The 119,984-nt window shown below is 43.3% G+C and overlaps 1 protein-coding gene across 4 annotated transcripts; it reads left to right on the forward strand.

The window, feature by feature from the left end:
- The first annotated feature begins 6,191 nt into the window (after positions 1-6,191).
- Positions 6,192-63,026, forward strand: SPECC1L (sperm antigen with calponin homology and coiled-coil domains 1 like). Of its 4 annotated transcripts, XM_056530887.1 has the most exons (18): positions 6,214-6,336; positions 25,104-25,217; positions 31,122-31,299; positions 37,295-37,442; positions 37,626-39,205; positions 39,293-39,500; positions 42,371-42,444; positions 43,980-44,155; positions 44,245-44,411; positions 44,514-44,623; positions 46,571-46,661; positions 52,853-52,939; positions 54,082-54,241; positions 55,734-55,802; positions 56,078-56,180; positions 60,000-60,116; positions 60,235-60,294; positions 60,377-63,026. In XM_056530887.1, the coding sequence occupies exons 3-18, from the start codon at positions 31,159-31,161 to the stop codon at positions 60,464-60,466; spliced, it is 3,381 nt and encodes a 1,126-aa protein (XP_056386862.1). In that variant the 5' UTR covers positions 6,214-6,336; positions 25,104-25,217; positions 31,122-31,158; the 3' UTR covers positions 60,467-63,026. The 4 variants fall into 4 exon arrangements, with proteins under 4 accessions (XP_056386872.1, XP_056386862.1, XP_056386843.1 ...); XM_056530897.1 differs by lacking the exon at positions 25,104-25,217 and having other exon boundaries at positions 6,192-6,336; XM_056530868.1 differs by lacking the exons at positions 6,214-6,336; positions 25,104-25,217 and adding an exon at positions 24,605-24,769.
- The last annotated feature ends 56,958 nt before the right edge of the window (positions 63,027-119,984 follow it).

A 119,984-nucleotide genomic window follows, 5' to 3' on the forward strand; every position in this document is an offset into this window, starting at 1 on the left:
TACATAACAAGTTAATAGAAATAAGAACAAATATTCATAAATGTATGAGAAATACAGAATGGTGTAGTTAACAAGTAGTAGATAAGAAAACAGACAAACGAGATCTGTACCTATATGACCTGAGTAGCAGATGCATACAAGTGAAATACACTAATGTTGGTGGTTAGGGCAATGAGGACTACTCCGCCACTTACTCCACAACATCAAGAATTTGGGGTGGTGGAAATTGGCAATGGAGAAAATGTGTTTGTATTCACAGGTACGGTTGACTTATTTGCCATACTTCTCTCCCCTTGCCTACACCTTCAAACAATCATTGTAGCTCTGCTCTGCCAGCCAGCTCATTCTTTGAGAGCAGCCCCCACCCTTCCGCTCTGAACAGCAGAGAGAGATTCAGTGTCTGATTGGTTCTCAGCACTAAAGAGAGCATGACTCATCAGTGCAGAGCAGAAACCACATGGTCTGTGTCTCCCAGGAGGGTGGGGGCTGCTTTTAGAGAGGGATTTGGACAGAGACAGAGTGGACAGCGATAGCTGGATGACAGGATTCCCTCACTTCATGCATGTAAGTGGCAACCAAAGAGGGGAAACTACTCTATATAACTAATGAATGATATTTAAACAATTAAATAGGTTGATGAGAGGGAAAGGATGGTCTATGGGTTTAGTTCCCCAGAGTCCCACTTTAAAGGGGTACTCCTGCAGAAAACTTTTTTTTTTAAATCAACTGGTGCCAGAAATTTAAACAGATTTGTAAATTACTTCTATTAAAAAATCTTAATCCTTCCAGTACTTATTAGCTGCTGAATACTACAGAGGAAATTATTTTCTTTTTGGAACACAGAGCTCTCTGCTGACATCATGACCACAGTGCTCTCTGCTGACACCTCTGTCCATTTTAAAAACTGTCCAGAGTAGAAGAAAATCCCCATAGAAAACATATGCTGCTCTGGACAGTTCCTAAAATGGACAGAGATGTCAGTATGGACAGAGATGTCAGAGAGCACTGTGGTCATGATGTCAGCAGAGAGCTCTGTGTTCCAAAAAGAAAATAATTTCCTCTGTAGTATTCAGCAGCTAATAAGTACCCTAAGGATCAAGATTTTTTAATAGAAGTCATTTACTAATCTGTTTAACTTTCTGGCACCAGTTGATTTAAAAAAAAAAAGTTTTCTATCGAAGTACCCCTTTAACCCCTTAAGGACCAAGGGCGTACAGCTACGCCTTTGCTCCCTGGTACTTAAGGACCAAGGGCGTACATGTACGCCCATGGGAATTTTGGTCCCCGCTGCGCCTGGCGGGGATCAGACCAGGGTGACTGCTGATATCGATCAGCAGGCACCCCGCGTAAATGCCCAGGGGGGTCATCAGACCCCCCCCATGTCGGCGATCGGCGCAAATTGCAAGTGAATTCACACTTGCGATTTGCGCGATTCCGAGTCATTACGGGTCTATGGTGACCCGGAATATAAGGGGGATCGCGGTTGTCTAAGACACCTACGATCCCCCTGAAGGGATAGGAGTGAGGTGTCAGGGGTGCCACCCCTCCTATCCCTGCTATTGGGCGTCTAGAAGCGGCGTCCAAAAGCAGATCGGGGGCGGGGGTTAACTTTCGGTTTCCCTGTTCTGCCCACCCACAATAGGTGGAGCAGTATGGGGAAATGGCAGAGGACCGACGCCGAAGTCCACTTACCCTGCGGGCGAGGCTGCGGGCGACGATCGGTGTCGGAGATCGGCGGGTGGCGATGACGTGCGGCTGGCACCATGCATCCAACAGAAGCCGGTAAGTTGCCTAGCAACATCTAGAGGGCTACAGTCTGAGACCACTATACAGTGGTCTCTACACTGTTGCCCTCCAGATTTTGCTAAACTACAACTCCCAGCATGCCCAGATACCTGTCATGCTGGGATTTGTAGTTTTGCAACAGCTGGAGGGCTACAGTTTGGATATCACTGTGCAGTGAACTGTGGCCCTCTAGATCTTGCAAAACTACAACTCCCAGCATGCCCACATAGCAGTTTGCTGTGTGGGCATGCTGGGATTTGCAATTTTGCAACAGCTGGAGGGTCACAGTTTGGAGATCACTGTGCAGTGGTTTCTAAACTGTAGCCCTCCAGATGTTGCAAAATTGCAAATCCCAGCATGCCCAAACAGCTGTCTCGCCATGCTGGGAGCTGTAGTTGCGAACCTCCAGCTGTTGCATAACTACATCTCCCAGCATGCACTTCAGCGATCAGTACATGCTGGGAGTTGTAGTTTTGCAACAGCTGGAGGCACACTGGTTGGAAAATACCGAGTTAGGTAACAGAACCTAACTGAACGTTTTGCAAAAGTACAACTCCCAGCATGCACGGTCTGTCAGTACATGCTGGAAGTTGTAGTTTTGAAACAGCTGGAGGTTTGCCCCCCTCCCCCCCCCATGTGAATGTACAGGGTACATTCACACAGGCAGGTTTACAGTAAGTTTCCTGCTTCAAGTATGAGCTGCGGCAAATTTTTCACCGCAGCGCATACTCCTAGCGGTAAGCTCACTGTAAACCAAGGTACCCTAAAAACACTACACTACACTACACTAATACATAATAAAGGGTAAAACACTACATATACACCCCCTTACACTGTCCCCCCAATAAAAATGAAAAACGTATTGCACAGCAGTGCTTCCAAAATGGAGCCTCCAGCTGTTGCAAAACAACAACTCCCAGCATTTCCAGACAGCCACTGACTGTCCAGGCATGCTGGGAGTTTAGCAACAGCTGGAGGCACCCTGTTTGGGAATCACTGGCGTAGATTACCCCTATGTCCACCCCTATGCAATCCCTGATTTAGTCCTCAAATGTGCATGGCGCTCTCTCACTTCGAAGCCCTGTCGTATTTCAAGGAAACCATTTAGTGCCACATATGGGGTATTTCCGTACTCGGGAGAAATTGCACTACAAATTTTGGGGAGCTTTTTCTCCTTTTACCCCTTATGAAAAGGAAAAGTTGGGGTCTACACCAGCCTATTAGTGTAAAAAATAAATAAATTTTACACTAACATGCTGGTGTTGCCCCATACTTTTTATTTTCACAAGAGGTAAAAGGAAAAAAAGACCCCCAAAATTTGTAACGCAATTTCTCCTGAGTACGGAAATACCCCATATGTGGGCGTAAAATACTCTGCGGGCACACAACAAGCCTCAGGAGTGAGAGTGCACCATGTACATTTGAGGCCTAAATTGGTGATTTTCACAGGGGTGGCTGATTTTACAGCGGTTCTGAAATAAACGCCAAAAAATAAATACCCACATGTGACCCCCATTATGGAAACTACACAATACTCAATACTATGCTAACACTACACTATGCTAACTACACTACACCTGTGTAAAACTATGCTAAAATTACACTACGCTAACTACGCTACACCTGCGCAATACTATGCTAACACTACACTACGCTAACTACACTACACCTGTGTAAAACTATGCTAAAATTACACTACGCTAACTACGCTACACCTGTGTAAAACTATGCTAAAATTATACTACGCTAACTACGCTACACCTGTATAATACTACACTAACATTACACTACGCTAACTACACTACACCTGTGTAATACTACACTAACATTACACTACGCTAACTACACTACACCTGTGTAATACTATGCTAACATTACACTACGCTAACTACACTACACCTGTGTAATACTACACTAACATTACACTACGCTAACTACACTACACCTGTGTAATACTATGCTAACATTACACTACGCTAACTACACTACACCTGTGTAATACTACACTAACATTACACTACGCTAACTACACTTCACCTGTGTAATACTATGCTAACATTACACTACGCTAACTACACTACACCTGTGTAATACTACACTAACATTACACTACGCTAACTACACTACACCTGTGTAATACTATGCTAACATTACACTACGCTAACTACACTACACCTGTGTAATACTACACTAACATTACACTACGCTAACTACACTACACCTGTGTAATACTATGCTAACATTACACTACGCTAACTACACTACACCTGTGTAATACTACACTAACATTACACTACGCTAACTACACTTCACCTGTGTAATACTTCACTTACATTACACTACGCTAACTACACTTCACCTGTGTAATACTACACTAACATTACACTACGCTAACTACACTACACCTGTGTAATACTATGCTAACATTACACTACGCTAACTACACTACACCTGTGTAATACTACATTAACATTACACTACGCTAACTACACTACACCTGTGTAATACTACACTAACATTACACTACGCTAACTACACTTCACCTGAGTAATACTACATTAACATTACACTACACTAACTACACTACACCTGTGTAATACTATGCTAACATTACACTACGCTAACTACACTACACCTGTTTAATACTACACTAACACTACGCTACGCTAACTACACTACACCTGTGTAATACTATGCTAACATTACACTACGCTAACTACACTTCACCTGAGTAATACTACATTAACATTACACTACACTAACTACACTACACCTGTGTAATACTATGCTAACATTACACTACGCTAACTACACTACACCTGTGTAATACTACACTAACATTACACTACGCTAACTACACTACACCTGTGTAATACTATGCTAACATTACACTACGCTAACTACACTACACCTGTGTAATACTACACTAACATTACACTACGCTAACTACACTACACCTGTGTAATACTATGCTAACATTACACTACGCTAACTACACTACACCTGTGTAATACTACACTAACATTACACTACGCTAACTACACTACACCTGTGTAATACTATGCTAACATTACACTACGCTAACTACACTACACCTGTGTAATACTACACTAACATTACACTACGCTAACTACACTTCACCTGTGTAATACTTCACTTACATTACACTACGCTAACTACACTTCACCTGTGTAATACTACACTAACATTACACTACGCTAACTACACTACACCTGTGTAATACTATGCTAACATTACACTACGCTAACTACACTACACCTGTGTAATACTACATTAACATTACACTACGCTAACTACACTTCACCTGAGTAATACTACATTAACATTACACTACACTAACTACACTACACCTGTGTAATACTATGCTAACATTACACTACGCTAACTACACTACACCTGTTTAATACTACACTAACACTACGCTACGCTAACTACACTACACCTGTGTAATACTATGCTAACATTACACTACGCTAACTACACTTCACCTGAGTAATACTACATTAACATTACACTACACTAACTACACTACACCTGTGCAATACTACACTAACATTACACTACGCTAACTACACTACACCTGTGTAATACTACACTAAAACTATGCTAACTATGCTGAAACTGCGCTAACACTACGCTATGCTAACTATGCTAAAACTACGCTAACACTACACTACGCTAAAACTGCGCTAACACTACGCTACGCTAACTATGCTAAAACTGCGCTAACACTACGCTACGCTAACTATGCCAAAACTGCGCTAACTACGCTAAAACTGCGCTAACTACGCTAAAACGGCGCTAACACTACGCTACGCTAACTATGCTAAAACTGCGCTAACACTATGCTACGCTAACTACGCTAAAACTGCGCTATCACTACGCTGCGCTAACTACTCTAAAACTACGCTAACACTACGCTGCGCTAACTACTCTATACCTGTGTAAAACTACAACTCTCATCCTGCCTGGACAGCCTTTAGCTGTCTGGGCATGCTGGGAGTTGTGGTCCCTTCACTGTAAAACATTCAAAACTACACCTTCCAGCATGCCTTTACTTTAAAACCTATAACCTACCTCCTTTCACTATAAAACCTAAACTACGCTAACTACGTTACAATCTAAGCTAGCTACACTACACTAACGTTAAACTACGCTAACCCTACGCTGGTTTCACTCTCTCCCTGCCTGCCACACTACGCTACCTACGCTAACTACGTACGCACGCGCACACAGTTTTCTACGGACTAATCTAAACAACTGCGCAACTGCTGCGAATCGTAGAAAACTGCTTGCGCGGTATGGACAACTGCGCATGCGCAGAGCTACGCTACTAGCGTTGCCTACGTTAGCCTTACGCTGTCAGCGTAGTGGTGCGCATGCGCTCTATGTTTTCTACGGATCGAGGTAAACTTTACATCACCGTGTCCTGTAGAATTTTGTGAGCTCCGGAACCGGAAGTGATCCTGGGAATCTATCCCGACCCAGTGCACCGGAGTCGCTTCAGATTTGGGACAAGGGATGAGCACCGTATGTATACTGCTTTCTACTAGTATTCTCTCTTGTGGTGTTGTTATTGTATGTATACCCAGTTAGTACAGCTAAGGGATGGGGTGCCCCTTTGTCACCACCTGCTGACTATACTGTGTACTGCTAGCTTGGTGCCTGGGACTTATGTGTTTGTTTGAATGTGGTCTGTGGATGGTGATAGATGCCCAGGTTGGCACAGACTGTGGAGATTTAGATTGCACTGCAGTTCTACAATAATGGGCAGTCCTGTGGCTGTATATAGAAGCATGGCTCATCCTGGGCTGGGACATGTCTGAAATCTCCTTTTTGTGCCAGCTGTTATAACTGGCATTTTGCTATTGCCATAATTCCATGCCTGGCATCAGTATGAAATCTTGACATTCCAGGCTAGGTAATGGGGTCAAAAGCCCTATGGCATAGGAGTAATCCCCAACCTTTGCCTCCCCAGCTGTTGCAAAACAACAACTCCCATCATGCCCTGACAGCCGAAGGCTGTCAGAGCATGATGGGCATTGTTGTTTTACAACAATGGGGGAACACTTCGGCTGTTAGGGCATGATGGGAGTTGTTTTGCAACAGTTGGGGACACTTCGGCTGTCAGGGCATGATGGGTGTTGTTTTGCAACAGTTGGGGAACCCTTCGGCTGTCAGGGCATGATGGGCGTTGTTTTGCGACAGTTGGGGAACAATTCGGCTGTCAGGGCATGATGGGCCTTGTTTTGCGACAGTTGGGGATCCCTTCGGCTGTCAGGGCATGATGGGCGTTGTTGTTTTGCGACAGTTGGGGAACAATTCGGCTGTCAGGGCATGATGGGCCTTGTTTTGCGACAGTTGGGGATCCCTTCGGCTGTCGGGGCATGATGGGCGTTGTTGTTTTGTGACAGTTGGGGATCCCTTCGGCTGTCAGGGCATTATGGGCGTTGTTTTTTGCGACAGTTGGGGAACCCTTCGGCTGTCAGGGCATTATGGGCGTTGTTTTTTGCGACAGTTGGGGAACCCTTCGGCTGTCAGGGCATTATGGGCGTTGTTTTTTGCGACAGTTGGGGAACCCTTCGGCTGTCAGGGCATTATGGGTGTTGTTGTTTTGTGACAGTTGGGGAACCCTTCGGCTGTCAGGGCATTATGGGTGTTGTTGTTTTGTGACAGTTGGGGAACAATTCGGCTGTCAGGGCATGATGGGCCTTGTTTTGTGACAGTTGGGGATCCCTTCGGCTGTCAGGGCATGATGGGCGTTGTTGTTTTGTGACAGTTGGGAAACACTGCTGCAGAGTCTTGTATTGTGTAGATGCTTTGTAGTATTTTAGTCTGTTAACTATTAGGCATGTTGTGACAGCTGTTGCCTCCTTGGTGTGTTGAGGTGGGGGTGACTTTAAGATTCTGCAAATGCCATTGCCCCACGAAATATGCCTCTGCCATCTATCTGCTCTATAAGTGGCTTTGATGACTTTCTCAGAGATCTATGAGATCCAGTAGGGATCATGGGTGCATGTACTGTATTTCTTTGGACATTCTGCTAGTAAATCTACTAATGTGTCTGAATAAGCAACGATATGTTACATTTGACTGCTAGTATGTGATATCGTTTAGGTGTTAGAATACCATAGGACTTGTCTACCCTCCTGACATGTCTGCAAAAATATAAACCTGTGTGTTGTATATGTATATACACCTCTGTTATTCCTCATGGAAAAATAGGGATGCACCCTTGTATTTCCTTCTCCCCAGATTAAAAGTTAGATCCTATTCAGGGGACAGGTGATAACTAGCCGATCAGTGGGGGTCCAACTGCAGGGACTTCCACTGATCTCGAGAACAAAGGTCAATTGTCCCCCTACGTGAATGATGTCACCGTTCAATTCATGACCTATGGGACTCCTAAACGTTGTCAGGTGCTAAATTCTACAATATTCTGGAGTCACATAAACAGTGAATGGAGCAGTGGCCACTCGATCATTGGGGTGCCGACGCGCAGACCGGCACCAATCAGATCAGAATAGGGGGTAACTTTCAGTCTTGGCATAACCCCTTTAAACGGAATTGTCCAGAAAGTCCTCTTGAATGTAGATTCAGATATGGTTGCGTAAAACGGTGCAGATTTATTTTTATGAATAAGAAAGTCAGTTTTCTTGCATAAGAGATGTTTGTAGTAGAATAGATGGCTATTCCTGAACATGTTACCATACCAGACACCAGAAGTCTACATCTGGCCAGACACGTGACATCTCAGCTGATCTCTTGGGGGCACTGTTGTAGAGTCCCATTCGTCATAGTCAGTGTCGTCATGTGGAAGATCCAGTACTGCCGTCATGTTTGTTTTTCTGTTTCTATGATAGAAGAAAGGCTTGAACCACCCATCATTACTTCCTAGGGAACTGTGGGATAAGGCTAGGTTCACACAACGGAATGACCACTTGGAGAATCTCCATGCGGACACTGCAGGTAGGGCTGGGCGGTATGGCCAAATATGTGTATCGCGGCATTTTTGTAACTTATGGCGGTTCCACGGTATATAACGGTATTCCCCCCCCCCCCCCCCCCAAAAAAAAATTATTAGCCCAGTGCTGCGCTGTCCCCATCGGGGTCCTCCTCGTCCTCCTGTTTCTTGCGGCCGCCGGTGCTGGCTCGTTATCCCTATGCCCGGGCTGCAAAAGGTAAGCAAAAATAAACTTTAACGCATGTTCCTACGTCGGCCTTACGCTCTTCCTGGGGACGTGAACGTCGGACAGCGATCAGCCTATCACCGGCCGCAGCGATGTTCCGCCTCGGCCGGTGAAAGGCTGAGCGCACTGTCATGTAAGGAGCCGGCTTCTTACATGACAGTGGCTCAACCTATCACCGGCCGAGGCGGAACATCGCTGCGGCCGGTGATAGGCTTATCGCTGTCCGACGTTCCATTCCCTAGTAAGCTGGTCCGGACCGACGGGGAAGGTGAATTAAAGTTAATTTTGTTTACCTTTTACAGCCTGGGCATAGGAATACAGTATAGAGCAGTAGTCTTCAACCTGCGGACCTCCAGATGTTGCAAACCTACAACTCCCAGCATGCCCGGACAGCTGTTCGGGCATGCTGGGAGTTGTAGGTTTGCAACATCTGGAGGTTGAAGACCACTGGTATAGAGTGTCAGCACCGGCGGCCGCAACAAACAGGAGGACGAGGAGGGCAGCGCTTGCGGGTGACACATGTGAGTAGTACCCCGATGGGGACAGCACGGCGCTGGGCGGCTGACCATTCATTCCCCAGGGGAAGTGGCCAAACCGGTATTCTGGTATGGGTTAAAATTCATATTGTGCAGCATAAAAATTTCGGTATTAGGTATGAACCGGTATACCGCCCAGCAGTGTGCTTGGACCGCACAGGATTGTGTCATAGACGTGTTCATTCTATGTGCGGACACGGAAAATGGAATTTCCGTGCCAGAAACATCTGACACGGAAATTCCACCATGTGCACAGAGCAGCAGAATCCCATTGAATCAGACTCTGCTGCAGCAGAATCTCCGTGCCAGATTTCAATGCGGAATCTGTCACGGAAATTCTGACATGGTAACATGGCCTCAGGAGTTTCCAGAGAATCTAAGGACCAGGTACCCCATTTTGATCATACCACCCATATCTAATATGTATGGCCAGCTTGAGGATCCAGAGAGCATCATGCTTTTCAACAAAATAGGACCCTACATACAAGTAATAGGGACAGGTCTACACAGATGTTTTTGTAGCTCGACAACAGTATTCCATACAGATGCTGGGCAGATTTAGGAATTTGGAGGTCAAGTCAACACCTTTAGTCATGAACCTTAAACCATTCCTGAACAATTATTACTGTATGACACGGTGTTGGTACCTCCCTTAGTGAAAACTAATGCCATGAAACAATTTTAGGTAGGTGGTACATGTCAAAATAACATCCAAATGAATGCCAAGACTCAAGGTTTCCTAGCATGAAGTTCCCACAGCATCTGACTTGGATTTGGATATGAAATGGGGGATGAGACAGAAAAAGGCAGGGGGGGGGGGGGGGGGAATTATTTATTATATTGCAATATTTAATGACAGTGTGGAATTTTCCCCAAATTGTGCAGTCCTAGCTGGTGCCATTTATTTCCTTGGAAGGCAACGTACACACACTGATTATACACCAGACTTACTTTCATTTCTCTAGTTCTGAAGCTCCAATGCCCACTTTAGGCTGTTTGGGCTGTTGTCGTCAGTGGGTCAGTCTGTGGGTACATATACGTATATAGTAAGCTGTGATGCTCTGTGTGTCCTACCTGCCAAATTTGGAGTCGGGAAGGAATTTTTACCTGTAGAATGAGTTTTTTTTTGTCTTCCTCTGGATAAACTCAGTAGGGACTCATTGGGGATATAGATTGAACTTGATGGACTCCGGTATTTTTTCAACCTTATGAACTATGTTACTATGTTACCTTTCTATCATAGCCAGCAGTTAATATTTCAGCAATATGTACTACATTAGCTCTTTTGTGAGATTGGACCAGGCCTTTACTCCCCACGAGCATCAGTGAGCCCTCAACCCTATGTTCTTCCGGCAGATTCTTTTCGTGGTGGGAAAGCCCATTATAAGTCAATGGGACGCTTTCTTTTCAAAGCTTATTTCTGCAGTAGAATTCCACTCAAACTAAGTGCTACTTCCAGATGGCATGGAGACAATGAGGAAAGTCCTTGCTGAACTCCCGCGTTGGGTTCTGTTTTTTGGGGTTCTTTTGGTTTTAATGGTGAAAAAGGTGGTACTATTCTTTCAATCAGAATCACCAATGGAGCCCATTTCTATATTTTAATAGACCCATTATAGCTTTCATTCCTCTTCTGAGAGCTGCCAATGTTCTTTAAAAGGGTACTCCGGTGGAAAACTTTTTTTTTTTTTCAACTGGTGCTAGAAAGTTAAACCAATTTGTAAATTACCTCTATTAAAAAAATCTTAAACCTTCCAGTACTTATTAGCTGCTGAATACTACCGAGGAAATTCTGTGCTGACATCATGACCACAGTGCTCTCTGCTGACATCTCTGTCCATTTTAAGAACTGTCCAGAGTAGGAGAAAATCCCCATAGAAAACATATGCTGCTCTGGACAGTTCCGAAAATGGACAGAGATGTCAGCAGAGAGCACTGTGGTCATGATGTCAGCAGAGAGCACTGTGTTCCAAAAAGAAAATAATTTCCTCTGTAGTATTCAGCAGCTGATAAGTACTGGAAGGATCAAGATTTTTTAATAGAAGTAATTTACAAATCTGTTTAACTTTCTGGCACCAGTTGATTTAAAAAAAATATATATATAGTTTTTCACCGGAGTACCCCTTTAAAGGACATTGTCCAGTTATGTTTTTTATGTATGTAAGCAGACTCCCCTCTGAGATTGGCACTGCTGCCTCCATCATTCCCATATCTCTTACCTAGAAAAGGGAGATTTGGGCTGGGAATACAAAGAGCGCTGATAATTTAGAATGACATATTGTACAGGCCAGTCGGTTTGTCTCCCACTGACTGGAATAGGGACTCCTCATGCATCAGCATACCCTGCTTGCTTGCGTAGGCCGGGTTCACACAGACAAAAAACTGGAGTTGTATTTTCTTGCCCATTTCGTGCCCATTTTTGTCTGGAATTGATAAATGGTTGAAAATAGTTTCCTGCATTTTTTTTTCTTTTCTTGCTGACTATGGACGAAAATCAGCAGGTAAAATAAATTACATTGCCAATTTTTCCACTGTGGAAACTAGTCTATAGGGGTCTAAAGGCATTTTTCAGTCTTAAAGGGGTACTCCGCCCCCTAGACATCTTATCCCCTATCTGAAGAATAGGGGATAAGATGGCACGTGACTGATGATGGGCAATACAGGGGCCAGGGTATCGAGACGTCACTGCTCCACCCCCTCATGATGTCACACCCCGCCCCCTCAATGCAAGTCTATGGGAGGGGGCGTGACGCCCCCTCCCATAGACTTGCATTGAGTGGGCGGGGCGTGACATCATGATACCCCAGCCCCTGTATCGCCGTCATCAGCCATGGAGCAATCTTTTCTCAGTGCAGTTCACAAACGGGGTTGCTGCAGGAGAGATCCCCAGCGGCGGAACCCCCCATGATCGGACACGATCCTTTAGATGGGGGATACGATGTCTAGGGGCGGAGTACCACTTTAAGTAAGTTTTCCTCATTCATTGTAAAATTTCTGCAACTTTTTTAATTCATCACCATGCTGAAGAATTTAGCTGCAAACCAGTCCACCTCATGCATTAGTAGAGAGGATTGACGCTTCATAAGATGGGCATCAGGTGACCAACTCATGATTATGATTTTCACTTCTGGAATGTTTCCATTCACTGAAGGCAATCGGAGATCTTAAAGGAGTACTCCGGTGCACACTTTTTTTCATTTTATCCCGTCCGTGCTGCAAAATAAAAGAAAACACACTTTCTCTTACCTGCCAACGAGCCCCCGGAGCTCCGGTACACTCCGGTACAGGTGTTCGGTCCCCGGGCTGTATTCTTCTTACTTCCTGTTAGCCCGGCACGTCACACGAGCGTCAGCCTATCACCAGCCGAGGCGGGACATCTCTGCGGCCGGTGATAGGCTGAAGCTCCGTGTGACGTGACGGGCTAACAGGAAGTAAGAAGAATACAGCCCAGGGACCAAACACCTGTACCGGAGCTCCGGGGGCTCATTGGCAGGTAAGAGAAAGTGCGTTTTTCTTTTATTTTGCAGCCCGGGCGGGATAAAATGAAAAAAGTGCGCGCCGGACTACTCCTTTAAAAATGTTGAGCAATTAAAAAACAAAATATGAGTAGAAAGACAGAGCTTTTTTTTCAGTTTCTTGCTTACATGGCAAACCCTTTACTGTGAACTCGGAGAAGGCATTTGTCACGCAATCCGTTATATAAGAACAAGGTAATAGAAGCACGCAGCCACTTTACACGGAGATTCCTTGTAGAAACCTGAGCTCATCCTTGGCATATTGTTTTCTAATCATCGTGCAAAGGGTTGGGAATAGAAATCTCATACTCGCTATGAAGAGATTACCTCATATATATATATATATATATATATATATATATATATATGCAAATTAACTTCATGTGTGCTGGCTGGGTGCAAAACACTAAGGCCTAGATTTATCAAACTGTGTGAGATAAAAAGTGGAGAGATTTCCCCACAGCAACCAATCACAGCTCTGCTTTCACTTTACCAGAGCTGGTTAGCTGAGCTGTGATTGGTTGCTGTGGGAAAATCATTCCACATCTTCTCTCACACAGTTTTGATAAATCTGGGCCTAAGTGAGAAGAATGTAACTGTAATTGTTCTATTCTGCCGGTCCAGTGCACACAGAACGCTGTCTTCCCTCTTACAGCATGTGTTGTAGAATGGAAATAGTCACTCGAATTTACTGTACAAAATGCACCTGAATTCTGGAATATATTTGAAGCTGGGATTATTTTTTTTTTCAAACTCGATGTATGTTTTTTTTTTTTATTGGGCCAAAAGCACTGCAGCCAGATGTTAGCTGGGAGTCAATAGAGAACTATTAAACGCCAGACCCACATGGCGTTTTTTCAACCTTTTGTGGCATTTTTATTCCCAGCGCTAGGTTTCCAAAACCACAACATGTTGATGGTATGCGTTTTTTTTATTTATTTATTTTTTCCAGGAATTTTTTCCCCCCTCCCATAGATTTCTATAGGAGAAAAAAAATGTGTATACAGTGTGGATTTCAAATTGGCGGCTTTTTTTTGGGCATTTTTGTCACCGCCCAGTTCTTCAATAGAAATCCATTCATGTCTATGGGGGGGGGGGGGGGGGGGGTGACGAGCGACCACAGCCGTCATGACCACGGCCTCCCGAACTTAGAGTTCCCATCGGACGCCCCGCGATCAGACATCTTATCCCCTATCTGAAGGAAAAGATGTCCAAGGTTGGAGTATCCCTTTAAAGGAGTACTCTGGTGCAGAGTATTCCTGCTCCGTTCTGCCCGGGCTGCAAAATAAACGAAAATGAACCATCCTCACCTTCCTGGGTTCCCGCAGAGCGCCACTACAGCTGATCGGTCCTCCGCTCCATCCTCTTCATACTTCCGTGTGAACGAAGCGTCACATGGCGCTCAGCCTATCGCCGGCCGAGGCAGAACATCGCAGCGGCCGGTGATAGGTTGAGCGCCATGTGACTCTTCGTTACATCCGGAAGTATGAAGAAGATGGACCGGAGGACCGATCAGCTGTAGTGGCGCTCCGCGGGAACCCAGGAAGGTGAGGATGGTTCATTTTCATTTATTTTGCAGCCCGGGCAGGACGGAGCAGGAATACTCTGCACCAGAGTACTCCTTTTAAGTCACATGAATAAATCACTTGCCTTGAAAACATTGAAACATGCTTATACTTAAACCCATTGATTTTGGAAAAAAGATTTACAAAATGATGGGGCAGTTTTTTTTATTTTTACCAAAAAAATAAAAAAATTAAAATAAACACAACTTAAAAGTGTGGAATTGCAGCCTTAGGGCCCATTTAGATGACGGATTATCGACAGATATTCTGTGCGTGGCAGGTGCTGACTTAGTCATTCTTCTTTAGGACCGCTTGAATGTGTGCAGTCTCCATTGATGGCAATGCATGTCCAAGTGGATTCCACTAAAAGAATGAAAATGTTCATTCTTTCAGTGGAGTCTGGAATTTGAATTTCCGCGGCAGAATTTTCCACCGCAGAAATTCTGCTATGTGTATGGTGAAGCGGAACCCATTGAAAACAATGAGGGGCTGCAAGAATTGTGCAGCTGGATCCTGCTCGGAAATTCTGCTGTGTGAATGGGCCCTAAAATACTTTTTGTGCCTCATCCGGCAGAAGGGCAAGCAAACAGCTGTCTGAGCATGCTGGGATTTGTAGTTTTGCAACATCTGGAGGTCCATAGTTTGGAGACCACAGCAGTTTTCGGGTTGGATCACACGCGCTGTATTTGCTGCACTATATTTTGAACTCAATGGGTAGGACAATACGCAGCATCAAATATGCAGCAAAATACAGCGCGTGTGACCCTACCCTTAGTAAATCTTGGGCAAGTGATTGTAGGCCTCTTAATACACTGCATCAGTGCTTCTGTTAGGTCTGAATGTATACTTTTTACTATGCCATACGGTGATAGCAGTCACCCGTACACTTGGTATACCCTATAATATATATCCCTTTGTATGGAATAGCACAGTCTGCTGCACTATTCCATACATTTAAACAGAAACCTTGGTGTATGCCCAAGACATTCTTTTCAGCTCTGTTGGGTGATTTGAAACTAACACATCAGAATCTTTCTTGGCACATTGTGGAGAGACCCTAACCCCTACAGCTCCACTACTCTATAGTAAGACCTGTTGGTTCCAACAAACTTTACTTCACATTGACTGTAAAAATAATTCTATACTGTGCTACTCCTAAGCAACATCATGCTTGTCCTTACAGCACGGAGCCCTGCTTGTCCTTCAGTGTACAGAGCCGTGCTTGTCCTTCAGTGTACAGAGCCCTAATTGTACTTCAGTGTACAGAGCCCTAATTGTCCTTCAGTGTACGGAGCCGTGCTTGTCCTTCAGTGTACGGAGCCGTGCTTGTCCTTCAGTGTACGGAGCCGTGCTTGTCCTTCAGTGTACGGAGCCGTGCTTGTCCTTCAGTGTACGGAGCCGTGCTTGTCCTTCAGTGTACGGAGCCGTGCTTGTCCTTCAGTGTACGGAGCCGTGCTTGTCCTTCAGTGTACGGAGCCGTGCTTGTCCTTCAGTGTACGGAGCCGTGCTTGTCCTTCAGTGTACGGAGCCGTGCTTGTCCTTCAGTGTACGGAGCCGTGCTTGTCCTTCAGTGTACGGAGCCGTGCTTGTCCTTCAGTGTACGGAGCCGTGCTTGTCCTTCAGTGTACGGAGCCGTGCTTGTCCTTCAGTGTACGGAGCCGTGCTTGTCCTTCAGTGTACGGAGCCGTGCTTGTCCTTCAGTGTACGGAGCCGTGCTTGTCCTTCAGTGTACGGAGCCCTGCTTGTCCTTCAGTGTACGGAGCCCTGCTTGTCCTTCAGTGTACGGAGCCCTGCTTGTCCTTCAGTGTACGGAGCCCTGCTTGTCCTTCAGTGTACGGAGCCCTGCTTGTCCTTCAGTGTACGGAGCCCTGCTTGTCCTTCAGTGTACGGAGCCCTGCTTGTCCTTCAGTGTACGGAGCCGTGCTTGTCCTCCAGGGCACGGAGCCGTGCTTGTCCTCCAGGGCACGGAGCCGTGCTTGTCCTCCAGGGCACGGAGCCGTGCTTGTCCTCCAGGGCACGGAGCCGTGCTTGTCCTCCAGGGCACGGAGCCGTGCTTGTCCTCCAGGGCACGGAGCCGTGCTTGTCCTCCAGGGCACGGAGCCGTGCTTGTCCTCCAGGGCACGGAGCCGTGCTTGTCCTCCAGGGCACGGAGCCGTGCTTGTCCTCCAGGGCACGGAGCCCGGCTTGTCCTCCAGGGCACGGAGCCCGGCTTGTCCTCCAGGGCACGGAGCCCGGCTTGTCCACCCACACTTTCTTTATTTGGACTCCTCATAGCCAATGTATATTATAAATATACATATAATTTTATTATCTACATTAAATAAAAAGTTTTTGTTAACGACAGGTACACTTTAAGGAAGTACTGTATAATGGGTATCATGACAGTCCATTTCCACTTTACAGGCTACTTATTCATAGACTGTTGCTACCTGGAAACTATTGTACGCTGTGTTGTGCATAAGGTTAAATTGCTTGGATTGTACACTATAGAATATGAAAGCACGGGGGAGCATGCTTGAAACAGCATAGAGTGGGGTATTCCCATAAGGTTAGATCTGCAGATCAGAAAGCCTATCTGGGCATGTAGAGAGTACAGTAGAGTATTTTACTGGCCCCAAGGGAAATACAGCCTTATGTGCTAGTAAATGGAATGTACATTGAAATGGAGGGACAAGAGGGCTGTAGATTAGTTGATGAGGGACGATTCAGTCCCCTAGTATAATGCTTTATCTCCTATGATCACTGGTTTGGCTGGTAATAGAAATAAAAGGAGGAACGCCTGTTATTCTAGAAGACGTAGGTTGGTGTGTGTTTTGTGCAGGTTTCTAAAAGCAATACAATAATCCTTTGGTTGTTTCTTTGCGGTGTGTTGCTGTCAGGGTTTTTCTAGCTCTTTGAAGTGGTTTTTGGAGAACAAACCTCCCCCTCACATTCTGATCTCCAGCACAAAACGCCTAGCTGCACACTTCCTATTAACCAAGTCCCCTGTGGCTCCCTACCAGCAGGCTTAAGATTCCCCTCCCCTACAGTGGAAGAAAAGGCTTCTATATAGTGGAATAGGCACCACAATAATACAGCATTGCTAGAATGTAGGCACCCAGCGTTGACTAGGGCGGCTGTGAATTCAGCACTTAGCCATCGCGGGAAAGAACTTAGCAGAGCATTACACTTTGGTCTCTGAGCCAACAATATTAGGACTTGTGTCGATGTATGGGCAGCATGGATCCTCAGGATGATCCAGCCTATGTAATGCAGCATGAAATAAAGGTAAAAAGCAGCATGAAATAAAGGTAAAAAGAACAAAAAACGGGGCGCTATCTTTTGTAGTATTTTAGAGATCGAATAGAAGTGACCCACCACCACACCTATGGTGTCGTAGTAACCTGTTGGGGTTGTGCAACAGAATAGGCAAAGCACTACAGTAGGCTTAAGGTGGAGTCAGTATATGCAGTTTGCAGCTCAATAATCCCTATCCCCGAGGGTACAGAATATAGAACCAGGATGAACAGGAAAAAATGTGGAATAGGCCGAGCGCTACTGCTTGCAAGGAGAGGACTCTGAATGCCACAAGTGCACAGGACGATTTATTGTAATAAAAGATACTGGACAACGCGTTTTGGCGCTGGCACGCGCCTTCCTCAGGTCCACAATGAATAGTGTATGCAGCATCTTGAAGTGAACACTTCAGGACGCTGCATAAACTATTCATTATGGACCTGAGGAAGGCGCGTGCCAGCGCCGAAACGCGCTGTCCAGTATCTTTTGTTCCAATAAATCATCCTGTGCACTTGTGGCGTTCCGAGTCCTTTCCTTGCAAGCAGTAGCGCTCGGCCTATTCCCCATTTTTTTCCTATTTATCCTAGCATGAATTAAAGGCATCATGTGATCTTTCTTAGCCAATCAAGAAGTCAAGAAGAAAATATGGGAAAAATATATGCTGTATGTCCTGAGTTTATTCTCCCATACACGCATTCCATGGAATGCCATTGACCTACAGTATGGAGCTGTACAGGACTCCATGTATAACTGTACAGCTCCCTGCATACAGTTCTTTGGTTAGCATAATATTTAGGCCTCAGGGTTCTGTTCAGTGGCTGCCATTAAATCCAGACCTATGAGTAAGGTGGTAGATGCTCAGTCCCTTGATGCTGCCACATAGCTGTCCTGAATTACAGGGGGTTCTCCGGTGAAAAACCTTTTTATTTTTTTAACCCCTTAAGGATCGGGGTTTTTTCCGTTTTTGCATTTTCGTTTTTTGCTCCTTGCCTTTAAAAAATCATAACTCTTTCAAATTTACACCTAAAAATCCATATGATGGCTTATTTTTTGCGCCACCAATTCTACTTTGTAATGACGTCATTCATTTTGCCCAAAAATCTATGGTGAAGCGGGGAAAAAAATAATTGTGCGACAAAATTGAAAAAAAAAAACCGCTGTTTTGTAACTTTTGGGGGCTTCCGTTTCTACGTAGTACATTTTTCGGTAAAAATGACACCTGATATGTATTCTGTAGGTCCATACGATTAAAATGATACCCTACTTATATAGGTTTGATTTTGTCGGACTTCTGGAAAAAATCATAACTACATGCAGGAAAATTAATACGTTTAAAATTGTCATCTTCTGACCCCTATAACTTTTTTATTTTTCCGTGTATGGGGCGGTATGAGGGCTAATTTTTTGCGCCGTGATCTGAAGTTTTTAACTGTACCATTTTTGCATTGATAGGACTTATTGATCACTTTTTATTCATTTTTAAATGATATAAAAAGTGACCAAAAATGCACTATTTTGGACTTTGGAATTTTTTTGCGCGCACGCCGTTGACCGAGCGGTTTAATTAATGATATATTTTAATAATTCGGACATTTCCGCACGCGGTGATACCACATATGTTTATTTTTATTTACACTGTGTTTTTTTTTTTATTGGAAAAGGGGGGTGATTCAAACTTTTAAATGATCTTTATTCACTTTTTTTTTCCACTTTTTTTTTGCAGTGTTATAGGTCCCATAGGGACCTATAACGCTGCACACACTGATCTTCTATGTTGATCACTGGTTTCTCATAAGAAACCAGTGATCAACGATTCTGCCGCATGACTGAATTTCAGGCACTGAGCAGTCATTCGGCGATCGGACAGCGAGGAGGCAGGAAGGGGCCCTCCCGCTGTCCTGTCAGCTGTTCGGGATGCCGCGATTAGCCGCGGCTATCCCGAACAGCTCGACTGAGCTAGTCGGGAACTTTCACTTTCACTTTTAGCCGCGCGGCTCAGCTCTGAGCGCGCGGCTAAAGGGTTAATAGCGCGCGGCGCCGCGATCGACACTGCGCGCTATTAGAGGCGGGTCCCGGCTTCACTATGACGCCGGGCCCGCCGTGATATGATGCGGGGTTACTGTGTAACCCCGCGTTATATCAGAAGAGCAGGACCAAGGACATACCGGTATGTCCTTGGTCCTTAAGGGGTTAATGAACTGGTGCCAGAAAGTTAAACAGATTTGTAAATTACTTCTATTAAAAAATCTTAATCCTTTCAGTACTTTTTAGCAGCGGTTTGCTACAGAGGAAAATCTTAAATTTTTGAATTGTTGTCCACAATGCTCTCTGCTTGTGGACAAGTTTTCCACCGGATTACCCCTTTAATGGATTTTCCTGTTTGGCTGGTTGCTGCAGTTTTCTTATGGGGATGGAATATTTAATGAATAACTGAAGCACCATTTACATACAGCATTGCTGGCTAGTGATATTGCGCCATTCATTATTATTGTTTACCTATTATATCCCTTACTCATTTATGTAAACAATTTTTATCATGGCCAATAATAATCCTGTGACTTCATTACTGACACCATTATACCAGCCATGGATGCTGTCCTCTATGGAGTTCGCATCTGACACCTGTAGGTGTTGGTGGCCATGATCCAGGGCATTCCTCAATACTGGCAGTGACTGAGATCTGATCTCTTCCTGTGTTACATATTCATAGAGAATCCTGCTATAGAATTTTTATTTTTGGCATTGAGTTTGATCACCGGTAAGGCCAGACACCGATCTTGTTGGTGAGTTCCCATTAGACCACTTTATTTTAATTGAACTTGTCATTTATTCTTGTGAATCCCTTGGCCGACTGTAATATCTGGGCAGATAGAACGGGTTGTGTGTGGCATCAAGGCAGTACCATTAGAAGTAGTGGGGTCAAAGAAGGCTGCACCTCTGATGTATAGTGTCCTACCCAGCTGGATAAACATACGTTGTGTGCTGGGAGCTCGGTGTCAGGCATGAGCAAAAATCAACAAAATGTTCATTCTTTCTGGGAAAAGCCACCCTACTGGTTTCATTTCATTCACCGATACGCTCTTGTAATAACGAAGTATGTTTGTGACAAGCCTACACAATGCATACGGGTCTGCATAAGAGTGCATGCACACTACGTTTTTGCAATACAGTTCCCGTATTAGGTTTTTGATGAAAAACGGATTCCTCAAAATCTGTTAAAAACTGTATACGGTTTGAAAAATGATGTCCGGTTGCATCCGTTTTTTATTAGGAAAAAACCATATACGTTTTTAACTTTTCACTCCATTTTGAATAAAGTTTCACTTGTTTAATTGAAATTCCAAGAGAAAAAACTGTGCAAAGTCAAAAACCGGATGGAACCGTACGCACATACGGTTCTGTACTGTTCCCATTGACTTTCACGTAAAAAGAAAAAAATAAATACATACGGTTTTTCATCCGGACCAAAAAATGTGGTAGTCTACGGCTTTGGGTATGGGTAAAAAAACGGACTAAACCGGATGATGTGTTTGACATACGGTGTACAATATTAAGTCGAAGCATACGGTTTTCTATATGTTTTTTAACTTGAAACCGTATACAGGAACTTTTTAGCAAAAAATGTGGTGTGCACGCACCCTAAGTCAGACAATCTATGGCTTATCTCAGTGTCTGAAGGGTCACATACGTACACAGAAGGACATGGGGATAGTAAGGTGAATAAGACAAGTGATCTCTATGAGGAGGGAAGTAAACAGCTGATGCAGTTTATAGATGAGGAATGTGAATGTTTATTGTCCTGTGACCAAGGGCTGGCCAGTCAGAAAGAAATGGAAAAGAAAGAAATAAAAGATTTATTGTTATAGAACTGTAGCCACCTGGACTTCAAAATAAATGTGTGTCAAAAATGTTGATTAGTTGGAGTGTTCAGACCACGACGATCACTAGAATGCGCCTAGAGAAGAGCGCTTAGCTGAGTTCTCCTCTCCCTGCTCTTTGTGCACGAGACCGAGACAAACCCATAGGGGGAGGTTTATCAAAGGATTTAGACTGGTTTTTCCCATCTAAATTTGTCGCACTCTAAATATGTGCGACTTTTGCTTTAGAGGATTTTTAGAACATGATGCATTCTAGTTTATTTTAGACGGAAAAATGGATTGGTGCTGAATTTATCAAACGTGACTTTTCAGTGTCGCATCGGCTGAAAGTATGCTGAAGTGTCAGACCATGCTGGAGCAGGTTTAATACAGTCTAAACCATAGATCCCGAAGTCCGTGCGCAGAATTTATCAAGAGCCGTGTGACTTTTGATAAATTAGGCGCACAATAGACCGGCCTAACGCTCTGTAGTTTGGTCTATATAGACAACTTTGATAAATCTCCCCCATAGACTTGTAATGTCATGTAAGTTTGTCTCAGTCATGTGGAACAAAGCCAGGAGTGAACTCGCTTAGCGCAAATTTCTCCTGATCAGTGGGGGCTTAACACTTAGACCCCGACCGATCAAAACTTTTGGCATGTCTCTTGGACATGTCAAATGTTTTTTTTTCCAGTGGCAGTGCCCATTTAAGAATTTCAGAAGGAAGCTAGAATAAAGTTGTGGCCATACACTGTCTCACCTGGTTCCCCTATACACATGTATTCTCAGCTGTGAATGTGCTTTGGGCAAGGATATGGAAGTAAGCCACTTTAGGACACTACTGGTGGTGATATTCCTAAGAACAAAAGGATTGGGCAGTTTATAATCATGTTACCCACTAGCGCTATTCTGCTTCCGCCACCCAAATCATGTTACCCGCCAGCGCTATTCTGCTTCCCCCACCCAAATCATGTTACCCGCCAGCGCTATTCTGCTTCCCCCACCCAAATCATGTTACCCGCCAGCGCTATTCTGCTTCCCCCACCCAAATCATGTTACCCGCCAGCGCTATTCTGCTTCCCCCACCCAAATCATGTTACCCATCAACGCTGTTCTGCTCCCCCCCCCCCCCAATTAATTATGAGCCCAGGGGGGTACTACTCACATATGTCACCCGCAAGCACTGCCCTCCTCCTCTTTGTTGGGGGCCGCCAGTGTGATCGGCGATGGAACTCTATACTGTACGCCAGTGGTCTCCAACCTGTGGACCTCCAGATGTTGCAAAACTACAACTCCCAGCATGCCCGGACAGCCAACGGCTGTCCGGGCATGCTGGGAGTTGTAGTTTTGCAACAGCTGGAGGTCCGCAGGTTTGAGACCACTGCTGTATCCCTATGCCCGGGCTGCAAAAGATAAAGATAATAAACTTTTACTTACCTACGTCGGCCTTACGCTGGGGACTGGAACGTCGGACAGCTGTCAGCCTATCACCTGCCGGAGAGATGTCCCGCCTCGGCCAGTGATAGGTTAAAGGCACTGTCATGTAAGAAGCCGGCCAGAGCTCCTTTCATGACAGTGGGCTCAGCCTATCACTGGCCGGGGTGGGACATCGCTGCGGCCGGTGATAGGCTGACGGCTGTCCGACGTTCCCGTCCCCACCGTAAGGCCGTAGGTAAGTTAAAGTTTATTTTCTTTATCTTTTGCAGCCCAGGCATAGGGATACAGCGTACAGCAGTGGTCTCCAACCTGCGGACCTCCAGCTGTTGCAAAACTACAACTCCCAGCATGGTCGGACAGCCAATGGCATGCTGGGAGTTGTAGTTTTGCAACAACTGGAGGTCCGCAGATTGGAGACCACTGGCGTACAGTATAGAGTTCCAGCGCCGGCGGCCCCCAACAAAGAGGAGGAGGGCAGTGCTTGGGGTGACATATGTGAGTAGTACCCCGCTGGGCTGATAATTAATTGGGGGGAGCAGAACAGTGCTGGCGGGTCACATGATTTGGGTGGGGGGAAGCAGAACAGCGCTGGCAAGTCACATGATTTGGGTGTGGAGGGGGAAGCAGAATAGTGCTGGCGGGTAACATGATTTGGGGGGGGGGGGGGGGGGGAGCAGAACAGCGCTGCCGGGTGGGGACAGTGCTGCGCTGGGTTGATAATTCATTGCCAAGGGGGAGGGGCCCAACCAGTATTGCGGTATGGGAAAAATTTATATCGTATAGCCCAAAAATGTTGGTATTCGGTATGAACCGGTATACCGCCCAGCCCTAAGTTTATATCCAACATGCCTGATCCTGGGGTCAGAGGGAACTGTAGATGGTTATTGGGTTCAGTGACACATGTATAACGAGTATGGCTATCATAGGATGACAGCTACAAATCTATGTTTTCCTAAAGATTTCTGTTCGCCTCACTGTTTGCTCTGAATGTTATGTTGGAACAGATGTTATGAGCTTGTAACATCCTGTATTATAGTCGTAAATTGGAGCTGTCTAGTAAGGAGGGGTCTATGCTTAGTATGTGTTCTGTCACTCACCACCCATAATAATAGCTACTTTATCTCTATAATCCAGAAATGCATGCTGTATGTTATAGTACTGGACAAATGATACAGTGGGGGTAGGGCAAGTATGAACTCTCTCTTGTCTGTCATTTCCATGGAATTCCAAATATTAGGAACGTTTAATGTCTGTCAGAATCCCCGCAGTGCTGTGTGAGATTCCAAATAAGGAAGACTTGTCCCCTGTATACGAGCTGTGGTCTGCAAACCACTTTCTGGGTTTGAGTCTAAATCCGGTTACCTTTTCGCCCCTCCTGATACAATGCCGCTCGCTAAGAGGAGGAAAGTGCTGACTGTTTTCTGATGTCAGACGCAGCACAGCTCATTGGGTCACAGCCATTTTTGAAAGGTGCACGGGCGGGCAACAAAAGCTATATATATCGGAGATGGCTGTAGCCAAGGGATATCCAATATAGTCCCGAACCGCTTCTCCATGTGTTCTCCTAGGAGCATCCAACTTTACAGCAGGTAACAAACCCAATGTCTCTGTTCTACGTAAAGGCTATGTTTCTTATAAAAGAGGCTGATTTCCGTTATGAACTGCTATGTTATTGTGTTTGTAAGTATATAAGGAATTTGGATATAATGTTTGTATGGACTTGTAATATCTCCCTCCGCTTCGTTGGCTTACATAAGAGTGTGTGATAACATGCAGATGTTGGCAGAAATATATGTGCTGAGCCAGTGTAATGATATAAAAAGCTCAAAAAGATAGTTCCATATGCTTTTCATTAGACTTTCTATGTATATATATATATATATGTGTGTATATGTAATCCAGTGAAATATGTTCTGCTTATAGTGAAACTCCACATATAGACACATGTCTACAATGTACTCTTCTCCCCGGCCACAGTCTCTATACGTATTAGATAGGGTCACTTGTCTGAATTTCTGCCTATGGAAAAGATCTACCGTAAGTATAGGAACTCTGTCTTTGTGATTTACAGTATAGATAATGTAGCTGGACCATCTAGAACAGTGGTGTACAAACTGTGGACCTCCAGATGTTGCAAAACAACAATTCCGTTGGCTGTCCGGGCATGCTAGGAGTTGTAGTTTTGCAACATCTGGAGGACCACAGTTTGGAGACCAATGACCTAGAATAGTGACTACTGCATTTTATTGGATGTCATTTTTGCAGTGTAAGCCTTCAAGTTCTATGCAGACATACACCAGCACCTATATAAGTGTATAGAGGCATACAGATTATTTTATGTTGGATTCAATACATGTCTAACACTTTTTTGCTTTTATTTCTGTACCCTAACATTTGTCAGTTAAGCAGAATTGTACTGAAAGGTGCACTTTAAATGGGCAGTGTCAGATACAAAAACTTTTGATATGTTGTAAAGCATTCATACTGAAAAAAAACTGCCCCCCTGCCTGCTAGGTCACATACTAGTCCTGCTGTGTCCATGCATCATCACCTATGTCATGGACACACTACCTTGATTGACAGCTGTGAGCACAGGGCTCACAGCTGGAGGAAAAATCCTCCCACTGTCAACTTGTGTCCCCCTACTGTCAGTGAGGACAAGCTGGGAGTTATAGTTTTGCTAATGCTAGGGGAGATGTGAGCAGACAGCATACTGAGGGAGGGGGCAGAGACCTGCACAGTAAGGCCACGCCCCCTCTCTTTTGAGAGGAATTCAGACTAGTGAGCTAAATTAAAAGTGTAATAAAAAAAAATAAAGGTGCTAGACTCCTAAAAATATGATGTACATGGTCAGGATTAGGTACTGAGTGATATATAAAAAAAAATGTTTGGATCTGACGGGTACACTTTAAACACTTAAGGACCCAGAGCGTACAGATATTCCCTGATGCCCTGGTACTTAAGGATCCAGGTTGTACCTGTACGTCCGTGGGAATTTCGGTCCCCGCCGGGCAGGGACCGGGATGACTGCTGATTTCTATCTGGCCCCCCCCCCCCCATGTCGGCAATCACCGGTGAATTCACACCAGTGATTTGCGCCGATTTTGAGTCATACAGGTCTCCAGTGACCCGGAAAATAAGGGGGATCGGGGTTGTCCAAGACACCCATGATCCCCCTGAAGGGATCGGAGTAAGGTGGCAGGGGTGCCACCCCTCCTATCCCTGCTATTGGTCGTTCAGAAGCGATGACAAATAGCAGATCAGGGGTGGGGGGGGGGGTTAATGGTCAGTTCGCTTCCTCTGCCCACCCACTGTAGTCAGGACAGAGCAGGGGGACCGACGGTGAACGGCGCCGAAGGTCCAGTTACCATCGGCAGAGGCGACAATCGGCGGTGGTGATCGGCCTCGTGGCGATGACGTGTGGCTGGCTCCCTGGTGCCGCGTGCTGCAGACTACGGAAGCCGGTGAGTTGCCTAGCAACATCTGGAGGGCTACAGTTTGGAGACGACTATACAGTGGTCTCTAAACTGTAACCCTCCAGATGTTGCGAAACTACAACTCCCAGCATGCCCAGACAGCTGTTTGCTCTTTGGGCGTGCTGGGATTTGTAGTTTTGCAACAGCTGGAGGGCTACAGTTTGGAGATCACTGTGCGATGGTTTCTAAACCGTGGCCCTCTAAATCTTGCAAAACTACAACTCCCAGCATGCCCACACAGCAGTTTGCTGTCTGGGCATGCTGGGATTTGTAGTTTTGCAACATCTGGAGGGCCACAGTTTGGAGATCACTGTGTGGTGGTTTCTAAACCGTGGCCCTCTAAATCTTGCAAAACTACAACTCCCAGCATGCACGAACAGCAAATGACTTGCTGGGAGTTCTAGTTGCGTACCTCCAGCTGTTGCATAACTAAATCTCCCAGCATGCCCTTCGGCAATCAGTACATTCTGGGAGTTGTAGTCTTGCAACAGCTGGAGGCACACTGGTTGGAAAATACTGAGTTAGATAACAGAACTTAATTGAAGGTTTCCCAACCAGTGTGCCTCCAGCTGTTGCAAAAGTACAACTCCAAGCATGCACAGTCTGTCAGTGCATGTTGGGAGTTGTAGTTTTGCAACAGCTGGAGGTTTGCCCCCCATGTGAATGTACATACTGGCGGGTTTACAGTGAGTTTCCTGCTGCAAGTTTGAGATGTGGCTAATTTTCCGCCGCAGCGCAAACTCCTAGCAGGGAAACTCACTGTATCCCCCCCGCCAGTGTGAATGTACCCTAAAAACACTTACACTAACACATAATTAAGGGTAAAACCCTACATATAAACCCCCTTACACTGTCTCCCCCCCCCCCCCCAATAAAAATGAAAAACGTATCGTACGGCAGTGTTTCCAAAACGGAGCCTCCAGTTGTTGCAAAACAACAACTCCCAGCATTTCCGGACAGCTACTGACTGTCCAGGCATGCTGGCAGTTTAGCAACAGCTGGAGGCACCCTGTTAGGGGTGTTCTACGCCAGTGATTCCCAATGTCCACCTAGAGCTGGGCGGTATAACTAAAAATGTGTGTCATCGTATTTTTGTAAATCATGGCGGTTCCACGGTATTTAACGGCATTTCCCCCCCATCATGTGACCCGTGGGCGCTGGTTCTCTTCCCCCCTGTTTATCAGTCCAGCGCTGTGCTGTCCCCCACTTTAGGGAACTAATCATATTTGACCCAAGAGCGCTGTTTCTCTCCCCCTTCCCCCTCCCCCCCGCAAATAAGTATCAGCCGCTGTACTGTACTATCCTGTGCCCAGGCTGCAAAAATAAACATAGTAAACTTTAACTCACCTTCCTCCGTTCCCCCGTTGCTTCGGTACCGGCCTCACGGTCCAGCGATGCGAGTCTCATGCTGCTTCCTGGGGATGGGAACGTCACAGAGCCATCAGCCTATCACTGGCCGCAGCGATGTCCCTCCTCGGCCGGTGATAGGCTGAGCGTACTGTCATGTAAGAAGCCAGCCGGCTCCTTACAAGACAGTGCGCTCAGCCTATCACCGGCCGAGGCGGGACATCGCTGTGGCCGGTGATAGGCTGACGGCTCTGTGACGTTCCCATCCCCATGAAGCAGCAAGAGCAGTCGAGGGACCGTGAGGCCGGTACTGGAGCAACGGGGAAACGTAGGAAGGGGAGTTAAAGTTTATTTTGGTTATTTTTGAAGCCCGGGCACAGGATAGTACAGTACAGCGTAACGGCTGAAGCAGCGCTCACGGGTCACATATGATTAGTTCCCCAATATGGGGGACAGCGCAGCGCTAGGCTGATAATTCCTTTGGGGGGTGGGGGGGGAGAGAAGCAGAACAAAGCCCGCGGGTGACAAATGATTAGTTCCTTCGATGTGGAGACAGCGCGCTGTGGCTTACAATCCATTCGTTCGAGGGGGTGAGGGGCCCAACCGGTGTTGCAGTATGGGAAAAATTCATATCATGCAGGAAAAAATTTCGTTATTCGGTATCAACCGGTATACCGCCCAGCACTATGTCCACCCCTATGCAATCCCTAATTTAGTCCTCAAATGCGCATGGTGCTCTCTCACTTTGGAGCCCTGTTATATTTTCAAGGAAACAGTTTAGGGCCACATATGGGGTATTTCCGTACTTGGGAGAATTTGCGTTACAAATTTTGGGGGGCTTTTTCTCCTTTTACCCCCTATGAAAAGGAAAAGTTGGGGTCTACACCAGCCTGTTAGTACCCCATAGGTGTGCGTAAAATGCTCTGCGGGCGCACAACAAGGCTCAGGAGTGAGAGCGCACTATGTACATTTGAGGACTAAATTGGTGATTTGCACAGGGGTGGCTGATTTTACAGCGGTTCTGACATAAACGCAAAAAAAGAAATACCCACATGTGACCCCATTTTGGAAACGACACCCCTCACGGAAAGTAACAAATGGTATAATGAGCCTTAACACCCCACAGGTGTTTGATGAATTTTCGTTAAATGATGGGAAAACGTGTTACCCTAAATTTTTCATATTCACAAGGGAAAATAGGATAAAAAGTCCCCCCAAATTTGTAACCCCATTTCTTCTGAGTATATAGATACCCCATATGTGGATGTAAAGTGCTCTGTGGGCGAACTACAATGCTCGGAAGAGAAGGAGCGCCATTGGACTTTTGATGAGAAAATTTGTCCGGAATTGAAGGCCACGTGTGTTTACAAAGCTCCCATGGTGCCCGAACAATGGACCCCCCCCCCACATGAGAGCCCATTTTGGAAACTACACCCCTCATAGAATGTTATAAGGGGTAGTGAGCATTTACGCCCCATAGGTGTCTGACAGTTTTTGGAACAGTGGTCTGTGAAAATGAAAAATATAATTTGTCATTTGCATAGCCCACTGTTCCAAAGTTCTGTCAAACGCCAGTGCGGTGTAAATGCTCACTGCAACCCTTATTAAATTCTGTGAGGGGTGTAGTTTCCAAAATGGGGTCACATGTGGGGGGTCCACTGTTTTGGCACCACGGTGGGCTTTGTAAATGCACAAGGCCCCCAACTTCTATTCCAACCAAATTCTCTTTCCAAAAGATCAATGGTGCTCCTCCACTTCTGAGCATTGTAGTGCGCCAGCAGAGCACTTGATGTCCACACAGTGGGTATTTCCAAAAACGAGCATTTTTGTGAAAAATGTACACATCCAACTTTAACGAAAAGTCGTCAAACACCTGTAAGTTGTGAAGTCTCACTGTGCCCCTTGTTACATTCCTTGAGGGGTGTAGTTTCCAAATAGTATGCCATGTGTTTTTTTTTTTTTTTTTTTTGCTGTTCTGACACCATAGGGGCTTCCTAAATGTGACATGCCCCCCAAAAACCATTCCAGCTAAATTTGCTTTCCAAAAGCCTAATGTGAATCCTTCTTCTCTGAGCATTGTAGTACGACCACAGTGCACTTGACGCCCACACATGGGGTATTTCCATACTCAGAAGAGATGGGGTTACAAATTTTCGGGGACATTTTCTCCTATTGCCCCTTTTAAAAATGTGAAATTTGGAGAAAAAACAGCATGTTTGTGAAAAAAAAAAAAAATATTCATTTACACATCCAACTTTAACGAAAAGTCGTCAAACACCTGTGGAGTGTTAGGGCTCACTGTACCCCTTGTTACGTTCCCTGAGGGGTGTAGTTTCCAAAATAGTATGCCATGTGGTTGACATACACATATGAGGTATTTCCTTACTCGAGAGAAATTAGGTTACACGTTTTAGGGCAATTTCTCTCCTTTTACCCCCTGTAAAAATTCAAAAACTCGGTGTACAAGAACATGCGAGTGTAAAAAATTATGTTTTTCTCCTTCACTTTGCTGCTATTCCTGTGAAACACCTAAAGGGTTAACACACTTTCTGAATGTCATTTTTTAATCCTTTGAGGAGTGCAGTTTTATAATGGCGTCATTTGTGGGGTATTTCTAATATGAAGGTCCTTCAAAACTGAACTGGTCCCTGAAAAATTCTGATTGTGAAAATTTTGTGAAAAATTGGAAAATTGCTGCTGAACTTTGAAGCCCTCTGATGTTTTCAAAAGTAAAAACAGGTCAACTTTATGATGCAAACATAAAATAGACTTATTGTATATGTTAATAAATATATAATTCATGTGGGATGTCCATTTTCCTTATAATCAGAGAGTTTCAAAGTTGAAAAAAGCAAAATTTTCTAATTTTTCATAAATTTTTTTAATTTTTCACCAAGAAATGATGCAAGTATGGACAAAATTGTACTACTTACATAAAGTAGAATATGTCACGAAAAAACTATCTCGGAATAAGAATGAAAGGTTAAAGTATCCCAGAGTTATTAATGCTTAAAGTGACAGGGGTCAGATGTGCAAAAAAATGGCTAGGTCCACAAGGTGAAAATGGGCTGTGTCCTTAAGGGGTTAACATACTGACTATATTGCTTTTATTTCACAGATTCAGCTGTAAATGCATCACAAACAGGCCACCCAGGATGAGGAAAGCAAGCAGGAGCACAAGCTCTGCCCCCAAAGTACCTGCCACCAACAAACCACAGGGCAGTGAGCGGGCAAAATCAGACAGCAGCGCACCTACATCAACCAAGGTATCCCGTCCGGGGTCATCTTTATCAAAGGTAAGAACCATTGCATGGAAAAGGCGCATGTTTACTTTATTTCAGTGTGTTCACACAATGTGGATTTTTTGCAACTGATCTTCAGTAGAGCCGCATCTTGTGACAGTACCCTTGCAGTTTTATATATTTTATATTTATTATGGTAGGTCCGCTTCTGCTGACTGTACCTTTACAGTTTGTTTTATATTTAGAAATAATGGGGGAGATTTATCAAAACCTGTCCAGAGGGAAAGTTGTTGGGTTTCCCATAGCAACCAATTACATCGCTTCTTTCATTTTTGAAAGGGCCTCTGAAAAATTAAAGAAGTGATCTGATTGGTTGCTATGGGCAACTTTTTCTCGGGACAGGTCTTGATAAGTCTCCCCCAATATGTTTAGTGCTAATGATGCTGACGGGAAATGAGTGTCTGCATCATTATAGGGAACCTGTCACGAGTTTCATGCTTCCTGTGGTTAAAGGGATACCCCACCGGAACACATTTTTTTCTTTTTAAATCAACTGGTGCCAGAAAGTCCAAAAGATTTGTAAATTACTTCTATTTAAAAATCTTAATCCTTCCAGTACTTATCAGCTGCTTTATGCTCAAGAGGAAGTTATTTTCTTTATGAATTTCCTTTCTGTCTGACCACAGTGCTCTCTGCTGACACCTCTGCCCATTTTAGGAACTGTCCAGAGCAGGAGCAAATCCCCATAGAAAACCTCTCCTGCTCCAGACAGTTCCTAAAATGGACAGAGGTGTCAGCAGAGAGCACTGTGGTCAGTCAGAAAGGAAATTCAAAAAGAAAAGAACTTCCTCTGGAGCATACAGCAGCTGATAAGTACTGGAAGGATTCAGGTTTTTAAATATAAGTAATTTACAAATCTGTTTAACTTTCTGGCACCAGTTGATTTACAAAAAAATATGTTCCTGGAGAGTACCCCTTTAACACTTAAAAACTCTCTGATCACAACAATCTGTAATTCAGTCAGATTGGCTGGGCCATTTTAGGATTATCATAGGTTCATCTTAGCCGGAAATAGGGGCAAATAGTCCCCTGCCCTGGTTGACAGATCTCTCCCTATTTGCATATGAGTAGAGAGCCCCGTTTCCAGCCAATGATACAACTATAGTAACATAGTTCATAAGGTTGAAAAAAAGACCAGAGTCAATCAAGTTCAACCTATATCCCTAATGAGTCCCTACTGAGTTGATCCAGAGGAAGGTAAAAATTCCTTCCCAACTCCAAATATGGCAGTCAGAATAAATCCCTGGATCCAACGTTCTGTCCCTATAAATCTAATATACATAACCAGCAATGTTATTACTCTCCAAAAATGCATCCAGCCCCTTTTAAATTATTTTAGAGTTCACCATGACCACCTCCTCAGGCAGAGAATTCCACATTCTCACTGCTCTTACAGTAAATAACCCCCATCTGTGCTGGTGTAGAAACCTTCTTTCCTCTAAACCTACAGGATGCCCCCTTGTTATAGATACAGTCCTGGGTATAAATAGATCATGGGAGAGATCTCTGTACTGATATATTTAGACATAGTTATTAGGTCGCCCCTAAGCCTTCTTTTTTCTAAACTAAATAACCCCAATTCTGATAATCTTTCTGGGTACTGTAGTCCTCCCATTCCCCGTATTACCCTGGTTGCCCGTCTTTGAACCCTCTCCAGCTCCACTATATCTTTCTTGTACACTGGTGCCCAGTACTGTACACAATATTCTATGTGTGGTCTGACTAGTGATTTGTACAGCGGTAGAATTATTTCCATGGCCCTATTGATGCACACCATGATTTTATTTGCCTTGGCAGCAGCTGCCCGACACTGATCGCTACAGCTAAATTTACTGTTAACTAAGATTCCCAAGTCCTTTTCCATATCAGTCGTTCCAAGTGTGCTCCCATTTAATACATAATCCCAGCCCGAATTTTTCCTCCCCATGTGCATTACCTTACATTTATCAGTGTTGAACCTCATCTGCCACTTCCCAGCCCAAACCTCCCAACCTATCCAGAACCATTTGTAACAGTGCACTGTCCTCTATAGTGTTTACTGCTTTACAGAGTTTAGTCTCATCTGCAAAGATTGCTACTTTACTATTCAACCCCTCTACAAGGTCATTAATGAATATATTAAATAGAACAGGACCCAAGACTGACCCCTGTGGTACCCTACTAGTAACAGTTACCCAATCAGAATAAGTACCATTAATAACCACCCTCTGTTTCCTATCACTGAGCCAGTTACTTACCCACTTACACACATTCTCCCACAGCCCAATCCTTCTCATTTTATGCACCAACCTTTTATGTGGCACCATATCAAATGTTTTGGAAAAATCCAGTTATGAATACTCTGACATGATGCAGTTGTTTACAGTGACTCATAGATTTATTTAATTAGGAGCCTGTAGGTGTTTCATGCTGTCCATGGTTCAGGCAGCATGAAACTAGTAACAGCTTCCCTTTCATGAGGCCAAAGCATATGGCTTCTTAGTATTTGGCCCCTGGAGATAAGGACATCTGTATAGAATGCATACATCCAAAAAGTTCACAGATCACCTTTATGGGCAGTTAGACGCCTGTGCAAGGACCCACTGGTATAGTTCCCAGCTCTGAAAGCCTATGGGGGAGATTTATTAAAACCTGTGCAGAGGAAAAGTTGCCCATATTAACCTGTCAGGTCACTTCTTTAATTTTTAAAAAGGACTCTGAGGAATAAGAGACAACTTGATTAGTTACACGACTCTTCCTTTGCTTTGATACATTTTCCCCTATAAACACTAAAGAAAGTTGTCCAGCACTTGGGAGTGTAAATAAAATTCTCTGCTTTATTAGGATTAACTTAACTGCCTGGGCAAATAGAACAGTGATTAGATTCTTAAAACAACCTTGCCACTAGTCACATGACGGCTGAACTGGGACACACAGTACATAAAAGATGTTAAATTGTAATGTTTGACATATCCATGTCAATTTTGTGTGTCCTTAGCATCAGGCTCCTATGTCATATATAAACAGGTATAGTTATGCAACAATAGAAATATAATAGGACTTTTATTTTTTATTTTTTTGTAACTGGGTCTTGTTGGCAACTGGATGTCTGCATTAAGTTCCCACAAACAGAAAACATGGGTTGCATGGGTTCATCTTGCCTGAAGGTCATGCTATTGGTTGATGTGTCCCTAACAAAAAAAAAAGGATCTCAAAAGTTTCCCTATTAAGTAATCTGCATCTTAGATCTCCCCCCCAAGGGTACCCTCACAAACTGGTAAACTTGCAGTGGGTTCCCCACTGTGAGTTTTTTTGCCATTCACTTCAATGGGGCCCTGAAAAAATCCACGATATCGGCAGATTTGCAAATTGTCATGGGGCCCATTAATGTGAATGCTGGTGAAAGTTATAGCGGGAGACGCGCTGTGGGTTACCAGCTTGTGAACGTACCCTTAAAGAGAACTTTGTCAGGAGTTTGTTTTTTTCACCAACAACAATAATGGGTTAATAAAAATTCTCTTTTTTTTATTTTATTCTGGATGATGCTGCACAATTTACAAAAATAACTTTGAAAACAACATGTGCTATAGTCAGATTAACTGTAAAAGTCATGGAAGTGGTACTGCTCCTTTGTGAAGTCACACTGGTCAGTCCCTCTGGTTTTACTGATGTCCCCCATTCTGGGATGTGTCCTCATAAGCCAGCTCTGGCAACAACGTAGATGCATTCAGGGACAATACACCTCACAAGAAACTCCAGGAGAAATCATCTTTTCCATGTGAATTCTCACCTGAACACGTGTTGTGTAATGTTGATTCAGAATGATTAGAATGTGAATCGCAGTGAGTCCATGAATGCACTGGGGGATAGACAACCACAGATCTTCTCAGTAGGAATCGACCGATATCGTTTTTTTAGGGCCGATACCGATAATCGGTGGAGGTTAGGGCCGATAGCCGATAACTTATACCGATATTCCAGTATAAGTTATCGGCTATTTATCCCCCCTCGACACCGCTGCAGGTCATTGATTTAAAGCGGACGCTTTAAATTAATGCACTGCAGTGGCTTTTGCGGTGCCATAGGCCGCCGCCGCCACCACCCGCTTCTCTCCCCCTACCTGTCAGGGTGGTCCGGGCCATCCATCCTTCCTTCCTGTAGTGTCCGGCAGCATTCCGGGTGGAGGGTGCACTGGTCCGGGCTGTCCTTCTTCTCCGGGGGTCATCTTCTCCACTCCGGGCAGGCTCCGGCCTAGTACGCTGCATAGACGCCGCTACGCAGTGACGCCCACGGCGTAGCGGCGTCTATGCAGCGTACTAGGCCGGAGCCTGCCCGGAGTGGAGAAGATGACCCCCGGAGAAGGACAGCCCGTACCGGTGCACCCTCCACCCGGAATGGTGCCGGACACTACAGGAAGGAAGGAAGGATGGATGGCCCGGACCACCCCCATTACGGATAAGTTTATAATTTTTTTTTTTTTTTATTGACTTGGAGGGTGGGGGAGGGGCCCGACCGGTATAGCGGTATGGGCAAAAATCCATACCGGTATACCGCCCAGCACTACGGTGGGGGGTGCGACGTGGTGGGTCGGGGGGGGGGGGGCGGTCGCGGTGCGGTGGGTCAGGGGGGGCGTTGCCGCGGGGGCGGGGCATTATCGGCTTATCGGCAAGGTAATTGCCGATACCGATAATGCCCAAAATCATGATTATCGGCCGATAATATCGGCCATACCGATAATCGGTCGATTCCTACTTTTCAGCCTTGTGTATTCTGCTGTTCTCACAGAATCCCCTCCTCGCTGCTGTCTGTGCATAATGTTAGGATATTCCTAACTGGTTATCTCTGCTTCTTCTTACTTTAGGCTGGAGTGTAGCTTCTCTGCTCTGAATTATTTATATATATATATATATATATATATATATATATATATATATATATATATATATATATATCTATCAAGCAAATAGACAAATAGCCAGCACAACAACCTAATACACTGCTATGGCAGATACAGAGTATACAAAAAAAGAGGATTGCAGCAGCACACATTGGTCAAAAAATTGAGGCTCTTAGTGCACTTTTTGATCAAAACGTGTCCCCCATCCACCACGGGGAGGTGGCCTCATTTAGGATGGAACCCTAACACAAATTCTGAGCCTAACGCTCAAATATCCACTCACCTCTGCTGGGCATATAGCCTCTGACTGGGTGACATGCTGGATCCATAAACAATTTAAAACTCCACCTGTGAAAAAGGGGGAGGGGTACACAGCTAAAGAGGGTGCCATTTACCCCTGTTTATATATAATATTGCTTCTGATAGATGTGATCTGTGACCTCCCTATGTGATACCTGGGCAAAGTATCATGGGGCATGTAGGTTCCAACATGATGTATAGGCGCAAATTTTTTTTAATTTTGAAATCTAGCGAATAAGTTAGAAGTATGGCTGGTGGGGAATTGTAGAACACTGTTATAATGTGGGCTAGGTTTGAAGGTAGTTCATGTGTCTGCTGGAGTTTCATTTGAGTTACCCATTGGAGCACATGCATATTATAATATCATACACAACCTGAAGACAGGTATGGTAGTGTTTTTGGAATGAATTCACTCTGTTTTTCTATTCCTGGATAACCCCTTTAACTATGTAACCTAAGGGTCCATTTACACGGCAGAATTTCCGCAAGCGAAATTTCGCTTGTGGAATTTCCGCCTCACATTAAAGCCCATAGACTTCTATGGGATTCCGAATTCACACTTCACTGAATTTCCGCTTGCGGAATCTGTGCGGAATTTCACAAGTGTGGATGGGAGTGCGGAATCCCATAGAAGTCTATGGGCTTTAATTTGAGGAGGAATTCTGCACGTGGAAATTCTGCCATGTGAATAGACCCTAAATGTTGCTGCAACTTTGACAAATATTCATTCTGCAGTTGCACAGCATTTTGCATGCTTAGATAGTAGAGATAAATTTGTAATATCATATTTTCTACTTGTCACCCCCTCTTCAGGCTAAAAGTAATGATGATCTCCTAGCTGGAATGGCTGGCGGGCCGCCAGCAAGTAATGGTGTGAAGGTAAAGAAAAGCAGTGTGGCATCAAACCCCAGTTCCGGAGCAGCGATGAGTGGATCAGATAGCAAAACAAGAAGCAACACAGGTAGAAACATTTTACTTACCAGCGGGAAATCCAGTTATTTTTTTACTTTTATTGAATATGGTGGAACAGACTTTGTATGGCTAGTAGCAGGAAGCTTTAATTGTATGGTCTCCAGACACTCTGCTGCCATTTACTTCATCTTGGTATTACCCTATATATTGTTATTCCTCTAACTATTCACAGGCAGCACCAGCACAAAGAGAAGTGGCTCATCTGGGACCAAAGAGGCAGGATCATCTCGAGAGAGAGTGCGCGAACGTTCTCGTTTGAATGCAAGCAAAAAAATACAGAGTTCAGGCGTTGATATTGGAGAGACATCTGCCTCAACAAAACGCTCTCGGGCCCGTGCAGAGTCTGATGTTCTTCGTATGAGCAAATCAAAATCTGACAACCAGATAAGTGATCGTGCTGCTCTTGAAGCTAAAGTAAAAGACTTGGTAAGCCTGGCCAAGAGTAAAGATGCTGAAATTTTGCTTCTTCGCACAGAGCTAAGGGACATTAGGACACAGTTAGGAGAAGATCTCTCTGACAAGAGTCCTGAAGAAGTCCCCATAGTGCAGCTGCAGGAGCAGAATGCGGTGGTACGAGAGGAGCTGCAGCAGCTGAAGAATGAAAACCGCATGCTAAAAGATCGTTTGAATGCATTAGGTTTTTCATTGGGTCAGCAGCTAGATGTTGCAGAGAAACTATATGGCTACCAATCCATGGATATGGCTGCTGGCAGCCACAGTGACTGTGGCGGAGGTACTTTAGCCTCCTCTGTAGAGGGCTCTACACCTGGCTCAATGGAGGACCTCCTCAGCCAGGATGAAAGTACCCTGACAGGAGAGAGGAGGAGTATTTCCATCGATAATTTAGACAGCGAGTGCAGTGAGGTTTACCAGCCTCTCACCTCAAGTGATGATGCTCTTGATGCTCCTTCTTCATCCTCTGAATCGGAAGGTCTTCCTAGTACGGAGCGATCCCGCAAAGGCAGTAGTGGAAATGTAAGTGAGGTCTCTGTGGCATGTCTTACTGAACGTATCCACCAAATGGAAGAGAACCAACATAGCACATCTGAGGAGCTGCAGGCCACACTACAGGAGTTGGCTGATCTGCAGCAGATAACCCAAGAGCTAAACAGTGAAAATGAGAGGCTAGGAGAAGAGAAGGTCATTTTGATGGACTCCCTGTGCCAGCAGAGTGACAAGCTAGAGTTATTCAGCCGTCAGTTGGAGTATGCCAGAGCTCTTCTTGATGAGCACCATGTGTCATACTCTCTAGATGAGGACCTAAAGAGTAGCAGGTATTTAGACCTAGAGCAAAGATATATGGAGTTGGCTGACAGTGGCCGCTTTGAGCGAGAGCAATTGTTGGGTGTTCAGCAACATTTGAGCAATACTCTTAAAATGGCAGAGCAGGACAATAAAGATGCACAGGATGTAATAAGAGCCCTTAAGGAGAGGAATCACCATATGGAGCGCATTGTGGAGGCTGAGCAACATGCCAAGCAGGCACTCGCTGCAACTTTGGAGGAATACAAAACTTCCCTAAATGCTGATCAGGCCGAATGTTCACGTCTAAAAACTCAACTGGAACAGGAGAAACAAAGGGTCTCGGAGCTGTACGCTATACACAGCTCTGGAGATGCCTCTCATATCCAGAATCTACTGGAAAGTGTGCGTTCCGATAAAGAAAAAGCAGAGACTCTGGCAGGAAACCTACAGGAGGAGTTGGTGCATTTACAGAGTGACCTCAGAAGAATACAAGATGCCTTTGACAAGGTAAACTGATGTAAAAATGTTTCCTTTACAAGAATGAATTGAAAACTGCTGTATTATATTTTTTTCTGTTCCTAATGATCCCTGTAGCTGGAAGATGAATATAGAGCGTTCCGTGAGGAGGCACAAAAACAGGTGTCAGAGTTGACTCTGGCCCTGGATAAGGTGAGGAGTGAGTTGGAAGAGAAGGAAACGGAGCGTAGTGACATGAAGGAAACCATATTTGAACTGGAGGATGAAGTTGAGCAGCACAGAGCTGTGAAATTACATGACAACCTCATCATATCAGATCTTGAGAGTAAGTGCATTGTATTTTACCCAGCAGGGGGCATTATGTCATAGCCAACATCTTCAATAGTGTACATACTGTTCAAGTGCAGCAACAGTGAGAGAACCCTACCTCTTACAACTTGCCAGCTAATAGAGATGGGAAATAATAGGTGTAATGTAGAAGTACGAGATATACACAAAAACAGCCACATGGCATCAAAACATGTATATTTTGTCTTATGTAATCAAAGTGCATAACAGAGTACATTTATACTGATGTATAAGATTACCAAATAGCAGTTCTGAATAACAGACTTTTCTTATTTCAGTATCACTAAAATGTTTAGAGCTCAACCAGGAGGTATAGCTGTTTTCACACTGAATTGTGTGGTGTATGTCTGTTAGAGGCTATTTCAATGGAAACCTCCTATGTATATGGAAACCTCCTATGTATATGTCTAACAAACGCCACAGCGTACGTGTGTGTGTGTGTGTGTGTGTGTGTGTATATATATATATATATATATATATATACATACACACATATATATAATATGTATGTAGGTTTTCTACACTAGCTTCTGGATACATCATCATTATGGTGCCACATTTAGCTACACTCCACTGGCTAAAACTACTTGACCCTGTCAACAATACAGGTTAAGACTACATTCAGGCAGCACTATGTTTAGAGGAAGGAGATCATACTGGCTGGTGGTGACCCTCTGCTGATACGGAAATAACTGTAAAACTCTGTAATCACTATTGAGTCACATGACCAATATACACAGACAGTCATGTTCGGACAGAATGAGCATTGAGAACACATCTCTATTAATGGCATCAGTGCTCTCTCTGCATTAATTTTAATCAAAGCGACCCTGTCACCCAGACATGTCAAAAGTTGGTCTGGGTCTGGATCTTCACACTTATCGCTGGAACGAGGCTAGAGGTGTGGGCCGAGCTCTACTCTGCCCAGCTCACTGCAATTGAAAATGACAGGGACACGTTAAAGGGATCGTCTAGCCAAAACTAACTAATCCCCTAGACAGCACATGCTCCAATCATTTCTATAGAAGCACCAAAGAGACCCAAGTATAGCACTTGGTCATCTCCGGAGCTCCCATCGAAATAAATGGAGCGCATGCCATCTACTGCACACGCTCCTCACTGATAACCGTTTCTGAAGATCGTGGGGGATCCCAGCAGTTGGGAGCCCCTCGATTAGCTACTTAACCCCTATCCTGTAGATAGGAGATAAGTTAGTTTTGGCTGGATAACCTCTTTAAAGCACTGTGGGGGAGATTTATCAAAACATGTCCATAGAAAAAGTTGCAGAGTTGCCCATAGCAACCAATCAGATCACTTCTTTTATTTTTGAAAAGACCTCTGAAAAACGAAAGAAACAATCTGATTGGTTGCTATGGGAAACTCAGCAATGTTTCCTCTGGACAAGTTTCGATAAATCTCCCCCATTTATTTATTTATTTAATTGTTTCTTTTCTTAAAATCCATTAAGGCATGCATAAAATAGTGCATTTGGCATCTCTATTGTAAAACAGAATGACACATAGAAGGGGGGGGGGGGGGGGCTGTAGGTATATTTAATGTATGTGGAAGGAGTTTTCAGGTGCATAGAGGAAACGCACACTGCTAAACGGTGAGTGGACTAGCCTTACACATAAGGAATAGTTAGTGTTACTGTCAATTAAATGGAGACAGGCTTCATAGTGGTTTTTCTAGAATCTATCTCCTGCAGCGAACAGAGAAGATGGGCAGACAAGTGCTTAGCTCAGCCCTTTTTCCTGCTGGCTCAAGCAATCTATGGGGGACTCTGCACACAGACCTGCACCGATCCAAGCTTTTGAAATGTCTCCGACATGTAAAAAGTTTTTTAAAGTGACAATAAAACTTTTTTGTATTTTCCTTTTCAATCGTTGACAAAATACAAACCAACAAAACACTCAACCCCCCCCCCCCCACACACACACACTCACACAGCACTGTCTGAAGAGAATAGGTATACATATAATGTTACTACAAGCTTTTAGTGCAATAATCTTCTTAATGCTTAATAAAAGATAATACACTGATGAGAAGACTACTAAGGATGCCGAACACCACATGTATGAATTTTATATATAAAAACAAAAACTGTCACCTAGATGGAGAACCAAAAGTGTCCAAAAATGATGTGACAACATTCAATACTATGGGGGAGATTTATCAAAACCTGTCTAGAGGAAAAGTTGCTGAGTTGCCCAAAGCAACCAATCAGATCGCTTCTTTTCTGGAAAGACCTCTGCAAAATTAAAGAAGCGATTTGATTGGTTGCTATGGGAAACTCAGCAACTTTTCCTCTGGACAGGATTTGGTAAATCTCCCCTATGTCACCCTTGTATATTAAACTCCTAGAAAGACTGGCAGTTACCGTAATCCAATCATACTTTGTCAGGTTAAATGTGTACACAATCACAGCTTCCAACACTTATAAACTTAGTTTCATCTGTCCTGATGTGGTCTGTAGGCCGTCCATCTTCACAGAAGTCAATTGTACTAATAACAATGTGTCATACGTGAAGTGTCGGGATCTTCTAATGACATGGTTACAAACTGCCTTAAGGTGGCATCCTGTCCTGTACGTGACGATTTCTCTTACCTTCCTGTCACAAACAATGAGGCATCAGCACTTAGCAAGAGGAGGTGTTAAGACTAATAAATGTTAACTATTTTTCTCATTTCCTTTTGTGCCTCATGTCTACCTACATCCTCAGGGTTTAACCAGTACAAGAGCATTAACTACCTCTAAAATAAGCGGTCTGTATTGTGTCCTAAATTGTGTAATGAATTGATGCACCATATATGACACTAAAATGCTCCTTCTTCTTTATCCTACAGACGCAGTGAAAAAGCTGCAGGATCAAAAACATGACATGGAGCGTGAGATTAAGATATTAAATCGGAAGTTGCGGGTAAGGAATAGTTATTTTCACTTTTTTTTATTTTATTGATTTCAGTGCTTGTCCATTATATAAAAAATTCATTGACTGGAAGTGTCCTAATGTTACATGAAGCTAGAGGAGCATTTCTTAAGACAGTGTTTTCCAACCATGTCCAGGCATGCTGGGAGTTGTAGTTTTGCAACACCTTGAGGCACCCTGGTTGGGAAACACTGGCTTAAGACAACCTGTTGGGAGTTTCTCCCCACCCAGCTTGATTGACAGGTCTCTCCCTATTTGTGTATAGGGAGGATCTATCAATAAAAAGGGGTAGGATAAAGCCAGTTAAGGCTATAGCAAAAAAGGGTAAAGTCCGGCACTGCAGGGTAACAAGCACACTAATGATGTGAACTAGAGGTGAAGATAGCTTGAATGAAGGGTATGGTGGTACTCTGACTCAAATGTAGCAATAATCCAAACGTGTAAGCAAGTAGAAAGATGGTCGGCAACTCACCATTTTTCGTCTTCAAATCTTGACTTTATTGATACATAATCACATATAGCTTTACAGGAGAGGGACAGTCAGGGGGGGGGGGGGGTGTACAGCAGGCAATGGTAGCTGTTTCGCACAAACTAGTGCTTCATCTGGCCTCCATGGGCCAGATGAAGCACTAGTTTGTGCGAAACGGCTACTGTTGCCTGATGTACCCCCCCCCCCCCTGACTGTCCCTCTCCTGTAAAGCTATATGTGATTATGTATCAATAAAGTCAAGATTTGAAGACGAAAATTGGTGAGTTGCCGACCATCTTTCTACTTGCTTACACGTACAGCCATTTAAGACCACCCTGTTGACTCGGAGCCCGATTCAGTGTTGGGTTTAAAGACTGATTTCTCTGAAATGTCAAAGCTTGTTCTGATACCCGTCTGTTTTATCCTTTCCATGGGTCAGGCTGCATGAAACTACTAACAGGTTCCCTTTAGTATTATTACTCCATTGGGGTTGGTCACTTTATAAGAATATTTCCTGAAAGGCTCTAAACTGTTGTGACCAGTCTGTAAATGTACTTTACCCCAGCTGCTCAATAGAAGGCCACTGACTGTCCAAGTATGTGCCCTGCAAGCACTGGGAAGCCGTGATTTCTGCGTCCATAGAATAAAAAGATGGCGGCTGCTTCTTCTTTTCAAATGCTGAATAGTTCATCCTGTACAGGCAGAAATACAACAGGTGCTGCCTGCCATCTGTCAGCGCATGTGCCAAACACTTTCAGTTCAGTACCTGCGCAGAAGAGCATGCAAACAGGGACAGCTGAGAAAATGCTTTTGCAGGTAAATAACAATGAACACCATTGTTATGTGTCCTATAGACACAAAAACCCCGGTTCTGCAGTTGTCACATAGCCCAAACATGAGCAGCTGTGGATTTTTTACTGAGCGGGGGGGGGGGGTAAAGTATGAGAACATATTAAATATACATACTACATATTACAATTTTTGGGCAATCAACAAATGTGCCAGACCTGCTGGTTTCTAATTGTTAACTAGTTCTCCTCTACTGATGGCCATATAGGAGGAGTCTGCCGAGTGGCGCCAGTTTCAAGCTGATTTACAAACAGCTGTTGTTATTGCTAATGATATCAAGTCGGAAGCACAAGAAGAAATCGGTGAGCTAAAACGCCGACTTCATGAGGCACAAGAGAAGAATGAAAAACTTTCAAAGGAACTAGAGAATACCACATCCCGCAAGTAAGGCCATATTTTAATTAAAGAATGGAAAAATGTAGAACTATGCATCCAGTTGTGTATAAATCCTCAACCTCTTAATATCTCAATAGGCAAGAAGAAGAAAGGGGTCGGGTCTATAATTACATGAATGCAGTGGAGAGAGACCTGGCTGCGCTGAGACAAGGAATGGGTCTAAGTCGTAGGTCTTCCAACTCTTCTGAACCCACACCCACAGTCAAGACTCTTATTAAATCATTTGACAATGCATCTTCACCAGGTACATCAGGTGTTACAGGCAAAGTAGGGCAAAAAAAAATATATATGCCTATGCTTAAGTAGTTAAATGTAGTATAACTTGCATATTATGTCCTCTTGATAGCCCCAAGTCCAGCAGTAGCAGCTACTGCAGCAGCAGCTTCAATGCCCCGCACGCCCCTCAGTCCTAGCCCAATGAAGACCCCACCTGCAGCTGCTGTGTCCCCCATGCAGGTAAGAGAGAGAACTTTTTTTTGCCAATAGTCAGTTTTACATCCTATATCTAGTATCTGCTTTGCTTACTGGAATACTTGTGTGGAACACTGCATTTATTTATTGACTTGTTGTTGCTGCTGCCACTGGATTGGCAAATTTGAGGAGGTTTGTCAATCTGGTCAAGACATTTGAAGGAAATTTATCAAGGCTTGTAAGTCAGTTTTTTTGGTGTGTGTGTGTGTATGTATGTATATATATATATATATATATATATATATATATATATATATATATATATATATATATAATATATATGCCTAATTATGCCCCCCAAAACTTGTGACTTTTCTGTAGCACGGTTTGAGTGTAATTAGTTTTTAGCCACATTTATTAGATGCAACTTTGTACAGCTCCACCCAATAGACAAAATAGGTTTCACACATCAAAATATTTAATTAAATTTAAAGTGAGCAAATTTATCATCCATCATGAGCATTTTCCCACATTCTGTGTACCAATCTTAAAGTAAAACTGTCGGCAAAGTCACCCGCACTTACCAGTGGTACTGGCTGGTAGTGAGGGTGATGCTGATTAAAATGCTGCCAACCATTTCCGGATCCCTGTTCCTCCGTTATGTTCCTAATTGCGATTATGCAAATGACCAGTCAGTGACACAGGCAGAGTTACGATGGTGGCCTCGGGCACTGTGACGTCTCAGCGCTCAGCCCACTCATACATATTCATACAATCCCCTCCGCACTCCCGCTCTACTTTAACTCCTACTGCACATGTGCCAATGATCCAAGATGGCTGCGGCCATCATCAGCACATGCGCAGTAGGAGTAAATACAGAGCGGGGAAGCAGAGGGGATTATATGTATAAGTGGGCCAACCGACATCACAGTGCCCGAGACCACCATCGTAACTCCGCCTGTGCCACTAATTGGTTGTTTGCATATCCGCAATTAGGAACATAACTGAACATAAGAACATCGCAATGAATCCGGGCATAGTAGGCAGCGTTTTAATCAGCATCACCCGCACTACCAGACAGTACCACTGGTTAGTGTCTGTGACTTTATTAAAATATAACATTATATATCCCATACGATCAATGGTGTTAACGTAAAAAAATACCAAAGTATAAAAACTTTCAAAAAGTAAATACCAAAATACCAAAGTAAAAAAAAAACTTTAAAAAAGTCTGATCAATATCAAAATGGTACCAAAAAAATTAGCCCTCATACAGCCCGGTATATGAAAAAATTTAAATGTAATAGAGGGTCAGAATCTTTTTTTAAAAATGTAAAAGTTTCAAATTTTTTTTCAATAAGTAAAACATGAAGGAAACTTAACAAATTTGGTATTCCTGTAATCAGGCTGACCTAAAGTATCAAAATAACATGTAAGTTTGACCATGAGATGAATGGTGTAAAAAAGAAGAACCCCAAATTTGCTAAATTGCTTACTTTTTTTCAATTATACCTCAAATGTATAAATTTTTTTTGTTTTGGTGCATAAGTTATCGAAAAATGAAAGGTGTCAATAAAAAGTACAATTGTACTTGCCAAAAAAAAGCCCTAAAAAAGTAAGAGTTATGGTTATTATAGGACGAGGAGGAAAAAAACTAAAGTGCAAAAACTAAATAAATAAACTATTTACGTACTATTTTGGTTACAATTATTTTGTGTACCAGGACAAGTGGGTTTTCATGAGGGACAAGAAGATTGTGTTCCACTTTAGTCCCCTGGACAAGTATTTATTTATTTTTTTCATTTCCACACCCCTGGGTATAGTTTTTGCTATATGTCTGTTAATTTGCCTCAGTAAAATAAATTAAATAACTAATTTATCTGTGGATACATTAATGGCCCTTCATCTATTGAGTACTCTAGTCAGTAAACTATTAAGTAGTCAAATATATGGCACAAAAATTTACTTCTCTATATTTTGTCCTTTTTGCAGAGACACTCCATCAGTGGCCCGATATCTTCCACAAAATCATTGCAAGGCCTGTCAGAGAAAAGACCAAGTTATGCTGAAATACCAGTGCAAGGTACATACAATCCAAAGGACAAAAAGCGATGACCAAGTATTAATGTCTCTACACCTTAGATGGCTATCCGTTGAATTCTTGTTTGACAAGTAACTATTGTTTCTCACTCCATTATACAAATGCTTGTATAATGGATCACCTAGATTTAATTTTTTTACTGATTAGAACCTGATACCGAAATGTGTCCTGTTTTTCTTATCCCTTCATATTCCCTCATTATAATTTTTTATTGATTTAAATTTTTGTACAATATTATGGGGACCGCCATCTTGACTGAGCTGTTTTTATTTGCGTTTAGAAATATGCTTTCTCGGTCGCTATTCATTGGGGGACACAGAGACCATGAGTATATATGCTCTTTCCACTAAGAGGCACTGACACTAGGTAAAAAAAAGTCTGCTCCTCCCTGGCAGGATATACCCGCCCACTGGAAGTGAGGTAATCAGTTTTAGCTAGTGTCAGTGTCAGTTTTCTATTAAGGGCTGTTTAGTTAGCTTTTTTTTCCTCCTTTTTGTTTCTCATTTTCAGGAGGGGGTTCAGGAGCAGGGCGATACCTGTTCCCCCATATGGGATGAAGGGGCACAGACATAGAGTATGTACTGTTAACCCCTTCTCGCCAACGGCCAGCGCCTGGAGGTTGTACCCTGGGTCCAAGTCCCCCACTGCCCCTGCTCGCCCTGCTATCTTAGCCTGGTATGATGCAGCGTGGCCTTATGCTGGTTGAATTTTCGGATTATCGGCAATGTAATTACCGATACCGATAAGGTCAAAAATAGTGAATATCGGCCAAACCGATTCCTAATGGGGGTCAGCCTTTTTTTCTAGATAGCGCTATCAGCACAATGTTTTTTTGCCCTTTGCCTCTGCAATACCTAATTCTGCAGAGTTCTCACTCTGTGAGGGAGCATATGCGAACCGCGGTGGCGGGCCGTTACGCGGTCCCTGGAGATTCCGGGGTTACATTCCGTGCCTGGTTTCCCTTTATGCTGCGTACCATGCCAGGTTTACTGTGCTCACGGCCGGTCCTAGTCCCTCCCTATCTGGGCACGGCTCAAGTCTGGTGCCCTTACAGGGCTTTTGCGTTCCTGGTGGATGCCCAGGGCCTTTTCGGGGTTCTTCCTCCGACGGTCATCCATCAGGGGAGGGTTCTTGGCGTGTGCATACATTATGATTCCCTCCTCCACAGGCCACTGAACTCATATCTGCCGCATGCGCGGTTGACATTCCGGTACCCCTCGGCCAATGCGATGTGTCCGACAGAGTAACCTGTTGCATACTATGGAACCGTACCAGTAAGCCAGACAGTGGTCTGCGTGGTTCCTCTGCCGCCTGTCATTCCTCACATGCCTGATGTCTCTGTGGCTGGAGTTTCGGTACCCCACTACCAGCGTGCGGTTTCCGAAGAAGTGCCCTGACGTGTCCTATGGACCCTATACAGTGCGACGGGGATACCATCCATGGCTCCTCAGCCTCCCCCGATCTCCCAGGGTGGCGAGGATTCTATCCATGGCTGCTAGGCCTCCCCGTCCTCCCACCTGCGACCAAGGGGGCACAGTGATCGGCGATATGACTGTTGTTCCTTTTTTGCCAGTACCTGGAGGTGTACTCGTTCAGCCAGACTGTTGTCTGCACGGTTTCCGGCGCAGTCAGTCTCCCATCCCTGGGCTTCCGTGTGCATGGCTGTGGTTTCCAGTACCTCACAGCTGGTGGTAGAAATCTGGAAGAGGGTCGCCTGCAGGTATACGGGACTGATGTCAGTCAGACTTTCTTATGCTGAGGGTCCCCATCAGATCGTCCGCACTCCAGTACCCCACTTTCTATGGGAGGGTTCGCAGGAGATACTCTGTGCATTCAGGTTTACTACTACGTTGGCTCACCTACCGTACACTTCCCACACCTTGGCGGAAGTCCAGGTAGCCCACTGCCGAGGTGTAGTTCTGAGCGAGGGACCCCATATTGCTCCATGGGCCTTTCACAATTCACCACGTAGTGCTTCGCTGGGTTCCCTACTTTCCCAGGTCCCTCTCCACAGGCCTGCTGCTATCACAGATAAGGACTGGTAAACCACTTTCAGTGTGTGGTTTCGAGGACAGGACCTGTGTGTCCATGGTCCCTATGCCAATTAGCCAGACTGTCTGCATGTTTTTTTTTTATCCACTAGGTCACTTTCCCCATTCCTGTCACTCCAGCAGCAGACGTCCGGTGACTCACTTTCAGTGTGAAGTTCCGAAGAAATGGCTCTGTGGATTCTATTGGACCTTTCTACTGGTAAGTCATATTTCCTGCACCTCATTCGTCCTTCATCTCTTTAGTCTGTTCTGGAGTGTAGTGCCATTAAGAGATGGGGTGTGGGTGTTTCCTGCAGGTTCTATGGACCTCGCAGCAGCACTCTCGGTTCCCCTTCTAACAGTGTAACATTAGTCTTCTCAGGGCATGGTTTTGGCATGTAGTTGGGTGCTGAGACTAGTTTCCATGCTTTCAGACATTTGGATGTCTGTGGTTCCCTTCGTGGTGGCAGCTCATGTAGAGCCTTCCTTCCCGCCATTTCGGTGGGGTGTACCTCAGGCCTTCATGTGTAATTGTTTCTACAGGTCTGCGGCGGTTAAGCACCACTGTCCGGGCATGAGGCCCGATGGGGCGATGGGCTGTTCTGCAGCCCCCCCCCCCAATGCCTCCGGGTATCTCCCTGGGTTGCTGTACGGGGTGGCTCAGGTGCTGCTCTGTCGGCCAGGATGGCTTTGTGGCCGCACCATCTGCCCCCCCCTTTTTCACAGGGTCCAAGGTTTCGCCATTGTTTCCTCCCAACGCTGTAGGTTGCGAAGTGTGCTTCTTACTTGCATTTGTAGTTATGTCTTTGTATCTCCCAGCTCCAATGTCCAGGATTCAAGTCCCTCTGGGGACACAACATGGCTCCTCCATGCCCCGGTGTGTTTTCGCAGGGTTCCTAGGGGCTATGTCCACCCAGTGCTTTGATGACTGTAGGGCGGCATTTCCTTGCTCCTACAGTACATGGCGTTCTTGGGAAATTCCCTCCACAGGGGGTACTGGGATCAGGAAGCTTGGCACAGTCAGTGCCTAAGTTTCATCTCCACCTCCCCTTGTTTTTCCCCTCCATTAGGGGGACTATATCACTGAGCACTTTCTTCTGCCAAGATGGAGCCATGTCGCACTTCCACCTACATGGTGGGGTACCTTGCTTGGCCTTTGTTTTTTTGCTGGGAGCGATTGGAAGTGCTTTTCAACAGCTCTGCTTGTGTGCTTACTGCTCACTATAGCAGCCTGGCTCTCCTCCTGTTTCTGGTTGTCTACTGCTGCTCATGCAGCTAGGGCGTTTTCCTCTGTAGGAGGGGTTTATGCAATCATGTATAGCTCAGTAACAGCCAGTCTGCCAGTGCTCTCTTCCTTCCTTGGCGTAATAACCGGGAATGGTTTGCTCATCCTTACCTTTGTCCGTGTCATCGGTGCTACACTGCCACTCCGATCTTTTGGAGTAACCTTCTTGTGCCCAGAGCCTGGGAGTACCAGCTGGGTTCTCTTTTGCTTTTCTGTCAATTCCCGAGACATTGCTGGGAGTGCTCTGGTTTTCTCTGACCTCTCGGTCCAAGACCAATTAATCCTTGTTTTGGGCTCTCTCCTAGACTGCTGTGGTGTACCTTATTTTCTGGGTCGGTACTCCTGGTCCTTCGTGCCTTCATGAGGATTGTGGTCTCGGGCACGTGTAGTGCCCCTGCTCAGGCTTCTCCGCGATCCCTTTGTGGGGCGGTCTTTCTGTACCACTCTTCTTCGTGTCCCAACATAGCAGTATGTCTCCCGGAGCGTTTTGCGGTTGTTGTTTGCTCCGCCTACAGGTGGGGCCCCTCCCGGTGACTAGAGAGTCTCCAGTTCCATGTCGCCTTTCCGGGTTACTCCTTACTTTCCGTTTCCTCCTTTGGGGTCCATTTACTCCGGGGTTGGACGAAAAGCCTGTCTACCGGGTTGTACCAGTTGGGCCATTTTTTGGCTGCAGTTCTTCCTGCTGTTCAGCCTGTGTGGCGTCCTCTCAGAGTCCACTCTTCTCCCCGGGTGCTCACGCTGTGCCTCTGGGACAGGGGTTTTTGGCGCCTACAGCTTTTTGGTACGGATCTTCTGCACCATGCCTCTCCGGAGACGGTTCCTGTCTCTATTTTCCAGAAGTTTCTGGTCTTCATCTTGACTGACTCGCCTTCGGCTCTCACTGGCGTTTTCTCACCAGGTTCCTTGGTTTCGGTTGGTCCTCTTTACGGGGTTCTCTTGTCGTTCCCTTTTCCTTTTTTGTTCCCAACTGGGCTCTCCCTCGGTCTTGTTCTGTGCTTCTTGGAGTTGGTTTCCTACCTCCTTTCAGGTTGGTTCAGCCCATTGGGTCTCAGCATTGCCCCTTCTTGTCTCTCTCTGTGGCCTGTTGGTTTAGAGTCTCTTTTAAGGATGGTCCCTTCCTTGGCATCCTAGTCCATCTCCATGCACAGTGGGAACTGCCGGACGCTCAGTTCTAGGCCTTGGTTGCCTTTTTAGCCCAGGGTTTCGTCCGTGAGTCTTACGGCCAGCTGGAGTTCAGTCTCTGGACAGACTCCCTTCCTCTGGGACTACTTTGGTACATCCCATGATCAGTCTCTGTGTCCCCCAATAAAGAGCGACCAAGAAAAGGAGATTTTTTTTGTACTCACCATAAAATCTTTCTCGTAGCCTTCATTGGGGGACACAGCACCCACCCATGTCTTCATTCTTGTCTGAATAGCCTTTTCCGATTCTTGGGTGTTTCTCTTGAATTCCTTTCTAGGGTCCTTCGGACTTGTCTCTTGGTTGGCTTCTACTGCTTTGTGACAAAACTGATTACCTCGCTTCCAGTGGGCGGGTATATCCTGACAACGCCTCCTAGTGGCAAAAGCATATACCCATGGTCTCTGTTTCCCCCCAATGAAGGCTACGAGAAAGAGATTTTACAGTAAAAAAAAAATCTCCTTTTTACAGCTATTAGGTGACACCGGTACGTAACGCTTAACTGTACTCTTGTCTGTGATGATAAGAAGACTACTGGGAAAATATCTGTACAGAAAAGGAAGTCTCATCTTAAGTTTTAGGCCTAGTTTTCAGAATAGAAACTTTAGATTTTAAAATTATTTTAAAATCTAGATAGAAAAATAGAAAATTTGAAAAAACACCACCAACAATTCTTAATTTTTTTTTTTACATAAATACTTAATTTAAACAATAGGTAATTTTCTTATAACACGTTTCCTATAAAAGAGGAAAAAGCTGCTGCCAAACATCTTTAGCAGCAACTTATTTACCCTGGAGACAAGGCACTGGGACTTCCAGTTTTACAATGGCAGAGGATTCATAGGGACAGCTCAGCTCAAGCTTGATAATATATAAAAGCTGAGCTGTGATTGGTTATGTTAAAACTAGACTATTTTGCTTTAAGGCAGATTAATACATCTGTGATATATATTATTTCAGATTGTGCTTACTAGCATGTCTGTCTCCTTTTCTTGAACTGGGTCATCTTGCACATCTTGAAGCATGTGAAGGTCAGATTTACCAAATTGTCTTTGACTTGCATTCACCTTATGGTATTTTTTAAGTCTCTTTTTCAAAATCCTCTCAGTTGTAGAGTTCTCTTTTGCAATTCTAGAAGAGGGCTCAGTGTTGACAGAGTATGGTTATATAAGTTCACATATTATATTAGTTTCATACATTGGCGGTATACAAGTGGGTTCACCCCCTGACATACATTTCCAACGTATGCCACTACATAGGAATGCTGGCCTCAAGGACTACATTCTGCATATGCACCCGAAAAGCAATTTCCCAATGTCTTCACCCAAATGCAATGTGAACAGGTAGTAAAGTGAAGTTTTAGTTCTCACTTAACATCCCTTTTCTTATGAACATTCTTTGATGTTTCGTATTACTCTTTGTATTATTTTTTTGCCTTAAATTTTCCATGGATCTCATTTGTTTTTTATTCATGTGCTTAGTAGAAGAAGCCAATAATACTACTTATCATTAGCCTCCTACCAGGAAGAATTATACCCATGGTGCTGAATCCTGAATGAACTCGATGACAGTATTTACAAAGACATATTAAACTTTCCTTCTAGTCTATAAGATTATAGATTTTAAAATTAGTCAGGTTAATCTTTGCTGTGTGTAACAAGAGCTCATATTGTCTGCAGATCATTTGCTAAGAGCAGCTTCCAGCGCCAGAACCGCATCTTCCTTGCCAAGGGTCCCGGCCATGGACAGCACCAAATCTATTGCTGGTAAAGCTAAGAAACTTGCTTCCTATGTATAACTTAACTTTAACGCAGAATAGTCTTTAAATAGTGTAAAAGGCTATATCTGTTTTAGTTGTTGTTTATAGTTGGGGGCTTATATGGACATATACACTATGTGGATCTGCACAGTGTTACCTGCAGCATTTCCACTGGATGGATAATTGTTAATAATGTTTTGAGCGTCATTGATAGAATTTAAAGGGGGACTGATGGAAAACTTTTTTTTTTTTTTTAATGAACTGAAGCCAGAAAGTTAAACAGATTTGTAAATTACTTCTATTAAAAAATCTTAATCCTTTCAGTACTTTTTAGCAGCTGTTTGCTACAGAGGAAAATCTTTATTTTTTTAATTTCTTTTTTATGTTGTCCACAGTGCTCTCTGCTGACACCTGATGCCCGTATCAGGAACTGTCCAGAGCAGGAGCAAATCCCCATAGCAAACCTATACTACTCTGGACAGTTCCTGACAAGGACAGAGGTGTCAGCAGGGAGCACTGTGGACAAGGCAAAAAAGAAATAAAAAAAAAAAGAATTTCCTCTGTAGCATACAGCTGATAAAAAGTACTAAAAGGGTTAAGATTTTTTTAATAGAAGTAATTTACCAATCTGTTTAACTTTCTGGCACCAGTTCATTTAAAAAAAATTTCCACCGGAGTACCCCTTTAAGCATATGCCATTTCATAAGTAACTGGAAATGGAAAATTGACTTACATTATTCTGTAACTGTACAGTTTTCACGTAGTTGTTACTTTGCACGTCCCACCTTAGCATTCAGAATTATAATTTTTTTTTTATTTACTCTCTTCTTTTGTTTTTATACTTCCTGGCTTGGTAATACAAACAATATTAGGGAGGAAGTGTCTGACCTGAACTTCCATACTGATTTCCTGTCCCTTCCTCTACTTGTCTGGGATTGTGGTGCTGATTGCAATGTAAAGCAGATGTGTTCATTCACTATGTCTTTATTGCTGTAAAGAATTATCCTATCTTCTGGCCATGTTGGTTTATATTTTAATTGTAAAAGTCAAATATTGTGCCATATTTATCGTTTTTTAAACATGTTTTGAGTCCTGAAAGCGGTTTCCTTTTGTTTCTCTGTTCTGTATTGGCTATTTTTGTTCCTTCAGTGTCACGCCGGAGCAGTGAGGAACTGAAACGTGACATCACTGTGCCCGATGGGGGTTCTCCTTCTCCTTTGATGACAATGACCTCATCTTCCCCGCAACTTTCTCTCACTTCTTCCTCTCCTACAGCGTCTGTTACACCAACTGCTCGAAACCGCATCAGGTATATTACATTGCCCTTACTATTCTGTTAACCTGTAGCCTGTATATCTCTAAGTAAAATAATAGATTAAAGGAGTACTCGGGTGCAGAGTATTCCTGCTCCGTCCTGCCCGGGCTGCAAAAAAATGAAAATAAACCATCACTCACCTCCCTGGGTTCCTGTGGAGCGCCACTGCAGCTGATCGGTCCTCTGGTCCATCTTCTTCATACTTCCATGTGAACGACGCGTCACATGGTGCTCAGCCTATCGCCGGCCGCCGCAATGTTCTGCCTCGGCCCGTAATAGGCTGAGCGCCATGTGACGCTTCGTTACACACAGAAGTATGAAGAAGATGGACCGGAGGACCGATCAGCTGTAGTGGCGCTCCGCGGGAACCCAGGGAGGTGAGTGATGGTTTATTTTAATTTTTTTTGCAGCCCGGGCAGAACGGAGCAGGAGTACTCTGCACCAGAGTACTCCTTTAAGTAGGTCAAATTAAATTTACATAGTACTGTAGTCTAAGTGAACCTGATATGCTTTTGTGGGGAAAATGAGAATATTTTAGCAAGATACAACAAAAGTGCATAAAGTACATCTGTCACTTATTATATTTGTGAAAAAGGTGACACAGTCTAGTGGGGGTTAACAGGCATACTTTTGTTTGTAGATTTGGTTGCTTTATTCCAATAAAAAAAATATATATAGTATCTGTTGTGTCAAAGAGACATTGTCCGGTGCCTCAGTGCCCGAACACCTCTCTCCGCTGTTGTAAATCCTGCTTTGCCTGGTGATTGACACACAGGGCTCATTTGCCCACGGCAGCTCTATGTAGTTTGCTTGAGCATACGCTGTCAGTGACATGGTGCACACAGTGAGTCTGAGGTTGAAAATCATGCGCAGACTGCGTGTGCCCTATTATACCAATTGATGCCGCATGTGTGGGCAAAGTACACAGAGCCGCCGTGGGCTGGCGACCACTGTGTGTCAATCAGCAGGCTGAGCAGGTATGTCATTAGCAGATAGTGTTGCAGCCCTGGGGCATAGCAGGTCCCAAGCCATGCCTCTTTTACACTTGTGAATACTATAAAAATGTTTTTTTATTGGAATAAAGCAACAAAATCTAATAACAAAGGTAAGCCTGTTAACCCCCTCTAGACTATGTCGCCGGTTTTACAACTAAAGATAAAGCGACAGATGCACTTTAAGGTCATATGCACACACAGCAGAAATGTTCCACTTCATTGCAGTGGGTGAAATCTGCTTTAAATCTGGACAAAAAAACTGTGATATACTGTGGATTTACATATCTACAGCATACCCTCAAAAATCCACAGACTTATTGAAGTGTGTGTTAGGGGTTTTGTACAAAGCAAATCAGCAACATGTGTAAACATGGCCTAAAATGTACACCTATCAAACATTATTTTACAGTTTTATATATTTCTACATTTAAAAGTTCAGTAAATGTTCAAATACATTGAATTACTTTTCTTGTACTGACCCTGAGTTACAGCCTGTATTATAGACCCGAGATGCATTCACAATTGCTAATGGAAACAGTCGACAGACACACCCTTAACAGGTTAGCTGCGCTTCTAAAATGCAATACTCTGTTCTCCGCTGTGTTCTGGGAGAGTTCGCTTTTTCTACATCAGACTACTGTACAGTACCTGGTGGGGATACTGCACTTCTCAGAATGCAAATCACTAGCGCAAGTTCTTTACAGATTGTGGGGTATCAACTAAAGTGGACTTTTCTTTGCTTCTTGTTTTTTGCATTTTGCTTGTCTGCATTCTTTTTCCTTTTTCTATACTCTATTATCTTATGTTATACAATGACAATGTACATTTTATATAGGGAAGAGAGGAAGGACCCCTTGTCAGCCCTTGCAAGGGAATATGGTGGCTCAAAGAGGAATGCTTTGCTAAAATGGTGTCAGAAGAAGACTGAAGGATACCCGGTGAGCATGGTGGGGTGCGGAGTGAAGACCGATAATTTATTTTTATACATGTTATCTACCAGTGTTTAAATATCAGCCGTGTGGGCACTGAATGGATTATCATGTAGATGTGGAATGACCCTGAACAAGCGTAGGCAGATTGTTAGGTTGGTTAATTAGGTCCTGGGTTATTAAGCAGCACTCTCTTTCTCCTGGGAGCGGATGAAGGATAGTTACCGGGATACATGTAGCTCCATCTGTCCAGAACCAGGAAGGAATTAGCAAATGCTCTTTGAATACACAGATGATGGTTGGATGATGTAACTTTATCCCTTCCATAGTGTAAATGATGCATTTAGGGAAGTCCCATTTTGGCATGTTTCTGACATACTGGGCCAACAATGCTGCCGTTCAGTTTTTGGAGTGCTTACTTGCTGCATCCCTGTGTCACTCTGTCAGTTGCTTTTGATAATTTGGAGTGGTAGAACTCTGCATTCTTACTTGATCGGCTTGAGCATCGCCAAATCAGAGGCCATAAGACCCTATTTCATAGTGCAATTATTGGGCGAATAGGTACATGAGCACTGTAAATATAAAATATTTTTTTTATTGCGTTACAGCTATATTAACTAAAAATGTAAATTTGAGGCTCTTAGCACACTTTTGATCGAATGTGTCCCCCATCCACCACACTGATATGGCCTTGTTTTGGATAGAACCCTTACATTTTATTTATTTACCTCTTCTGGGCTTAAAGCTTCCAATCTGGGTGTATGTAGGATCCAGCTAGATGTGCTGCCAACAATAACGGAAAAGAAGGACAACATGAGCAGTCCAGTACGATCTTTTGTGTGACCCTGTCCACACGATAGTTGAGCTGTGTAAAAAGGCCTCTTAGAGGAGTTCCCATGTACTATATCACTGCTTGTACCAGCCACAGATCTGCCAGTCTAATTTTAGTCTCTTTAACAAATAGCTATGAAAAACACAATTTGTTTGGAAAATAATTGGAATCTCTGTGGCATTCAATGATCTTGCTTGAAAAATATTGACTATTGACAATTGTGGAGTATGTTTCTTTAGAACTGTGTGATGTACAAGACTTCTGTTATTCCTCCTATAAACGTAGGAATGAATTGACACCTGGGTGTGGCCAGTTGGGGGCGACAGTGGCAGACTGTGCAGGGACACGCCCCTTTGACAGTAGGAAATAGGAACCCATAGTTGTCACTTCATTCATAATTTTTCAGGAAGTATTACAGCAGAAAGGAACAATGCAGAGTTCCAAGAAAAGATGCTCCAGAATTGTTACCGCATGGAGAATACAAGTGTCTACTAAAATAGACATGTGTTTTTGTATGTGAAAAGGCTGTGAAATCGGTGGGATAGTATGTACAGCAATATTGTTGGAGTAAAGGTCATGTGACTTCCTGGCAATATAGGCATTGAGCCAGTTATTGAAGAAGCTTCTTCCTGTTTAGCTGTATGGGCACTGCGGTGAGGCTTCTGTTGCTCTGCCTCTACATTATTCATTATCTTCTTAGTGTGCATATCTTCTGCCGTGTAAGCTAGAATAAGGTCTTTCCCTTTGTGTCTTAGAATATTTCTACAAGTCTGTTCTTGCCTATTTCCTGCTCCTCATGTGACCCTTACAAGTAGGTAGGCTACTACTTGTTCAATCTACATTCTTAGTATTTTATGTGCACCTTTCTGGGATTTTTCTATGGAGATGCTGGGTTTTGCCAAACATCTAATAGGGGGCAGTCAAGTTAAATTTCCCACTTACTGGTCAGGTATTCCAATATTGCAAGTCCTCCCAAGAACTGCTGATCATGGCAGATTCCACTGCTGGAGGTCCCCGTGATCAGCGGTTATTGTAGGGGCAGCCCCCACATAAAGGCTCATTTCCCTAAAGACAGTAGTTTGTGACCATGTGTGAGTTAGAGTTGTATCTCTGGATAGTTGTTGCTGCCCTGTTATTGATGCACGTGTAAAGGTCCCTAAATCCAATGCCAGGATTTCAGTGGTGTTTTTTTTATTTTATTTTTTTTGCCTGATGGTTGCATTTTACATCCCTGTTTTAGAACAATCATTGGCTTATTGGACGGCACTAGGAAATTTCTTGGGGGGGAGATTTATCAAAACCTGAGTGGAGCAGTTGCCCATAGCAACCAGATGGATCAGACATCATCTGGATTCAGTGCTTATGTCCATAGAAAATCTGCTGTGGACAAAAACCTCTTTCCATGGACAGGCTACAATTCTCTGGCAAATTCTGCTTCAAGTTTGAACATGTTCCACCATAATCCAATTCCTTATCGGTAGATTCGCTACAGAACTTCCAACTATTTGACATTGGGATCAATAGGAGGCTGCTACAATTAGAATCTGTGCGGAATTTCTGTTGTGTGAACGAGCCCTAAGAGCTGAGCTTCCATTTAAGACATGTCTTTAAGAAATAAATGTTATGGATGTTTGCACGTCCTAAGCTGTTGAAGATAGGGAATAGTTTGGTCCTAGAAATTAAGGAATTATAAAATCTGTATTATTTTTCATATATCTTGAAGAAGAAAACCCACCCTAGTTCAGTTAGGGGCGTGTGAAAAGAAAAGTGTCTTTTTTTGCATGTGTCTTTTCCTTACGTCGTTTTCTTCCAGTCATTTTGTTTCTGGGATTTTTAAAAGAAAATTCATCTGTTCTTTATTATGCCTTTTTTCCATTTGTCAGTAAGTGGTGTTAAAAAAATTCTCACAATGTATTTAACACGAGATCTATTTATAAAGACAGAAGATACAACATTGAGATTTATTGTGTGTGCCAGCCGGGTTTAAATAGACTGGCATCAGTGGTGCCACTTTGAAGTCTAACATGTTGGGAAATGTCTTATGTCAGAGGGAATGTATTGGTCACCCACAACTTGTCTGTATGAACACAGAATAAAACACTAACTTTCTTTGACGTTGTGAAGGCCCAGGTATTTTTTTTTTTTTTTAACTAGTTTTACTAGTCCCGGATCTCGAGTTCTTTTATTAGGTTTTTAAGAATATTGGTAAATCCTACTTTGAGTCTACACTTTGTGTGTCCTCAGATCAGCTGGACCCCCCAATTTAAGCAAGTCAGAACTATTGTGTGTGTCTGCGCGCCTCGGCACGTACAGCTGTTCTTGAGTCAGGAAATGAATTCTTTATTATTATTGGTATTATTTTAGTTTCTTCCCAGAAATGAATTTGACCTAGGGACAGGCGGGGGTAGAGAAGACATGGACAGCGGGAGGGAACTTCCTGCTGCAGTTAGGAGATTCCTTTGTATTACGATAGACACACAAATATTATTACTCACTTCTGCCTAATGCACATGAACATACTTATTCTTCAGGAATATATAGTAGTCATTTATTTCTCCTTTTTTATGGATCCAATATACTTACATAAGACATTGAAATGATTAGTAGCTTTAGAAACCTTATTCTGCATGTTTGTGATATTTATATTACAAAAAGATTTTCTTACTTGGTGCATATTAATAGTAGTAGTAGTTGCATTATTAGTTGTTCTTCCTGTATGAGCTTGCAATGTAAAGAATTACAACCAGTGTGTAGGGAATGTGGAATCTGGATGTATGTATCTTTTCAGGAAGTTAAGTGGTAGCACAAGGATACTGATGAAAGAGATGTATCAGAAGATACCATCTAATGTCCGTAAAATATATACAGCCTTCCAATGTGTCCCTTTTCTTTGCTATTGTCTTGTATATACTGACAGAATAATGAAGAGTACAATTGGACATTTCCAGGTGGCTAGAATACATAGTGTAGATGCTTACACAATGTTTGTTTTGCAGAATATCGATATTACAAATTTCAGCAGCAGTTGGAATGATGGTCTAGCATTCTGCGCTTTACTGCACACCTATCTTCCTGCCCACATCCCATACCAGGAGCTGAGCAACCAAGACAAGGTAACTAGATGAGTGATCTGTATTGGTTTGTAGCATTACTTAAAATACCTATCCATCACCATTCAACCGGTTATGACTCGCCAGCCAGTCTTTTGTTTATCATTCTCTTTCTTTATAGAGGAGAAATTTCACTCTGGCATTCCAAGCAGCTGAAAGTGTGGGCATCAAATCTACCCTGGTGAGTTCTGGATACTCCAATATACAGAATGCATGTTTGTCTTGTTCACTTTTATTTTACAGTGGTCTTTTTATCTCTCCAGGACATAAACGAAATGGTACGAACTGAGCGCCCAGACTGGCAGTGTCTCATGACGTATGTGACATCAATCTACAAATACTTTGAAACCTGAAATTGAATCTTGCTTATGTCTGTCAAGGCCCTCCTACACCGTCTGGAATTTTTGAGTGGAATTATGGACACAAGATTTGCCATTCATATGAAGTGAGGAGTGGTAGAAGTGTCTTAAGTGCCCTGCATCTTAAACAGATCTTACAGACTATGATACACTCATCCGTCTACGTGAGCTAAGGGTCATCCCATTTTCAGATTGTAGTATCTCAGGATGCAGCTTGTGCCAAGGCAGTGGAAGCAACAAGATTAATGCAGAGGGTTGTATCAGTTTTTAAGTCTTGCTGATGTTCTCCTAGTGCCTTAGCAATGTGTGATCCTTACAGATGCTCTGATCACCATCAAAAAGAAAAATGAATTCCAAGATCCATAGAAAAAGGATACACACTAATGCACATATTGTGCAAACATCTTAGCTGCTGCCTTTATATTCCTGATTGTCCCCTGTTATTGTGCCTATAACACTAGTGACAGTACATGTGAATGTTTTGCTCCATTCAGCTCTTGGCCTTCGGACATATGAGAGCTGTAAATGACACAACCGATTGCTGCATGTACAGTGTTTCTGCAGACTGACCAAACCGAGATACAGCTGCTCAGATGTTCCCAGGCTGTGTCCTGCACAAACCGTGGACTCAATGTCCCATGTTTCTTTTAGGAACTTTTTTAAAGAATCTACACAAGCTACATACCAGGCTCGGTACATGTTTCCTTCCGCAGGTGCTTTCCCAGGAGGGTTTAATTAATATCCCGATTTTTTTTGTTTTGTTTTCTATTATTAAAATGGATGCTTCTCATTTCAATCACAATGAAGTGCTAGCATTCCTGCTAACTAATTCCTCCAGGCTTCATCTGGATTCAACGTCATTTCAGCATCCTGTAAAATGAAGAGTTGCTGATTTTTGTTTCTTTTTTATTTTTGTTTGTAATCGTTAACGGTTCTGTTTACCAATTCCATCTCTTTTTCATTATCATTCCACTTAGCTTTATGGGCCAAGAAAAAGAGAACCCTGCAATGGCTTCCCAATATATATACTTTTACATTGGGACAGCATACATCTTTTACCTAGGAGCTGACTTGGAGGATTTACAATTTTTGGGTAAAGCCTTGTAGCATAAGAGAAAGGCAGTGTTACTTTAATCCGTTAGTTTTATGATTCCATGTCTGCCTTGCTGTAGCACATTGTATAATGTTAGAATGAACCTTACATTCTTAGGCTATGGTTTACACATCGCTTTTAACACTGATGTGCAAATCTGAGGCTGACCCCCATTTCCACTGCGAACGGTACAGGTTACATTCGAGGATCAATCCTAGTGTCATTCATTAGGGCTAATCCTCTGCTCTTCTGTGCGGAATCAGAGGCAACAAGGTAGCATGCTATTGGTTCTAAGACAACATTACATGTGAACCAGGTTGCGGAAATCCCTATCACATGTAAGGGATGTGGATTGTTGGTGCATCTGATGCAGAAGTCTAATACATGTAAGGCCCCTTTCACACCGCCGGTGCTCCCTGTCAAGAACGGCCGTCAGTGTCTTTTTATTTTTTTTTCTTTTTCTGACTTTAAAGCCCGTTCTCATGACTGGGAGCAATGGGCAACGACAGATCCCATTTACTACTATGGGGGCCGCCGGGTGCCGTTATTTATAGTGGGAGAAAAATAAAGGCAGAAGCAGTGATTTTTCTCCCACTATTCTGCCCGGCTCTCCCAACGGCCATCACACTGCCATGTACTCACAGCAGTGTGAAAGAAGCCTAAGCAGGACCATTAAGGGGTCGGCCTCTTTAAGCCTAGAGTGGAAAGCCATTACAGTGTTGCTCTCACCGTGGTGTATGTATGTTACAAAGACACTGATTTGTAATGTCTAATTAAAGAATGATGGTACAGCCAGAATGCTTAGCAAGAAATCCATTTGATCCGAATAAACATGTTTAGCTGGTGCAGATTCCCTGCTACCTTCACATGTTACATTACTTTGCAGCTATTTGTGAATGTTTTCTGCCAATTGGATTTTGCAGTGGATTTCTTGCCTTCTTATTGCCAGCCTTAGGTGTTGATATGAGGTCAAGTATACAGGGCATTCATTGTTAAATACCATTTACTTAGAACTCTATAGGTATATTTTATAATGTACATTTCCCTGGTTAATTTATTGTGTTCTGTTATTTCATAACTTTTCTCACATGCACAACTGTAGAAAGTAAATGTTTTGCCAAAAAAAACATTTTTTGTACGTGAAAATCTGAATGCGTCTTTGTAACCATTACTGTATATGTTAAGTACAAAGTATTTAAACAGAGACTGCCTTCATAAAGAAAACAAATGTCCTTGCAGTTGCATTGATACTTTAAGCTTTAACTACATCCTGGCAGCAGAGCCCTGAGTAACAATAAAATATTTATGCCATCGTGTAGGTTTTTCTCTGCAAGCAAGGAGATAATGGCAGTGTTTTACTATTATTTTATTAATAACATATATATTACATATGATATATGTAAACATGCGTTGGCTTTACGATGCAAAAGGGCATTTCCAAAATAAAAACCTAAAGCTTCATTTTCCATTGTCACAGTTACCGTATTTTTCGCCCTATAGGACGCACCGGCGTATAAGATGCACCCAATTTATAGGTGCAAAATCTAAAAAAATAAAGATTTTGAACCCAATAGTGGTCTTCAACCTGCGGACCTCCAGATGTTGCAAAACTACAACTCCCAGCATGCCCGGACAGCCGTTGGCTGTCCGGGCATGCTGGGAGTTGTAGTTCTGCAACATCTGGAGGTCCGCAGATTGAAGACCACTGCATAGGAGGTAATACTCACGTGTCCCCGCTGCTCCGGACCCGTCACCGCTGCCCTGGATGTCGCTCAATCGCTGTCGTCATGTCCCTGTCGCTCCGGAACGTCTCTGCTGCCGGCCGGGTATCCTTGCTCTCTGTCACCGTCATTACGCACGCCGGCGCACATACGCGATGACGTGATGACTAGGAAGGAGAGCGCCGGCCATACAGGGGATCCCTGAACGGAGAAGACACCGAGGAGGCAGGTAAGGTCCCTCCCGGTGTCCTGTAAGCACCAACCCGGCTATTCAGTCGGGCTGTTCGGAACGACCCGACTGAACAGCCGGGTTAGTGTCACTTTCCCTTCAGACGCGGCGGTCAGCTTTGATCGCCGTGTCTGAAGGGTTAATACAGGGCATCACCGCGATCTGTGATGTCCTGTATTAGCCGCGGGTCCCGGCCGTTGATGGCCGCAGGGACCACCGCGATAGGGGTGTATTCGCCGTATAAGACGCACGGACTTTTCCCCCCCAGTTTTGGGGAAGAAAAAGTGCGTCTTATACGGCGAAAAATATGGTATGTTAATGTTACGTGAATCCCAGGATGCATAGAACTAAAAGATGCATTCTTCTGTATTTTGGTCCATGTTTGTTTCTTGCTGAAAATGTGAGTAAATAAGAACATAGTAGGAAATCCATCTCAAAAGAAAAAGCTTTCCTCTGTTGGGAACATGGAATGAAGATATGGCCATGTGAACACATCCGAACACAGAAATAATGAAACAGAGCATATTTCTAAAAAATGCCAAATGAGGATGGACTAAGCAAACAGCTACTGTTTGGCCAGCTGTAGACTCCTATTGAGAAGAATATGAAGTAAAGTAAAATATGCCAATAACACAAAAAACATTTGGACCAGAGCTGTCTAATAGCATGCCCATGCAGGCTTGATGTATGGCTCTTCAGACCTTCTTATACACATACAACTCAAGAGCTGAAAACTCCTGACTGTGTTGAATGATGCACTTCTCGTTTAAGACATAACTTATACAACACAAACATAGGGCAGAAGTTTGTCCTCTTAATTGTTCAGACAAGTGTTTAGCTTATAACTAGAGATGAGCGAACTTACAGTAAATTCGATTCCTCACAAACTTCTCGGCTCGGCAGTTGATGACTTATCCTGCATAAATTAGTTCAGCTTTCAGGTGCTCCCGTGGGCTAAAAAAGGTGGATACAGTCCTAGGAGAATCTTTCCTAGGACTGTATCCACCTTTTCCAGGCCACCGGAGCACCTGAAAGCTGAACTCATTTATGCAGGATAAGTCATCAACTGCCGAGCCGAGAAGTTTGTGACGAATCGAATTTACTGTAACTTATAACGTTTCAAGGGATTATCCATTTAAAGGAGGGGTAGACACATTGTAAACTTTAAGAGCAAAGCAATTAGAAATCAATAAATGTAAATGTCTAGGTGCATCCGACACTGGTTCCTGAAGTATGTCCAGCCCTCATCTTAAGGTATGTGTTTGTTTTGTCTGTTGATTCTTTATCTGTGTAATGGTAGAAAGAATTACCGTATTTTTTGTCCTTTAGGACGCACCGGCGTATAAAACGCACCCTATTTTTAGGTGCAAAATCTAAAACATTTAAGATTTTGAACCCAATAGTGGTCTTCAACCTGCGGACCTCCAGATGTTGCAAAACTACAACTCCCAGCATGCCCGGATAGCCGTTGGCTGTCCGGGCATGCTGGGAGTTGTAGTTTTTCAACATCTGGAGGTCCGCAGGTTGAAGACCACTGCATAGGAGGTAATACTCACGTGTCCCCGCCGCTCCGGACCCGTCACCGCTGCCCCGGATGTCGCTCCATCGCTGTCGCCGTGTCCCCGTGTCCCGTCGCTCTGGAACGTCTCTGCTGCCGGCCGGGTATCCTCGCTCTCCGTCGCCGCCATCACGTAGTTACGCACGCCGACGCACGTACGTGATGACGAGGAAGGAGAGCGCCGGCCATACAGGGGATCCCTGAACGGAGAAGACACTGAGGAGGCAGGTAAGGTCCCTCCCGGTGTCCTGTAAGCACTAACCCGGCTATTCAGTCAGGCTGTTCGGGACCGCCGCGGTGAAATCGTGGCGGTCCCGAACAGCCCGACTGAACAGCCGGGTTAGTGTCACTTTCCCTTCAGACGCGGCGGTCAGCTTTGATCGCCGCGTCTGAAGGGTTAATATAGGGCATCACCGCGATCGGTGATGTCCTGTATTAGCCGCGGGTCCCGGCCGTTGATGGCCGCAGGGACCGCCGCGATAGGGGTGTATTCGCCGTATAAGACGCACCGACTTTTTCCCCTCAGTTTTGGGGAAGAAAAAATGCGTCTTATACGGCGAAAAATACGGTAACAGAAGGAATAAACACAAGTGGACCTAAATCATCTATAACATGTCCTAATAATGCAATTCAATTGGATGTTACGAATGACAGAAGTGAACGTAGAAAAATATTGATTTGTGAACAGGTATAATAATAATAATCTTATTATAAGAGGGTAAACAAGTATGCAAAGAATCTCCTCCATGAGGAAAAGAACATGCTTTCTGGTGCCACCTTATGGAGGTAGATTCTCTTTAATCCAATACTTGAGAATTGAAACCTGGGCAGATATTATCAGCCAGAATCTCCTCTCATGGGTACATAGCAGAGTTTTGGCTGAAGGAAAGCTACTTAGCAGAAACATTTTTCCCAGGGAACACTGCATGGCTTATAAAACTCCCTGTGCCAGCTTTGTGGTCTCCTCAAGGAGAAAAATTAACCTCTTGGTACCAAGGAAAAAGGGGATTATGAGCAATAGAATTATGCCATTCTGAGACCTGTAATCATTGACTGTTGGTTGTTATTAACTAATAATTATTATCACTTGAGAAAAACCTTCCAGCAGGGTACAAAAGCGTGACCTCGACCTTGCCTCGGATATTAGGTCTCTAACAGATTTACTTTGTGCTCATATTCAGAGGTGAGTAAAACTACAGTGCAAATCTGAAGCATTGGTGGTAGTTTATTCTAGAAAATAGAGCATGTGCTTTATAAGTGTTTTATCAAGTGTGCGGATTCACACTTCGCACTTGCAAAGCATATCTAACTTTCCTAGACAGAATGAATCCAACTCCTGTCTCGTATCATAAATTCATACTGTAGTTTCACTTATTTCTGCTTACCTTTTAAAAATGAGTTCCGGAGACTCCTTTTAAGATACTTTCTGTAAAGGGGATAAGATTTCTCCTTGAGGAGATCACCATTACTGGTGTGTGGAGCCTCATAGGTCATTAGTATTCCACTGGGAGTACATTTTAATAATTCTTAAGTATTTGTCATGGACTGCATCCAGTGGCAAGGCTCAGGAATCACTGTGCTCTGACCCCAGTATAAATACTAAACATTGAAAAGCTTTGGTGTGCACAATCTATGTGCCCCTTTTTATGTAAATTCCGTATTTTTAGTCTTTATATGTTGTTCATATTGCAATGTAATCTGTATTAAGATATGTGTAAGAACAGATTTCTGTTTATGACATGGGGGAGATTCATCATTAGGTCTATTGTAGACACAGATCTACCCCTTTACACTGCTTGTCTAAGTTACTCTTGCTCAGAATTTTCAAAAGTTGTGCACGCCCTTTGATAAATTTTGCGCAAATATAGAAACGCCCCCCTCGCTCTACCGTGCACTCCTTCTCTACCTTACACTTCACAGGGATGTGGCATTTTCCAGCGGTACACTGCTCACATAGCTAGAAGTGCCTAAGCAGCAGTGTGTGCTGAAAAAAACTCTGCACAATAGTAAAATCATGAATCTTTATAAAGTGGGCAGAATGTCTGGGTTTAAAAAATATGTTATTTTGCTAAACAATCTGTCCCCTTACCTCTATATCAGTTTTACCAACCAAAATACCTCAAAGTTTTGCAAAACTTGACATGCTGGGAGTTGCAGTTTTGCAACAGCTGGAGGCACCCTGGTTGGTAAACACTGTGTACATGTACCAGAGCTGAGTGTGTGATCATGTACATGTAGCAGAAATTAGTATGCGGCATGTGTATGGAGCAGAGCTGAATGTGTGATTGTGTATGCATGACCACGCACACACTCAGCTCTGCTGCATACACATAGTCACACACTCAGCTATGCTGCATACACATGATCACACACTCAGCTCTGCTGCATACATATGATTAGTATGCGGCATGTGTATGGAGCAGAGCTGAATGTGTGATTATGTGTATGCATGACCACGCACACACTCACCTCTGCTGCATACACTTAGTCACACACTCAGCTCTGCTGCATATCACAATCACACACTCAGCTCTGCTGCATATACACAACCACACACCCAGCTCTGCTGCATACACACAATCACACTCAGTTTTGCTGCATATCACAATCATACACTCAGCTCTGCTGCATACACATAGTCACACATATACATAGACCTAACAGCTGTACCTCTTTCTCTCTCCCTGCGCATACAGTTGTATATTCTTAGCTGTATGATCACCATGGTTACATTACACAGGTGCAATCTCTTGCACTCATCAAGAACAGCAGGAGTTAAAATTTTACACAGTTCTACAGATCTACAGTCTGTGCAGATCGGATCTAAATATGTATTACATATTGCTGGACTTATTCTTATAACATTTTAAGTGTCCTCATTGATGGTGTGTATTTGCGCAATAAAATCAGGACTTGCACAATATTTGTGCGTGTAAAGAGAAAAGATGCAGTTGAGAAATCAATATCCATCACATAATTAGCTCTACTGTACACCGTGATTTAGAATTCCACCTGTAAAGTTCTATCAAAAATTGCGCAAAAAAACGGAATTGCGCAAAAAAAGATTGCGCTATATAGACAGTGAAAACAGTGTATGTATAATGATAAATTCTTGGATTTTATTTATTGGGAAACTATAGGTTGAGCGATATCTTCAGAGCACATAGACGTGAGTGCTAATTCTACCTGACATCAGCATGTGGTGGTTGTCCCTGTTTTACCTTGTTTTGTGTCAGAAATATATAAATAATATAAAGAGACAGTGCAGACAGGAAAGGTTCACACAGAATACCCAATAATGTCAGAGTAAAATATAAAAATGAAATATTACAAGTATTCAGATTGTTGACACTTCTGTTGTGACACTAAAAATTCAAGAGAACTTGTCACTAGTAGTTTCTATGCTGTAAGTCTTTTAATATGTATTCCAAACATACCAGTGCTATGGCCGCTCAAAAAATGTTTCTCCTATGATTATACATTGTTTGTGGTGCATGCTGCAGGTAAATTTATAATCTGGAGTCATCAGGGTGGTCTGCAAGTGCAACTGCACTAATCCACCCTTTTCCCCTTGTGTTTCAGCAATATTTGGCCAAGTGTCGTATCAAAAGGGAACTAGGCCCTGCTCACTGCCAATACCACTATTAGGCTAGGTTCAGACTACGGAATTTCCGCCTGCAATTTCGCTTTGAAATTGCAGGCGGAAATTCCGCTTGCTAAAATGTATAGTGTAGTGAATGGGTTTCCGATCATAAATTCACACTTCGACATTTGTGAACGGAAACTATTGGAGACTGCAGTGTCCGTGCGGTTCTAGCGCCGACTGATTCAGTCAGTGCTGGCCGCACTCGGAGTCCGTAGTCTGAACCTAGCCTTACTATTGGGATGTTTTCCACCAGTTGGGAACCAGTAGACTAATCAGGATTAAAAGCGTATTTTTACTTGTTACAAAATCCACTAAATAAAAAAACAAATATACTTACTTCCATGCTTCCTCCACTGATCTCCCAAAGCCGATGTCATTGAGCAGTGCTTGCTGTGTTTGGGGTCGGCGTGTGCACTTTTTGTTTAGCCAATCAGTAGCTGAGACAGGATACGACTGGGGCCCCTGATTGGCTGAGCGAGCGGTGTACATGCTAACCCACAGCAGATGTTGTGCATAGGGGTAGCTATGGGCCAACGGTAGCAGTGTATGCAAGAAAGGTAAGTGTGTGTTTTTTATGTTTTCAAGCAGGCTGAGCAGATGTTTTTAGTCAAAATATACTCCTTTAAAGGGAAACTGTCATCACTTTTATGCAGCCAAAACCAAAATTCATTGGGGTGATCCCTAGTAGTTTCTCCCCACACCAAGAATTTTGATGAAAAGATCAATGCTGACCGGGCAGACTGAAGTCTTTGTGGACCATCTTGATGATTTCTGGTTAAGGCAGCATGAAAGTGATGACAGGATCCCCTTAAAGGAAATATAATTGGAGCAAAGTGCAGATAAATTATTGCTCCATCCCACTCTTGATTTCAGGGGAGTGAAGGTACTCCTTCCAACACGACAATGCAGGAGTGAGTAAGATTGAGCCTAGACTTGAACCGTAAACATAGGTGACCTATCTAAGGCTAAGTTTCTGCTTGTTTTTTGTAAAAACGCCAAGGAAAAGCCAATTCTGCCGCATGGCGTTTTTTTGGCCAAAAAATGCTGCAGCCAGATGTTAGCTGTAAATCAATGAGAAATCGCAAAATTCTCTTTCCACCGGGTGTTTTTCATTTTAATCCTTTTGGCATTTTTCCACTCTTTTTTAGCTCCTTGGCGGTTTTGCAAAGCCGCAGCATTTTGATCCAATGGCGTTTTTCTCCCATAGAAGAAAAATGGCATTTTTGCAGGCGATTTTTATTCTTTTTTGGACTTTAGCGATCCAAAAAAGTGATACCTTTTTTTTTTTATATACAATTTCGTAGGGTACCATAAAAAAAAAAAAAGATACAGTAGTGAATGAAAAAATTGTACCTAACGAAATTAATCTTTATTTATAACTACATTTTTATTCATTTTTAAAACAGGGATCAATTTATGTGGGCGGGAAGGGCACTAAAAATGTAGCCGACAATAATAAAAATGTTTTTTTTTTTTTTTTTTTAGGTAGTAGTACTACTACTCTCAGCATGGAACACACTGTTCCATGATGGGAGTAGTACCTGTACTAATTGACAGATCGCCCTGGGTCCATTGCGATCCTTCTGTATAATGTATAGATATGGCCTGCCACTCTTCTATGGTCCCCCTGCACTGCCGTATATATATTTCCCGCAGAGAGCTGTGATTGACCAGATGGTTCCAGCCAATCACAACTCTTTGGGAAATATGAATATGTGTATATATACGTCAGTGCAGGGGACCATACATTATACAGGAGGATCACAGCGGGTGTCAGGAGTGACATCCACTTTGATCTTTCCTTAACTGCAGGTACTACTACTCCCAAAATGGAGCACACTCTGCTCCATGCTGGGAGCTGTAGTACCTGCATTAATAGACAGATTGCAACAGATTTCAGTAGTGACACTCGCTGCGATCTGTCTATTAATGCAGATACTACAGCTCCCAGCATGGAGCAGAGGGTGCTCCATGTTGGGAGTAGTAGTACCTGCAGTCAAGGAAAGATAACATCGGGTATCACTCCTGACACCCGCTGCGATCGTCCTATCTATTGCAGAGATGCAGAGTGGCTCTATACAGTGCTTGCATCTTTGCACTATACTCCAGCCCGTGATATGAATAGAACATCACTCATTCAAATTTCCCTCAGAGCTCTGATTGACTGACACCATCCGGCCAATCACCAGTCTGGGCGGAAAAGATGAATGAGTGATGTTCTATTCACATCACTGGCCGGAGTACAGAGAGCGCTGTGCTCGTGATGTCAGCAGACAGTTCTGTGTTTCAAAAAGAAAAGAATTTCTACTGTAGTATTCAGCAGCTGAAAAGTACAGGAAGGATTAAGATTTTTTAATAGAAGTAATTTAGAAATCTAATCTCCAAAGAACAAAGAAATGGAGCCCTCACCTCCAAATTGCGGACACAGATGCAACTTTTATTGAGACTCACAGATTACAGGACACATGAGGACATCAGCGGGAGGGCGAGTAGATGGAAGACACAAGCGTGGGGTATTCTCACCTCACAGCGGGTGACAGCACTGTATCACGCCTTGGCGCTTCGTCAGGCCCCTTGTGACACAGATTGACTATCACGACGTGCAGCACCACCTATACTTGACACAGTTCACACTCACCGGACACTTTATATCAGGACCATTAGACTGTGTTTTCCTAGCAGTGAGCGATACCGCAGTGTGAATGGGACGCTTGCACTGAGCTGTGCGGGAGCTGTCTTTTTCTCTACATTTGGAATTGTTAATTTACAAATCTGTTTAACTTTCTGGCACCAGTTGATTTAAAAAGAAAGAGTTTTCCACCGGAGTATCCCTTTAAAGGGGTTGTGCAGTGAAAAGTAACTTATCCACTATCCACAGGACAGGGGGTAAGTGTCTGAATGTGGGGGGTCCAACCGCTGGGACCCGCGCAATCTCCAGAACAGTCCCCAGGTCTCTCAGAGGAGCGCATGCTGGGGACGGCACACTTTCTATTAATTCTCTATGGGAGCGCCAGAGATGCTTGTGTAAGGTCCTCGGGTCTCTTCGGTGCCTCCATAGAAAATGGAGCGCGTACCATCCCCAGCAGCACACTCTCCTCTGAGAGACCTGGGGCCCCATTCAGGGGATGTGGATAGTGGATACGTTGCTTTTCGCTGCACAACCCATTTAAAGGGTTTGAAAACTTTCTGACTGCTCTTTATATTTAATACTCTATTATTCAACATATATGCATTTGTTAGTGATGGTGATTCTGGGGTGCCCCCCTATTTCCCCATTGTTTGTATGCCCTCCTTTTAAGTGTTTACATTTTTTTAAAAAATTTTTTGCAATATAAATATCTGCTGATACATTTATGAGTGCACAAACCCTCTGGTAAATTACTCCCAATATGTTGAAAAAGTGTTTGGGCCTAATGTCTTCTGAAAGCACTGCATATGCATATACAACATCATTACTGGATACTGTATGACATATCCAATGCCCTGGTAAATAAACTTCTTGGCCAGTCAATAAACAAGGAAAAAATTTAAAGAAGTGCCTAAAATTTATCTTTATTTCTATCTCATAATAAATAATCTCACTAAATAATAAATAATCCCACAATAAGTTTTCCGCCATGATGTCCCGTCACTGTATAACGCCGTAATGAATTACGGGCATATGCGGGTGCAATCGGGCAGTTCCAAAACCCCATAGGCTGCAATGCAATTTAGTCACGGCCGTCAGGGGTTTCGCCGATATAGTGACGGAACTTCTGACGGAAGTTCCTAAACGGAACTATTTCATAGTGTTAAGAGGCCTTAATGCATATACTATACACAAGGCAGAAAACTGTTGTCACAAAGTAGCTATATACAACTTATTTTTCAAGATAAACACAAACCATGATCATACAAGGGGAACAAAGTGTTCTTAAGGTCTTGTTTAAACACGTCCTATTAAACACCTTCATTACGTGGTTGACTCAATTGAATGTTATCTAAAAGTCAATGATCTTATTATATCATTTCTAGTAAACACACAAAATATGCCTCATGATCTGAAGGAGGGGTTATTCTAGTCCTCAAGCACATCATCTACGGTCGATAATATTGTTTGCACCTCAATCCTCTGACTGAATTCAAATGTAATTGAAATTTGTTTTATTTTGTATGCCTCAAAAGTATTGTGTTTGTGACATAGTATGCACTCCGACTCCAGATACGTTCCGACACATGAGCAGATGAGGCCATGGACAGTACACCTTGCTATTTTTGTATCTTGGCCTGTGGGACATTCTGTGTGATGCTACTCAGGTAATTATTTTACAGTTCATATTCTATCTCTGGCAGCTCTAGATAATAAATGGGGCAGCTTCATGTATACCGTATTTTTCGCCCTATAGGACGCACCGGTGTATAAGACGCACCCAATTTATAGGTGCAAAATCTAAAAAAGATTTTGAACCCAATAGTGGTCTTCAACCTGCGGACCTCCAGATGTTGCAAAACTACAACTCCCAGCATGCCCGGACAGCCGTTGGCTGTCCGGGCATGCTGGGAGTTGTAGTTTTGCAACATCTGGAGGTCCGCAGGTTGAAGACCACTGCATAGGAGGGAATACTCACGTGTCCCAGCCGCTCCGGACCCGTCACCACTGCCCTGGATGTCGCTCCATCGCTGTCACCGTGTCCCCGTTGCTCCGGAACGTCTCTGCTGCCGGCTGGGTATCCTCGCTCTCCGTCGCCGTCATCACGTCGTTACACACGCCGACGCACGTACGCGACAACTTGATGACGAGGAAGGAGAGCGCCGGCCATACAGGGGATCCCTGAACGGAGAAGACACCGAGGAGGCAGGTAAGGTCCCTCCCAGTGTCCTGTAAGCACTAACCCGGCTATTCAGTCGGGCTGTTCGGGACCGCCGCGGTGAAATCGCGGCGGTCCCGAACAGCCCGACTAAACAGCCGGGTTAGTGTCCCTTTGCCTTCAGACACGGCAGTCAGCTTTGATCGCCGCATCTGAAAGGTTAATACAGGGCATCACCGCAATCGGTGATGTCCTGTATTAGCCGCGGGTTCCGGCCGTTGATGGCCGCAGGGACCGCCACGATAGGGGTGTATTCGCCGTATAAGACGCTCCGACTTTTTCCCCCATCGGAGCGTCGTATACGGCGAAAAATACGGTATGTGTCTTTCTGCTTTTATCTAAGGTTAGACTTGGGTCATAGGGGGACCCAGCAGTCAGAACCCCTTTAATCTGACACTTATCCCCTCTCCTGTTCATAAGTGTTTTAAGTGAGAAAACCCTTCTAAGTATACTTTTTATGTTATCTTAACCCGATAACGACCATGGATGTATAGATGTCCAGGTCGGGCGGCCGTTCCAGCACCTGGGCGTGTGTACTCGTCCATGCTTCTGTCTGTCACCGCTCCTAAACAGCAGTGACAGGAGGGTGACTCTCGCTGTCACAGACAGCTGAGGGTCATTGCTCGCGGGGCGAGGACCAATCAGAGTGGTCCCCGCCCCACGATTGCTGTGTTTGGTCGTCTTACCAGACCAATGACAGCGGTTTATTCACGGCGCGCGAGCAGCTCTCCTGCTGCAGCTTCCTCCTGTCAGCTTATGTGAAGGAGATCGGAGCTGTGTGAGAGCAGTCTAAGAGAACATACTCCAGACCTCTTTCTCAATTTAACCCCTTCACAGTTGCACACCAAGCACCACTTCCTCTCCCTTTCATTTCCTGTCCCCCCTTTTTTTATGTTCATTCATTTTTTTTTTTTTTATATATAGTTAGATAGTAATATAGTTAGCTAGCGAGGTATATAATTAGCATTAGGTTATTATGTTGCAAACCTTGCTTAGCAAATAAAAATAAGATGTTCTTTTCAAATTTCCAAAATGTCAAGTAAAATTGTTAGGCTTCTAATACATCTAAAATGGGAATAATAAAAAATAAATAAAAAGTTGACAAAATAAAGTAGACATATGAAATTATAATTTATATAAACAATTTGCACAGTATGTATAAATATATGCAACCTATTAGTGTCAAAATAACAGAGCAGGAGAAAATCCCTATAGCAAACCTTTCCTGCTCTGGACAGGTCCTGACATAGACATCAGAGAGCATTGTGGTCAGACTGGAAAGAAATCCCCCCCAAAAAAGCACTCAGTAGTATACAGCAGCTGATAAGTACGGGAAAAATTTATATTTTTAAATAGAACTAATTTACAAATCTGTTTAACTTTCTGCCACCAGTTGATTTAAAAAAAAAAATGTTTTCCACTGGAGTACCCCTTTAAATTCTATGGGAGACTTGTGCAGAGGTCATTGAAGGGAGGGAGAGGAAGGGAGCTGCGAACATCACTTATTATTATTAGCATGATCCCATCTTATACTGCTGTTATCTTTCATTATAATCTATCCAATGATGATGAAGAGGAGACTGTTGAAAAGTGTTTTTTTTTTTTTTTTTTTTTACAGAACAAGAAGTGTCATTATTAGGTTTAGTAGTTAGATTGTAAACTAGATTTCAAGATTAGGTCATAAATATATAGATAGCAAAATGGAAACCATAAAATAGTTTTTACTGTTAAATAGAGACCTTAACCTGTTGGGGACAGAGGACATATGGATACGCCCTCGCGTCCCGGTACGCCCTCCGGGATGACTGCTGATATCTTTCAGGAGGAATCCCGTGGCAATGCCTAGGGGGTCCTGAGACCCCCACATGTCAATTCAGACCGGCAATTTGCTGCGATCCGGGCCAATTGGGTCACTGGTGACCCGATCGCCCGGAAAATAAGAATGATCGGAGCTGTCAGAGACAGCTCTGACCATCCTAAAGGATAGGAGCGAGGTGGCAGTGTTGCCACCTCCTCCTATCCCCTGCCATTGGTCGATCAGGCTGACGACCAATGGCAGTTGGGGACAGGGGGGGTTAGAGTTAATTTCCCCTGCTCGGCCCACCGATCGAAGTCGGGGCAGAGTGAGGGGGAACACGGGCGGCGAGTCGGGGAGCATGGCCTGACTTACCGGACTGGCGGAGGCGGCATCCTGGAGCAGCGGCGGCATTGGCTGCAGCAGGAGGAGTGCAGCCGGAAAGTGCGACGTGGAGAAGGCTGCATTGAAGATCGCCAAAGGCTGTCTGGGTATGCTGGGAGTTGTAGTTTTGCAACATCTGGAGGGTCACAATTTGGAGACCACTGTGTAGTGGTCTCTAAACTGTGGTCCTCCAGATGTTGCAAAACTACAACTTTCAGCATGCACTGACTGTCTGGGCATGCTGGGAGTTGTAGTTTTGCAACATCTGAAGTGGCACAGTTTGAAGACCACTGTACGGTGGTCTCCAAACTGTAGCCCTGCAGATGTTGCAAAAGTACAATTCCCAGCATACCCAGACAGTCAGGGATGCTGGGCGTGTAGTTCTGCAATATCTGGACCTTCATATGTTGCAGAACTACAACTCCCAGCATGCCTGGACAGTCTGGGCATGCTTGGAGTTGGAGTTTTGCAACATCTGGAGGGCTACAGTTTGGAGACCACTACTTAGCGGTCTCCAAACTGTTCTTCCCCAGTTGTTGCATATCTACAACTCCTAGCATGCCCAGACTGTCCGGGCATGCTGGGAGTTGTAGTTCTGCAACATCTGAAGGGCCAGATATCGCAGAACTACACGCCCAGCATCCCTGACTGTCCGGGCATGCTGGGAATTGTACTTTTGCAACAGCTGTAGGCACACTGGTTGGGAAACACTGAGCTAGAGTCTGTTTCTTAACTCAGTGATTCCAACCCATGTGCCTCCAGCTGTTGCAAAACTACAACTCCCAGAAAGCACTGACAGACCGTACATGCTGGGAGTTGTAGTTTTGCAACAGCTGGAGGTACACGGCTCAGAATCACTGAGCTAGAGTCTGTTCTCTAACTCAGTGGTTCCCCACCAGTGTGCCTACAGCTGTTGTAAAACTCCCAGCATGTACGGTCTGTCAGTGCATTCTGGGAGTTGTAGTTTTGCCACAGCTGAAGGTTTGGGGCGCCCCCCCCTCTCATGTGAATGTACAGGGCACATTGACACGGGCGGGTTTACAGTGGGTTTCCTTCTACAAGTTTGAGCTGCAGCAAATTTTCCGCCGCAGCTCAAACTCCCAGCGGAAAACTTACTGTGAACCCCCGCCTGTGTAAATGTACCCTAAAAACACTACACTAACAAATAATAAAAAGTAAAACACTACATATACACCCCCTTACACGTCCCCCCCCCCCCCCAAATAAAAATGAAAAACGTCTCATACGGCAGTGATTCCTAAACGGAGCCTCCAGCTGTTGCAAAACCACAACTCCCAGTATTGCCGGACAGCCATAGACTGTCCTGGCAGGCTGGGAGTCTTGCAACAGCTGTAGGCACCCTTTTTGGGAAACACTGCTGTAGGGTTTTGGTGCAGACAAGCCCCATCCTTGTAACCGGGTTCCTCCCTATTGCAAATTCCTTATTTAGGCCTCAAATTCGCATGGCGCTCTCTCACTTCGGAGCCCTGTCATATTTCTAGGAAATAGTTTAGGGCCACATATGGGATATTTCCTTACTCAGGAAAAATTGCGTTACAAATTTTGGGCGGATTTTTCTCCTTTTACCCCTTATGAAAAGGTAAAGTTGGGAGCTACACCAGCATGTTAGTGTAAAAAAATTAAAATGTTTACACTATCATGCTGGTGTTGCCCCATAAGTTTCATTTTCACAAGAGGTAAAAGGAGAAAAAGGCCCCAAAATTTCCTGAGCCATGTAGTTCGTCCGCAGAGCATTTTACACCCACATATGGGGTATTTCCTTACTCAAGAGAAATGGGGTTACAAATTTTGTGGGGCATTTTCTCCTATTACTCCTTGTGAAAATGAAAAGTTTTGGGTAACACCAGCATTTTTGTGTTAAAAATCAAATTTTGCGTTCTGTCCGCTAATACGTCCATATTGGGGGGTGGTCCAGAAATTGCTGCGGGAGGTGCTGGGGGTTATAGTTCCATTGGACCCATTAGTTTACCTATTACACCTATCGACTAGAGCCCTGTCTAAAAAGCCGTTAAAGCTGTTTTTACATGTGGTCTTGGCAGGCCAAGACCCTCATTGCTAAGCATTGGAAGGGGACCCTGCCCCCGTCGGAGGATGAGCTGATTGCAAGGGTGAAAGAGATTTGTTCCCTGGAGTACCTGACAGCCTCCCTTAATAATGCTACACAACAGTTCTTTCTGATATGGGATCCATGGGACAGATTTATTGATAGACAACCTCCCTGACTCGAACTCCCCTGATTAGACCTTTTCTTCTCTCTACTTTCTTTACTGTTACCTCTTCTCTCTCTTCTCTGTGCTCCTCTTCTTTTTGTGTTTCCCATTATTGTGGTGTGTTGTGTGTTGTCCTTTATTGCTGTTACCGTTCCCCATCTTTGGAGTTTGAACTGCGTTCAGAATTGGACCGGCCTGCCTGGTCTACTGTTTTATTTTTATTATTATTGCTGCCTGTTATTCTGACCTTTTGGGGAACACGATTCCCATGATGGTTCTTTCTTTGTATGATTTCTTATGTCAAAATTTAATAAACATTACAGTTGAAAAAAATAATCAAATTTTTCATTTTCACGTCCCACTTTAACGAAAGTTCGTCAATCACCTGTGGGGTGTTAACGCTCACCGTACCCCTTGTTACATTGCTTGAGGGTTGTAGTTTCCAAAATAGTATGCCATGTGGGGGGGGGGGGGGATGTTGCTGTCCTGGCACCATAAGGGCTTCCTAAATGCGACATGCCCTCCAAAAACCATTTCATCAAAATTTTCTTTCTAAAAGCAAAATGTGACTACTTCTCTTCTGAGCATTGTACTTTGCCTGCAGAACATTTTATGTCCTAACATGGAGTATTTCCTCGGAAGACATGGGGTTACAAATTTTGGGGGGCATTTTCTCCCATTACCCTTTGTAAAAATGGTAAATTTGGGGGGGGGGGGGACAGCACTTTAGTGAAATTTTTTCTCTTTTACACATCCGACTTTAACGAAAAGTCGTCAAACACCTGTGGGGTGTTAAGGCTCACTGGACCTATTGTTTCGTGCCTTGAGGGGTGTAGTTTCCAAAATAGTATGCCATGTGTTTTTTTTGCTGTTCCTAAATGCGACATGCCCCCCAAAAACCATTCCAGCAAAATTTGCTTTCCAAAAGCCAAATGTGACTCCTTCTCTTCTGAGCATTGTAGTTCGCCCGCAGAGCATTTTATGTCCTAACATGGGGTATTTCCATACTCAGAAGAGATGGGGTTACAAATTTTGGGGGGCATTTTCTCCCATTACCCTGTGTAAAAATGGTAAATTTGGGATAAAAACTGCACATTTTTTTTCCATTTACACATCCAACTTTAACAAAAGTAATCAAACACCTGTGGGGTGTTAAGGCTCACTGGACCCCTTGTTACGTGCCTTGAGGGGTGTAGTTTCCAAAATAGTATGCCATGTGGGTTTATTTTTTGCTGTTCTGGCACCATAGGGGCTTCCTAGATGTGACATGCCCCTCAAAAACCATTTCAGAAAAACTCACTCTCCAAAATCCCATTGTTGCTCCTTCCCTTCTGAGCCCTCTACTGCACTCGCCGAGCACTTCACATACACATATGAGGTATTTCCTTACTCAAGAGAAATTGGGTTACAAGTTTTGGGGAGCTTTTTCTCCTATTATCCGTTGTAAAAATTCAAAAACTGGGTCTACAAGAACATGCGAGTGTAAAAAATGAAGATTTAGAATTTTCTCCTTCACTTTGCTGCTATTCCTGTGAAACACCTAAAGGGTTGACAAACTTTCTGAAGGTCATTTTGAATACTTTGCGGGGTGCAGTTTTTATAATGGGGTCATTTATGGGCTATTTCTAATGTCAAGGCCCTTCAAACCCACTTCAAAACTGAACTGGTCCCTGAAAAATTCTGATTTAAAAAATTTAGAGAAAACATTGAAAATTGCTGCTGAACTTTGAAGCCCTCTAATGTCTTCCAAAAGTATAAACATGTTAACTTTATGATGCAAACATAAAGTAGGCTTATTGTATTTGTGAATCAATATATAATTTATTTGGAATATCTATTTTCCTTACAAGCAGAGAGCTTCAATGTTAGAAAAATGCAAAATTTTCAATTTTTCATCAAATTTTTAAATTTTTCACCAAGAAATTTTGCAAGTATCAACAAAAATTACCACTAACATAAAGTAGAATATATCACGAAAAAACTATCTCGGAATCAGAATGAAAAGTAAAAGAATCCCAGAGTTATTAATGCTTAAAGTGACAGTGGTCAGAAGTGCAAAAAATGCTCCCATCCTTAGGGCTATAATGGGCTCCATCCCCAAGGTTAATAAAACTTCCAAACAAACTCTTAAACTTCCGCCGGACAAAATCCACTGACTGATTTAAAGGGGTACTCCAGTGGAAAACTTTTTTTTATTTATTTTTTTAATCAACTGGTGCCAGAAAGTTAAACAGATTTGTAAATAACTTCTATTTAAAAATCTTAATCCTTCCAGTACTTATTAGCTGCTGAATACTACAGAGGAAATTATTTTCTTTTTGGAACACAGGGCTCTTTGCTGACATCTCTGTCCATTTTGGGAACTGTCCAGAGCAGCATATGTTTGCTATGGGGATTTTCTCCTACTCTGGACAGTTCTTAAAATGGACAGAGATGTCAGCAGAGAGCACTGTGCTCATGATGTCAGCAGAGAGCTCTGTGTTCCAAAAAGAAAATAATTTCCTCTGAAGTATTCAGCAGCTAATAAGTAGTGATGAGCGACATTGCCCATATTCAAATTCATGATATTTCACGAATATATAGACAAATATTCGTCCTATATTCGCGAATTTCACGTATTTGTTATATTCGCATTTTCGAGGAAGAAAACAGTGAGGGGGTGGGCAACTTTACTATTGGTTGCTAGGGATGTTGTTGATAACCTCTGACAAGTGTATTTGCATCATTTTAGTTGGCCCACAAGTGAAAAGAAGGAATATGTGAATATTAATATATGCGAATATTCGCATATGCAGAAAATAGTGAATATTCGTAATTCTGAATATATAGCGAATATATTCACAATATTCACTAATTTGCGATATTCACAATAAAAATTTGAAATGCGAATATTCATGCCCAACTCAATAAGTACTGGAAGGATTAAGATTTTTTAAAAGAAGTAATTTACAAATCTGTTTAACTTTCTGGTACCAGTTGATTTAAAAAAATTAAAATAAAATAAAAGTTTTCCACCAGAGTACCCCTTTAAAACTGGGTTTAAACTGAAGAGCTCTTGCTGTTACACTGACATTTTATGTTATACATATCTGTTTTGTTGCTTTTCTATGCTTTTTGTGTGGTTTCAAGATATAAATGAATTGCTTCTATTCTGAGTGTCCACCTAATGTATTGCCTTTTTTAGTAATGCCCCAGTGTAGTCTTGTATTGCGCACACTTGGGTCCTATAAAACGTTATTACCATCTGCTGAATTAAAAAGTCATTTTAGTGTCACATGAACGAGTAGCTTTCATGTTATTCTATCTACGGGGGAAACGTAATTCAGCTTTTTCACTAAAGATTTCTAAGAAGCCGTAGTTTGGCCATGCGAGCGAGTCTCATGGTCACAGCCAACCAATGGGTTCCTATTAATACAGTATCAATAGTAGTTTGATTACACTAAAAGGGCTGCCACAGTTTTAGGAAATAAATATTTTTTTATTATCATTATTATTATTAATAATAATAATAATAATAATAATAATAATAATGATAATAATCATAAATTGCTGTTAGTCCTTCACGGATCTGTAGCCATTCATTGTTCACACCCAAAAGGTGCAGGGTTTGTTACAAAAAAATAGCCCTGATAACTGTACTGCAGTTGTGTGTAGGAAATTTGTATATTTATTCTATATATTTTTATTTATTTATTGTTAGTTTGTTTTACACTGCATAAAGCATAGTTTTCATTTACTCAATCCATAGTAGCTCTTTCGATTAAAACAAAATTATGTGTTAATAGAAAATATTCTAACTTTACAGAATCCAACATATTACAGTTCACAATAAAAAAAGAAAGGTTAAATGGGCACTCCCCTGGAAAACATTTTTTTAACTGGTGCCAGAAAGTTAAAGAGATTTGTCAATTGCTTCTATTTAAAAATATTAATCCTTCCAGTACGTATCAGCTGCTATATGCTCCACATGAAGTTCTTTTCAAATTTCTTTTCTGCCTGACCACAGTGCTCTCTGCTGACACCTCTGTCCATTTTAGGAACTGTCCGGAGCAGGATAGGTTTGCTATGGGGTTTTGCTCCTAATCTGGACAGTTTCTAAAATGGACAGAGGTGTCAGCAGAGAGCACTGTGGTCAGACAGAAGGAAAATTATAAAAGAAGAACTTCCTGTGGAGCATACAGCAGCTGAAAAGTACTGGAAGGGTTAAGATTTTTAAATAGAAGTCATTTACAAATCTGTTTAACTTTCTGGCACCAGTTGATAAAAAATAAAAATGTTTTCCAGTGGAGTATCCCTTTAAAGGTGGTTATCCGACCTTTTAAAATTCATGGCCTGACCTCTAGATAGGCTAGTGAAAATAGAGGACTATACCTATCTGATGAGTAAATAATCTTTCATCTGTATTGTATTTATGTAAGGAAAAAACATGAAAAGATCAAGGCTGGATGTGGATAAAGACTTTGACCACATGTCTTTATATGGCAACCATTGCAGAGCGGTGTATACTTTATTGGTGTATTTTCAACATTCCCCAGTCCTTTCAATAGGCTTTAGTTTGTCACTATATGGCGTGAGCTGCCAAATAGCTGAAGGCTTCTATGTAATATGCATTTGTTACATTTTATGACCCAGTGTTGCCTTGTTTAATTTTATGGGTATGTGCTCAAGAGGTCATGTTATGAGCATGTACAGCTAACGTGCTTTGGCACCAGTGAAGTTTAATGTGTAAAGGCCTCATTAAAGGGATTATCCACCGGGAGGGGGATTTTTCAAAACTTCAAAAAAAAAGTCTATTAAAAAAAAACAAAATTTGACTTACCTTCTGAGCTTCAGCAGTGCCTCCCCTGTCCCGCTCTGGTCCCCAACTGCGCTCCTCTCTCCAGAAAGCGTGCCGCCCGGGCCCCGAGTGACATCATGGACTGAGCATAGTCCGCTCGTGTCACACTGCCAATTTTGTTTTCTTATAGACTTTTAAGTGGTCAAAGTTTAGAAAAATCCAGCTCCTTTTAACACAGAGGGTTTTATTTCGTACATGAATTCAGTGTGAAAAAAATGTCAAGTGCGACTTTTTGATGCAGATTTATTTCAAAACGGCATCACAGTCAAATCTATGCCATGAAAAGTAATAACCTGAGTGTTTTGCATCAATATTTTTATTACAAGGAGACTAAGATAGAGGTAATGTATTGATAGCTGAGCTCTTAAAGATTGCCCAACAGCCATCATGGTAAACGTTAAAGGGGTACCCACTGCTGGGACCCCCACAGGAGGCTCGTAACATCACGGCCACGCCCCCTTGTGACATCACACCATGCCCCCTCAATGCAAGTCTGTGGGAGGGGGTTTGGCAGACGTCACGAAGGGGCATGGCCATGATCAGACATCTTATCCTCTATCCTTTGGATAGGGGATAAGATGTCTAGGTGCGGAGTACCCCTTTAAGGACACAGGATGGGGAGGGAGTGCATTGTTTTTTTTAGAATTTTTTAAATAATGTTTTTTGATTGTACGTTTTGTCCCCTGAAATAACATATTTCAGCAATGCTGTCAAATGTGAACAATTACTTTGTGTTTTGCATTAAGGGTGCATTCACACTGTGGAATTTCCAAGCAGAATTCCACTCACTAATTCAGCTTAGAAAATTCTGGTGCAGCAGCCTCTCATTGCTTTTAATTCTCTGCCACACCAATTCAGGACTCCAGACCAGACGAAAGAATGAACATGTTTATACTTTCGGCAGAAATATGCACAGACATGCATTCGCAAGTGCCCCAAGAAATTTGATAAAATATGGATGCCCTGGCTCCTTATAGGGGAGTCGATTGTCCCTCCGGAACGAGTTGGTTCCCCTTTGGGAGGTTAGTTGTCGCTATCTCGGGCAGGGATGGGAGGGATACTCCGGGAATGTGTGGGAATGAGTGCGAGTGTGTGTGTCGTCTGTGTCTTTGTTAAGTCTTTTGGTGTCAGCCGGGGGTAGATATACTTGCCTGCTTATTCTGTGGGTCACCACCCACATGCTACTCATTTGCTCCTTTTTTTAGGGTGTTGGGGATCAATCTATCTATGGCTGTATGTTGTTTTCTTTTTGTTTTCTTTTTTGTATTATGTTGCTAAATCATTAAAGTTATAAATAAATACTTAAAAAAAAAAAAAAAGAAATCTGCACACACTGCATCACTGTCAATAGTGACGGCACATGTCCATGTAGGACCGGCTTCAAAGGACTTTAAACTCTGAATGATATCACATAGAAAATAATTGGGTTACTTTGTAATCAAATCCGATCTCAAAAACAAATGTTAAAAATTGACTACAAAAATGTCTGTGAATTAACTTTTCAGACTTTTTATGCTTCAGTCTGTGCCCATTTGAACTTGCTTTTATAAACCCATATAGGTTAATGTGTCTAGGCTTTGGCAAAAGCAACACTTAAGAACCATCAGAAGGGGCTGACGGTAATTGATTCCAAGAACCAAATGCAAAAATAAGGTTTAAATTCTGTTAATGGAAATATTTTTACATATAACTTAAGACTTTTTTATTATACCAAAGAGTATTAAATGAAGTTCCTGTGGCCCAGTGCAAAATTTGTAACAGCACCACACAAACTTACCATGTGCTATTAGCAATACTGGTGGCTACTTAGGTGGCAAATGGGCCTTTGGACCACCAATCCAACTTCTATAACTTACCTCCTGTTTCAGACTATAATGACAGGATTTAATACATCTACAATGTTAGGCTTCAGAAGAGAATAAGAAATATGTTTTATTCAGGTTGAGGGCCGGAAGTGTTGGCAGCCAGTACTGTTAAGTTATGTACTTGACTTACAGAATGTACTTTCCATTTAGAGACCACAAGACAAATGCCAATAAGATATCTTTGTACTTAAAGTAAAAGTACCAAATTGTATAGCTCTTCACGTAACAGGGTAGATCACAGTACCAAGACAGCATTATATTCTGTGAAACCCCAATTTCCCTTCTAGGAAGGTGAAAGATACTGGATCGTTTGATGTGGTTCTCACATTTCAGAGCTAATGCAAACTGGTTCTGCCAATGATATGGAGTGATCACCAGTTATTTTCTTTCACTAAGTTTTCTTTTTCTTTTAAAAGCCTGTGCTAGCATTTCTCCTGCCGTGTTGCTATCAGTGTGTGAAGAGTGGGAGAAGAGGGTTGCATTGACAATCCAACACAATGGGCAGCACATTGAACACATTTTATAAGTGGTCAGAAACTTTTAAATAACTCATGAATGAATAAAGTTACGTTAAAACCAAACACATCATTGTTTTTCTTGTGAAATTCCCAATAAGTTTGATGTGTCACATGACCCTCTTCCTATTGAAAAAACTAAAGTTGGATTCAAAATGGTCGACTTCAAAATGGCCGCCATGGTCACCACGCATTTTGAAAAGTTTCCCCCCCCTCACATATATTAATGTGCCACAAACAGGAAGTTAATATCACCAGCCATTCCCATTTTATTAAGGTGTATCCATATAAATGGCCCACCCTGTAGTTCCGCTTGCAGAGCACTTTATATCCACATATGAGGTATTTCCATACTCAGAAGAGATGGGGTTACAAATTTTGGGGGGCTTTTTCTCCTATTACCCCATGTGGAAATGAAAAATGTATGGTAACACCAGCATTTTCTTGAAAGTGTTTTTATTTATTTTTTACGTCCCACTTTAACGAAAGATCGTCAAACACCTGTGGGGTGTTAAGGCTCACTGTACCCCTTGTTACATTCCTTGAGGGGTGTAGTTTCCAAAATAGTGTGCCATGTGTTTTTTTTGTTTTTTTTTGCTGTTCTGGCATCATGGGGGCTTCCTAAATGCGATATGCTCACCAAAAACCATTTCAGGAAAATTCGCTCTCCAAAAGCCCAATGTCGCTCCTTCCTTTCTGAGCCCTCTAGTGCACCCACAGATCACTTTACATCAACATATGAGGTATTTCCTTACTCGAGAGAAAATTAATTACAAGTTTTGGGGGCCTTTTTACCTTTTACGCCTTGTAAAAATAAAAAAAATGGCTACAATAACATGTTAGTGTAAAAAATTTAGATTTTGATTTTTCTCCTCCATTTTGCTGCTATTCCTGTGAAATACCTAAAGGGTTAACAAACTTTTTGAATGTCATTTTGAATACTTTGAGGGGTTCAGGTTTCACAATGGGGTCCATTATAAGGGATTTCCAGCATAAAGACCCTCATATTCACTTCAAAACGTAACTGGTCCCTGAAAAATTCTGATTTTGAAATTTTCGTGAAAAATTTAAAAATTGCTGCTATACTTTGAAGCCCTCTGATGTCTTCCAAAAGTAAAAACATGTCAACTTCATGATGCCAACATAAAGTAGACATATTGTATATGTGAATCAATATGTAATTTATTTGACATGTCCCCTTTCCTTACAAGCAGAGAGCTTCAAGGTTCGAAAAATGCAACATTTTTAAATTTAAAGTAGAATATGTCACGAAAAAACGATCTTGGAATCAAATTTAGTAAAAGCATCCCAGAGTTATTAATGCATAAAGTGATAGAGGTCAGATTTGAAAAAAATGCGCATAATGGGCTCCGTCCCTAAGGGGTTAAAAAACATTTTGGGCAACTTACTGTACTTAATTTTAATATTAAGAATGGCATATGAAACACTGGTCTCAATAAGATCCCTTCAATGAATATAATACAGTGGAATAATAAAAATAACTAGTTAAAAAAGATGTAAAAGTTTAATTTGAAATGAATGTGACTTCTGAATGTGCTGCCCTATGTATGGTATATACAGGGACCGGTCTCTTCTGCTATTAGGCAAAACAGCACAAAAAAAATGTCTGGTTGAAGGGAGTGATCAAAAAAATACAGGACTCGTAGCTCGCATGGTGGTTTGTGCTGTAAACTGCTCATGCTCGCTGAAGAAAGTTAGACTGCGTATGCATGGAATGAGAAAGAGGAACTACCATGGGAAAAAAGTGATGCCAGACTGCACATACTCTTCATAGAGAATAAAGATCTTCAGGACATAACACAGAAAAAGTGGCCAAAAAACAAAAACATAGCCTGGAGTATTTTAAGGGGTGATTACAGTGGCCAGTTATTTTGGTTATAGCTGTAAAGATTTATTATTTTACAACTTCAGTTGAAATAAGGCAGAGACTGAGAGTGGAAATACTGCTTTAGGCTGGGTTCACTCACAGTAATTTGGTCATTATTTTAGTATTTTAGCCACAACCAGGGATGAAACTGACAGAGAGAAAAACTAATGGGAAAATTTGCTACTTTCATTGTTTTGAACCCATTTCTGGTTTTGCCTAAAAATACTGATGGAAATACTACATGTAAACCAAGCCTTGAAGTGACTTGGATTTAAAGGAAAAGTATCATGGGATAAAACGTGTCCCCTTTTCTTTGGATAGGGGATAAGTTTTAGATTACGTGGGTCCAACCGCTTATCGCGGTCGGGATAAGTTTTCCCCATGATATATTTCCTTTAAAGGGGTACTCCACTGGAAAACATTTTTTTTTTTTAAATCAACTGGTGCAAGAAAGTTAATCAGATTTGTAAATTACTTCTATTTAAAAATCGTAACCCTTCCAGTACTTATCAGTTGCTGTATACTACAGAGGAAGTTCTTTTCTTTTCGAATTTCTTTTCTGTTTGACCACAGTGCTCTCTGCTGACACCTCTGTCCATGTCAGGAACTGTCCAGAGTAGGAGCAAATCCCCATAACAAACCTTTTTTGCTCTGGACAGTTCCTGACATGGACAGAGGTGTCAGCAGAGAGCAAAGAGCAGAGAGGTCAGATTGAAAAGAAATTCCTCTGTAGTATACAGCAGCTGATATGTACTGGAAGGGTTAAGAATTTTTAATAATCTGTTTAACTAATTTAACTAATTTCCTTTTTTAGTTTATTTAGAAGAAAATGTTTTCCAGTGGAGTACCCCTTTAATGCTGTTATTTTCAGAAATCAAAGAATAGTATGTAATTCTGCGATCCTTTTGTGAGCCTTCTGTTTGTATCTGCAGCATGGCCTTATAATGTATGCATGTTTTCTAAATATTACACATTTTATCTTTTTTCTGCAAGATCTTGTGGAAATAAAGCACAGGTTGGTTTCATTAAGGTTTCTTAGTATCCCTTAGTCTATCGTATCCCTTAGGGAGACGAGACTGCAATCTTGGTTGCACATCTTTGCTATACTCATGTGCTAGAATGAGGCATCTGGGTGGAGACACTGAGTTATTCCCACTTGCACAATGTTTTGCATTAGAGTCTCTCTTTTGTTAAAAATTCTCACGCTAAAGATGGGAAATGTCTTATTGTAAGCTATTCCAAAATCTGCCTGCGTAGATCAGTGATAAGCAGCTTTTTTTTGTGTTTGGCATCATACTGTCCCTCTAGAACATTTCTTTTAATTGGTTCTCAACAATGAAGGCCTCATTAAAGTCTACAATCTAAACTACAGTAAGGGTAGGATCACACGACATGGATCCGCATTGTATTTTATGCTGCGGATCTACCGGTGACCCGATCCTTAGTGTGCCTCCAGCTGTTTCTTCCCTGCTCGCAGCGGCAATCTGCTGCTCCGAGCAGTCACACAGGGGCCTCTAAGTCGCCACGCTTGCTCACAGTCTACTCACAGACATTGCGGTTGAGGCCGCGGTGTGAGAGTACACTGCACATGCGGGGTGGAACTTGCGCAGCGATTTGCCCTGTGTGACTGCTCAGAGCAGCAGATTGCCACTGTGAGCAGGGGGGGGGGAACAGCTGGAGGCACACAAAGGGTCGGGTCACCAACAGATCCTTGTCATATGACCCTACCCTAAAGCAACAACAGGGTAGGTGTCATTCATTAAATGGGAAACATTTGTTATCTTCAAAGTAAATACGTTTAGGTAAGAGTATGTTTACATGGTGTACAATGGTGCTTAAAAGTTTGTGAGCCCTTGTGAATTGTATATTTTTTATAAATTTGACCCAAAACTACATCAAATTTTCACTCAAGTACTAAAAATAATCAGACAAAATCAGACAAAGGAATCAATACATTAGACTTGGTCATTTATTTTAGTGAGGAAAACAATTCAATATCACATATTGGTGAGTGGCAAAAGTATATGAGCCTTTTCTTGTAGTATTTGGGATGATCACCTTGTGTAGCAATAACTGCATCTAAATGTTTTCAGTAATTGGTGGAACAGTTCTGCATATCAATATAGAGAAATTTTACCCCATTCCTCCGTATAAAATGTTAGGGGTGTTCCAGCTTTATACATCTTATCCCCTATCCAAAGGATAGGGGATAAGATGTATGATCGCAGGGGTCCTGCCACTGGGGACCCCTGCGATCTCGTCACTAGGGGGCGTGGCTGCAACATCACGACCACATCTTGGACGCAGCGCCTGGCACAGATTGGGTGGCGGGACCCCTGCGATCATACATCTTATCCCCTATCGTGTAAGAATAACATTTCCTCTGTAGTATACAGCCCCTAAAAAGTACTGGGAGGATTAAGATTTTGTAATAGAAGTAATTTACAAATCTGTTTAACTTTCTAGCACCAGTTGATTAAAAAACTAAAAGTTTTCCACGGGAGTACCCCTTTAAGAGATGGTTTTGTAACCTTTCCAGCCTGATTAGCATCACTAATTCTTCTTCGGAGGTCTGTTTGTGCCATGAGACACTTATGTAACCATTTGTGGAGATCAGTTTCATGGCTGAATTCACTTTCATAGATCCCAATTCTTTAAATAAAACAGGTGCCCATTCACACCTGATTGCCATTGATTGAAAACACCTGACTCTATTTTCACCTACAAATTATTAGCTGATCCTAAAGGTTCACATACTTTGAAAAAACAAAGAGATGTGTTATTAGATCATTTTACTTTATAAATAAGTGACCAAGTCTAAAATCTTTGGCCCAATTGTTCGATTTTGTTTTCTATAGCGTCCTTTAAGACTTGTTTGAAAATCTGATGTAGTTTTAGGTCAAAATGATGCGAAAATAAAGAAACTTCTATATGATTCACAAACTTTTCAATGTATTTTTCAATTATCACTGTGAAATACATGGCGGACATCTCAGCTTACGCAGATTTCAAGTATGTAATGGGATGCCTATTATATGACTTTTTCATGTACATTCTGAACATTGTTCTATCACAACAAAATGTATGTAGAATAGGCCAAAATAGTATAGAACTTGAAATCACTATAAACCACAATTGCAGTTCTCCATCTTGGATATTGTAAAATCATGATAGGTGTAGCCTTTACAAGTATACATATGTGGTGTCCCTCATCAATAGTTAGTCCATTGTCACCCCTTTAATAGTTAAAATGTGTTTAACATTTAATAGTCTAAGTGTATATATGTATATAATGTATACTTACCTTGTTGTAGTGTCGCAGGACCTGTGGGTCACGTGTTGCGTTCCAAAACTCTATGGTTTATGGTTCTTTGGAAGAAGTCAGGTGATCGCCCACCATGCATTGTCACGGTGAGTGACAGCTGACATGGACCAATCCAAAACAGCCCTGCCCATATAAGGGAGAGGCGGCTATTAATCACGCTCTTGTTCCTGTGCTGTCAAGCAAGCAGCATCTCTTTCCTCGTGGGCTGCTGATGGAGGAGGATCTGCGCAGCTGTCATCAGCAGTGACTAGGCCCAAGCCTTGCGGCAACGGCCATCTTACAAAACTGTGAGTTATCTCAATCCCTGTTAAGTCTGCAAGATCACCGGACCTAAACAGACCCCTAAATCCGGATGGATCTCTGCATCAATCCTAATTCTACTAGTCCTTTGGATAAGTCAATGGTCCGCAGCATCTGTCAATCACTGCCGTGCTGTATAGAGACTGTATTGCTAAGACTGTTGCCGTTAATTGGATGTACCGCAAGAACCTCAGTAAAGTTTATACAAGTTCAAGTTCATCCCTATTGTGGACCTTCATTCATTTAAGCACGCACCTATCATTTCTGGGAAGGGTGGCCATATGCCGAAGATTTACCTCAGCGTATTAACCCTCACCCTGGCTCACGAGTGACAGGGGTTAAATTAACCCCTCATATACCGAAGCAACACCCCAACTACACTACACTACACCCCAAGGCAGTTACCACAAAGCCTTTTTGGCGTTGCACGAACAGGATTCGGGTGTGTGCCTTCTACTGTTGCCACTAGTGAAAGTGTACTCCCCCCCCCCCCAAGTAACGAACTTTATTCATGTGCTGTGAACCATGTTGTTGTGTATGAGAGCAGTGTCCGTGGTGCGCCATACAAAGGGGCCACGAGAAAAGTAAGGGGGGAGGCGAAAATATATCTGCAACTAAGATGTGTAAACTGCGCAATGAGTTCATGCTGCGATCCTCTGGTCCGGTCAGTACAGGAAAGCTAAACTGCTGTCGGAAAAGTGCGTGAAGAAGGCCCTCGCTGCGCCACGCCCCGCCCCTGGGCGTGACTTCCAAGTTGCTGTATCACAGCCGAAAGGGAACTTAGAGATACAGGAGTCCTCTCTGGAAGGACCGGAAGTCAGGGCTGCACCGATGACGTCCTTCCTGCCGGCTGCCATTTTGGGGAAGCCCACTATAAAAGACGCCACGCACAGCGACCTCTTCAGTCTGCACAGGGAGCCGGAGAGTACAGACATGACATGGCGGAGAGCAGCATTCCACGTGGTGAAGATGGCAAAATGGCGCCAGAACCGCGGAAAGTTGTGGCAGTCGCAGCCCGACTTTTCCAAGAACTTGCTGACCGTCTGCAGTGGTTGTCATTAGACGAAGAGGGGGCCTGCAATTTTCCCCCACTGCCTGATGATGACGACGATTGGCCAGAGACACCTCCAGCGGAGAGTGCAGTAACACCTGGAGGTGCATCGCCGGTGAGACTGTCCCCTCACCACAGAACTTGGGGCTCGTGGGCTGAGATCCCATCGGAGGAGTCTGCAGTGAGTACCCTGCCAGAGGCGGCCTATTCTTCCTCCTCCAGCCCTGAAGTTAAAAATACCTCTATCTGCTTTGCCAAGTGCACGACCGTGCTCACCAGATTTGCCCCAGTGGATCTTTGGGGACGAGCCGGGACTCATCGAGTATATGCACGCGGTTCTACAACCTATACCTGGGAAGCCACTCCCACCAATGCCAACCGCACAAAGGGAAAGGGCCCGTCAAGAAGCCGAGCTGGCTGAACTGATGGACAGATTAAAGGCCCGACACAGAGAACTGTACGCCCCTAAGCATGTGCATTTGCCTCCTGAAGAAAGAATTCGCTACCAGGAGAATACAAAAGAAAAGGAAGCTTTATTCATTCGCAAATGGGACCATCCCTGAGAAGGGGAGGAGCCTCTAGAACGACGAAGAGCAACTGTGGCCAAGTTCGACAAGGTCAGAGGTTATGGGACACTCCTAGATTCCCACACAGGGCAAACCATCCTCGTAAACCGGCGAGCAGTACAGAGGCCATATCTTCATAAAAGGTTCTACTCCTTGGAGGTGGGTGAAATTGTGGAGTACACCCCCGTCCAGAGCCTCCGTGGAGAATGGGCTGCAGCGGTCACAAGACCAACAGCCCCAACACAGGTTCCCTTCAAATAGTTTCAGTCTACAGATTGGGAATCGGATCCCTTCAACCTGAGGCCGAAATGGTCTTCTCCTGATGCCTCCACCAACGCACTCAAGGAGGAGGAGCCTCTACAGCATCAATCATCTTCTGTGTACAGTAAAGTGCCAAGTCCTGCTCAAGATCAAGAAAGTAAGCCTAAATTACGGGAACCAAAGACCGTACCTAGACCCTCTCGGAGCAATGAGAGTTTGTCTGTTCCAGAGGTACCAACGCATGTACCTAGGCCCTCTCGGAGCAATGAGAGTTTGCCTCTTGCACGGGTACCAACGTATGTACCAAAGCCCTCTTCTGACATGGAGAGTTTGCCTGCTTCCAGGGTACCGACGACAGTGTTTTGCCCCACTCCTGATTTGGCGATGGTGCTAAAACCCTATGCACCAACTGTGATCCCGGACAGTAAGCCGCTGGTCACCCTAAATCCTACTGTTGCGCATTCTACTCTCACCAATGTGGTGTGGGAGAGTTACATTAACTCCTTGCCTGCTCCAGATGTTGGCAGATATAGAGGAACTACTAGAGGCACAAGAAGATTCAGAAGAAATGTCTTTTGAAGGACTGTAAAGTAATGTTTATTGCTTGTCTGTGCTAATCACTTTTATTTTACAGTAACAAAGTTCAAGACATGTGCCTAGCAGGACTGTGCTAAGATTGTTCCAGTTTTAAGTTCAGCAACGTAACCATCAAGCTTTGTGCCTGACCAGCAGGTCAAGAGACTACTAGCCAGTAGGAGAGTCATAAGTTTTGGGCCCGGCTGATTGTGGTAAAGCTGTGTTTCCCATAGACTCCTAGTGTAGGTGGACTGCAGATCCTTTCACGTCCGTTCTATGTACATAACCCTATATTTATAGGACTCTCTGCTAAATGTTGCACTTATCAGGTGTATGTGCCTGAACCTTGTTGGACTGTTAATAAATGTATCATAAAAATGTATATGGTTCTTGTACACAAGAAAAATAGCTTCATGTCTGTGTAAATAAAAAGTAAGTAAAGGTTGAACACAGAAAATTGCCGGCTATATGCACGTGTACACCAAACACAAAAATGTAAATAATTCTTGTACACATGTACATACAAAGGTATAAAAATGCTAAAAGGTGTTTTAGTAGTTGCTCAATGGGTGACTCTCTTGGCTTCTCCGAGAGTGACATTGTTTCTAGTCGCCAATCGCTAGCACCTGTCTCAACGAAAATAATAGGGTAACTTACCCTTAAGATAGTACTTGCACACATAGTACTCTAGACTACTCACTTAATTGTACTACTTCAATCTACTTCAGTACATACAAAAAACAAAATGTATCTCACATTCAAGAAACACTTAGGAATTGTAGCCTATTGATACCCAATTCCTGCCACTGTTAGGTACACTCATATTTCTCTACTCTGTGTTATGTGTGTGAGATGCTCTACCTGGCCAGTAGGTGCACTTGCGAGTATAGAATTAAACACGTAGTTCTAAAGGTAACCTAGGTAGGTTATTTTGAAGTGCTCTAGGGGTAAGTAGCGTGTAGCCGATAGACCCTAGCAACCAATCTTTCTGTGACATAGCTTCCGGCTAGCTACTATACCTTTCGTGTACTAACAGGTAACTCATTGTTGGCAAAAAGAAAAAATGTGTGAGATTCCAAAATGTTTAATCAGCTTGAGGCTAAATGTATAGAGAGCTGTACTAATGTCTAGTAAGCTTCATAAAATATGTAGAGCGCTAAAACAAAATGTTTTAGGAGCTAGCAACTAAATGTCAGATAGCTGCCTAATTGGTTAGTAAGCTTAAAATGTATAGTAAGCTTAATTAAAATGTCTAAGAAGCTAGAAACTAAAGGTCTAGATAGCTTCATAATTGTCCAGATAGCTTCATAAATGTCCAGGAAGCCTTTATAATTGTCTAGTAGGATTACTAGTCTACAAATGTTTCAAGTGCCTAGAAAAATATCTAGTAGCTTTAAAAGTACCTAATGTGTATAAAAGTTTTGTCAGGATATAGATTCTGTCTAGTTAGCAATCCTGTTCTACCTGCCCTAGTTCCTCTGCCTTAGGGGACAGGCGTCGGGGTGGACTTGTTTTAAGTAAGGGGGTTTGTGGTGTCCCGGTACCTGATTGCATCCGTTACCTTGTGGTGAGGTCCCAAATGTCAGAGTCCCTAGCTACCGGTAGGGTCCTCATCAATAGTTAGCCCCTTGTCACCCCTTTAATAGTTAAAATTATAAGTGTATATATGTATATAATGTATGCTTACCTTGTTGTAGTGTTGCAGGACCTGCGGGTCACATGATGTGTTCCAAAACTCTATGGTTTATGGTTCAAGGACCTTTGGAGGAAGTCAGGTGATCGCCCACCATGTATTGGAACGGTGAGTGACAGCTGACACGGACCAATCCAAAACAGCCCTGCCCCTGCCCATATAAGGGAGCGTCGGCCATTAATCACGCTCTTGTTCCTGTGCTGTCAAGCAAGCAGCATCTCTTTCCTCGTCAGCAGTGACTAGGCCCAAGCCTTGCGGCAACAGCCATCTTACAAAACTGTGAGTTATCTCAATCCCTGTTAAGTCTGCAAGATCACCGGACCTAAACAGACCCCTAAATCCGGATCGATCTCTGCATCAATCCTAATTCTACTAGTCCTGTGGATAAGTCAATGGTCCGCAGCATCTGTCAATCACTGCCGTGCTGTATAGAGACTGTGTTGCTAAGACTGTTGCTGTTAGTTGGATGTACCGCAAGTACCTCAGTAAAGTTTATACAAGTTCAAGTTCATCCCTATTGTGGACCTTCAATCTTTTAAGCACGCACCTATCGTTTCTGGGAAGGGTGGCGATAGGCCGAAGATTTACCTCAGCGTATTAACCCTCACCCTGGCGTCACGAGTGACAGAGGTTAAATTAACCCCTCATATACCGAAGCAACACCCCAACTATACTACACCCCAAGGCAGTTACCACACATATATATATATATCCATTTAGACTCTAAAAACTCTTTCTGACCCTACTCTCTTATGGATGCTATGAGGGTAGCATAACATAGATGCAGGTACACTGTTTTTAGTTGTCTGTCCCCTGCGCCATAGCATGCCATAGTTCCTGGGCACTTCTGCCTTACAAGCAGCCATGGAATGCCACAAGAGATGAGTCTGCTGTTGTGAACTCCACCCACCCGCCGATGAGTGACAGGTGTTTCCCCGGGCCATGTATTTAGCTAATGGATACTGTTTAGGATTGGAACTTGCCAAAATGAGCCATGTCCTTTACTAGGATCACTAGAAAATCCCCACTAAATCCTCAATAGGCTGTGGAAAAAAGCCCAGCCTGCCTGTGCAGAGGACTTTAACCAAGTCCAAGAGAGTTGCTGCCTATCCCTGGCTGTGACATGCAGCGACTGTCAGTGCTCCGTGATGCGTGACTGCTTGTTCCACCACAGTTCCAGGTCAGAGTTGCTGTCCGTGACAGTGTTTGGCAGCGGCAGGCATCCTACAGTACCTGCCTGTGCCTCTACTATACTGCAGGCAGTTCCCGCCAGCCGGTGAACATTAAGCTGTAAGAAATCCTAAATTCAGACTGTGCCAAGTTCCACTGCCTGGCTGGCCCAAGCTATTGTATTGCATATATGCCACTTTTACTATCCCCCATGCCGATTGGATCACCATGGGAAGTCTGCAGAAAATGATGCAGGACTTCATGTTCTAGTTTTGCCTAAGGCCTTACAAAGTCTAGAGCCACCTTTGATGCCTTACTCTTTTTCCCCCTTTCATTATTTGTTGGGGCACCCCATACAGATAAGTTAATGAGCTAGTCCTGCTTGATCAGCAGGTTCAGTCTTATTTCTATGGGCAACTTAAAGGGAACTTGTCACCTGTTTTATGGAAACCAGGAAGCAGCAGTGATGAGTGGAGACTAGGAGATCCACAGCTGTGAGCGACCAAGTCAAGTATGACTTTGTTTTTTATTTTTACATCACCCTGTGTCAACCCCTTTTGAAGCCTATAGATAACAGACTGTAAGTGTGTAAGCCTATAGTGTAAGATTACTTTTAGACACTGCTGCTATTGATCCAAAAGAATCCCCTCCATGGTGCAGAGCTATTTCTTATTCTCTCCCTTTCAGGGGATTGGACCATTTGCCAGCAGTACTCACCCCTGGACTTCCTATGCCTTAGTATTATGGCCAATAATTGGACAGCATCTACTCATAAGCCCTCTTCCAGTCTGCCATTCCATGACATAGTTAGTGCTGGAGAAAGTACACTCGACTGAAAAAGGCAGAAACTATGCTAGAAGATCATTTCCAGTACACTACTATATATGGTGTGTGTATATGAGGTTTAGGGGGCTATTGATTTACTGAGGTAGCAAGGTGCTCTGTGCGATTAAAGTGATCAAACAGTAGAAAAGAGTCATAAGGATCACAGCTAGGTAGGAGATGTTTACATCACAAATGCTTCTGTGTCCTAAGCAACAACCTGCTGGTAATGAAGATGACTAAAGGGAGGCATTAGAGAGGATTACAATCAGGAGGCAGCACTGTATACATACTAGGAATGCAAGTATGTACACGAGACAGTGGCCTAGAATTATATGGACGATAAAGCATATGTGAAAGCCTTCTGTCACCTTTTAGGCACAGTGTGGACCTTATAGAGGAGGAGACAGGCTCCGGTTACATGCACATAGATTTAGCCCTGCAGAGAGATAGAGATGGAGTTCCCCTAAGATCAGGAAGTGGAAAGCAGTTTGCAAGGAAGTGAGATGCCTAGTGGCTAAAATTTTTGAGCTTTTGTTCTGTGGTAAGAATCACCTAGGATATCACATGCAGGGAAGTTGTTTAAAATGACAGTTCCATTTAAGCAATGTTGAAGAACATGACAAACCGAACATGACAAACAAATTGAGTATCTGCGGGGTAGTGCTAAAAACAAGTCTAATCCATGAAAGCTCTACCTCCCAAATCAAGAGAACTTAAAGCATCTTCTGCTGAAGTCTTGGTGTCAGATACCACAGAACACCTTCAGATTGTCAATGGGCCATTGTGAAATGTCATGGATGATTTGTGTTTATGCTTTATTCTAGAATAGGCATGCAAGCTACTTTTTGTAAATGTTTCCTATCCCATGTCCCTCTTTAATGGGTATTTAACACAGGAACTCTTGTAGCTCCACACAGGCCAATGTGATCACAAAGTACGTGCTGAAACAAACAGAATACTATACATACGAGTCCATACATTGTACTTATGTGGCTTATCTCTTTCACATAGAGTAGCTCATCTGGTTTTTTAGACAATAAGCCAACTGACATTTTGATCTGCCCCTACTGCCCATCATAGCATACAAAAGAAGAGAGAGGGAAGGCTCCACGGAACTATGACCAAAAGTATATAAATGTTCACTAGGCAAAAATGATTTCCAGTAAAACTGCAGAGTAGATAAAGATGGAAAAATCTGTTGCAGATTTGGAAGAAAATCTACGGCAAACCATGGATCTACATGTAGAGTTTCCCCATTCAATTTAGATAATCTGTTTATGGCCACCCAACATGGCCTCTGTATCAAGAAGTAACAAACAATAAAAACCTGCATCATATAAACTATGTTGCAGACTGCCATAGTAATCATGGTACATGTATTTACAAAAGTTCACGTGTATTTCATTTGCAAATCCACATTGGTATGCACAAGACAAATTCATATGGAGAAAACAGACATGGTCGCACATCCACAATTTGTATTTTGATCTACTTGCACAGGTTGTTAGTATACATTTTGATTAAAAAGTACAAGCCCACTCGCCACGTCAAGGCCACCTATTTAGAGTGGGTCCCTAATGTCCCTAGCATAAAATGGCGTAGCACTGGGCGGCATCCACCACCGCCTCAAAACCAGTGCACACAGGGGGATCGACCCACTGGCAGAGCAGCCCCAATGCCACTCAAACCAATCCCTGGGCCGCACCTCCCCACAGACACGGTGCCACCGCAACAATGGACGACACACAGCACCACACCAGTGTGAACAAGGTGTAAAAGCTCACTTACCATGTGCTCCCAGTCAGACTGGGAGGCTGCCAGAAAGGAAGGGGCCCTGTGCAGCTTCCTGCTAATTTATATAGGGCTTGGCTGAGGGGGGGGGGGCCCTTAAACCGTGGCACCATGTCTATGGGGAGGCGCGGCCCTTAAACCGGTCTGAGTGGCATTGGGGCTGCTCTGCCAGTCCCCCTGTCCTTCCCCCTGTGGGCACTGGGCTGTTTGGGTACACCCAAGGGTGTAGCTATAGGGGTACAGATTCACCAGCCAAGCCTGGGCCCTGGTGTCTATGATGACCCAAAGGCCCCTTCATCACATCCAGACTTAACATTGGAGGCCAGGTCCTTAAAGTTAGACTTCTGTGCGCATCCTCTGATACAGTAATAATAGGATGTCAACATCCTATAATACAGGGTCAAGACAGCAATCCATCATGATGTCTTCCTAAAGGATTCTATAAATGACTTGTTTAATGTCAGTTCACCTCAGGAAAAAAAGGAATGTACTCATCCAGAGCATTGATGTATGGGTTTACCTAGTTCCAGAACATCTTTCATCAATGAGACAGTTTGTTGTGCATTACCTACATGTTTACATTGCATCCCATCTTGAATAAGAAATAACATTTATGACCTGATACATTCTCAGTCATTCAAGACAAGCCAGAACTTGTTCCATTTTGCAATGGTTATTGTTGTCTATGAGCACCTAAAGCTGAGAAGGGGTTACTAGTGTCATAAACTTTGACATTTTGCCCTAATGAGAGGTTGAACCATGGCATGCCCCAGCAGGTTGGAGGAATAGCTCTGGCCTTGTAGACTCCAGACCCTGCAGGCTGGGTAGGGATCAGTCTGATGTTGCAAAGAAAGGGACCTCATGCCAAGCCTGCTGGAGTACATACACTTCAGAAATTTACTACAGATGCAAATAAAATGTTCTGACTTGTTATAATATTAAATGCATATGACTATCATGCATAAAGTATACCCAATGAACCAATAGAACTATCTTTAGCAGCAACAATTTGTAGTAATTGTTTTTTGGAGGACTTCATCACCCCTCCACCACTATGCTTGACAGTTGTATGAGGTGTTGTGCATTATGGCCAAACATTTCCACTTTGGTCTCATCTGTCCAAAGCACATTGGCCCACATTTATCATTGCAGTGCAAGTGAAGCATTTTTTTACACCTTTTTTTTGTGTGCTGATAATGTGTAGGAGCACCAAATGTATTAAAAGTTAAAAGAGCTTTGATAAATTTTGTGCAGGTCCACATTTTCTGAAATTTCTTACACTAAAAAGCTACACCATGTCTGGGCTGGTGTAGTTTTAGAGACTTTTCAGTGGCTTTGCGCCTTTTTTTGCTCCTTTTTACAAAAAGGTGCAATGATAAATCCCTTCTATATCATGTATATTGCCAAAATCAGTGGATTGCAACTCAAAATCAGTGGATTGCAACTCAAAATCAGCAGAAATGTGTAAACAAAAAGGGGCAAAAAAAGGCGCAAAAAATAGCACAATCTCTCGCAGCACCTGGCATTCTAAACAAATGCCGTGTTCCTGCGAGAGTGGTTGTAATGTCACAACCACGACCCCTCATGTCATCATGCCACGCCCTCTCCATTCATGTTTATAGGAGGGGGCGAGTCGGCCGACCAACCCTCTCCCGTAAACATGAATGGAAGGATTGTGGCATGATGTCACGCAAGGTGTGACCGTGACGTCATGATCACAGCCTCCAGCTCCGAGCATTCTGAACTAAATGTTCAGAACGCTGGAGCACCAGAGTACCCCTGTGATAGCCTGGTGGATGTAGGGTATGGGGAGTGTAGCTGTGCGGTGATTAAAGGGTGTTTGTTAACCCTTGCTATTCGTGATGCCAGGGTGATGGGCTCCTCAGTAATGCTTGTCCTACCACACCCGTTCCCAAGAGCGATAGGGAGGTAGATAATAATGGAATGTCCACAACCGGAGAGTTTTATGAAACAAGTTTAACTTTTACTGAAGGTTTTCTGCAAGCTTCATAAATGGAACAGTCTCTATGCATACAACTGCTTTCTTTGGAGATTGACAAAGGTTGGGACTTTAGCAATTTAGAGTCTTTAAGGTAATCCACTGGATATAGGGGATTTAGTTGCGGTCCAGTAGTCACGCAAGCTTTAGCGGGGGTAGTTTAGAACTCACAGTTTAGTTCAGCTGAGGCCGGTAGGTTTTCAGGCCTAGCGTGTCTTTGAAAGTTGCTCAGATCCGTCCTGCTAGTCCGGCATCCACGAGAGCAGCAACCCAAGAGAGCGATATTTGGCTACAGCTCCCTTATATGGGCAGGGGCTGGACTAGTGCTACTTGGTCCAATACTGATGTCAATCACCATTACAAAGGCTTGTGGGTAACATGTGACCCAAGGACCTCCAAAGGTCCTCCAACATACCATAGAGGATATCAATATGGTCACATGACCGAAGGTCCTGCGACACTAAACAAGGTAAGTACTATATATTATATTAGATATACATTACTGTTAAATATGTACATGTATAAACAGCATTGAGTTAGAGTAAAGAAGAGGCGACTAGGGGCTGTCCCACCTGAGGGATCCTACCTGAGCATAGTTACTCTGACTTTGGTACAGTATGCAATACGGTACTGGGACACCACACCCCTTTCAGCTGTACTGCATTGTTTCTTTTAGAAAGATGAGACTTTTTCCTGGCAACTCTTCAAAAACTAGCCATACTTGTTCAGTCTTTTTCTAAAGATACTGTCATGAACTTGAACATGTAACATACTAAATAAGGTATGTACAGTAAATGTAGCTTTCCAGCTTTTTGCAGTTTTTTAGAGCATTGCATGGTCTGACCTTGGGATACATTTGCTGGGATGTCCATTTTGAGAAGATTATCAACTGTCCACATGTTTTCCACCAGCAACAATTGCTTCTGTAAAATCATTGCTGATGTATTTTCTCTGTGGCATTGTGTTAACACATTCCTGAATAATCCAGATTAGCAAACTGCCAAAACCTCTGAGGTGGTGACACTTGCTGAAAATCAATTCATTCAAGAGCATTTGATTAGCACTTCATTTCTATGGAAGCAGTAAAGATGTACTTCATTTTTTCACATACTGCTTCTGCATTTTGGCCCAGATTTTGTTAATTAACTAACTAAATAATATGGTATAGTTTATCATGTGTTGTGTATCTTTTTTAATTATGTCCTGGCTCTGGCATACTGCCTGCTCGCACTGCTTAACCCCTTAAAGGGGTACTTCGGTGCTTACACATCTTATCCCCTATCCAAAGGATAGGGGATAAGATGCCTGATCGCGGTAGTCCCGCCGCTGGGGACCCCCTGTGATCTTGCACGCGGCACCCCGTTTGTAATCAGTCCCCGGAGCGTGTTCGCTCCGGGACTGATTACCGGCGACTACAGGGCGGGCGGCGTGTGAAGTCACTCCCCCGCCCCCTGTGATGTCACGCTCCACCCCTCAATGGATAGGGGATAAGATGTCTAAGCACCGGAGAACCCCTTTAAGGACCAGGGGTTTTTCCGTTTTTGCATTTTCGTTTTTTTCCTCCTTGCCTTTAAAAAAATCATAACTCTTTCAATTTTGCACCTAAAAATCCATATGATGGCTTATTTTTTGCGCCACCAATTCTACTTTGTAATGACATCAGTCATTTTGCCCAAAAATCTATGGCAAAACTGAAAAAAAAAATCATAGTGAGAGAAAAAAAAAACAAAAAAAAAAAACGCCATTTTGTAAATTTTGGGGGCTTCCGTTTCTACGCAGTAAATTTTTCGGTAAAAATGACACCTTATCTTTATTCTGTAGGTCCATACGATTAAAATGATACCCTACTTATATAGGTTTGATTTTGTCGTACTTCTGAAAAAATCATAACTACATGCAGGAAAATTAATAAGTTTAAAATTGTCATCTTCTGTCCCCTAAAACTTTTTCTGCGCATGGGGCGGTATGAGGGCTCATTTTTTGCGCTGTGATTTGAAATTTTTAGTGGTACAATTTTTCCAGTGATAGGACTTATTGATCGCTTTTTATTCATTTTTTCATGATATAAAAAGTGACCAAAAATGCACTATTTTGGACTTTGGAATTTTTTTTGCGCGTACGCCATTGACCGTGCGGTTTAATTAACAATATATTTTTATAATTCAGACATTTCCACACGCGGTGATACCATATATGTTTATATTTCTTTCTATTTATTTATTTATTTTTATGGGAAAAGGGGGGTGATTCAAACTTTTAATAGGGGAGGGGTTAAATGATCTTTATTCACTTTTTTTCCCCACTTTTTTTTTTGCAGTGTTATAGCTCCCATTGGGACCTATAACACTGCACACACTGATCTTTTACATTGATCACTGGTTTCTCATAAGAAACCAGTGAGCGATGATTCTGCTGCTTGACTGCTCATGCCTGGATCTCAGGCACTGAGCAGTCATTCGGCGATCAGACAGCGAGGAGGCAGGTAGGGATCCTCCAGCTGTCTTGTAAGCTGTTCGGGATGCCGCGATTTCGCCGTGTCTATCCCGAACAGCTCCCTGAGCTAACCGGCATGCTTTCACTTTCACTTTAGACGAGGCGTTCAACTTTGAACGCCGCGTCTAAAGGATTAATAGCGTGCGGCACCGCGATCAATGCCGCGCGCTATTAGCCACGGGTCCCGGCCGTTGTTAGAGGCCGGGCCCGACCCACTATGACGCGGGGCCACGCCGTGGCCCCGCGTTATAGATCGGGAGCGGACTCATGACGTAACCTTACGTCATGGGTCCTGAACAGGTTAAAAGGGTACTCCGGTGGAAACTTTTTTTTTTTTTTATCAACTGATGCCAGAAAGTTAAACAGATTTGTAAATTACTTCTATTAAAAAAATCTTAATCCTTCCAGTACTTGTCAGCTGCTGTATAATACAAAGGAAGTTCTTTTCTTTTTGAATTTCCTTTCTGTCTAACCACAGTGCTCTCTGCTGACAACTTTGTTCATCTCAAGAACTGTCCAGAGCAGTAAAGGTTTGCTATGGGGATTTGTTCCTACTCTGGACAGTTCCTGACATGGATAGAGGTGTCAGCAGAGAGCACCGTGGACAGACAGAAAATAAATTTAAAAAGAAAAGACCTTCCTCTGTATTATACAGCAGCTGAAAGTACTGGAAGGATTATGATTTTTAAATGGAAGTAATTTACAAATCTGTTTAACTTTCTGGCACCAGTTGATAAAAAAATATATATATATGTTTTCCACCGGAGTACCCCTTTAAGTCAGGTGCTGCATTGTCAGTCTGCAAATACTGGCAATATACATGGAAAAAATTGGGCAGTGCTAATGCAATACCTGACAGGTGGCAGCCTTAACTATATAGGGGCAGATTTATCAAAACCTGTCTAGAGGAAAAGTTGCTGAGTTGTCCAAAGCAGCCAATGAGATCGCTTCTTTCATTTTTCAAAGGCCTTTTCAAAAATAAAAGAAGCGATCTGATTGGTTACTATGGACAACTCAGCAACTTTTCCTCTGGACAGGTTTTGATAAATCTCCCCCATTTAGAATATAAATATAAACCCCTAAACATTCTATTACTAACAATTACATCATGGGAGTGACAGGACCTCAGCCCCCTTTATACCCGGCAGATGCTGGCTGTTTTCAGCAGTTGACAGTCATAGTCACTGACTGGCATCATAGGTAGCTCTATTGCCGGTCATTTAACCCCTGGATGCTACTGTCAATGGTCACCCTGTGGTTACTCTCACATTCTGATTGCCCTTTCCCCCCCAATAATGCAATCAGTTGTCATGGCAGCTGTCAATAATGTGCCATCATGCTGCTCCACCATGTGCCCCCATTACTGTACCTACAGTGCTGGCCAATACAACTTAAATACTCAACTCAAGATAAAACCTGAGGTCATGGATAAGGATCACATTAGGGTTAAAGATAGAACGTGTTGGGCCACAGACAAAACTGTTAAATTAATTCAGACCTCAAATCAGAGCAAGATACCCCCTTCATACACTGCAATCCATACCTTCACTCACAGTGCTGCTCATGGCCCCCCTCTCTTACATAGACTGCTGCTCATGGCCCCCCTCTCTTACGTAGACTGCTGCTCATGGCTACTCCCTCTCTGACATAGACTTCTATTCCTAGCTTCCACTCTCTTACATAGACTGCTACTGAATTTCGCATCTAGTGACTCACAGGTGATGCCTTCCCTGACTGTAGATGTTCTCTTTCTTCTTCTTCTCTATTCAGTCCAGACCACTGAGACAAGTTCTCCCACAGACTATATTGCAACATCTTTGGCCCCTCACTTCTGCAGTCATTCCTTCTTTCATAGAAACATAACCACTACTCAACACTGCCATCCTGCTGCAACAGCCAGTACTGTGCTTGCTGCGGCCCCATGTACCCCCATTACTGTACCTACAGTGCTATACTCCAGATATAACAGAACCTGAGGACAGGGATAGAGATTACATCAGGGGCAAAACTAGAAAATAATGGTCCCCAGACCAAACTGCTCAATTGATTCAGCTCTCAAATTAGAACAAAAGACCCCCTTCATAGACTACTCTGTGTACACCTACAATGCTCATGCCCACCTCACATACACTGCTGCTCATGGCTGCCTTCTCATACATACTCTGCTGCTCATGGTTTTCATCTCTCCAAGATAGGCTGCCATTCATAGCTCCCAATCTCTTACATAGATTGCTACTCTCATAGAGACTGCTGCTCATGCTCCCATCTTATACATAGACTGATGCACATGGCTCCCTTCTTTCAAAAATGGCAAAATGCAAAAATGTGCATGTGGCCTCATCTGTTTCAGTCTGAGTCTGGTTGAATGATACCGACACAGTGAATGTAATGTTAGCTCATTAAAATGTAACCTTTATTTCTGACACATAAAATAATTGTCCTCAAACGGGATTGAAAAAAATCTAAATGTCTCAATCAAGACACAAACAGAAGGTGGGGAAAAACAAGGGGCTAACCACATAAAGCTCAAAGGTTAAACCCACACCAACCATAATAATGTAATTTCCTACACAACAAAATATGATCATGGCAATGATGGCAATTCGACGCGTTTCTCCCCTCCTACATAGGTACACAGAGTAATGCAGGGTTCATCAGGGGAACAGATGTAAATACACATATAAAGGATATAATACACCAAAAGATATGGCTAAATAATAATAACTGACAAAATATAAAGGATAAACAGTTCTGATGAGGACCACTCACTCAGACCCAACGATAGTAGTGATAGGATTAGAGTGGTGCAGGATGCATGCTTCTCTCCTTTGTGTGTGTGTATGTGTCTGGTTGAATGATATATGATTTGCGGGAAACAAGCTTAGGAGTCCAGTGGGTGGTCCTAGTGATTGACACATTCCTTGTATGAATGTACATAGAGAGATTGCTGTCAATCGCTGAGTGGAAGCACCCACTGATCTCAAAACCAAGAATGAGCATGGAGTTTAAATGGTTTAAATTGTAAGGTTTAAGTAACTAGCCCTACTAAAAAAAATTCTACTAAAATATATACCAATCTAATGGGCTAATATTGCTCTTCAACACTGTGCCTATATATTGGCCTACTTTTTCAATGTGATTGGTTTTAATTGTTGCAAAAGCATCATTGTTCAGATATTATGGGAAAATTAACTGTTTAACTAGGACATAAATATAATGTATAACATATCAGAGAACAGGAATAACTGTACATCATAACCATAGAGAGCAGCACATTACATCAATAAGCATTAAAAGTTAACACAGTGCCCCCCGCTAACTGTTCAATGTTGCATTTTATGTGTGGGAGCTTGTTTGGGGTCTGAATATATTTTTGTGTCTGATCTAGAATCTTGATTCATTTTGGAGTCTGGTCTGGTGTATTATTTGATATTAGAATCTATTTTGGGGCCTGAATTTATTTAGGGGTATGTATTAGGGTCTCAATTAATGTTGGGGTTTGGTCTGGGGTCTGATTTCATTATAAAGTCTGATTTGAGATTTAGATTTATTCTAAAGCTTACTCTGTGGTCTGACTTTATTTTGGGGCCTTGTCTGCACAGTATATTAGGAAAATTTGGCAATATAGTATATTTATGATAGTACAATAAACAGTGCATCTAAAGAACCATGTATGGCATAGAAGATCCTTGGGACACCATAGGTTGATGATGATCAAGTCATTGTCAGACCATTTTGGGATTTTGTAAAAGCTCATAGAGGGCAGGAGGAAAGTCAGCTTTGGAGTCCAGGAATAGCTATTTAGGCCATTGACAATAGGACTTATAGACACTACATCCGTTTAATCACTTTTAATTATGTCTCTCTTTCAAAATGCCCATTAAAACACCAAAAATTATACAAAGGTGTTACTTAATGTAACATTAGAATAATGTAAAACATTTTAGGTAACTTTACAATGTGAACATTTATTTTTATAGAACACAAACAATCAAAACAAATACTGTAAAATCACGATAAAACACAACATGAAATAGGGATACATGCCACCTGATTGGTTCATCTTAAGGCTTTGTTCACACTACCGTCAGAGGCTTAAATGGGCACTGTCAGATTAAAAAACTTTTTATATGTTGCACATCTTGGCAAAACATTAACCTTTCTAATCTACTTCATAAGAACATTTTATTTGCTTTTTTTTTTTTTTTTTAGAAACCATGGCTTATAAAATCATGACTTTGTCTAAGCTGAAGTACAGACATGGACAAACTCCAGGAAGTGAGGGTGGATTAGCACTCCTCTGTGCTCTCTCTCCTGTCTGATAGCACTCCTTTGTGTTCTTTCCTGTCTGATAGGACTCATCTGTGCTCTCTCCTGTCTGATAGCACTCCTCTGTGCTCTCTCCTGTCTGATAGACCTCCTCTGTGCTCTCTCCTGTCTGATGGCACTCCTCTGTGCTCTCTCCTGTCTGATAGGACTCCTCTGTGCTCTCTCCTGTCTTATAGCACTCCTCTGTGCTTTCTACTCTCTGGTTGTACTCCTCTGTATCTGATAGGACAGGAGAGAGCACAGAGGAGTGCTATCGGACAGGAGAGAGCACAGAGGAGTACTATCAGAAAGGAGAGAGCACAGAGGAGTACTACCAGACAGGAGAGAGCACAGAGGAGTACTATGAGATAGGAGAGAGCACAGAGGAGTCCTATCAGACAGGAGAGAGCACCGAGGAGTACTATCATACAGGAGAGAGCACAGAGGAGTGCTATCAGACAGGAGAGAGAGCAGAGGAGTACTATCAGATAGGAGAGAGCACAGAAGAGTCCTATCAGACAGGAGAGAGCACAGAGGTGTCCTATCAGACAGGAGGGAGCACAGAGGTGTCCTATCAGACAGGATAGAGCACATAGGAGTGCTATCAGACAGGAGAGAGCACAGAGGAGTCCTATCAGACAGGAGAAAGCATAGAGGAGTACTATCAGACAAGAGAGAGAACAGGGGAGTGCTATCAGACAGGGGAGAGCACAGAGGAGTCCTATCAGACAGGAGAGAGCACAGAGGAGTCCTATAAGAAAGTAGATGGCACAGAGGAGTGCTATCAGACAGGAGAGAGCACAGAGGAGTCCTATCAGAAAGGAGAGAACACAGAGGAGTACTATAAGACAGGAGAGAGCACAGAGGAGTCCTATCAGAGAGGAGAGAGTGCAGAGGAGTCCTATCAGACAGGAGAGAGCACCGAGGAGTACTATCATACAGGAGAGAGCACAGAGGAGTGCTATCAGACAGGAGAGAGAGCAGAGGAGTACTATCAGATAGGAGAGAGCACAGAAGAGTCCTATCAGACAGGAGAGAGCACAGAGGTGTCCTATCAGACAGGAGGGAGCACAGAGGTGTCCTATCAGACAGGATAGAGCACATAGGAGTGCTATCAGACAGGAGAGAGCACAGAGGAGTCCTATCAGACAGGAGAGAGCACAGAGGAATGCTATCAGACAGTAGAGAGCACAGAGGAATACTACCAGACAGGAGAGAGCACAGAGGAGTACTATGAGACAGGAGAGAGCACAGAAGAGTCCTATCAGACAGGAAAGAGAGCACAGAAGAGTGCTATCAGACAGGAGAGAGAACAGGGGAGTGCTATCAGACAGGAGAGAGCACAGAGAAGTCCTATCAGACAGGAGAGAGAGCAGAGGAGTACTATCAGACAGGAGAGAGCACAGAGGAGTACTATCAGATAGGAGAGGGCACAGAGGAGTCCTATCAGACAGAAGAGAGCACAGAGGAGTACTATCAGACAGGAGAGAGCACTAAGGAGTCCTATCAGACAGGAGAGAGCACAGAGGAGTCCTATCAGACAGGAGAGAGCACCGAGGAGTACTATCATACAGGAGAGAGCACAGAGGAGTGCTATCAGACAGGAGAGAGAGCAGAGGAGTACTATCAGATAGGAGAGAGCACAGATGAGTACTATGAGACAGGAGAGAGCACAGAGGTGTCCTATCAGTCAGGAAAGAGCACAGAGGTGTCCTATCAGACAGGAGAGAGCACAGAGGAGTGCTATCAGACAGGATAGAGCACAGAGGAGTGTTATCAGACAGGAGAGAGCACAGAGGAGTCCTATCAAACAGGAGAGAGCACAGAGGAGTCCTAGCAAACAGGAGAGAGCACAGAGGAGTGCTATCAGACAGGAGAGAGTACATAGGAGTCCTATCAGAAAGGAGAAAGCACAGAGGAGTCCTATCAGACAGGAGAGGGCACAGAGGAGTCCAATCAGAAAGGCAATAGCACAGAGGAGTCCTATCAGAAAGGAGAAAGCACAGAGGAGTCCTATCAGACATGAGAGGGCACAGAGGAGTCCAATCAGAAAGGCAAAAGCACAGAGGAGTCCTATCAGACAGGAGAGAGCACAGAGGAGTGCTATCAGACAGAAGAGCAAAGGCAGAAAGAAAAAGAGGGGCACTCTCAGGTGTGCGGTTTCTAGGAAAAAAATTGACGGAACCCCCCACCTAGTACTGGGTGTCACACTTGGTCCACTGGGGTGGTCCAGCAGAACAAACAAGACCTAGTGGTGGTGGTATGGTGGGTTGAATATGTGCAGTGTGCAGCTCACTTCCCTTTTCCGCATCCACAAGGGTAAGGAAGTAGAATGAAAGAAGAAAAGGAGGGAAAAGGATGAAGCACTTCTGCTTGTAATGACGGGACTCAGAACGCCACGGTAGCACAGGACGGTATTTATTTAAAATAAAGATTTCGGACAATGCGTTTCGGCGCAGGCACGTGCCTTCCTCAGGTCCACAAAACAATCGCTGAAATGGTAGCAAATATAAATAAAGGGTAAACATAAATGTGAATTCTCATATTATAATAAAAACATGGTAAGGTGAGGTTAAGTGGAGCAAGGAAAAAGGGATCGCAGGCAGAAGAGGAAGTCTATGGAAAAAATGTGCATGGAGTACTAAAAGGGAGGGGTGTGCAGGCTATTTTTCTGCAGCTATCCATGCATAGGTATTTAAAAAGTCCTTAAAACTGCGTTTTTTATGGGGGAAAAAAAGAAAGAAAGAAAAACATATATAAAACATATAAAAATGCTTAAAGGTGCATGAGTCCACATTAAAAATATGTATATGATTAAGTCCCAAATTGCAATCCACATTTCCAATTCAAAATCATGGTGTTAGCAGCAAAGGAAAGGGGAGGGGTCACATGTTTATGGAAAGTCTGGAGCTCCAAATTGATGGATCCACATTGCCATGAAAGGCACATATCTGCCAATATGCACATATGTGCCATGAAAGTGTATTCACATAAGTGACCTGAAGGGAAAAAAGTTTGCTGGTGCGTCCTGGGGTATGTTGCTGTGCTTTTGGTGCCATGGCCGTCTGGGGCGCAGCGTCCCAGGTTGTATAGGAGAGCCGCGGGGGACCAACGAACATGCGCATTGCGCAACTTCCGGTCCGGCGCTCCGCAACTTCGGGTCCGGCGTGCAGCAGCTGATGAAAAATGAAAATGTATATGGACTGGATGGGAAAGGAAAAAGGGAAAGAAAAAGGAAAAAAGGAAGATGAAAAAATGAATGGCTCAATGGAGAATCAAAAAGGAATGAAATGAAATGGAATGGGAAAGTGAAATGAACATTGGAATGAGGGTGCAGTGAAAATAAAATTGAAATTAAAATGAAAAAAATAAAAACAATAAAGATAACAAAAAATAAAATATAAATGAAAGTGAAAAGGGAAATAAAAAAAATAAATAAAAAAAAAATGAATATCAAAAATAAATAATAAAGATAAAAATGAAAAATGGAAAAAAATTTGAATGGGGATGGAACTGCTGAAAATGAAATGCAAAAATGATGAAATTGAATGAAAATAAAAATAGTAAAGAACAGAATAATAAAAGTGAAAAAATGAAATGGAACAAGAAGTGAAAATGAAGATAAAAATGAAATAAAAATAATAAAAAATTAAATATAAATTAAAATGGAAATAAAAATAGAAATAAAAATTTAAAATGAAAATAAAAATAAAAAGTAAATGAATATAAAAATTAAATAATAAAGATAAAAATAAAAATGAAAAACAAAATGAGAATGGGGATGGAACTGGAAATGAAAATGAAATGCAAAAATGATGAAATTGAATGAAAATAAAAATTATAAAGAACAGAATAATAAAAGTGAAAAAATGAAATGGAACAAGAAGTGAAAATGAAGATAAAAATGAAAATGTGAAATGAGGGATGAGAAAGAAAGGAGAAAGAAGGGGAAGGGGGAGGCTGTGGAAGGAGGAAGGGAGGGAAATGTGGGGGGGGGAGAGGGAGGAAGGGGCAATGGAAGGAGGGGAGTGGGGTATCTGGGGAAAGAAAAGGGGGTGTAGAGGAGGGATGATATGTGGAAAAATGTAGTGGGGAGAAAGAAGGGGAAGTGGGAGGCTGTGGAAGGGGGGGAGGAAGAGGGCAATGGAAGGAGGTTGAGTGGGGTATATGGGGAGAAAAAAGGGGGGTATAGAGGAGGGATGATATGTAGGAAAATGTAGTGGGGTATCAGAAAAAGCAGTAATGGGGAGGGTAATGTATGTGGAGGATCTGTGTGATGATTTTTATAGTTTAATGCATGCAAGTACCGTATATACTCGAGTATAAGCCGAACCGAATATAAGCCGAGGCCCCTAATTTCACCCCAAAATCCCAGGAAAAGTTATTGACTCGAGTATAAGCCTAGGGTGGGAAATATATCATCCCCCCCCTGTCATCATCCAGACCCTCATCATCATCACCCTGTCATCATCCCCCTTTCATCATCCCCTTGTCATCATCCCACACCCCCCTTCATCATCCCACCCCCCCTTCATCATCCCCACCCCCCTTCATCATCCTCTTGTCATCACCCCCACCCCCCTTCATCATCCCCTTGTCATCATCCCCACCCCCCTTCATCATCCCCTTGTCATCATCCTCTTGTCATCATCCTCTTGTGAACTATCCGCCCTCCATCGGCTGTCCGGGCTTGCTGGGAGTTGTAGTTTTGAAACCTCTGGAGGTCCGCAGGTTGAAGACCACTGCGGCCTTCGACATCATCCAGCCCCCTCTCACCCCCTTTAGTTCTGTACAGTACTCGCCTCCGTTCGGCGCTGGTCCGGTGCTCCAGGACTGTCCGGTGAGTAGGTCGTCCGGTGGGATAGTGGTTCCGGGCTGCTATCTTCACCGGGGGCGCCTCTTCTCCGCGCTTCAGGCCCGGAATAGAGGCGTTGCCTTGATGATGACGCAGAAGGACGTTAGTAATGAACGTACCTCTGCGTCGTCGTCAAGGCAACGTGACTATTCTGGGGCCGGGCCCGAAGCGCTTAGAAGAGGCCTCCCCGGTGAAGATAGCAGCCCGGAACCACTATCCCACCAGACGACCTCCCCACCGGACAGTCCTGCAGCACCGGACCAGCGCCGAGCTGAGGCGAGTACTGTACAGAACTAAAGGGGGTGAGAGGGGGCTGGATGATGTCGAAGGCCGCAGTGGTCTTCAACCTGCGGACCTCCAGAGGTTTCAAAACTACAACTCCCAGCAAGCCCGGACAGCCAATGGCTGCCCGGGCTTGCTGGAAGTTGTAGTTTTGAATCCTCTGGAGGTCTGCAGGTTGAAGACCACTGAGGGTGGAGAGTTCACTCGAGTATAAGCCGAGGGGGGGCGTTTTCAGCACGAAAAATCGTGCTGAAAAGCTCGGCTTATACTCGAGTATATACGGTAGATATATTACATAGGAAGAGCTGCAGTCGAGATGTGTTTTTATATCGAAAGAAGTAGCGGTATTCGTGGTGGTGAAGGATTTTCTTCCGTGTGGAATATTCAGACAGCAAAATCAACCCTTACTCTTGCATTTGAAAGCACCCGGGGTGGTGGTGCTAGTTTTTGGTGTTTTTGTTTTCCTTAGGTGGCTTGGTGCTAGGATATTCTTGATTGTCCTGCCTCTGCGAAACGTGATAACTTTCCGGGATGACTTTTCGCAAGATGGGGTCCAATAGTAGGGTACTCCAATTTCTCTCCAAAATTTCCCTTATTTTCTTATGTTGTAGATTGTAAGTCATAATAAAGTTGTAACTGTGAGTGTTTGGTTGTTCCTGTGTTTTCTTCTTGGGTCTTTAAGTTTGCAGTAAAAAAGCTTCTTTGAGAATAGAAGAGGGGTAGTTTTTCTATTTAAATCTTTTTTTTAGGGTTTTGGATTGAGTCTTATAGTCTGAGGTATTGGTACAGTTGCGGCGGATTCTTCTATATTGAGTGTGGGGGATATTGGTTAACCATTTTTTGTAGTGTGCTCTATGGAAACCTTTCAAAAGCTGTTAGTATCAACTTTTTTGAAGTGAGTTTTTGTAGTGATATTTCCTTGATCGTGACCGACGCTGAGGTCTAGGAAGACGACTGAAAGGGGGTCAGGGTAGGTGTGAACTCCAGGCCCCAGCTATTGTTGTTGAGGTGTTGGATGAAATGGTTGGCGGCGGTGGTGTCGCCGTTCCAGATAATGAACAAGTTGTCGAACCCTCCCTCACAACCTATTCACACAGCACACAGAAAAGAGAATACGACTACAAACCCTGATACAAATCTCCAGCTTCCTGGACCTCTCTTGATCACACCTATAAAACACAAATCTGCACCTGGGACCCCTGTCGTCCACTCTGTTGAGCTACTTGAATCTGCACCTCAAGAAAGCATCTGCTTCTCCACGTATGGGGACTCTCCAACCTGTTCCAAACCAAAACAGGTTTCAGAACTTGGGGAACTCCCCCTATGATCTGTTTTGTAATGGGGAAATCACCATTATACCCTCAAACCATCACAACAACTCTAGAGAGGAAGAAGATCCCCCTTCCAACCATCCATCATGACCCCAAAGCAGCTACTCAAAAGTGTCTTTTTTAGACTCCCCCCCCCCCCTCAGAATCAATCCTACACCAACTACATGGACCCCGGAGATCACGAGTACGAACAAAATCACAAAATACTTCAGACCTACTGCCATGGGAACACCAGCATAAAGAAAAGAAAGACCCAGGGCTGTAGAGGAGGTAGAAGCAAACACAAACACCAGCCCAAAGATAGAAAAAGAACCCAAGAAGAACAAACAGAACCCATTAAGATCTTTAGCCTCTCCTCCTACCAATTGAATGATGCCGAACATGCGGTGTTAGCAAAGGGTTTATCCTTTTGCCCAGCACAGAATGCAGATGACTTCAACCTATTTCTGGACCTTAACACATTCACCAGGAAACTTACTCTAAAGAGGCACTTCGAATTAGAGGCACATAAAACCAAGAGTGTCCCCTCCAATGAGAACCCCCCCTCCTCTGGATATATACATCAAGATGTCAAACCCAAAAGTTTCTTTTACCCACACCACCATAAGGGTCATCAATTACATGCATTCTATAACTCAGTTATAGAAGAATTCTCCCGACGAAAAGAGGGATAAACACCAGAAACGAAATCTAACAAGAATTGAAAACACTGCTATGAAAACTTTAAGAGAAAATTTGGAAATCGTTATCAGAGGAGCAGACAAAGGAGGCGGGGTGGCCATTCAGGATAGCAAAGAATACCACAAAGAAGCCCTCTGCATCCTTTCAGACACAACATACTACAACCTTCTAACCTCTGATCCCTCACCAGAATTCAACAAAGAATACACCGACCTCATAACCACAGCCTACAGAGACGGACTACTAAATAAAAAAGAAAAACAATTCTTAATCCCTTCCACCCCCCCAATTAGCGTTCTTTTACCACTTGCCAAAAACACACAAGTGCAAAAAAAAAAAAAACACCGGAAGGCCCATAATTTTGGGCATTGGCTCCTTCACAAGCCAATTGTCACACTATATAGATCTGTTCCTGCAGGAGATAGTAATCACGCTACCCTCCTACCTAAGAGACTCTTCTAGCCTTATTGAAGATCTATCCCAATTCACATGGGAACACGACTACAATTTCATTACCCTGGACATTGCCTCCCTCTACTCTAATATTGCCCACAATCTGGGCCTGAAGATGATGGAAAAATTCCTGCAAGACACAGGGAAGTTCAAAGAAGAACAAATCAAGTTTTTGCTTAAAGGCCTTCTATTTATAATTACCCACAATGTTTTCTTCTATGGGGACTCCCTCTACCAACAAAAGAAAGGAACAGCAATGGGGACCCGAGTGGCCCCTAGCTACGCAAACCTCTTTATGGGGGTTTTCAAAGCCGAACACATCACCGGTTCTTCCATTTTCAGACCCCATATCGTGTTCTACAAACGATATATTGACGACTTGTTCATTATCTGGAACGGCGACACTACCACCGCCAACCATTTCATCCAACAGCTCAACAACTATAGCTGGGGCCTGGAGTTCCCACCCACCCTGGACCCCCTTTCAGTCGTCTTCCTAGACCTCAGCGTCGGTCACCATCAAGGATAGCTCATCATGAAAACTAACTTCAAAAAAGTTGATACTAACAGTTTTTTAGATTTCCATAGTGCACACTACAAAAAATGGTTAACCAATATCCCCTACAGTCAATATAGAAGAATCCGCCGCAACTGTACCAACTATCCCTCTTCTATTCTCAAAGAAGCTTTTACTGCAAACTTAAAGACAAAACAAAAAGATCTCTTACCCTCAGCTGCACCCAAGAAGAAAACACAGGAACAACCAAACACTCACAGTTGCAACTTCATTACAACTTACAATCTAGAACATAAGAAAATCAGAGAAATTTTGGAGAGAAATTGGGGTACCCTACTATTGGACTCGATCTTGCAAAGAGTCATCCCGGAAAAAACCCAACTCACATTCCGCAGGGGCAGGACAATCAAGAATATCCTAGTACCAAGCCGCCTAAGGAAAACAAAAGCACCAAAAATTAGCACCACCACCCCGGGTGCTTTCAAATGCAAGAGTAAGGGTTGTTTTTGCTGTCTGAATATTCCACATGGAAGAAAATCCTCCACCACCACGAATACCGCTACTTCTTTCGATATAAAAACACATCTCAACTGCAGCTCTTGCTATGTAGTATAACTCCTTGACTGCTGCTGTGGTCTTCATTATGTGGGAAGGACCTCACAGACACTGAGAAAACGTTTGAACGGACACCGGCATAACTGTAACATCGGGTACCTGAAACAAAGCGTTTCAAGACACCTTAGGGAAAAACATAACAAGGATTATTCCAGTATCAAGATCACCCGATAGAACAGATATCAGAAGATGTGGATAACAGACAGACTGCACTCAACCGTAGAGAAGCCTAATGGATCTACAAACTAAAATGCCTGGCCCCGGATGGCCTCAATGAATGCATTGAACTATAAAAATCATCACACAGATCCTCCACATACATTACCCTCCCCCATTACTGCTTTTTCTGATACCCCACTACATTTTCCTACATATCATCCCTCCTCTATACCCCCTTTTTTCTCCCCATATACCCCACTCCCCTCCTTCCGTTGCCCCCTTCCTCCGGCTCGCAGTGTAGCAGGCCGGCCAAAGATGGGGAGAAGCGAGCTGCAGGCTGCAGCTGCTTTGAAGGAGGAAGCAAGGTCCAGAGCGTGGAGAAGGAGCTTGGGGGCGCAGCAGTGTCCAAGTGCTCCGGTGCTCTACAAGCTGATTTCAGGGAGAGCGCAGAAGCCTTCAAAAGTAAGTACCTGACTGTTCTAAATAATTGTTTTATTTTGTGCTTTTTTTAAATTATTTTTTAAACAGGGCATAGGATATGTGAAGGGGGGCATGGTCTGTCTGTCTAATTATGGAATAAAGAGAGAGGGTCTGATTAATGGGGACAGAGAAGTGGACTGGTGAGGGGGGGGGGTCTGAGTCTGATTAAGGGGGACTGGTGAAGGGGGAGGGTCTGATTAAGGGGTGAAGGGGGGAGATGGTCTGATTATGAGTGACAGTAATAAGGGACTGAGTAATAAGGGACTGAGTAATAAGAACACGGGACTTGTGAAGGGGGGGGGTCTGAGTCTGCTTAAGGGTGACTGGTGAAGGGGGAGGGCCTAATTAAAGGGGTATAGGATATGATTAAAGGGGCAGGGGACTGGTGAAGGGGGACATGGGACTGATTAAGGGGGCAGGGGACTGATTAAAAGGGGCAGGGGACTGATTAAGGGGGACATGGGACAGATTAAGGGGGACAGGGGACTGATTAAGGGGACAGGGGACTGATTAAATGGACTGGGGACTGATTAAGGGGGACAGGAGACTGGTGAAGGGGGGCAGGGGACTGATTAAGGGGAGGCAAGTGTTTTATTGAACGGGTGGCAAAGGGTTTTGGTGATAGGAATGAAGGTGGTATATTGTGTGCTTCAAATTGTCTAGAGGGTACCAAACAAAAAAATTGGTTGAAGAAATGTGGGAGAGTCTATTCATGCTTAGTGTTGTAAAATAGTTATATATAGTGTTCTGACAACATACTGTAGCTCTTTTTTCTACAATACATACAATACAACTTATGTATAACTTATGTATACATTGATATACATGATTGTTACCAGTCAATCCAGTTATTTATTATTTTATTTGTTTGCACTTACACTTAAATTATCTGTCATAAAAAAAAAAAAATATTTGTTACAAAGATTTTTTTTCCTCTTTGTATATGTTTATGGGGTAATGGGGGAGGGGGCGCCACAAGGTTAGCTCGCACAGGGCGTCTGAACACCTAAGGCCGGCCCTGGGAGAGAGCACAGAGGAGTCCTATCATACAGGAGAGAGCACTAAGGAGTTCTATCAGACAGGAGAGAGCCCCCACAAACTATGTTGTATAGCCCCCATACACAATTTATAGCCCACACAAACAGTATATAATCTCCACACACTATATTGATCACCACAGACCATGCATGGGTCCCATAGTAGTTGCATGGTCTGCCTTTATGGGCGATATGCCATTGAGAGATGTCCCCTATTGGGAAAAAAGGCTCAGAAATCTTTCCATCTGTCCAAATACTGTACTGCACTTACTCCAGAGTGTAATCTATATATATAAAACTCAATGTGGGTGTGTATATGTGTGTGTGTATGTTCCAGCATCACGTCCAAACGGCTAAAGATATTAACATGAAACTCGGCACACATATTATTCATATGTCATCAACAAACATAGGATAGGTAATTTAACCCTTACTCACCCCCATTTGCCAGGGTCTGGGTTTTTGTTTAAAGTCCCATACAGGTCAGTGGGAAATATGTTACTGCATAACTTCCAAACGGCTGGAGATATTTTGATAATACTTGGTCACATGTAACTTATATGTTGGATAGAAGGTCGGGATAGGAGGTCTGGATAGGAGGATGGGATAATAGGTCGGGATAGGAGGACGAGATATAGGATTGGGATATGACAACAATATATGAGGACGGGATATGAAGTCAAAAAAAGCTTCCTCTGTTGATTTTCCTCCACAACAAGGGTTAGGAAGGAAAAACCGGGCAACGCCAGGCACTCAGCTAGTTACCTATAAAACATGATAAAAAGCAATATTACAGTAGAATCTCCCAGTGCTGTTTAACCACTCCTTATCACCCCCATGTACCATTTCATCTCCCATGCCATTTTATTCCACCAGTTAATCCCTCTGTCACGATCACACCCTATCGGTCCAGCCAAGACATTAGAGAGAGTGTGATGGTGCAAGGGTTAAGGCCACCAGACCTCTGGGTATCCACTACTAGTCCCAGCAAGTCACCAAATTAACCCTTAGATAAACATGTTTCCACCAGAGCTGCCTTCAGAAAGGTGAGCTCATATATTTAGAGATCAAAGACCAGAGCTGATTAATTAAACATTTAATCTGATAAAAGGTATCACAGTGCTATATATTTAAAAATAAACAAATGACATACAGTTACAAAAATATGAAAGAGTTTAGCAAGACAAGTTCAGAAAACAAAAATTAAGTTCTTTCAGCATGGTGGTATAGCAGTCCTTCAGTGAGTTCCAGCTGTTGTTAGGATGGTCTTGTCAGCTTGTTTCACAGCATTGAACACACTGAGTCTAGCATTGTTAAATATTATATACCTGCCTTTTTGGAGGGAGACTCCATTCCCCCCTCCCCTCTGATCCCACCAGGGGGCATCTCTGTTCCTGACCCCTTATCTGTTGATTATATGATGGGAACAGAGTGTCCTTACATCCTGCTGCTTCAAAAGGGCCTCTGACTTCAAAGGAGATACAAACAGCCAGATCCCCAATAAAATGCAATACACAAAAAAACAAAGGATACACCGTCTGAATGACCTCTCACCCATGTCTTGGATAATCCATCACACACAGTTATAATTTATAATACACATATAGGATTTTAATAATCAGGCCTTGGGACAGAGAGATCTTGCCTATCCAGGCTGATAGATCTGTCTCCCTTAACCATCTATTTCTTTTCTTGACACCACAGGCCCTGCATTCCCAGGCAAAGATGGCACTGAAGGGGCCTATTTCCTCATTTCGCTGCCTTTTCTTTGCAGCTAAGAGCTGTGGATTGATCTCTACATCCTGAAGAGATCCCTGGCTCTTAGCTTCCTCCACTAGGTCTAGTAGGGGATCACTACCCAGCCCTTCCTCTGGTGCACTGCATACACTGAGTACCACCTCCTCAGGGTCATAGTATGCCATATTAATGTGGTACTGTCTCTGCCTCTGACCTTTCTCATCAAGGGCAACTACATATGTGGTGGGTTCTAGGCGCTGCAGAATGGGGAAGGGACCCTCCCAGGCAGCCTGCAACTTATTCTGCCTGATGGGGTTCAGAACCATTCCCTTCTGTCCCACTTCATAGACCCGGTCCCTTGCATTGTGATCATACCAGTACTTCTGCCTGGACTGTGC

This window comes from Hyla sarda, chromosome 1 (assembly GCF_029499605.1).
Source record: "Hyla sarda isolate aHylSar1 chromosome 1, aHylSar1.hap1, whole genome shotgun sequence".
NCBI classification, from domain to species: Eukaryota; Metazoa; Chordata; class Amphibia; order Anura; family Hylidae; genus Hyla; species Hyla sarda.

What these genes read in the sequence shown, in the direction of transcription:
- SPECC1L (XM_056530868.1), top strand. Translation starts at nt 24,735, where the DNA reads ATGTGTTCTCCTAGGAGCATCCAACTTTACAGCAG. An exon ending in GAGAATACCACATCCCGCAA is followed by an intron (nt 44,156 to 44,244) that starts GTAAGGCCATAT and finishes ATATCTCAATAG; the next exon opens with GCAAGAAGAAGAAAGGGGTC. An exon ending in TGACAATGCATCTTCACCAG is followed by an intron (nt 44,412 to 44,513) that starts GTACATCAGGTG and finishes TCCTCTTGATAG; the next exon opens with CCCCAAGTCCAGCAGTAGCA.